Source organism: Ursus maritimus, unplaced genomic scaffold (assembly GCF_017311325.1).
Source record: "Ursus maritimus isolate PB19 unplaced genomic scaffold, ASM1731132v1 scaffold_11, whole genome shotgun sequence".
Lineage (NCBI taxonomy): Eukaryota > Metazoa > Chordata > Mammalia > Carnivora > Ursidae > Ursus > Ursus maritimus.
The window spans coordinates 33,497,363-33,641,541 of NW_024423453.1; the positions used below are offsets into that span (position 1 = coordinate 33,497,363).

The 144,179-nt window shown below is 40.7% G+C and overlaps 1 protein-coding gene, 1 non-coding gene and 1 pseudogene across 2 annotated transcripts; 1 reads left to right on the forward strand and 2 right to left on the reverse strand.

Annotated features, from left to right (window-relative positions):
• Window positions 1-1,688: 1,688 nt before the first annotated feature.
• On the reverse strand, window positions 1,689-82,561 carry FREM3 (FRAS1 related extracellular matrix 3). Its single transcript, XM_008685569.2, has 8 exons — window positions 77,386-82,561; window positions 75,884-75,973; window positions 33,375-33,521; window positions 29,633-29,863; window positions 26,597-26,722; window positions 16,050-16,301; window positions 4,444-4,593; window positions 1,689-1,894 (listed from the first exon to the last, which is right to left on the reverse strand). The coding sequence occupies exons 1-8, from the start codon at window positions 82,559-82,561 to the stop codon at window positions 1,689-1,691; spliced, it is 6,378 nt and encodes a 2,125-aa protein (XP_008683791.2).
• Window positions 40,284-40,387, forward strand: LOC121101933. Its single transcript, XR_005833969.1, has one exon. It is a non-coding gene; the product is annotated as a U6 spliceosomal RNA (small nuclear RNA).
• Window positions 82,562-135,016: 52,455 nt separating the features above from the next.
• LOC103658083 lies at window positions 135,017-136,179 on the reverse strand (annotated as a pseudogene).
• Window positions 136,180-144,179: the final 8,000 nt, after the last annotated feature.

Consider the following 144,179-nt stretch of genomic DNA (forward strand, 5'->3'; position numbering starts at 1 on the left):
AAAGACAGAAAAGAGAGAGAGAGAGAGAGAGCGGGAGAGAGAGAATGTTTGAAAAACACTGAAAGACTGGGATTAATTTCAGGTTCAAAACCAAATCCGCTGTGGCTTTCTCGACAAAGCTGACAACGTGGATTTTTCCTGGGCACAGAGCACTCAGCGGCAAGTTCAGGGTGGTTGCTCCATTTGGGGGCTGGGGGATGTATCTGACAGTTATCCTGGCCACTATGTAGTTTTTTCATTATTATTATTATTTTTGACATTTACGAAGGGTTCATATCTTTGTCATGTTGGAGAAGCCCAATAAATATCTATTGAATTGAATTGTGTTTAAAAGGTTTTTTATTTTAAGATTTTATTTTTAAGTAATCTTTATACCCAACATGGGGCTTGAACTCAAAACCCCAAGATCAAGAGTCGCGTGCTCCACTGACTGAGCCAGCCAGGCATCCCAAGTTTCAAAGAATTTTGATCCTGGTAGCTGGGCAAATTAGAAGATGATGGAGGGTGATTTTCTGTTGGTAGATAAGTATTCAGACAGGAATTAGAACTGGAAATTGAGGCCAAATTTACCATTTTACAGAAGGGGAAGTGAGGACAAGGGTTGCAAAGTAGCTTGGAAAAATCTCTCTGGTCGGGGAAGCTGATATTATCCAGCAAGGAAGCAAAACCCAGGCTGATGATGGATAAGGACTTCTCTCCCTATATATGCAGACCTCGTGGTAGCCAACAGCCTTCTTGTTCCCTTTTCTGTGGGGAAGGCTTCTTGAAATGGTGTTTTGTTTTTTTTTTCCCCCGAAGTGGTTTTTATCATGGGTCATATTGGCTTGTGACTAGGTTAAGTCATGTCTGAAACACAAATTTAAAAAGCATTTGCATAGGAAATACCTAAACGGTAATCACCAGAATGAAGATGTGGTTTTCAAAATAATTTGGAAACTCTGATTTATGTGGTATTAGCAGAGGCATGCTGATGGTATTTGTATTGCCAACTTAAACTTCTTTAAGAACGAATTGGGCAGTTTGGGGTTTATGCAACTCTTCAACTTTTCTTTCTTCTTTATGATACTTGCATTGTAAAAAATAATTTAATTTTTTTTATCCCCTTTTATAAAGGAATTTGCAAAGGAAGGGACATCTGATGAAAGGATTTCCATACCTAAGTGGCTCTGAGTAAGATTTGTGGAGAAAAGTTGAGCAATTGGCAAAAAGGAGCTTTGGGCTTCTCGGCAAGTTTCAGTTAGGGCGCTCTTATCACAATAACCCGAAACACTGACAGAGGGCGACAGTATGTATATAGTTGAAAGGTGCTTCATGTCCAGCATCAATGGGCAAAGAGAAGCTGACCCTTTTGTTCTTAACTTTTGATTTAATTGGTGACAATGGCTTTCACTAGCTTTAGAAACAAAGTAAAGAAAATAGGAAAAGGAAAACAAGGGCACAGTCTAATCCTTTCTGGGCTCAATCCTTTCCTGTATTTGTGTGTGTGTCTCTCTCTATCTCCACACAGTCACATAAACTATATTTGCATGTATCACCAGAATATACATAACACCAATGACAGTACAATATCATCGATATCCCAGAGTTGCTAAGCTCTAAGTATGTACAGTTTCATTCTGAGACGTCTTCTGGGTGTTGAAGTCCTAAAAGTCTTTCAGTCAAATGAGCTACAAGCCCACTGCTTACAGTCAGATGGTGTCGTTGATGAAAATGGTGGTTTTATGTGGTTCTCCAAGCACTGCACCCACTGGCTTCTGGAGAACTAATTCAAACCTCTCTGGACCCTCCAGGATGGGCCGTCCCGGGTCATCAAGGATCATCACTTGGAATATCTGCTTATGCACTCCTGGAGCAAAGGCCAGATGTCGGTTGATGCCAACATAATCTATTCCAGCTAGTGGGAAAGGAAAAGTCAAGAATGAGACTGTAGGATTCATTGTCAGAAGTTTTCCTTCAGAAAAAGTTTCCTTCAGAGAAAGACAGCATTCTTCTATGTACACAGCACCCTCACAATCATATTTTGTGGGCTCGAAGCCCAGAAAGGGGAAGTTTCCATATTCTACCAAATACCATGCTAGTCACTCATCCATGACCACGGCCGTCCTCATCAGGGCATCACCTTCCAAGCACTTCCACAGAAAGCTCACGGATAGACTGAAGGCTCTCTGAAGGCAACTTCAATTGGTAATAAAGAAATTTACCTTTAAAATTTTTAATTGTTAAGGTCACTATCATGAATTTTATTTTCATTAGGTTTCACTCATTTGCCTTTGTCAGATGCTTGGTTAATCTTACCACACTCTGGTTGGTCTTACCAAGGCATGGAGTTTCTGCCTACTTCCTGAGTTATTAATTATTTTGTGAGTTGGGTCACTTGACCCAATAGCTTCTTTACTATTTATTTAAAAAGTCATCAAATGTAATGACAGCAATAAATTGTAACCAATGGAATAAAATAGAAAACCTTCAGTATATAAATAAATATGTTAATAAATCAACGAACAGAATATTTATATTGTCTCAAGGTATCTCTCCATAAAATACTTACTAATTGCAAAGGAAGAAACAACTTTATTATGGAGAAACCTGGCAGATACCAACCTAACCAAGTGATCAAAGTTACTAGCACCACTGATGGATAAATGGAAACTGTGCCATTTGATAGACTCCAACGGGAACACAGTGTCATCTCTGCAAACATTCGTGCCAGAGAAGCACTGAGGGAGAGGGACAAGCGGACTCCAAGCCCAGCACAGAGCCCGATGCAGGGCTGGATCCTAGGACGCTGAGATCTTGACCTGAGCCAAAGTCGAATGTTTAACCAATTGAGCCACCCAGGCACCCACAAAAAAAATTTTTTTTAAGCCATTAAATAATTATGTTAAGAAAAACAAAACAAGATTACACTGAAAAGTGCCAAGGGAGGAGAGTAAGGGATCTTCTGCACTGTGGCTTGGATCTTGAGTCCATTGCTTACTTGTACAAGCTATTTAACCTCCTTGAGTCTCAGTTTCTTTAACTGCAAGATGGGGGTAATTATTGTTATTTTACAAGGGTGCTGAGAAGATTAGAGATAATACAGCAAGGATTCTAGCATGGAGACTGGCAAATAGTAGGCATGTAGTACAAAGAAATTATAAAGATTATGTGACAAGTTATAATGATACAGGTAACCACAGATGCATAATTGTTATTGTGAATTGACCAAGCTGAGCAGATGAGTCACTTCTCTTAGTCCATCCCTACCTGAGAGCTAGCAGAAGGCTCATCATCACTTGTGCACAAGGGAATTTATCTAAACGAATTTCAATTTATTTTCCCAACCACAAGCCAAATAACCCAATGAGCCAATTAGTCTATTTATTTTCATTTCCAGAAAAAGAGAGTAAAAAATGACCTCTGAAAATTAAGAAAAAGAAAGAAAAGAAAAGAAAAGAAAGCACCCCCCCCCAAACCAGCTTGTAAGCACATTACTAGTTTCATGTACCATATGCTGTGATATATTCACTGGAGGGTTATAATCTGGGAATTCTTCCACGAGCAAGCACTGTGCTCTCAACCCGATTGGCTGTCTTTACATCCCCTAACTTTCCGGGTACGTGCTGAAACTGGGTTTACACTTTCAGAGGCAAATGCCTATTTTACTCTCTTTATGCCTTGTTAGTATAGGCTTTTATGTTGCTGGGTTTTACTTGCAGGATTCGTGCTTTTCTCTTCAAAGATTCTCATTGTCTTGGATATAGATGATGCTAGTCCTGGACGAACCGATGGCCCAGAACCCAGAAGATTGAAAGGTTGCGGGGGGCAAACGAGAAAATGTGGCTATCGACGTAGGTGGAAATTTCCCCTTCTTTTCCTGTCGAATTCTTCTGCTTTTGGGATTGTTTGTTTTATTTTTTGTAAAGCAACTGATAGGCTCCCCAGAGGAAGTGTTACTCAGAACTGTCCAGCTCCTCTTACGACCAGGCCTTGATTGTCCATATCAAGAGAGGCAAAGGTGAGTGGGACACGAGGACATGCGGCTTGAAGCCAAGGAAAATGCCTGAGTCCGAGTGCAAACCTCCTCTCCTTCTAGGGTCCAACAGGGGCCTGGATTTTCCCAGGAGATGGGCCTTGCTCAGCCATTAAAGGGGTACCTTGGTCTAAAATACTGTTTATGAGCAGTTTACAGTATCTACAAATATTCTGAACTTTGGAAAATTAATTTGGGTCCATGACAAGCCAGGGGGTAATGAACGAATCATAAAGGCTGCTGTTTGAATAGTCTATTTATTTTATAAACAGCAGAAGTCATTCCATATGCAGACCATTTATGTGCTCAGGTAGGAGAAACTTAAAAATCAGAGTCTATCAACAAAGACCAGGCATACCACACTTGACAGACTCGACCCCACCCTATACGTACATCTTGATAACGATATAATTTTTAAATGGCCCTCTCACCTTCTGCTCCTGCTGGCTCTGTCTTCCTGGAGCGCACAGTGACAGACGACGCTTGGGAAAGGTCAGGGCCTGTCCTCCAGACACAGATCTCCACGGAGCCAGCACTTTCCTCGACATGATACTCGGCATCCCCAAAGTGGAGGGTAGGCTCTAGGGAGGCATCAGAGGACAAAGTAAGAATACTTCGGCCCTCCAGGCCAACTCTCTTGTGGGCTCCTGTGACCCTGGGTGTTTGTCACAATCATCCGACTTGACAGATCCCACAGGCTTGAGGAGAAAACAACAAAACACGCGTGCGCGCACACACACACACACACACACACAGACACACACACAAACCACGTCACAAATCTGACTCCAGGAGGTGCAGTGAGATAAGATCAGTAAGAATTCTATTCATTTTCCTGTTTCAAGAGATTTCTGTCGTATGAAGAAATTTCCCCATTGGGGAAAACCGGCCAGCTAGCTGTAACTCAGACAAGTCAGCTGTTATTTGGGAAAAGATGGTGGGGAATTGAGAAGGCTTTTTCTCAGGAGAAATTTCTCTTTGTGTTGGGGGACAGTCCAACCAGGGTTCTGAATTCGGGGACTGCTGCTGTTTCTTTTCTCACGATATTTGTTTATCACAGGGTTGGACAGAAATCCTGGGGGGAGTCAGGGTCCCATCAGCTGAGATGCCAGAAACGCTCCCCTGGAGGCAGAGAAGGGACTCCCTAGAAAGAGAAGGTTGAAGGAAGCCAGAGTGGGCGTCAGACTTTGGGGGGGTGGCAGGTGAAAGAGTAGCATACATCTCCTGAACGGAGGAAAAGTCCGACAATGAGAAAGTTGGGATTTTTACGGGTATGCCTACTTCTAGCTAGTTCTCTGTGTTTGAGAAAGTAGCCTATGAACTTAGCTGACCATTTAAAGTTTGCACAAGGTCTAGCTGTCATACTAGGTGTGCTGCCATGAAAAGATTTGAAATGAATGTTTGTTTAGACTGTGAAATCTGGAGGCAAAAACCTGTAAACACCAGGAAGCAGCTTCACCATGGAGGAATGACCCCTGAGATGGTAAATGGAAAATTAACATTGTAGAGACGACGCCTTTGCAAGCATAACGCAATACAGAAGCACATCTGAGTTCAATGTAAAAATTTGGAAGGTAGAAATCAAGTTTATAAGTATTATTTGCTCAGGCTGTATGTTAGTAGGTCTCTTAATGCTGAGGAAAGTTTTACTGAGTTTTACTATGATGTACAAGACCTCTCCTTATCTGACTGGAGTCCATTTTTGTCTGGAATCACTGGGCACCATAACTGGCCCTGTGCCCTGTTGCACCACACAGCTCACCACATACCCAACACGCCATTGTTGCTGGTGTGTTCTCTGAGCTGGAGCTCTCTTCCCGAAGTCCCAATTTCATACATTTCTACTCATTCTTTAAGGCTGTGATTGAGAGTAACCTGCTTTGGGAAGCCATATATAACTCTTTCAAGAAATCAGACGTTCTTTACCGCATGCTTCCTAACATTTTGAATAGCTCTATACTTGCTATGATGGACCACACTTGCTATTGGCTCACCTCAGGTGTCCCACAGGTGGGAGGCCTGCACTCAGAGAAGGGGGCAGAGAAGGGAGGCATCCTCTCGTTTCTTCTTGCCTAGACCTTTCACACCATCCCACCATTGCCGCTGATGAATGTTCCTGATACTTCTGAGCTTGGGACAGGAAAGAGGGAGGAGAGGCAAGAGGAGCAGGGATGTTTTTTCTTAGTGGGTGTTATCCTGGTGAACACACTTTCTGGTCTTAGTTGATGGAAGAAAACGGATTCTGTTTCTCATGGGCACGTTGGTGTCTTCTGTGGAGACCCTCACTCCCAGAGTTGGATATTTCTCATCTGCTGCTCCCTTGATGAGGATGCTGCGTCTCTGTCCTTGCTGGTCACTTTAATCCTCCCTCAACCCATTAGCATCGGCGATGCTTCTGCTGGGGATTGTTCAGCCCTCTAGATGGCGCTTTCAGCCAAGACCTAAATTCACTCTGGTTCTCTCTGGCGTGAAAGGCTCACATTTGGTCCATGGCAACTCTCCTGCCACCAGTGCCTTGGTAACCTCTAAGAATACTGCCTAATCCTGATGTAGCCCCTGTGTTTTGCTCATCCATCAGAGCAGCCAACCAGCTTGTCTCCTATGTTGTGACGTTCCAGGGAAAGCCAGACCTCCGTTCACCGTGTCCTCCATATTGCATATGACACTCCCTACTTCCCAGATGGTCTCCTTAGAACCCCTTCTCCTGATTTATGAGTTCTGAGAAAAGTTTAAATGTGAAAGCTAACAAGCTCACACATTGTTCTGTATTTTTCTTAGAACCATACAAACTTCTCAAGGTCAGTGCCATAGTCCAAGTGTCTTCACACACTTAGTGACACAGAGGCTAGTATATAAAAAGTACTCAAGAATTTGTCAAATGGATAATTTTAACTCACTTCTGATATATTTTGAACTTATTACAAAGGTTTTCTTTTAAAAATAAGTTGGGACAAAGTGATCTGATTTTTAGCACAGAACTTATTCTGTACGGTATCAAGGAAGGGCAAGAAGTAAGAAAGGGAAAACACATTTGGGTCACTTATGCCGCTGTGCGGAGAAAAAAAATGGACCAAGTGTCTATGAATATAGTCAGATACAAGATGTAAGAGGAGGATGGTGTCACTCAGAGGAAAAACCAGGCAACTCTTCTGAGATGCTCTGTGTACTGAGCTTCAGGGGATTTGTTGAAATAGAGGAAACAGCTCCTCTATGATGCCCGGCGGTATCTCCAGTTCTCCTTGGCCTTGCTCTGTCTAAAGAACTGAGACAGTGGCAGTAATCCGTAAGGGTGGGCAGTTACAAGAGTATGATGCTTTGACCACATCCTACTTACATTCAATTGATTCCCCAGCCACAGATGTGTTTTTATCTCCTTTCAAAGAGAATGCTCTTCAAATGGAAATAGGAAAAAGGAATATGACAAGTTGGGAAGTGAAGCTCTCAAAAGAGATATGACCATCATTTAAAATTAATTCAATGTCCAGATTCAGAGAAATTTCATGACAAGATCCAAAAGGGACTTGCAGATGGAGTGACAGAAACACTATTGGTAAACTGTGAGATAGGATAGATGTCCAAATGTGGGAGATAGGAAAATGTTTTTTTTCAATTGCCTCAGAAAAGAAAATAAAATCTAGAAGCAAATTGATCAGCTTAATCTCTAGAAAAATTCTAGAATAACATATTTAAAATGATTCCTGAATTCTTAGAAAAGAAAGAGGTGATGCCTATGAGTCAATATTAATTCTTTAATATGAAAGAATTCAGGTAGTCAAATTCAATTTTGTTTTGTTGTTCATTAATGAGCATCCTCTCTGTGCTCTAAGCATCGCGGGAGCTGCTGGGGATGTAGAGGAATACGCATTCTTTGTCGTTGAGGTGGTTTTGGTATGAGAGGGCAGCCGCACCAATTTCAATCAGCTAACACCTGAGTGCTTTGACAAAAGAAGGAACCAGCCTCAAGGCTCAGAGGAGGAGTACTGGGAGAAATAAAGCTGTGCCAGATCTGAGAGATGAACGAGAATGGACCAATGGGAGGAATGTTCCAGAACGGCTAATATGGAAAAAGGCAGAGAAGACTGAAGAAGCCCAGTGTCTGGGGAGAAATATAAGCATTTGCTTCTTAGAGATGTATGAGATGAGAGTGAAGGGTTGTTGGGAATGAGTTAGAGAGGAAGGTAGAAGCCACATATGGCAGGGACTTGGATCCATCTGAAGTAGATGGGTCTTTACTTTTCAGACTTTATAGCCTGTGGGAACCAATTTCAAGCAGTGGAAAGTGGTTGGTTTTGTTGTTGTTACTGTTGTTGTTTCTGTACATCTGTCTAACTTCAGCGTGAGCCACAGATTTAAGGAAGAGTTAAGGCTGTCAATTAGGACGCTACTGCAATTATCCACGTGAGACATGAGCATGGTTTGAACTGTGCACTAGTATTAGGGTTGCAGTGGCAGATGAATGTGTTAAATGTCCCGAGCAGCACCCGGAGACTGGATGTTGGGGGTTTCTAGGATGCCCTGGGGAGGTGGGAGTGGGACTGTCAATAACTTAGTTGGGAATATAGGAGGGGAAATAGTCTCTATTGGGGGGTAGGAGAGGGCAAGATGATGGCATCTGATGGGATATCCAAGTAGATAGGTCTAGAAAGGCTGGAGTTCAAGAATCAGGTCAGGGCTGGAGGTAAGATTTGAGAGTGTTAAGCACATAAGTTGGAGTCAATCCTGTAGTAGATGATATAATCATCCATATGGGTGAATAAAGAGAAATGTAGTGGGGGTATCAACCCTTAGGGAGACTGGCAGAAGGGAAAGAGTTCAAAAGAGAGACAAAAAGAAGAAAAGGAAGGAAGGAATAAGGAAGGATGGAGGGAGGAAGGAAGGAAGGGGGGGAAGGAAGGAAGGAAGGGAAGGACTGATGGCAAAAGAGGACTAGAACTGGGGAAATCAAGGGCAGAATAGTGAGAAGAACGAGTGGTCACAAGGTCAAATGCAGCAAGCAGATCCAGAAAGATGTGCAAAGCCAACAGTGGCAATCAGTGCAAAATAACCAAAACACATCTTATGAAACTTTAAGCTGCAAAAAGTGAAGTATGGCACCCAAGTTTAAGAATAAGAACGGAAATAAATTTTCTTCTACTTGTGAAGCCTGTGGCAATTGGATTGTCATATGACTAGCCCTATAAAGCATAGCGCTACTCTTTCTTCCCAATGGTTTCCTGGTTTTACAGCACCGCAATATGTCTTTCAAGTTTTAAAAACATTTATGTGTTGAAGTTTATCTTGGTCCATACAACAGTATTAACCACATAAAAAAAAAGTTGGATGTGCTGATTTCCCCAAAATGACACTTGGTTTATGTGCCATTTTTCTTTACAATGTTTTCTTAAATCTGTCATTATTCTGTTAGCTACCCATTTAATGACAAAGATACTAATCCGGCTGGCTATCTTTATAGGCAAATTTTGTGCACGTTATACAAATCTTATTGCCACAGGACAAAACTAACAGCCTTCTATAAAATTTGACATCAGTTCTTTTTTGGGAGGAGAGTATAAGTTTTCAAAGCACATGCTAAAAATGGAAAGAAACACCCTCGGTTGAAAAGCGGAAACGTGCTTATAAGTGTTTATATATAAACAGACACAATTTGCTGAAGAACGAGTGTCCTCACTTTCCTCTTGCCCCTGGTACAGCCCCTGGAAGCGAGGGTCCAAAGCCCAGTGAATGCCTAGGAAGCCTATTGAGCATTCAACTAACACTTATTGTCCAGAGTCCGTGGTGTCTGCCCTCATGCCACTGATGTTTCTTATAAGGGTTCCTGTGGCAGGGTAGGGCCAGGACCTTGGCTGGTTAGGTGGCCTCTGCTTCTATACGATATCTTTTCTTAGCATTGCTCCATGGTAGTTGCCTTTCCAAAGGTATTCCTGTAGGTGACCCATTTGACAAGGGGATATTTGATCTCTGTTTAAGGAAGCAAGACATTTCGCAGAATCTAGCTAAAGAGAATGAAAACATTTCATCCCTGAAAAGGTACGGCACAGGGAATATCGTCATCGGACTTGTAATGGCCGTGTGCGCTGACCGATGGTAGCTATGCTGGTGATGAACTAACGACATACAGAGTTGTCAGGTCACTGTGTTATGAAACTAATGTAACATTGGGTGTCAACGATATTTCAGTTAAAAAAATTATGTAAAAAACCCCAAACCAACCAACCAAAAAACAAAACAAAACAAAACAACAAACCCATTTCATGTCAATTCTAACTAGAAAAAAGAGAGTTTTCCTTCGACTTACTTGAGTACATCTTTAGATTGCTGGATACTGTGCCACCAGTTGGCCTAAACGAAAACGTGCTTTTGCAACAAGATGTTGGACGTACCGTGTCTGAATAAAGAAAGCACTATCGGTACTTAACAAGGGCCCGGACTGTGGCCAATTACATACAAAATCGTAACCCTAGAAAATGAGCATGCCCTTTCCTCCATATTTTCCCAAATCGTCAATTTTGTATGACACTTGTTTTTAGTCCTGACTGAAATGACAACTATATGACCACCTGAGATACACTACACATTAGGGTCTGATACAAGTTTAATGCTTAAAACACTGAGTTAGAGGAATTATTGTTTCACGGCAATAATTCAAAAGATTATAATCATGTGGTTGGTATGCTAATAACCACGGAGGATTGTTTTCTCAAGGAGAAGATAAAAGAGTACCAAAGGAACCATTAGCACCATGAATGGCAAAATCTCTGGGTATCTTTGGTCTAGTGACTAAAGCAGAAATAGTACCCATAGTAGTCATTCCAGGGCAGCGCTGAATGAGCACCTGCTGGGGACCTGAGAGGAGAGGAAGTCACACTTTAGAAATTTACACAACACCTTTTCTGAAATACCATTAATTCTGACCGTGGAGATTGGGGTGTTTTGGGGCCCTTCCTCAGTAGGGTCAATCCTGGGCTACAGGGAATGTGACTGTGCCGCCTCAGGAGAGTGGGGCTAGATCAGTGTGGTCACATCTGCAGCAAAACTGATTCGGCTGAAGTTCACTCTGGGTGGAACCTGGAAAAGAGAAAGCAGCCAGAAGAAGAAAGAATGGGCTGCCCATCTTCAGCTGTGTTCAAAGAAAGAGTATTCTGACCATGGACCTTGAGGGTCCAGGACCCTTGGCAGTACTGGCCCCGGGGGCTGGAGGTGGTTCCGTGGCTTGAGGGAGTTGCTGAGATCTCCCACTTCTCAAACAATTTCCTGCTTATAAGGTCGCTGTCCATGTAGAGTCTCCTTTAAGAAGAGGATATGCTAACGAGTGGTGTTGGGGCTTTTTAAGCTTAGCAAAGTGTTCCATCTTCAGTACGTGTTATAGGATCTGAATGCAAGTCTCCTGGATTCAACAATGATTAACAGTGATTTGCTCAGAAAAATGGGTAGTAATTAAGATTGTTTATACTGAACTAAAAATCTTCCATCATTATTTTTGCACATGATTTTTCCCCCCTTTCGAAAGCCTTCGTGAGTTTGAGAACAGCCTAATTAGAGATCAAGTCAGATGTGACAGAAGCAGGAGAAAGACCTTATTTGACTTTGTGGTCCTATACTCAACGCCCAGTCGGCCACTGTGAATGCTTCTTGAATGAATTAATTACTTAAGAATCTACTAAAATCATTTCAAACAATACTGCAAGTTATCAACTGTATCATATACTGGACTTGGTGTTAATTTTCTTCCCTTTTTGTTCTATTTTTTTTTGCCTTTTCTTTTTATGTTTGGTGTTGGAGAGTTTCACCATTTCTCTGTTCTAAACATGGGAAGCTTTAAAATTACTAGTTTTAAAGTAAAAAGTAAGCAGGGGATATGTCAGTGCTCAAAGAGAAAATATTTCTTCAAGAAATAGATTTTAAGACTTCTATTTACTTTTGTACATTCCTTTAAAGGCTGTTAGGTTCTAACACCCCAGAGGCCAGAAAGAGGAAGCCCTGCCCAGCTATTGGGAGAGTCAGGCCAGTCCTGGCAGCACTCCAAAACAAAGCCACAGGAAGTCAGATCAACCCAGACAGGCCCAAGATGGCTACCAAGGCAGGCTGGAAATCCCTGACCAAATAAGGAAGGCAAGGCCTGAAACCCCTCTCTCAGAAATCCCCACCCCAAGTAATGAATAGTCCATCCCCCTCGTTAACAATCGTCAGTAAAAGATAGAAATCCAAGCCTTGGGGCGTCTATCTCTCTCTGCCTCTCTGTCTCTGTCTCTCGCCCTTGCCTGTTCTCACATCTCGAGAGCGTAATTTTGCCTTAATAAACTTTCCTGCTTGTGTTGCTCATCCCTTGTGTTGTGTCTGTCCTTGATAAGACCAACTGCCTTCAGCGACATCGTTGGGACTGGCTGGGTCTAAGCCTCAGGGCCCGGGGTCCCCCTGTTCACCTGGCAACATTGCCATGTACAGTTACCCCTACAGGTTAGTCCCACTTTGTTCATCTTACTCTGTTCTTCACATAAGGACTCTGTGGTTCATATAATGCTGTGGCACTAACGAAATTCATCTCTGGCATTTCTGGCTTTCGCTACCGGAATTTGATGAGTCAGTCTATTGTATCGGTGACCACCATGACTTAAAGACGTAAGTTTGTTACTTGAAATATAAACAACACAGTCAAAGACAGAGAAAAGTGCAGCCCAAGTGGATTACCAGGATATGGAGAGAATTAATGAAGAAGGCACTGACCATCTGTGGCTCCATCATCACTTCTTTCTCTCACTGATCCCCCTGCCTCTCTCTTATAAGGACCTTTGTGATCGTATCGGGGCTACTTGGATAATCCAGGCCGATCTATCCATCTCAGGATCCCCAATTCCATCCCATCTACAGTCTTTCCCAAGTAAGGTAACACACTAATGAATTTGAGGGATTAGGACACGGATTCATTTGGGGGCCATTATCCCACCTGCCACACTGACCAATGGACTTGAATGTCCAACCCCTTGACAGCCATTCATTTCTTACTGTACAAACTAACATTTGGGTTAGGAAGCTCTGTCCGAGCTCTTCTGTGAGGTGGTTCCGAGAGTAAACTCAGTTTTGAGCACACCCACAAAGTTGTAGTCCAAACCGGGCCCTGTGAACTTTCTTGTTTAGCTCTGATGTCTGCTGAATCATTTATGACCATCTCTGGTGTTCGTAGTTTTAGGGGACACTCTGGTTTTTTGATAAATTCTTAGAAAGTGTTAGGTAAAGAGGTTGCAGGAAACATACTTCTTATTGGGAAAAAAGAGAATCATTGAAGGTCAAACAATCTTGTTCTTCACTTTTGCTTTAGTTTTTTAGGACGATTTTTAAGAAATAATTCTTCCTAAATAGGTGGGTGAGACTGTAAAGTATTTCCTTATCAAAGTGTAACTCATTATATGCTTAGAAAATGTTAAAGCATGGAAAACCATATAGCTTTATTTTGGGGGTCTTCTAGAACCTACGTAGGAAAAAAATAGCATGAGTCAAACAATAGGAATTTATTTATCCGGGGGAAACCTTGAAGAAATAGAAGACAAAATGGATAGCTTGAATCATAAGACCATTCACGTTCAGTGATTAGCTCTGTTCTTTATCTGACTTTTTAACACAAATTTTTAAGTTTGTGACAAAATTTTATTTAAAAAATACTCAAATCTTCTACAGGATACTTCATTTTATGGGTATGAGAACTAATTAACTAAAGCCTTCATCTTAAAACGACTTCAAGAACCATCAAATTCTAGAGAGGGAAGGGTCCCTAGAGATCACCCATTTAAACCTCCTTATTTTAGGAATTGGGAAATGGAGCCCCAGATAGCCCCACCTGTCCAAGGTCACCTGAAGTGGTAGTGGACCCAAGTCTCCAGGTTCCCAGTTCAAGCTTTCCTCACTCTGGCATTCCACTTCCTGATTCTCTTTTTCCTCCCACTTTTTTTTTTTTTTTCTTGTGTACTTGGAGCAAGAACAAGGTCCAGCAGAGAAAGAGAACTCAGATTGTACTGACCTCACTCTTCCGGGTATGGGGAAAGGTATCCTAGTGGAAGGAAAATGAATTTGAAGGTTTATCTTTACAGAGTTCAACCTTTTCATGTGAATTCCTCCTCACCAGAGAAAACTGTGAATTGGTTATAAAAGGAAAGAGCTACTAAGAAAAAAAGTATGTAGAAAAATCTACGAAGTACCTCCCTTTCTCTTCTCATTCTGCACTGAACGTCTCAGTCTCTGGAACTCAGTCCAGCAAACTTTAATTCCAATCATAACCCTGATATTAAAAAGAATCTAATCTTTCATTTGGCTTCAAAACCACAGAACACCATATTATCACTCGTTCAGACTGTTCCTATTTTTTACTGACTTCATATTTATCAAATAGACTTGAGGTATCAGATTTTTCAGGACTCTCAAACAGTTAAATTTACTCAGATTTTCCTTCTGTTCAGAAGACAACGGATAATTTATATATAAGACTATGAATAACATTTCTCTTTCCAGAAAAATTGGATAATCAATATTGATATTCTTAGTAGACACTTCCTAATAACTCTTTGGTTCAGTCGAGAAGATAATACAAATTCTAAATTCCCATACAGTGAAAATTCACACACGTATCTGAAGAAAAATGGTCATTCTCTTAATTTTAATGGGGACATTTTTGAAAAGGAAAGCTCACAACGAAGGAAACCTAGACTCAGGGTCTATACTTATTTTTAGCTTTTGATACTTGTGAAAATACAGTTTGGAATGGAACTTAGTCTATAATGGTTTTTTCTTTCTTTTCTTTCTTTCTTTCTTAAAGATTTTATTTATTTATTTGAGAGAGAGAGTGTGCGAGAGAGAGAGAGAGAGAGAGAGAGAGAGAGAGAAAGCACCAGCCAGGGGAGGGGTAGAGAATCAGGCTCCCCGCTGAGCAGGGATTCCCAGGACTCTGGAATCTTGACCTGAGCTGAAGGCAGATGATGTTTTTTCTTTTTAATGGAGCAAAATGGGTCTATTCTACAACTCTGAGATTTTGTCCACAGGGCGCAACATCAACGGATAAATAAACCCACTTTAATCTCACTCGTATCTTCCTTTGTTCTACGGTTGCTAGAAGAACATCATGTCACCCAGAACATGGAGCTCATCTGCTGTACCAGCTAGAGACTGGTGCACTCTTCAGTCCTGGCTCTGTGCTTATCTCTTAGCACAGCTCTCGGAGTCGTGGAAGCTCTGTGCATAGTTATAAAGCAGTCACCCTAATTTTGGGTCTGTGGTAGCAGCCAGTCTAATCTTGTTTAGATCTGAACACGGCAACTCGTGGCCATGCAAATCCCAACAGAGGCACATTTGAGAGATGAAGCAGTCAGACTAGTAATAAACCAGTCTGATCCTGCCCCTGGCTTGACCCACATTTTCTTTTTTGAAAGTGCTTCTTGTAGAAAGGGCAATGGAGACCTAGGAAAATCATATTGGGCTTGATACTACTTATCACATCTGGGGGGTGCGGTTGGTGTTGAGGAGTGGGAAGGCCCCCTCTTCTTTGGCTGAATTTCAGCCGGGCTCCCTAGGAATTGGAGCCAAATTCCCTGCCACACAGGGGTAGGAAGAGAAGTCTGGATGTCTACACATGGGCGCTCCATGGGACCCTTGTACCATCTGAAGACTCACGTACCTCCTGCTGTGAGCACCGCCCCCCCGCCCCCCGCCTTGTGCTACTAAGATGAGGGTCCCTGTGGGCAGTCCTGTTTGGGGAATCAGATACTTAACTTTGGTCTTCTTCTTGGCTTATTTAAAGTCTTAGGTCATTTCTTTAGGCTATTTTTGTTGTTGTCGTTGTTCAGTTAAGCCATACACAAATATTTTTTCTCCCTGAATTGTTATTTTGGTGTTGGTGATATCTATGTATTTGACAAGCCACTCACAGCTTATGGAGAAAGAGGGACCCCAAATAGTCCTTCAATAGATAATTTAAGGGAGATTTGTCTTTCAACTGTTGAAGGACAGTGTAAGAAGGCAGTTACTGCTAAGCATTGAAAACAGGAAATGGACTTACCATCACCGTGATCAGCCAGGATAACCACCCTGGTGGTGGGGAACTGGGCTCCCAGTCGCCCTCCCATGGGCAGGCTCAGTGAAACACTAAAGGATTCCTCCTCTTCATAGAGGGAGTCATCGATGATCAAGACCCGGCAGTTCTTCTCAGCCTCATCCTTGTCAAAGTGGAGGAGGCTGGTGCGATCTTCTGGACGTGAGATGTAGTCAGAGAAAGAGAATGCTGTTGAAGGAATGGAGCCTGTGGCAGAACCTATAGGAATATGAGATGGAACAGAAAAGGTGAGAAGAAATGGAATTCTAAGTAGGAAGCCTATTCCCCACTGGTTCTTCAAACTGTTTTGGGGTAATAGCATTGAGCACAATGCTATATGAACCATAAATCGCACTTCTCTCTGACAGTCCCAGATATTCATATTGTAATTAGAAGCTTTCAGAACAGACCCTGGCATTTTGACACGATTCACAGTTAGTGGTCTCTAAACGGTATATATTGAATAAGGTCTGTTTGGATTAGGCGCTAAATAAACTGAAGTATCGTAAGATACCAGGCCTGGTTTAGCTTAATTTGTCCATGACACAGATGGGGAAACTGAAGTGCGGAGAGATGGGGACCAGAGAATCCATGCCGTGGTCGTGGTGCAGACGTTTCCTGCCCTACCCTTCCCCCGGGGGCAGAGCTGCCAGCAGCAGCCGCACAACCTGACTCCCACGCCCGACTAGAGGTCTTTGCATGGCACCAAATGCAGCCACAAAATTACTTGTTATTTTACAAGAAGTACGGGACCGATGGGAAGATTTCAGTTTAGATGTAGTGTGTCTTAAATTTTATTATAATGATTTACATACATCAACATTCACAAATCTAAACACACCATTTGATGAGTTTTGACAAATGTATACAGTCACGTAACCATGACCACAAGCGTAACAGTGAACATTTTTATCCACCCCGAGAAGTTGAGGTGTACCCTTTGCAATCCCTCTCCTTCCCTGTCCCCAGCCCTGGGAACCACTGATCTGTCTTCTGTCACTACACATTTACTTGCCTATATGAAAATTTCATACACATGAAATATACACTTAGTCTTCTGTGTCTGATTCCTCTCATTTAGCACAATGCTTTTGAAATTCATCGGAATTTTTTTCCCCCTTTGTATTGCTGAATAGTATTCTCCATTGTATGGCTATACCACAATTTGTTTTTCCCATTTACCAGTTGATAATTTGGGTTGTTTTCAGTTTTTAGCTATTCTGAAAAATGTTGCCACGAATATTCTACAGGTCTTTGAGTGGGTATATAATTTTATTTCTCCTTAGCAAATATTTAGAAGTAGGATACCTGGGAGTTAGTGCAATGTTTTTATTATGGCAAAAGAAATATAATCCAAAATTTACCATCTTAACCGTTTTTAGTGTACATATCAGTAGTGTTGTCTAGTCACGTTATTGTGTGATAGATATCCAGAACCTTTTTCATCTTGCAAACTGGAAACTCTATGCTCATTAAATAATAACAACTCTCCACTTCCTCCCCCCAAGTCCGTCCCCAGTCTCTGGCAACCACCATGAATTCGTTAGCTCTAGGTACTTCATGTTAGCAGAATTATACAGTATTTGGGGGCCCCTGGGTGGCTCAGTCGTTAAGCGCCTGCCTTCGGCTCAGGGCATGATCCCAGGGTCCTGGGATCAAGCCCCGCATCGGGCTCCTCTGCCGGGAGCCTGCTTCTTCCTCTCCCACTCCCCCTGCTTGTGTTCCCTCTCTCGCTGGCTGTCTCTCTCTGTCAAATAAATAAATAAAATCTTAAAAAAAATAAAGGAAAAGAATTATACAGTATTTGTCTTTTTTGTGTCTGGCTTGTTTCATTTAGCACAATGTCCTCAAGGTTCATCCATGTTGTAGCCTGTGATGGGATTTTCTTCTTGTTTAAGGCTGAATAATAGTCTCTTGTATGTATGAACCACATTTTGTTTATCTATCCATTTGTCCACGAATACTTGGGTTGCTTCGCCTTGGCTATTTGAATACTGTTGCTATGAGAAAGGGTGTGCAAATATCTCTTCAACTTTGCTTTTACTTTCTTTGGATATATACCCAGAAGTGGGATTGCTGGACCATATAGCAGTTTTAATTTTAATATTTTGAGCAACCTCTGTACTGTCTTCCATAACAGCTGTACCATCTTATAATCCCCACCAACAGTTTAAGTCAGTGCATTTTTTTTTGTATTAAAAAAATAGCAACACACAGAATGAGAGCTAAAAGAGTAAAAGGCAGTCACAGTAATTTAAATGATCTAAGCCGACCAGATTTAGGTAAAACAAAGACTGTGTAAAATGCTCAATTTATTAAATAAGCCATTTTTGAAAAGCCTGAATATTTCCCACCACAGTTTTCCTTAATGAGAAGCAGTGGGGCTATGACAGTGAACTTCTGAACTGACACGCTAGTCCAGGGTCTCTCTTGCTTGAAGCTATGGTATATGCATCCATGTGGGCTAACACCAATGTCCACTGTCTTCTTGCTAATGGGAATCAGTATAAATACAAGCTGATACTTATGAGTGTGTGTTGCCTGTATACATACAGCTTGTTAAAAAATGAAAATGCTTTCCAAATTGACCTCCTAGGTTTTGCACAGAGGGGCACTAACTCCCAAAATGTTTCAGGATGATTTTTCAACAGAACAAATTTTAGAATTATCAGGTAGTAACAAATGGACTGTTTTGCTATTCTGGGAACCTAAAAAAAGGTTAGAGTTGGAGGGATTGATGAGAGTAAAGCTTGTTTACAAAGGCAGAGGGCAGACACTGCCAGACATGGGTAGCTACAGGGGGGATGAGCATTTGCTGGGGAAGCTAGCCCGGTTCCAGTGCCAGCCTGTGCTTTGAAATTTATTCCTTCCTGACGTTCCCTCCCGCTTCGGTCCTGCGAAATCTCTGCATTGAAAAGCTCTCTGAGCCAAGTGAGGAAGGAGAGGTTGGCCCCTAGGGTGTCAGAGACAGAGCCATCAACAAGGGCTAGAGAGAGGCACTCCCCAGCTGGACGGAGAGGTAAGTGGTTCCAATACAGAACGCTCACGGGACACGATGAGACGCTCTGTTGGGGAGAAGTTTTATGCTTCAAGATATACACACAAAATGGGAAAAAGGTCCTAAACTCTTACAATAATCTGATGAGATCTCAAACAACCTTTGGGATGCTTTTCTAAGAGTGCAAAGTTTAGAAGGGATTATACGTGAGAATACCCTGTTTTCTTTCCCCTAGTCATCTGGCGTGCAGAATGTTGATATGACAGCCCATGTGAGAAAACGACCTTATCAGAGACCTCACATCTAGCTCCTCAGGATACATACCAAAAGCAGATACATGCTGGACTTGCGTAGGAAGTGTCCAATGCTATCTTTATTAAGTCTCTTTTGCAATATATTTCATCTAGTGAATGGTCAAATAACAATTTATTAATAGTTCATAAAACAAAAGTGATTGGGATTTTTCCCTTTTCTTTTTTTTTTTAAGATTTTATTTATTTATTTGACAGAGAGAGAGACAGCCAGTGAGAGAGGGAACACAGGCAGGGGGAGTGGGAGAGGAAGAAACAGGCTCCCAGCAGAGCAGGGAGCCCCATGCGGGGCTGGATCCCAGGACTCCGGGATCATGCCCTGAGCTGAAGGCAGATGCTTAACGACTGCGCCACGCAGGCGCCCTGGGGTTTTTCCCTTTTCTGTTCAATTTTTTCAGCTGACTGATGCACTTGGTGAACTAGACATTCATTTAATTAAGTAGCTTTCTGTGTTCAGTGAAAGACTGAAATATAATTCTTGAAAATCATTTGGCTGTGGAACTCTACTAAAACAAAAAGTAAAACAATACATTTTAACAGGTTTTTTTGGCAAGTTTTTTTTTTTAAAGATTTATTTATTCTTAGAGAGACAGAGAGAGAGAGAGAGAGAGAGAGAGAGAGAGAGAGTGTGGATGCAGGGGCAGGGGCAGAGGGAGAGAGAGAACCTCAAGCAGACTCCCCGCTAAGCATGGAGCCTGACCCTGGGGCTGGATCCCAGGACCTTGAGATCATGACCTGAGCCGAAATCAAGAGTCTGCTGCTCAACCGACCGAGCCACCCAGGGTCCCCTAGCAAAATTTTTTGAAACACCTAGTGTTGATAGAAAAGAGTCTAATTTATATCTCAATTAAAAAATTTCAGTGTATCTAAATGACCCATTCTTCCTAGGATTCTGGAACTTTTACTTTGGAAAAACAATGAATTTATTTTAGTTTAAATAAAAAGCAAGTTAAGAATTCCCAGGAATTGAGACAGAAAATTCTGTTCTGAAACATTAAATATAACCTGAGGTATAAGAACAGGGCCTTGGCAACGGTCTGCAATATCTCTTATGTAGTAGGGAAGCATGTCCAAGGAGTACGGATGGTGTTCCAGGTTGTTTTCAAAAAGATGCTTTAGCAACTGGGCCTCAAGTCTTCTAGGGCCACTAGCCAGTGGTTGTACTTGGGCAGTTTTGCAAGCAGCATTAGAGAAGTCTCTCGTATAATACGTCCCTTGTTTGTGGAGCTGGATTAGGAGGCAGGATGGACTGTCTTAGTGAGTATCGTTTAATTCTCCAAAATTAAGGTTAGACCCAAGGATTTATTTCATATTAACCTAAGAACCACCCTCTCCCCTCCACCCACCGGCATGAAGTTTTGCCGGCAAAGTCTAACAACTGGCTCTCCAAATAAGCAAAACACCCCAAAACGCTGATCTGTAGTCTTTGCTGATTTTTGCCATGTAGACATTCCCACCAGCCAGTTTCACTGTCAGTGTGAAGTCAGAGCCTAGATTTGGGAGGACAATGTGCACACCTGACTCCTACCCTCAGTTTCTAGCTGGGACCAGCATGCCACTGCAGCCAAGATGATGATGGCATAGATTTTCCCTGGGAGTCTGAGAATCTATGAAGTTATTTAAAAAAAAATACTTGTCTCTTTGCAGAGAGTATATATGACTCGTTTCTGTGGCTACATAGCACATTTGCTTTATAAAGATCATAGATCATACTTAAAGTCAAAGAAAGCCGTATCAAGAAACTATACTAAACGGCGATTGAATCACTGTACTATGGTATTTGATAACTTTATGAGGTGGCGAGGGCATTTTCTCAGTGAGAAAATTGAGGCAGAGAATGCCCCAGTCACTCGTCCATGAGTCAAAGACCTGTCTCCTGATGGGGCATCTTTTACTTTCCCACATTAACTTATTATATTACTTAATTATAAATTCTTTTAAACATACAAATTTCCTTTAGTATAGATTTTTAACGGGGCAGCAAGACAGGAAATCACTTCTCTTTAAAAGCGCGGCATTTAACTCCTGGTTGGAGAAGGTCCTTGTCAGAAACCCCAGGCACAGCTCACGTGATGCCCAGGAGTGTCTGTGACTGGGACAGGTGGGGGAGCAAGTGGAGAGAAAGGAAGGGTGGAGAATGCCNNAGAGCGGCATGGGAGCACTGTCTAGAAGAGTCTTGGGGACATCTGTTCCCAGTAGTGTGTCTGATTAGGTATTCTGGGGTGCTCTCCCACTGCAAAACATGTATTAGAAATTTATTCTGGCTTTTCTGTGCTCATAGGAATAAGGAAAATCATCCAGGGTCAGAATGAAACGAAAACAATATCCTAAAAGCCCTAAACACCAAACGCCGTAAAGCTAGAGAAGGGAATTCCACTTCGAAGCGGTGTCACCCTGAGAGCAAGGGCAGCGTCAGCCCTGCAGGGGGCGCTGTGCCCTGGGCCTAGGGCTCCGCCAGGGAGCAGAATCTGAACTCTGCAAGTAAGCCTGGGGATACGGGGGGGAGCAGGAGTGTTTCTGGGGCAGCATCGCTCTTAAATCCTGGAAGAAGCAACACAAATCCTCCTTGGAAGAAAACCTCAAATAAAGCCCTCGGATCTTCCACAGATTCAGTCACACAAATATGAGATCTTGAATGCATAGAAAAGACCGATCACTGCAAAGACGACTTTAGACCACGGGCAGGCTTTTTAACATCAGCAGTGGAAGCTGGAAGATGCTGGAACTTCAAAATGCTGGGAGAAAATAACTGCCAACCTAGAATTGCAAGACTGAGGTTGAAATAAACACGTACACCGACAGAAAAAACTGGAGTTTACCCTCAGCAAGCCTGAAGTCAAGGAACTTCCAGATGATCCAAGGACCCCTCTGAGATCAAGGTGTCACTTCTATAACCTATAAATACTCTTATAACCAAATAAATAGACACAGAATTTTTTTTAAGGAAAAAAAAAGGAGAAAGTCTTCTGTTTGGATGTGCTTGGAACCTGCTCAGAATAATGGTGACTAAAATAACACAATAAAAAATTATTATAAAAAAATAAACATAAACAGGTGAAAAAAAAACAAAAACAAAAACTAAGGATGTACTGTATGGTGACTAACATAACATAATAAAAATTATTAAAAAAAAAAAAGAATAATCTGCTTTCTACCTCCTCCTTAACATGACCCGGAGAAACAGGCCAATCGGAGAAGTGGGGCTGGGCCATGGCTTGTGGGTCACCACACAGTCCTCTGCAAACGGGTAAAGTCGATCATTTGAAAACCTCAACCTCCTTGACCTGGGTCTGACCAAAACACAGGATGAATCAGTACCATTCCTGGACTGTTGGTTTTAGGTTCTGTGGTTTGCTCTTCATCGGCTGTTTTTGTCCAGTAAGAGCCGTTTCCTAACAAGGAAGTGACTATTGAGAAGAAAAAGATGAACGACACCCATCTTAAGAATAAAACAGGGGCAAGAACTAATTTGCACACATCCGTTCCCAAGGTGTCCTTGAGCTTAAAACATTTCGGTAGAGTAATAGTTCTTAGTCATTGAGGGGGTTAATTCCTCCAGCTCTTCTTCTCCCCAACATTTTTTTTTTTTTTAATACAATGCCCCCATGTCATTGCCTGAGAATACTGATGATGGACATTACAGGCAGGTAGCAAGGACAGGCAATGCCGCAGCTGGCTGAAACGTTAATGGTGGGACTTTGACATCCCAGCAAAGCACCACATAAAGCTAGTCACTCCTCTCATCTACCTGTAGGTGTAATATGCGTTCAGTATTTGTGAATTACTATAATGTACGAAGCATGAGTTTGCTTTCCATTCAACTGTTCATACAGCTTATGCTTATTTTACTCATGAAAATAAGAACTGGTAAAGATTTATTTTAATAAGAATTCCATAAAGGTTTAAATAATCAAATTAAGGTGTGCCTGGGTGGCACAGTCTGTTAAGAGTCTGACTCTTGGTTTCAGCTCAGGTCGTGATCTTGGGGTTGTGAGATTGAGCCCCCATTGGGCTCTGCACTCAGTGGGGAGTCTGCTGAAGACTCTCTCTCTCTCTCTCCCCCTCTGCCCCTCCCCCATTCTCTCTTTCTCTCTAAAAAACAAACAAATAAATCTTTAAACAACCAAATTAAACTTTCACCAGCTGAGATTTTTAGGTATCTGCGGGGATTAGGTGAGGATAAATACCGCAGTGCCGCTCAAATGTGCGTACACAATTTACGAGTTCTTGGTCTCTTGCGAGTCCATAGAGGTGAGCAAGAATCAGGCTTGACCATGAACGCCGTGCTTCATGCTCCAGGGAAGGACCCTGGCTGGCGCTGTTAGACTTTTTAAATTTATTTTAATTTTTTATTTTTACTGAAAGCATGAGAACTGTCTTTTGTGTGGGTCAAGACTCAGGTACTGAGCCGTCTGAGTTGTATGCCAGCTAAGTGGGGAATTTTCTGGGAATATCAATCTTGGACCTGGAGACCTTATCGGATGTGTCCCGTTGAGCAGTTCTATAGGAAGTTCTATAGGAAGCTCCATCTGGGTGTAGCTTCTCCCAGGTGGGGCAGAGGCATCTCTTTATCCTAACTGACTCATTGCCCAATCTTCTGAACTTCCTAGTTTGTTCTGCTGATCCTTCTACAGTGAGGCTCTTTCCAGAAGCAGAGGGGCGGGCAGACCTTGGTGGTCCTTTCCAGTTTAGCAATAGCAACTGATCTTCCAAGTTGGGCTATTTACCACCTCATTTCTCCCATTCACAGCTAGTAAACTCCAGACTCCTTGTCTTCCAGACAGTATGGGTGTGGACAGAGACTATGCTACTGATATCGGAAGAAGCCCAGCTGGAAGCCTAGAGCAGAGAAGGAGCTTCTCCATCAGCTTCTCCACCCAGCTGCAGCCCCTCCCCTGCATGCCCAGGTTCTCATTCATTCTAAGACTTAACTAGAGCCCAGTGTGGACTTGGAAGAGAGAGCAAAGCACATCCTCCCAGGGATCACCTGGAGAAGAAGACCTCAAGGACTGCCTCGCCTTGGAACTTCTTCTCCTTGCTTTTCACTTCCTGCGCGGGCTAGCCCCAGGTGGAAACCTAAGTTACCTGTAGCTGGCAGTGCCTGATGCCTTCAAGAGCGGAGTCTTAGTTAAAGAAGAGGCTTTAATGAACAGGGCGGTTTATCTCTGGACATAAAGCCAAACACAAACGTGAAGATCTCAAAGATGTGCTAAAGAGCTTGTCCTTGTAGTTGGCTTTGAAAATCTCAATATAAATTACCTGCTTACTGCCAACGTCCTTGTCCTCGGAGCAGAGGAGAACTTGTTCCTTCCCTCAACCTTGGCACTATGAATAGATCGGGTAGATGATCCTCAATTGCGGGGGCTGCGTGTTGTTGGTTGTTTAGCAAGTGTGAGCACAGACTGGAGATCTTGCATAAATGAACAGAGCGTGGTCAGGCCATACATAAAAATAGAAATCTGATCCACCATCCGCAGCAACAAGTCAAGGAAGTGAAACCACTACCTCTGTGACGTGTGGCTTCAAATGGCCAGGACTTAATAACTTTCAGCTTCTCTAATTTTTGCCCTGGCTTCCAATGTAGGACCAACCAGAGAAAGCCAAACATACTTCGCTAATCAACCACATAGGCTTCCAGCTTCCTTATGCCAACAGCCTCCCATCAGGGTACACCTTCCCTTTTTTCCATTATAAAGCATTCCACTCCTCTGCCTGCCTTTGAGTCTCTGCCAAATGCCAAGTGAGGGTGGCTGACCCCCTAGCTATAGTGAGCTCTGAATCAATTAGCCTGTGACATTATAAGTAATATATATTTGGTTTCTGTACCTGTTTTCCCGCACACAAGCTCCTTAAGCCCTTAGAATCCTTGAAGTGATATGTCTTTTTGCATGCTAATGAGAGGACTGGTGGTGGGGGCTCCTAGATAGCACTGGGGATGGGACAACGGTTGCCTGGGAAACCAACCAGTGATTAGAGGGCTGGGATTTTCAGCCCCACTCCCTAACCTTCAGGGAGGGGAGAGGAGCTGGGGGATGATTTAATCACCAATGGCCAATGATTTAATCAACCATGCCTATGTAAGGAGGCCTTCAGAAAAAACCCTAACCAAAGGGGTTCAGAAAGCTTCCGGGTTGCTGAACACCTCTAGGTGCTGGGAAAGGGACACGCCCAGAGAGGACAAGCGAGCTCTGTGCCCCTTTCCACATACCTTGCCTATGCATTTTTTCTGTCTGGTTGTTCCTGAGCTGTATTCTTTATAACAAACCTGTAATCTAGTAAGTAAATGGTTTCCTGAGTTCTGTAGGCTATTCTAGAAAATTATCAAACCCAGAAAGGGGAAGTGGGAACCTCCAGTAGGTGAGACACAGAGTGACAACCTAAACTTGGGATAGGTATCAGAAGTGGAGGTGGTCTTGTGGGGTGGAGCCCTTACCCTGTAGGGTCTGTGTTATCTCCAGGTAGTGGCATCAGCTGGTGTGGGCAGAAATTGCAGAATTGCTTGGTATGGGAAAAACCTGCACGCATCTGGTGTCGTCAGTGAAATACTGGTGTGAGTGTAGAAAAATGTAGTTTACTTTTATAGCTTCTTCTTCTTCTCTTTTGTATGGTCTTCTTATAGGTCCATCGTTTTTGTGTATTGCATAGTTCTAATGAGTGAAAAAATGCGACCTTGAGAGACTGGACAGAGGACAGCTAAATTTTGACTGTATAGAAGTAGAGAGGTCAGAAAGAATGGGATGTTGTTTTGAGGTGTAAGGACCCCTGGGCCCATGGTTAGGGGGCATTTTTTATTGTTGGGGGTGGGGAGGGAGAAGAGCCCGAGTAGTACGTACAGACTATTTCACCTTGTTTCTTAGATGCAATGCAGACTATTACAAGTAAGAATCCCTTATGTATATTTTCCACCAGCATATAGAAACTATTTTCACATAAAATGTCTCACGTGACCCTCAGGCAACTTTATGAGGTAGTCACAACATACATTTTTATCCCAGTTTCCAGTGAAATTTTATCGTCCAGCTGCAGCAGAATTAGGCCACCTGCCCGTGATTGCAAGGCGGTCGGGTGACAGGGCGCGAACCAGGGCTGACCCAGGCTCCAGTCCTCCTCAAGCGCATGGCTCACCACCCAGCTGCTCCCCGCGGCCCCACAGTCCTGCCTAAGAGTCTTATTCCGGGATGTCAGTGCCCCGCAGAGCTTCCTACCTTCACGCGTAGAGCAAATGACTGTTAGTGCTTGGCTGGCATCTCCAGACCGTCTCACTGGAATCAAAAGCTCTCCGACATGCTCCTCTATTTTGTATTCTGCTTCTGGAATATAAACTGTTGATTCTAGAAAAGATGGTAGAAGACACTTCAGCAAGGCTTCAAGTGGACTGGTGATACTGGTGATATTTTAACCTGAGTAGAAATGTACATAGTCTTTGACCCCTCTATTTTTCGAACACGATTAACTGTATGAGATACAGTGGGAATAGGAAATGTTTCTTATTCAGTGGGGCTGGAGAGGCAGTGGAATTGGGTTTAGGAGGCTTTTGAAAGGTTAAAAAGGAAAGCTAGCACTAAAATGGAAAGGAAAATCTTGCAGTAACTGTCTTTTTTTAATCTGTGTGCGATCAAATTTTAGGTCTTCTAAATAGAGATCACACATTTCTACCTTTGCTTTACTCTTATTGCTTATTGCTTATTATTATTATTATTATTATTTTTTTTTAAGATTTTATTTATTTATTCGACAGAGACAGAGACTGCCAGCGAGAGAGGGAACACAAGCAGGGGGAGTGGGAGAGGAAGAAGCAGGCTCATAGCGGAGGAGCCCGATGTGGGGCTTGATCCCATAACACCGGGATCATGCCCTGAGCCGAAGACAGACGCTTAACCGCTGTGCCACCCAGGCGCCCCTATTATTATTATTTTTAATGCTTTTAACAGTCAGGTGACCCAATTCATTAACACAGAAAAATTTTTTTCCTGCTTTATTCAACAAACATTTTATTCAACACTTATTGTGCAGGTATTGTGTGGAAGACCCTGGCCAATTAATATTTTGGGAAAAATAAGTTACTGGTTCTCCCTTAATTTTTTTATTAGGCTTTTTAATTCTGGTATCGTTGACATACTCCTACCCTTAATCTTTAAAATAACATTTCCGTTGGAATTTACCGAGCTGTGTGTGCGGTGTTTGCATCTGTGTGCATGCACATGTGTGTATATTTATGGATGCATACATACCAGAACATTCACTGAAATACGAATGTCAATATTGGTCATCCCTTGTTGATGGAACTGTATGTACTATTTGCCTTTGGGCTTTTCAATGTTTGCCAAGGGTTTTCACTAAGCATGCATTGTGCAACGAAATATATGTGTTTGTTTAAAAAAATGGAAATTTAAAGTGGGTTGTTCTTACTCACAGAGTCAAGTGGACAACTGATCAAATCACACTTAACTTCTTTAGTTCTTTCCTTCATAACATATATACACACAGATTCTTCCTCTTGGAAGCAAGAAGGAAAAATATTATAGTAGACCATCATTTCTTCTTTGGAACTATTACTAAGTGATAACCCAGCATTCAATGTTGAATTGTCTAGTTATCATGAGTTAATTTTTTTCTTCTTTATTTTGCAGCCTAAATTAGTTTCAACTGGTACTGGTATCTACCTCTAAGAAAATAGTGGTCCTGATTTACAGAGGAAAAGACGGTGATCATTTTCTTTCTGCCGTTTACCCTCCTATGGTAGTCTACTGACATCTCTTGACTCAAAAGGTTGGCATCATGGAAGAAGCTAAAAGTAAGTTAAAATTATTAATATCATGTGAAAAAACTGGAAAAATACATTAATACTGAGTTGTTCAGACATGTTCTCTATTTTCCATTTTGAAAAGCCTGCTCCCTTCTATCTATGAATCCAAATCCCATTTATTCTTCAAGACTCAGCTCAAACGCTCCCTCCTCCAGGAGGCTTAACTGCTTAGGACTATGGTGATCTTTCCACTTTCTTACCTCAGAACTCTTGACTGCTTTAGCCATATATCCTAACATGGGGCTTTCCTAGTTGAGTCATGTGTCTAAGTGTTGTTATCAATAAAACTGAGAAGATACCTTGTTCCTTGGGTAATGGGGCAATGTTTTCTACTTTTGTCTACCAAAAACCAAAGTGTATAGAAGAGTATTTCCCAAATTGTATTTAGAGGAAACTATAACTAAGAGATTTTATAGGATATTCCTTGGAGACAATAAATTAAAAACAAAATCTGTGGTCTATTTTGGGAAAACTGATTAAACAAAGTTTAACAGGTTTCTTTGTGGGAGAATTTCTTAGGAAGTTTAATATGCTAGCGTGAATTATGATGCTTCGAAGGAAGGAAGATATTTGAAACAATTTCTAGATTTATTTGGTCCATGGGAAGCTTTCTGATCCTGTTGTAGAAATTCTATTACACTACTGTTCTTTGTTATGCAGTTTGGGACATACGAATACAGAGGACTTTCCATGCATTCTTGTGAATTTAACTAAAACTTAGGCGCTGGTAGTAAGTCATGCAATTTTAGGGGATGCCTGAATTCTTCAACTATTATGACAATCAATGTGTCTAATTAAAATTCAAAGCTGAATACTAAAACATTCCTTAAGGGAGTATTCTTGTCCTTTCACGAAAAGGGGCAGCCAATAGCACAATTCCTAGTTAAAACTTCTTTTTCCCTTTTAAATTTATCTTGGGAGATATTTGCTGTATGAATGAATGAATAAATGAATAAAATGAGCCTATGAATTCGAGAATATGATCCACAACTTTGTGGAATGCATACTAAAGCCAACAAGTTGACTGACGCCCAGCAGCCACATCTAGGACAAGGTGTATCTAAAGCCCCTCCCTGATCTGGTGAGGTGCTCCCGGAAAATGGTGAGAAGATAGCGGACCTGGAATGAGCCCTGAGGATCAGCCCTCTGGGGGCAAAGCTGCACCATACTGAGTGTGTAGAGAGCTAACCATGAGGGCTTATGCATATTTTAAAGGAATGCTGGTAAAGTCATGTCTATTTCAATCTCCTATATTCCTTTTCAAAAATCCTAAGAGCAAAGGAAAACTTATTGCCTCAAAGTGATTCCTAAGCTTTAAATCCTAAATGGTATGAACATGTTCAGAGGCTTATGGAGCCCGAGGGATGTATGAACACCTGAAATGGGTGCAGGAACATGTACTGGTTAATAAATCATATCAACAGAAACCACATACCATCTTCAGGGTCCACAATTTCAACAGTTGCCATTTCCGGAAACTCCAGTGCAGCCATGACAGGGTTCAACAGAATGATCTGGAAGGTCTCTGAAGCCTCGTATTTATTGTCAGATATAATTCTCACTCTCCACTTGGCCAAAGTCTGTCCAGGATTGAAATGGACTTGTTTCTGGGACTTTCCCTTAAAATCTTTATCTTTCTTCGCAGTTTCATCTTTGGTTACAATGCCTAAATAAAAAGTGGGAAACTATGAATGTAAGCCAAGTCACTGAAGAAAGATTCTTTCAAAGTGGATTCTTTTGTTGATGAAAAGCAGATAACATGGAAGTTATTTCTTCTAATGCTCCCAAAAGACATTTATAAATTAGACTTATTGGCTAAGAGTGTGTATGTAAGTAGAAGTGGAGGGAAGTGAGAGGAAAGCAGAGAAGGAGAGACAAAAAGGGAGAACAGAGAACAGTCATTAACTTATTTATTTTACAAATATTTACTGAGGGCACCTGATATGCCAAACTCTACTAGGTGCTCAGGATTCAGAGATGAGTATGAAACCGTTCCAGCTTCCAGAGAAGCCACTAGAATGGGCACCATATGGAGGTGGAGATCTTTGGCTGTTTTGCTCACTGAAGCACTCCTGGTGATTACAACAGTACCTGGCTTGGAATAAGGATTTCATAAATATTTTTTGAGTGACTATTTTGTATCTAGTAATTTCAATTAACAAAATTAATTTTTTTCTCATGTGGATCTTTACTCATGGTGGCTTGAATTCTTCTGTGGTTAGTAATTTATAATTGTAAGAGGATTGGTAGTGATTTTCCAGACACGTAGGGCGCTGCTGGTAAAAATGGAGAGGTGGGGATAGGTTTGAGGTCTGTTAGGAAATAAAAATTAGTGACTCACTGAAGAAACTGAACGACAGCAAGACAGCGTTAAAAGGACCCAATGTGAGATACAAGGTGAAAGGTGCTACCCCCTCCGGACTGAATAGAGCCTACCCTCACCACAAAATGTTCAATAGTATTCTAGATTGTTTGGTTCTGATTTTTTTTTTTTTAAGATTTTACTTTATTTATTTGACAGAGAGAGAGATAGTCAGCGAGAGAGGGAATACAAGCAGGGGGAGTGGGAGAGGAAGAAGCAGGCTCCTAGCGGAGGAGCCTGATGTAGGGCGTGATCCCAGAACTCTGGGATCACGCCCTGAGACAAAGGCAGACGCTTAATGACTGAGCCACCCAGGCGCCCCATGTTTGGTTCTGATTTTAATATCCCAATGAAGGATTAATGAAGCAAGAATACCTGTACCTCATCGCTTTGGGTCTCATTATATGGTGAAGACTCTGCAGTTGTCTGAATGTGTGAAATGAAATATTACCACCTGACCCCAGCTATTGTGAAAAGCTTTACATAAAATGAGATGAATAGCTCCTTTTGCTCTTTCCTCTGTCTCATGCTCAGAGAATCTGATATCTTGTAAAAGATACCCAAGCCTATACAGTGTGAAAATAGTTTCCAAGATAAGAGAGCTCACGTTGACTTTTTACAACTGTTCGAAGGAAGCTTGCATCGGTCCTAGTTTGGTAACTGAGAATGAGCATCCGATATTTAGGAAGAGCCTCCTCGGGCCCTATGTTGGACTTGGAGAAGATAAGGAAGAGGGAGTGGTGTCCTCAGCCACAGCTGAAGTATAAGTAGCGGGCACTGCCGTCTACACTGAGTAGGCACGTGACCATTTAATACTTGGTGAGCATTGGCTCTGTGTGAGGCGCTGAGGAGGCGATGTGGAATTCCGTAGGGACACTACTACCCCTAAGAGGTTTACGAGGGGAAAGAAACAAATGATTTCAATTCTGTTTGATGAGTGCCATGGTCCAAGAATGAGAGTTAACATTTACTGAGTATTTAATGTATGGCAGGGACTATGGTAGATTGATGTATACTCATCACGTTTAATCCACAAACAACTCAGCATGGGGTGGGGTGAGGGGATTAGGAGGGCTTCTTGGAACACTGAGTAAGGTTCTCTAGGGTGGTGTTGATGTGGTTTTCAAGGAGTTTTTTGTAGAACAGAAGAGTTGATTATATGTAGCTCACTTCACAACACATATTGGGCGACTGCCATACACCCCGTGGTGTTTTCGGTGTTGGGCATAACCCAGGGTGTAGTGTCTGCCCTAATGGAGCTGGAAATCTACTGAGGAGGACAGACAGTGAACAGATGGACATATGTTGCAGGCCAGGGACGCTCAGTGCTATGAAGAATAAGGCAGAGCCCGGGGAGAGCACCTGTGGAGGGGCTGGTTCAGGAAGGGAGGCTGGGGGCATCTCTCTGAGGAGTTTCCTCCACCACCATCCAAATGGTTCTGGGCAGGTAGAAGAGTTTTTTTTCTTGAGTAGGATATGAAAATACTCCTTGACATAATAACCCAAATCTTGTACCCATGAGAAATCCCTACAGTAAAGGATTATAAAGACAGAACTCTACAAGAGAAAGGAGGCATAGTTCCGTTCAAGTTCCTGTGGCAAGTTCCACTGTGGGTTGACAAAGTAACCTGCGGTGTAGACTGAGGGCCACCCAGAAATCAGAGTGCTCTTTCGCTGACCTCTTTTAGAGGAACAGTCCTATCCCAGAGCCTCGGCCCTGGAGAGGAGACTGGGGAAAAGCTTGCCTTTTCTTGATCGCCTGTTCTCGGCCATCTCCCTCCTGGCTTCTTTCCAACAGTTTTGATATGTTGGCAGGTCTCTGACTGGATTCCAAATGTCTGGGAAACTCAGAACACTCATTTGTAAAATGAAGATAACACACTCCTGTCTTCTCAATAGGTTATGAAAATAAAGACAAATGATCTCTGAAAGTTTTGGCAGCTAAAGATGTCATAAAAATCTAATGCATTATTAGAACAATTATTATTGATTATTAATGATGATCATGACATGGATTATGTAGGCATTTTATATCTGTTTATCCCAAGGAGGCATAGGCCTTTGTAGCCCGTGGAAAAATTTGACGCTGTCCATGTTTTGGAAGAATTTAGAACCTAATAGCAGGGAGAAAACAATTATGTATAATCAAAAGAAATAGCTACAGCAAAACATAATAATATATCATGTACTCACAAATAATTTTTCAAAAGAAATAGCTAGAACTACGCATGTATCATATATTGTATGCTTAAAAACAATTTTATTTATTTTATTTTATTTTATTTTTTATTTTTAAAGATTTTATTTTATTTATTTATTCGACAGAGATAGAGACAGCCAGCCAGAGAGGGAACACAAGCAGGGGGAGTGGGAGAGGAAGAAGCAGGCTCATAGCGGAAGAGCCTGATGTGGGTCCCATAACGCTGGGATCACGCCCTGAGCCGAAGGCAGACGCTCAACCGCTGTGCCACCCAGGCGCCCCTTAAAAACAATTTTAAAAGAAACTGAGTGACTTGGGGATTGTGGTATATGGCTATGAAATATTTTATTTTTCCTGGTGTCTTTTGCATTGAAACAGAAAGACAGTAACCTTCTAGAAGGGGGCAAACAGGAGGAGGAGGGTGAAAAGTTGGAGGGTATATTAAGTGTGTAATGCACGTGGAGTAAAAACTATGGCACAATTTCACATATTTTTTTAGAGGTTTCCTGAAAACTGTTGTTGAGCCTTTTCCAATATATTATCTCATAATTATTTTTAAGCTTAGGTTTCATGTTCCCATTACCTATTGCCAACAACCAATCTAAATTTACTTACTGATAGAGGATGTTTCTTCAAGATACCCTCTGCGCGTGAGGGTCACCTCTAGGAATGTGGCGTCTTCATCCACAATGTAGTACTCTTTCTCCAAAGAAATCCAAGCCCAGTTCAGATGGAAAGGTTGGTGTGTTAGCTTATTTCCTTCTGTAATGGATAGGGGGAAAGGAGATGTTGGACAAAAGCTGGAGAATTAGATGGAAAAATCATCTAATGCAGGGTTTGCACTTTGCTTCTAGAGTCAAGGGTTTCAAAATATATGCTCCTTTTTTATATAGAGGGAAGTGCTTTGCTTTTCTAGAGAGTGCCGTGAGCGCTATCGAAGGCCCTGTTCCCCCTGCTTAATGTGGGATTATTCATCCGGGTCTATTCCTAAAAGGCTTATGCACTAGAGTTCCAAAGAGCCAAAGCTTAGTAGCTTAAAAATTCCACTCATATTCAACACTCACGGCTCACGGCTTCCTTTGTTCGCTTCCTCTCTCCCTGCCTCCTTCCCTCATTTTCGTCCTCTGCCCTCTGACTTACTCCTTTGCATTGTTCGTGTATCCATTTGCTTTCACAATAGGCTAGAAGTTCCTTCAAGACAGTGCCCACATGATACTTCCTTATTTTAGCACTGTGAGGGTCTGGTATGGTGTCTTGAACTCAGATTCTTAATGTTTAAAAACTGTCCAAGTGGAGGGTAAGCGACAAGGACATAAGGCTCTATCTGCTTTGTTCTTGTCCACACTAGATCACAGGCCTCTTCGCTGGTGGTAACCTAGCCCCGCGTTGGGGCTGTGCCACGTGTGTGGATTGGAAGAAAGAACAGGTCTACCTCAACTGGGGAGCAGCTGTTACAAATAATCACCTGTAAAAGGATGTTGAAACAGGACTCTCTGGGACTCAGCTCCAACCGACGCACCAGCGTAATAGATATCAGATAGCAAAGTGAGTGTGGGCAGACTACCATTTGCAACATTTACAACAGAAAGCTTTACTAACCAGTTCTACAACGACTGAACCCCTAAATCAGATCAAGCATATTACAAAAGGGCAACACAGAGACAAGAAGGAAGGATTTGTGAAGAGAGCACTTTAGAAAAAGCTGCTGGGCATCTCTACCGCCACCCAAGGGAGGTGCAGGCATGGGGTAGGGGTACAGTGTTCACCTCCAGCCTAGAGGGTGTGGGCTTCATGAACCTTGTGGAGAGGAGACACATCCTTCTGTAATTGTAGGTCCGTGTGACTAATGCATTCTCAAAAAAGCTTACGTGGCCTTGGCAGGGTAAGGAGAGTGGAGGGGCCTGCCTTTGGGAAGTAATTAAGTATCGACAAAGAGTGAGACAAAGAAAGCATGCATGTGGGTCAGAAGGGGGTCATCTGTCCAATAGAGCCTGTTGAGGACGCAGGGGGATCTCAGCGGAAGGAAGCTGGAAGCAGACCACCAGATTCCCATCAACTGCGGGAACAGTAAAGGACAAGGGCCTACAGATTCCAGAGTCAGGAACCTCTGAGGAACTCATGAAAACACCAACTAAAGAAAGAGTCACTGGTAAATAGTTGCCATCCAGGGGCCCCAACATCAGAGGACAACAATACTTCCCCTACCAGACTGTGCTCTGTCCCCTGTCTCCTCTCTCTCTGGGGCTAACGCAAGGATCCAAACCTTGCTAGGAAGCTAGGGGAACCACGGGCATGGAGAGAGAGGAAGCTGGCCTCTGCTCTCCCCCATTGGCACAGGCTCCTGCTAATAGCGACAGAGGAAGCTCAACAAAGAACAAGTTCTGAGATTTAATTCTTGCTTGGGGCTGTTCATTCGAATGACCAGATTGACACAGTGTTTGATTTAATAGGACTGTAAGATGTTTTTATCTGACAGTGATTCAAAAAGTTGTGTGACCCACCCAGGTATCCAGTGTAGGAGGAGGGAAGAATCCGTGCCTCCCAACACCACCACTGCATAGTAAAAGGACAGACAACTAAAATTATAATTTGATTATATCACAAATCAGTTCGTTTGGCATCCCAGGAACTCACTGAGGCATAACTGCAGGGTAAATGCATCTGCTGGATTTCATATGTTTATTCTCCATCTGTCTCCTCTCTCTCTAGAGATAACATTATTGAAATTATTGTGGGTATTCCGATAAAATACAGAAAAATGTAAGACAAATATACCAGAAATCCTTTCACGTTATTAAAAAATATGATCTTCGTCTTTTTTCTAGTTTGAAACCACTTTAATTCTTCCAGTGTACAGTTTTTTGGATTTTGAAATCCTGAGTCAAAGTAATAGTTTATGTTTACTTACTCTTTTTCAAAGTTCTCTCATGTAATCTTTCTTTTATTCTGACAACCACACTACAGAGTGGGACAAATATTAGTCTCATTGTATATCTAGGCAAACAGTTTCAGGCCAATGAAGTGACTTGACCAGGTCCATTCAGGGTAGTGGCAAGGTCCTGTCTTGTCTGGACTGCAGACTTCTAGATCCGTGCTCTGCATCTGACTCCGAGCTGCCGCTCCTACGATCAATGCTCCTGGATCAATGCAACCCAAATACTTCAAAAGGGAACTGGGCAAAATCTATGGCAAATAAGACCCTTTGAATCAACACATCTATGATAAAAAAGCATCAGCAATTAGATACAAAACCGTTTTCACAGCCCAAATGTTTACGATATGGATTTCTCAAAAAAGTGGGCCTAACTACTGAAAATCTTCAGACCCTAGGAGCTCCCCTAAGTCTCTGCCCCGTGGAGCCATATGGTTTCTTGTTAAGACTTCTCTTGGGGTGCTTGCTTCAGTCTGTACTCTCTGAAGGCCAGCTGGCTTTCTCCACCTGTCCATGCATGGGGCCCCGCTCATCTTGAGTTTGCTTATCTTTATATCACATGACCAGCAGAGAAAGAGTCACACCTGGGCATCTCAGTGGCCAAGTCAGGGTCTGTCTAGCTATGGTGTGGTTAGCTGTGGCTTTGCTGCCCTGTGAGATTGAGGAGGAAGGCAGTTCTCAGAGAAGAGGGTTCAGAGATCTAGAGATACCTAAATGGTATTTATCTTTAAGATGCAAAAATGAGGTGAAAATAGTAGAGGGCCCCTTTTACATTCCTGTCTCCGGTAATTTTTCTGTACACAGATTCCTAAAGTAAAATGTGCACATAATACAAAGAAACAACGAGGTGACATAGCAATAGCAGGGACTTTAGTCTGCCACTAATTAGCGAAATGGACTGGACAAAGTTACCAAGTACCTTTGAGTGTCAGATTCCCGGACTGTTAAATAAACACAGTAACTATAACAAGGACAGGAATAATATCTTCATCACAGAACTGTAAGGATTACCCCGGATAGTGAAGGTGGAAATAAGTAGCAGGGTGCCCGGCACACGGTACGCTCTCAAGAAACGGGTCACATGAAGGTTATTGTGACATTGAGGCACACGTTTTAACGGAGACGCAGGAGAAAATAAGTACAGATCAGTATTTTCTTAATGCATACACCAGTTAGGTGCAGAGGACCATTTACTTGCTCATTTACACATCCTATAAATAATGACTTCAAATTCCCGCCAATCAGCAGACACGGCGCGAGCACTGTGTTAAGTGCTGTGGATCAAAAGACACAGAAGTGATCAAGTTAATTTGTACGTCAGGACCCACAACATGGAGGCCCCCCCAGTGGCCTGGTCGATGTCACAAATCTAAACCTGAGTCAGCCTGCGTTGACCCAAAACACCTGTCAAGGAAACCCAACATACACCCGTCACAAGACTTCGACTCCTCTTTAGCAAGTTTGCTTTCCTCTGGAAAATAGAACATGCTCAAATCTTATAAGGAAATCTCCAACCTCCTGGCCAATCACACTCTGTCTCTGGGCTGCCTCTTCTAGTGCTCTGTGAGACCTGCTCTTGCCCCACATCCCTCGGGAGCAGTGCTCCGCTCCTTCTGAGCTTCTGTCTCCCCAGTCCATGAATTGCTTTCCCTGGAATTTAAATAATATCAAACTGGCTGCTCGATTGTGTTATTTTTGTCATTTGACCCCAGGTATAGTTTCTTCAGACAGGATGTGGACAGATTTCATGAGGCAGTAAAGGCTTACGCACTGGGCAGTGATAGTGGAGAGGAAAAGGACGGTTTAGGGAGAATTAAGGGAGAATCGAGAGATTTGGGGGACGGGAAGCCAGCACTCAGGAGAAGGGCTGTCAGAGATGACTCAGAGCTCAAATCGGGCAGCTGGAGGATTGCATAGCATGAGCACATAGAGAGAAGTCAGGAGGGGAAGACAGCTTGCAAGTTTAATTGCAGATTTGGCTTTGAACGGATGACAGAAGTCCGAGGGAAAAAAAGTTCATCAACTATTTGGATATGTAGATACATGAGGGAAAGTTCTGGGGGAGGGACAAAGGCAAAAAATGTATATTTGGGTGCACTGTGATACAGGGTGTTTCTGAAACGGTGTTTTAAAGTCCAGTTTTTGAAAGCGTAACAAGAGAGAGCTAAGTACATATTATACAATCTTTGGACTTTGTCAGGCGCTGTCTCTCAAAGGCTCTATGCAACGGTGGACGTGGATAAGAACACTTACAGTGTTAGGGTCCCAGCTCAGCACTGGACAGCAGGCGTCCTAGGGCCCTGAAGAAGCCGGTTCAGGCCTTGCCCTTCACGACCCTCAGACCTGCTGGTCCCTGGACTTTGACACTCCAAGCCAGGGTGATGTGGAGCAGCGGACTTGGTCTCAGTCAGCCACTTTGCCTCTGGAAGTGCGGCTCTGATTCAGTGTCCCGGGTTGGTTGGCCCGGCACCATCCCTTGCTGGGGAAGGGGGTGGAGGGGGAGGGGAGAAGGGAATGCAATGGGAGAAAGAGGAGGCGGTTGACAGCCAGGGAACCCCTGCTAAGATGGAGGCCCACATGCGAGGGTCAGTTTCGGGGGCCCTGGCTTTTGAAGTCAGGGAGGTCTGAGGGGGAGAGGAGGAGGGGACCTGACGATGGTCCCGCCCAGTGGGGGCAGAGACACGGTTGCCTAGGCTTCAGCTCTGCCCTCTCAGGCTTCCGTTGGGCGCACTCTGCACAGGTGCAGCTCCTCCCTGGACCCAGAAGCAGGCAGCCAGCCAGCAGGTGCATTAAAGATGACACTCCAGGTAAGGAGAGCTGGCTTCATGTATCGTGAATACGAGGGCAGAGTCTGGATTGCATGAAAGTCCAATTTATGTAAGACTCTGCGTAGACAATGTTCTGTACTTCAATGAGGACATAACTGTAAAAAAAAGAGGACCAAGAACTAAACTCTAGGGACAGTTGCATTTGGGAGCCAGTGAAGGAAAATAAGTAACAGAATGGAAAATAAGGAGGCTGTTAGTTTTATGACAGTGAGCAAGGCTGATATAAAACTAGCATCTAGAAGTAAAAACAGTTTCAAGCAGAACTATAATCTCCTTATCGAAGGATGATACCTTGTTCTGTGCTGTATCAAAGCGCCATAGTTACATATCTAGCTATACCCTAAGGCGGCATTTTTCAACCTCAGTACTACTGACATTTGTGCTGGATAAGTCTTTGTTGTGAGAGGTCGTCCTGTGGATTGTAGGATGTTCAGCGGCATCCTTGACCTCTAGCTACTAGATCCCAACAGCAGTCCCTCACCCACCCCTGTCCTCCAGCTATGACAATAACAAAAAATAAAAAAATGGTTTCCAGTTATTGCCAAATGTCCCTGAGGGAGAAAAATAACCTTCAATTTAGAACCACTGCTGTAAAGGATTTTACTGCATCCTGATAAAAGTCTTCCTGTGTTTCATAATCCTGTTTTAGGAGAATGACAAAAGAAACCTTCGGATTTGAACTTGGCATTGCTAATCAAACATTCCTTATTGACTTCGGAACGTAACCTGTTCTAAGTCAATCTGAGGAACATCAGAAGGACACAATATCAAGTACATTAAAACTATTTTTCCTGTGGAAAAATGAGAGTTTAAAGTTGGGGACAAGAGCTATATTCATGGGCTCTGGTTTCCCGTCACACTTTTCCTGGGCAGCTTTTGAAGAGGAAGCATGAGATTGTCAGGTTTAGGAGGGAAGACTGGAGGCTGGCCTCCCACACGTGATCTCTATGCCCTAGGCAAGTGCCTCCGTCCCTGTTCTTGCATCTGTGAGACTGAGGTAAAGACAGGAACACAGGGGGCACCGGCTGGGAGAGGCCTTGTAGGTATGGAAGTGTGGGTGTGTCGCTTTGATGGTTCGAGCTATTATTATCAGTTCCTTTCTTTCCTTCATGAGTCAGGAGAATGAATTGTTAAGAACTATGTAGAACCAAGTTAATGCTGTAATGCTCTAAATAGAACCTATAAGCTCATAATGGGGGATGGAGGATGGCGGTAAAGAGGGACCAACATGTACCAATTGCCTGATATGTGCCGAGTGCCGGGCTAGGAAGTGTGCAAAAGGCCAAAAAAAAAAAAAAAAGAAAAAGAAAAACAAGAGACAAACGAGATGAGGCAGACGGGAGTCGGGGAACAGGAACTGATGGGACTGGTCCGGACAACGGAAAGATCTGAGTGCCCAGTGAGGGGAAGAGAAGTAGAAGACAACTATGGAAATAATAATGGAGAAAAACACCCAACTGCAGAATTTCTAACTTCATGAATTGAAGAGCATAATACATTTACATTTTCATAGTTATCTCCCGTTGGGTTAAAAAAAAAAGAAAAAAAGGAAAAATACACTAAGGATTTATCCAAATACTATATTCAGAAAGAATTAATTTTGATGTAACTTAATTTACCAATTCTAGTTTCTGATATAATCTCTTCTTTTAAAAACTCAGTAATTTAAAAAATAAAAAAAATAAAAACCCTTAAAATGAAAAAGAGATTATCTATTGCTAAGGCACAATGTTGAAAATACATCTAATAAATGCTTACTGTCACGCTCGCTTTGGCAACACATGCACTAACACTGGAACGATACAGCGAAGATTGTCATGGCCCTTGTACAGGCTGACACGCAAATTCATGATGCGTTCCATATTGAAAAAATAAAAAATAAATAAATGCCAACTCTCAAATGAGTAAAATAAAGTACTGGATGATAAGGTAGCCACTACTGTCAAATGTGAATGGCTTACGACCTTGAACCTCAAAACAAGATTTAATTGACTAGGATATTTAATCTTAAATGTTTAATAATTACCCAAAGAAAATCTAATATTATACTTATGTTTTTTATTTTTATTTATTTTATTATTTTTTAAAAGATTATTTATTTATTTATTTGACACAGAGAGAGAGAGAGAGAGAGAGTCAGTGAGAGAGGGAACACAGGCAGGGGGAGTGGGAGAGGAAGAAGCAGGCTCCCAGTGGAGGAGCCTGATGTGGGGCTTGATCCCAAGACTCTGGGCTCACGCCCTGAGCCGAAGGCAGATGCTTAATGACTGAGCCACCCAGGCGCCCCTATACTTATGTTTTTTAATACTCCATGACATTTTCAACTAGCTTCGTCATCATAAGCATTTAGCTTCTACAGCTACCAACTTTAACATGTACCTGAATTCCTTAAGCACCTCTTCCTCATAATACTCACAGCTAGCGACAGTCACATAGTGTCCGTTAATATCATTTGTCTTTGGAAAATGCTTCTGGTGTCTCCTTGTGATGAAATGTGATGAAATTGTGGCTTGCTGTGTACAGCTAAGCTGTATGTCTACAGGATATAAATATACTAAATATAACATATTCTCCCCCAGGAGAGTTATAATTTCAGGGAAAAGAAAGGAACTTGAGATAGAAGAATTAGCAAAATTAGGTAAGAGCCAAAGTCACACTGCCTGTCAGATGGATCTCCGTTTTCTTCCCCTAGCTGTCTCCAGTGCTCCTGGAGCTGTGGGCAGTAATTTGAAAAATGTACCTTGTTGGGTGAGATACGCTACACCCCCTTCCCACACAAGGATATTATACCACCCCCATTTCTTTAGCATAATTCACTTCTCTTCAATAATTCCCCAGGCCTGCCCCATTCTCCCTTCGGTGCTTTAGGGTACAACCACCCACGACCCAAAGTTGGGAAGGAGAGCGGGCCTCCTCTTGGCGTCTCCAACACACAGGTGCACGTCCGTTCTCCTCTTGAGGAATAACAGGTTGTTTTGTACAACCACACGGCAGGTTTTTCAGGAAGTGTGTGTGGGGCGGACTAAAGAAGAGGACGCAGATGAGACATCTGCAGTCCTTTCTCTCTTTGTGTTCTTCTAAGCTACAGCAATGTTACCTCCCAGACCATGTTTCTATATCTACTTCTGTAATCTTTGGAAATGCCGGGGCAGGTGGGCGGGTGAGGCAGCAGGTGGGTGGGGGGTGGTGGCAGGTGCAATGCAGTTTGAAAGAGGTGTTTGGTATATTCTTTTTGGAGATGTCCCCAAACTGTCTTGATGATATATTTGGCTCTCCATTTTGAAGAATAAAAACCCAACATGTTACTGCTATGTATAACAATACAGGTTTTCTGTGCCCTTTTTCGCTTTCCTAAAATAGAGTTCTTTAATATTAGCACAGTGGAAGCGGTGGGAAAAAATAAAGACCAGAAGCTTTTTAAAGATTCTTTTGCGTGCCTCAATAGGGGCACCACATCCTGCTCTCGTCACAAAACAAAATTACCCGAAGTACTCTCAAAGCAAGATTTTAGAGAATTAAAAAAAAAAAAAAGGATAAGACTGAATGAGCAGAAGTTTCCAACTACTAGGAAAGTAAAAATATACAGATTTTATGATCACATGCAATGGCCATTTCTCTGTGGGATTTGGGGCTCCCCATGGCTTAACTGGAAGGGAGAAAATTGTGCCTTCTTCATTCTCAAGACTGTATGGGAGTCAAGGAGGATGTTGAAGCAAACTTTCCTTCCAGAGAATGTAATGTAGTATAATGCAATGCAATATATACAGCAAAGTCCTCTTTGGAGGTCAGAATAATGATTCTCGTTTTTGGATACAATCTAGTGAGAGCCAGAGAAAGCAACTGGGTCCTGGTCAGAACCTTCTTCTTCTCTCCCATGAAGGATGGAATTAGAACCTTTCTGAGTTCCTTCCAAGTTTAACAGTCTATGTTTTCTGCCCCCCTCGGCAGGGGGCACTGTCACACCAATAAAGAAAACATATACACTTATTAGGTCCCAGTTTGGAAAAAGAATATTACTCAGCATAAGTTGGTGTATAAACTTGATAAATTAAGTGAGAACTTCAAGCCCTCAGGAGGACGAGTTCTTGGGAAGGCACAAGCTGTCTGGGGACAGAGGTGCTGGGCAACGTCCCGATGTGTGATCTTAGCCCCATCTGTGTATGAGCATCGAACCCTTTCATATCTGTGCTGTCATGTGAAAATCCAATGCTTACCACCGCCCTGAAGAGCGGGAGTGGGTGCACGTGACATTCGACAAGCAAAGTCCCTGCGTTCCGTACTTGTGCCTCATTCAACGTCCCAGAGCTAGTCGATACATTTAAAAGAGTGCAGTGCCCCCCATGATCTGGATCCTTGCTACCTCCCCATCATCTCCTAGCTCTCTTGCTGCCTTTGGAGTCTGTGAGAATTTGTTCTCAGTTACGTGCTCTTTGTGAAGCTAACAGTGTGGCTTCACAGCTCTGAAAACTCTTAGTCATCCCTCAAGGCTCAGTTGGAGCCTTGCTCCTTGGAAAACCTTCCCCGAGTGATGGCTCACCTACGCCACTCACGCACGCACCTGTCCTTGCGAGTGCTGCTCTCACGGTCCTGCCGTGAATCGTCTCTATGTCTGGTTCTCTTTCCACATCAGTAGCTGCTTTTCATCATGGAGTCCCTAGTGCTTGGCACAGAGCCTAGAAATTACAGGGGCTCAATAAATACCTGTTGAACGACTGAAAGCCTCCTGGAGAAAAGCTGACCTAAACACAGATTTCAAGGAGAATAGAAACAGCACTGCTAATAATTTAACTCATGTACAATTTGTAAATCTATTACCTTGCTTCATAAGAATGTAGACAATGGTGTTTAAAAATCTAGTGATATCACAGTATAGACCTGTAGTTTTATTGTAGTCAGAAAGACAGCCAGAACCACACTCCAGTTTCTTATACTCTTAGCTTAGAGCCTCCTCTACACAGTACTGCGTGTACAGGCTCTGAACTGATCTTTGAGCTTGAGGGTCTAGTTCTAGAGAGACTTCTAAAAAATAATAAAAATATGATTTTACATTTCCATAGTATGTATTATTGATTCTGTTTATGTTCTAGAAACTGATCACATCACACTGGGCATAAAAGTTTGGGCTTGATTAGCATTAAAAATGAGATAGTATAATAAAAATTATACATGTATATATAATGAAAAGCAGTATTTCCTACAAAGCCATAATGCACTCTGTATCTTAGGAAGACCTAACCAAAGAAGTCCCCTACAATTTTTTTTAAGATTTTATTTATTTGAGAGACGGAGCAAGAGTGAGAGAGATTGAGAGAATGTGTGGGGGGAAGGGCAGAGGGAGAAGCAGACTTCCTGCTGAGCAGNGAGTCCAATGTGGGGCTCCATCCCAGGACCCTGGGATCATGACCTGAGCTGAAGGCAGACACTTAACTGACTGAGCCACCCAGGTGCCCCTATATCTCTACAGTTTCTTATAGGTGTTCAACACAGGACACATCCCCCAGGGGGTCTACTCTAATGTCAGTGACTAGCAGCTTGGAAAGAATGGGTGTGAAAGCTAGAATCACTTATTCTCCTACGAAGAAAGAGATAAATGTAACATCCCCATCCCAGTGTATGTCCACGGTTAACTCAAAGGAGACATAAGACTGTTCCAAGAGCAATTTGATTTGTAAGTGTTGGGAAGGAAGGAGCCATGTGAAAAAAGTGTCAAAAGGAAGCTTTGTGGAGGCATAAAAATAAAGTTCTCATCACAGCCCAGACTGTAGAACACAGTGGGTTCACACACTCTTGTAAGGGGCTTTGGCCAAACCTTGGAACCATGTAACCAAGCTCTAAGTGAATGGGGAGTGACCTCCGGTAGCGTTCTTAAGGTCTGACAAGACAATAATCAGGGAGGAAAGTTTGGAAGTTAGAGTAAACCACAGCCTAGCTCTGTGTCATCTCCATTGTTAGTTATCCCAGGCATTATAAAAATGGGCAAGCTGGAGAGCCAACAGATGTCATTAGCCTAGTTCTTGGCAAGCACTTATCAGGCAAAGAATATAAGCTGAGCTTTTCTTCCCCCCAGGGAGGCATTTCATTTGTCAGCAATTTTTTTCTGCCAGACCACATCAACAATTGCTAGATAAATGAAATGCTTCCACTCAACTTACAAACTCTTGGGTAAAGTATTTATTTTCTAGAAATAAAAATGCCTTTTTAATAGCACAAGCTATAAACGGTCCCAGTGGGTTCCACTCAAGCAATCAAATGCCAGAGCCATAAATCTTATAGACCCTTATGGAAAATGGAAGTGGCTCTGTTAGGCATCGCGTTGAATGATGCTATAGGTTCACAGGATAAAAAATAGCAGAATAGGTCATAGCTAATAGGTCAGCGACAGACTGAACCCATTGCTGTGGAAATGGTAAGGGAAATTCAGTGTAACAATCGCCCAGGATGTATTTTATGATGATAGCATTTGTTTGGAAGACTTTGGATTATATATTTTTTGAATTATGCTTCTGCATAATTTGACATTGGATATCCTATTATATAAATGATCAGGAGACATTCAAATGTGGAAAGAAATGTGACTGGGGCTTAATACATAGTCTAGGCTTTCTGTCTCTCTGGGTCTTCCCTTCACACTTACTCCTTCCTGCTGTGTGTGTGTGTATGTGTGTGTGTGTGTGTGTGTGTGTGTGTGTGTGCTTTGTCAAAACCCCTCCCTCCTTCCTTCATCTTGCCCTTCCCACATATCTGCCTCTCCTGTATTTTATTACGTCTTTGTGTTTGCATGAGCTCTTTCCAGCTTCTAGAAGACTAGTTAGTATTTGTATACACTATATTTAAAACATAAGGAATGGTGAGTCCATAAGCAGGATCTACACAAAGGTTTCTCGATCTATCCTTGCTGTACCATACCAAATGGAATGCAGTCTGGTAGCTCCCTTGAGGTTTATCATAAAAGCTCAAGGTAAGGCTTCACTCCCATATCTTTCATTGAACATGCTGAAATATACAACTGGGTATAAAACTAATAAAAATTTTAAAAATTAAAAAAATGGATACAATCTCTGATTGTATTTTGGGTCTTCGGGTCTATGACTCTAAGTGGGTAACGATTATACTCATAATCGCTTCTATAATTTTGCTCTTTTTAAAATAAGAAGATGAAAGTTCAATCTACAAGGCGTATTCATTCTTTTAAAAAGTGCTCCTTGGGGTCTGTAAGGAAAGGAAACATTTTCGTCCTCAGAGCATGTGAATTTTATGGAGCCAGCAATAGAACAGAAATACGATTGCCCCTTAAGCCAAGGCCCTTTGCCCAGCATGGTTTCCACAGTTGCATTCGACTAACTTGCCTTTTGGTTTCCCTAGGCAGGCCCAGGCAGAAGTCATGAGTCAAGGATTAAAACATGCTGTTTCTATCAAGTCTACCCTTTCCAAAGTGATTATTTTCATAATTTTCCAGATCCTGGGTTTCTTTCTGTGTGTTAATAACGGGTGACCAACACACTGGGAATAAGTATCACTACGGAAAAGAGGAGAAGCCGGTCCTCAGTCACACAAGGCTGCTTTCCCCATGCAGCGTGTGCATGAGATTTCAGGGCTGCCAAGGGGGGTCTGCAGTCGGCCTCCAGACCAGAGCCACCCAGCACCCCCGGAGGGAACAGTGGGAGAATCCGGGAAAGCAGTGGGGTTTTGCTGGGGGTGAGTCAAGACAGGAGCGGTCTCTGCAAATGCTTACTAGCTCTTCTGCACTCCCCAAGCAGTTAAGCCTGGGAAAAAGAAACACTGTTACGCCCTGATTGGCTTTTCATCAACTGGGGGTACTTGTGCTTGCTTCAGGTTAAAACTTTTTGGCAGAACTGTTGCTGTGATGGTTACTTTTATGTGTCCACTTGGCTGGATGACAGCACCCAGCGTTTTTGTCGGACGCTCGTCTAGACATTGCCGTGAAGGTGTTCTTTAGCGGTGATTAGCATTTGCAATCAGTTGAATTTAAGTAAAGCTCCTCATCCACTCAGCTGAAGGCCTTAAGAGCTATGACAGGCTTCCCCAAAGTGATTCTACCTCAAGACTGCAACATAGAAACCTGCCTCAGTTTCCCACCTTCTGGCCTGCCCTGAAGATTTCAGACACAAAACTGCAACTTTTACCTGAACTTCGGATTAGCCAACTCCGCAGCTGTGTGAACCGATACCTCTCTCTCTCTGTCACACACTCTGTCTCTGTCTCTGTCTCTGTCTCTGTCTCTCTCTCTCTCTCACACACACACACACACACACACACCTCCTACTATTCTGTGTTTCTGGGTTCAGAACTGTGACTAATACTGTCACCATAATACCTGCCCCCTCCCCTCTTTTTTTTTCCTCTGATACATTAAGCTTTTCTGAAACTATTCTAGATGCAAGCATCTCCCAGCATGTCCCTCTAATCATATTTAGATGTTTGGACCCTGTCTTCCTGTTTTGTTTGTTCGTTTTAATCCAGGCAGATGCATTCAGCACATGGCCATTGCAACATGAATTCTCTGGGAAGAACTTTTCCCTTTCCCCAGTGACAGAGATGAACCATTTTAATCTACCTACTTTGCCCAAAGAGCTTTTATGAAGCTTTAAACTCAGATCCTTCAAAAAAGACAACATTAATAAATGGAAAAGAAAAATCTACATTTCTAAAACTGACTGAACCTTTACCACTGCTTAAAAATGCTAGGAAAGATCAGAAATACAACACAAGGTTTAAGAGTGTTTTTACATAAAATATACCTAATATACATTCAAAAATCCTCCAGGGTAAAACTTGAGTTGTAGAAGAGATGTATTAGCAAGCATTACTTAAAGTGTTAGCATATATCCTGATGTATTTTCTGGAGCCAAGGATTAGGTTATTGTTGTTGTTGTTTTTTAACTTGAATTCTGTGGCTTGCAAATCTTCGTTTTACAAAATAGAGTCAATTTCACATTTGAACAAGGATCGTAAAATGAGAATCTCATTTACAGGAAAAAAAAATCATCAGAACAAGATTCAATGACTGATAAATTTCCCTGTGAGCTCTAAATGCATTTGATTGCAGTTATAGATTCGGCCTCACCAGTGTGAAACATTGTAACTAAATTTTCTTTTGTTATACTCATGTTCCAGATGCCATGTTCTCCGTCTGCTCACCCTGTTCATCAGGCAACCTCTGATCAGCACCGAGGCTTTTGGAAAACCTCTGCATTCCTCCTGATACATACATGGGTGTATACAGGCTCTTGTTTATTTTTCCTTTGTGAAAGTTCAATCTATTAATGCCAACCCACGGAAAGAGAAATGTCAACGTGGGAGTGTTAATAACACCCTTTGCAAGATTTAAATTTCTCATTATCTTGAGGCATCAATAAGTACCCAGCGACCATACTTTTCTGTAATTCTTTACCCATACTTCCCCGCTCCCCCTTCCTGCCCAGTTTGAGAAAAGTTTAAGGTATACAGCATGATGATTTGATTTACATGTATTGTGAAATGATTTCCACAATAGGTTCAGCTAGCATCTATTTTCTCATATAGGTACAATACAAAGAAAAGAAAGAAGAAAAACAATTCTCCTTGTGATGCGAACTCTTAGGATCTATTCTTATGACAACTTTCCTGTACGCTGTACAGTACTGTTAACTGCGGTCACCATGTACATTACATCCTAGTGCTTATTTGTCTTGTAACTAGAAGCTAGTACTTTTTGACCATCTCCCTCTAATTCCCCCTCTCTCAACAATGCAGCTCTGTAACATAAGTCTGATCTCACTTCCTGTGAGGTGTGTGTGTGTGTGTTTTTTTTTTTTGAAGATTCCACATTTAAGTGAGATCATACAGTAGTTCTGCATCTGTTGAGCTGATCATATGATTCTTTTCTTCCATTCTATTATTGTGACATATCACATTGATTGATTTGTGTATGTTGAACTCTCCTTGCATCCTCAGGATAAAGCCTGCAAGACCATGGCGTGTGAGGCTTTTAATGTGCTGGTGAATTTGGGTTGCTAGTATTTTATTGCATCTACGTGTAGACACTGGCCTGGAGTTTTCTTTTCTAGGTGTCCTTGTCTCTGACACGCTTTTGAGAATAGGTAGGCCTTCTTGGAAGGGTTGAAAACACTCATCACTTTTTCTTTTCTATGAGGATTTTTAACATGGCTCAGAGAACCTACATTAGAACTCCGTATACAAATCTTCCTCTCGCCTTGTCTGACATTGCATATGAAGCTATGTATGCAGTACGCGGTTCAGACATGCGCTTCCATGTACTCGCCATGATGGTACTAGATAGCAGAATTGCTCCCGTTTATTTACTGGCAAATCAAGGTTCTGTGTTCACACAGGCTAGCATCTTTGGTTGCTTCTGAGGGAAAAGTTTTAGGACCAGTTCATAGGACTTGCATAAAATTCAGAACAAAACAACTGGTTGTTAAAATTGAACAAACCAATCTATGGCATCTACTTTCATGGCTTGGGCTTGTCAAAACAGGAAGCTAGTTGGGGGTATTCTATACACATTAGTTATGCTCTTTCTATCCTTGTTCCTAATTATTGCTGTTGTCATGTCAATTGCTAACAAAATCATACATGGTGTTGTACAGTCCCTATTCCAACTGTTCATACATCTGATGGTTATAGAGCAAAGGGAGTCTGAAGGGACTCTGATAAAGACAGTGATATTGGATTAAATTAGCCCCCTCACCAAAACAGTGGTGTAGACCTGAAAATCTGATCATTTGCCTCTCCTTCTGTAGTCACTGTATTTTGTCTGGATAGATGGAAGTCAATAGTAGGGACTGTAAATGACCTTTGTACTTGCAGCAGCTCTTGCCCAGGAGATAGCAAAAGTGGATGGTGGACGTCCCCCAGTGGGTTCTAACCTGCCATAGCTGCTGAGCTGCTGTGAATGTAAAGCACCCACTAGCTAAAGACGATCAGTGACGGGGATGCTATCTTCCACGGTCAGTGAGCAATGGGACTTGTTGTAATCAGTTATATCCGTTCTATGGAATAATTTCACCCTCTCCTATGTGTAGGATTTAACCCTCAATTAACACACAGTGAACTTCCCCTTCCTGGGATATATGGGTCCCTCACTCTTCCTCTCCAGCGAACCACTCTGAATTTCCTCACTGACGTGGACCTCCTTGCCTGGCAAGTCAGTAAACTCAGTGTTCATTTATTTGACCACTGCAGTGGTCTCAATAGTTCTTTTAAGAATCTTCATACGTCTCTATGTTACTCATTATTTAAATAGGAAATAATCCTATCTAGTTTTGCTTGTTTTGTTTTTTTTTGTTTTTTGGTTTTGTTTGTTTTTTTGTGCCAGGTAAGTAATATACCTCCACAGTGTTAAATCGGTACTTAAAAAACAATAGGATTCTTGAGTGGTTTTTAAAACACATCCCACTGCCACCCCCACCCCCCTTTAAAATGTTGCTAGTTTTCCTCCAATTGTCACAGACTCTAGCAGTAAAGAGTTAATGTTCATCATTAGACAGTTTCTCTATCATTTGCTAAATTTCTTTAAGTATTTAGCTTGCTGTATGTGAATAGAGCGAAGACAGAAACTTTTGATTTCCTATGGACTCAATAGAAGTTCCGAAGATGGGTGAAAACATACATTGCAAAAGATCAACGTCCCAATTCTCAAATGCCAAATACTTCAGATAAGATGCCTCAGAGCTTCACTGGAAAGCACCCGAAGCCCGTGATAGGGATGTGCAAATTCAGAGGGAGAGCATGGGATGCTGGCACCTGGAAGGCTTAGAATTCATTTACTAACAGAGGGTAACTTTGCTTTCATTTCAGTGGGTACTGATTAGTAAAGTCATCAACTAAAATACTATACATCTGTTTCTTTTATTCACGAGTTCATGTGACCCGCAAAAGAACTGGTTTCTATATTAATCAGAATTGTGAGCACCTAATAAGGACATTAGAAAATCCTTTGACCTGTGAGAAAGAAATAAAAGGCATCCTAAAATCAAGTCTCTTTCTCTCTATACTTCTTAGAAGATAAAAGAGGAGAGCAAGGTACAGATAGTATAGGGCGAGGGGATCCATTAAGCACTGAATGGAATTGTGTACTTTAATTCAATATTATTATAATTTCATTTCAATGGACCAGTTCTTAGTGCTACATTTATTTTAGTCTCTGAAGAACTAATGGTTTAACATTTTTTTTCTATCTTTTGTATTTTTGCACAAGTCCCCAGCTGCATATAGCATCTCACTGTTTTGTGCTTAATATCAGATGTTGCCAGTTTCCTCCCTGTTTATTTGGTTTTGCTGGTGTGCTCTAAAGACATAAATTTAAAAATAACTAAACTATTCCTTCAAATGGACTTTTTCTTGCCTTTAGAAGAAAATAATAATACATAAGAGTTTTAAAAGCCATGATGAACAATAGAAAATAAAGCTGGGAAATTTAATGGGATATAGAAGTGAAGCCCATTCGGCTTTCTGGACTCAGACCTAGTTTGTGATGACATGGCTAAAGGCACCAAGAAGGTCAGAATCATCGGTAAATATGGAGCCCATTATGGTGCCTCCCTCAGGAAAATGGTGAAGCAAATTGCAATCAGCATGCTAAGTACCCTTGCTCCCTCAGTGGCTAAACCGAGATGAAAGACAAGCTGTGGGGATCTGGCACAGGGATTCCTGCACGAAAACAGCAGCTGCAGCACTTGTGCCGTCACAGCGACATCGGCCATCAGAAGCCTGAGGGAGTTGAAACACCAGCGGGAAGCTCATGGTTTGAAACACTGCGATCCTATCACAAATGAGTTAGTTTATGTAACAACAATGAAAAGAAAACAGTAAGGGAAGGAAGGAAGGAAGGTAAGAGAGAAAAGGAAAATAAAAGAAAGGAAAGAGAAAAAAGAAAGAAATCGTGTTCAGTCCCCTTGGGTATTGTGAGTTGGACAGACTGAGGTGAGGACCATGCATGCTTGCTGTAATTCTGACACCGGTTCCAATGTGTAATTTTTCCAGGACTACCAAGTAATTCTCTGACACCAGCTGGGTGTCCTACAAGTCAACTTACTTCTGATACTCTCTAACCCCGAGATAGCATCCGGTCCCACAGGTTAAGGGCTGTGTCCCACAAGATGGCCTTCACTTTATTTTTTTAAGATTTTATTCATTCATTCATTCATTCATTTATTCATTCATTTATTTGGAGGAGAGTGGGGGGAGGAGGAGAGGGACAAGCAGACTCCTCGCTAAATGCAGAGCCCGATGTGGGGCTCGATCTCACGACCCTGAGATCATGACCTGAGCTGAAATCAAGAGTTGGACGCTTAACTGACTGAGCCACCCAGGCACCCCTGACTTTAGATGCCAGTTACAAGTCCAGGCTGTCACCTGTGTTTCTGACCAGCTGGCTCTAGATGGGAAGTTCCAATGACTCCCTCCTTGGGTTTGATTAATTTGCTAGAGCAGCTCACAGAACTCAGAGAAACATTTTGCTTCCTAGACGACTGGTTTATCAGAGGAGGGTATGACTCGGAAACAGCCAGATGGAAGAGATGTATAGGGCAGGGTACCTGGGAAGGGGTGCAGAGCTCCCGTGTCCTCTCGGGGGCACCGCTCTCCTAGTACCTCTACCTATTCACCAACCTGGAAGCTCTCCTGAGGGACCTTCTGGGTTTCTGTGGAGGCTTCATTACATAGACGTAAGTGATTCAATCACTGGTCAGTGATGATTGATTTGGCCCCTCTTCCCTCCCTGGAGGTTAGGGGGAGGGTAGAGGGGGTGGGAACTGAAAGTTCTAAACACAGGGTTGGCTCCCCTGGCAATCCGCCCCTATCCTTAGGTGCTTTCTGGAGTCACCTCATTAACATAACAAAAGACACCTTTATTGTTCTCACCACAGGAAATTCAAAGGGTTTGAGAAGCTCTGTTCTAGAAATGGGGAGAAGACCAAATGTATAGTCTTACTATACATCACAATATCACACTTGCCTGCTTGTTCTTAATGACATGAAGAGCTCAGAGAAAAGGCGGCAGAGTGGACCCCAGCATCCAGCAAATCAGAAGGTCACCTCTATTTGTTTATATTCTGGGCAGACCTTGCAAGTCATTGGTGGTAAAACTGAAACACAGATGCTCTGACATAATTATTAGAAAGTGGGTCCTGTGTTCGTTTTCTACTGTCATGTAAAAATTGCCACAAACTTAGAAGCTGCATAAAACACATATATATTGTCTTATAGTTGTGGTCGATCAGGAAGACAGACTTGGCTTAGCTGGGTCGGTGTTAGCTGGACTGCATCCTTATTTGCTTCCGAGCTGTTCTGTAGGGATAGACGCTTCTGGGATTTGTCCGGCATAACCGACCACCGGGCCTGCACGTACACAGACCAACTAGGGAATGTTGTTTGTGAGGCTCATGCTGTGTGAATAACCTTGGGAGCCTGGCTATTTAAAATATATTATCTGGCCTCCAGGTCAGAATGGCCCTTCTGTTGTGGATGCCAGGAGCTATAAGTCTTGTCTCACATCCCCTCTGGCCCCAGGCTGGGCTGCTCCCCCAGAATGGAATCAGGAGGAGAGGCAGACACACAGCCCAGAATCCTTGGAAATCTAGAAACATGGTAACATGGAAATGCAGCTCGCTCCTAACTGCACATAGGTGAACAAATGTTTAATTTCAAACCCTGTTATCTGTCCCATAAATATAGCCCTTACGGGGACGGTCAGTTGGAAGTCTCACCTGAGAGGGGAACACTTGGCCCAGGCCTCTCAGTCGGGACCCCAGCCTGGCTGGCTCCACGGGGCTTCCCCAGCTAACGAGTTTGGATGTTGTAAGTACCCAATTGGATGTAACTTTGCCTTATTCTCATCTCTTGCCTACTGTTCCCCTCATCTATGTGTAGATTCCTTTCCTCTTCTGTTTCGATTAGGTTTCTATAATAATAATAATAATAATAATAATAATAATAATAATAATAAAGTGTTCTTTCCTTTTCGAAACCAAAACATGGCTGTTGTGAATCTTTTGTTCCAAACACAAGCTCATTCAGATTATTGACAAAATTCATTTTCCTGTTGTTGTGGGACTGAGGGTCCCAGCTTCATACTGGCTATTGCTGGTTGCTGCCCTCAGCCTCTCGAGGCCTCCTGAACTTTCCTGCCATGTGGGGCTTTCAACAGGTACTTGGCATTGTGGCCGTTTGCTTCTTCAAGGCCAGCAGAGAATCTCTCTAGCAGGTGCTAGCAAGAGAGACACTGATTTAAATTCAGGCTTCAGAACAACAAATTAAATAATCTTTTGTCTACAAATTAACATTTAGGAACTTGGAGTGAAATGAAAAAAGTAATAAAATGGTTGGTAAGAATAAAAGGAAGAGGTAAATTAGAGTGGATCCAATTCTTTCCAATCTCCTAGCTGTACTTACTTTCCATTAAATGCACCCTATATGTTTTGCCATATAATTTATAACCAGGTTCTTCCTAAACAACCGTGAGTAAAGCAATGAGGTCCACTCATCTAGAGTGGCCCTGTGCCCCTTGGCATGTGAAGCTCCCGCCAAAGAGAGGGAAGAGTCAACTTTCCTAACCTTACCATACAACCACCCTTCAAAGAGTATTTCCACACTGGTGTTCTATGACACCGTACTGCTTTGCAGTGAACTGTGCGGGGTATGCTGGGCCTTGTAATGAGACAGGTCAGAGTTAAAGAGATGTAGACGAAGGAATCCGAGCTCGCAGGGAGGAATGGCTGGTGGGAATAGCCCAAGCAGAGCTGCTCCCTCCATTTCTACGCCAGGTGGCCCAGGCAGGGAACCGAGTCCTGGGGCCACAGGCTGTAGCTAGGACCTAAAGCCTCCGTGGAGACCTGACTGTCAGAGACCCCTTCCAAATACCCCTGTTATACCTACACCACGGGGTTCCTGGTTGGGGCTCTTTTTCCCAACAAATGAGTTCACAGGAGAGAAAAATCAGAGCTGCAAAGGAAAATCAATTTAAGGCTTGAAAGGTGAAATTGTGTAGAAAAAAAAATCACTCTTTCATGCTTAAGTAATTACAGAAAATGTGTCTGCCAGCATGACGCCATTTTATCAGAAAACCACCCAGGTGAAATAGTTACGGAAATGGCATGACCAGTCCCAACACTGTCACACGTGAGCAAACAAGAGAAGAGAAACGTTGCAGGCGGATGAAACCGTCGTCAGTGGTTCGTAAAATTGGAGTGTTTCACATCTAAAGAGTACTCTCTCATGGATATCTCCTCAGGGCTCTAAAACTAACATTTAGGAGGGTTTCCGATTAGCTGTTTCTGTCAACTTAACTTTTGAACTACAAGGCGAAGGTTTAGCTTTTGTGACATGCTACGCAGGCCTAAGCATGTAACAGGTAGTTCCAGATCTTTCACTTTGAGCAAGAGATAAGAGAACTCTCTGGCATCTGAGAAGTTCTAAATTAAAGAAACCATACATCTGTTAAACCCGTTATTTCTCAAACTTTTTCAAACACGGGATTTTTGTTTTTTCTTTTAACACAACAACATCTTTTAACAACTACTTCTATGGGGTTTCATTCAGGAAGTACCATTTAAATTATTTTGAAGTCATGCCACAGCCATATGAAAAAAAAATTCATTCCATCACTACTTCTCAAACCTCACACCAAAATAACCGTAAGGACATATCATAGTGAACTTGTCCTGAGGAGGGGGGAGAACCAGGGTCCTGGGGCATAGCTAGAGGCCGTGAGCTTTGAAGTCTTAGAGATGTCTTAAAACTTCCCTGTGAATTTTGTAGTCTGCTTCATAATAGAAAAACTTGTGTGTTAATGGAAGGTAAAACTGCTCAGGGGATCTGTGCCAAGTTTACTGAGTCTTCCCACACGCCCCCAAGCTCATGGACACAAACCCTGTATTAAGGACAGGTATTACTTGCAATAAGCATTATTGAAGTTATGAAGTCGCTATAGAAAACAGACTACGATCTTAGGTGACTGAGCCTCTCTCCTGCACCACACTACAGATTTCTCAGCCTCTTATAAGTACAAATTTGAAAACGACTGATTTGTGCACACTTAAAAAGTACCTAGCCCTGGGGCTCCTGGGTGGCTCAGTCAGTTAAGCGATGGGCTCTGGATTCCGGCTCAGGTTACGATCCCGGGGTCCTGGGATGAGCCCGCGTCAGGCTCCATGCTCGACAGGGAGTCAGCCTGAGGATTCTCTCTCTCTTTGCCCCTCCCTCCACCTCTCAAATAAATACATAAATCTTAAAAAAAAAAAAATGCCTAGCCCTAACATGTGTTTTCAAAGGAAATTCAGTTAATTTCCTATTAGTTGACACTCATTATTAGTCTTCCAACTGAAATAAAAGGTTCCTCAAGGCATCAATGACAGCACATATTAAGCCCCGGGTTCTCTCTCTCTTTTTTTTTTTTAAGATTTATTTATTTTGAGAAAAAGAGAGAGAGAGAGAGAGAGAGAGAGATCATGTGAACGGGGGGAGGGGCAGAGGGAGAGGCAGAGAATCTCTGGCCCACTTCCCGCTGAGAGCAGAGCCCCATGCAGGGCTCAATCCCCTGACCCCGAGATCATGACTTGAAACCAAGAGTTAGTTGCTCAACTGACTGAGCCCCCCAGGCGCCCCTCCCCTTGCCCTGGATTCTTAAAACTTAGGGGAAGGCTTCCACTCCTAGGTATATATCTGAGAGAAATGAAAACATACACTCACACAAACACTTGCTTGTGACTGCTCCTAACATTATTCATAACTTCAAAAAGTGGAAACAAGTCAAATGTCCATCAGTTGATGAATAAATAAAAAATGGTATATACATATAATAGAATATTATTCATCCAGAAAAGGAGTAATGTACTGATACATGTTACAATGTGGATGAACTTTGAAAACATTACGCTAAGTGAGAGAAACCAGACAACAGACCACACATTCCATGATTCCATTTATACGAAAAGTTCACAATAGTCCAATCTACAGACAGAAAGTAGGTTAGCGGTCGGCAAGGCCTAGAGTGGGAAAGCAGGGTGGGGAAAATGAGAGTGACGACAAGTAGGTATGGGTTTTTTTCTGGGGCAATGAAAATGTTAGAAAACTAGATGGTGGTGACGGTTGTATATCCTGGGAATGTATTAAAACCACTGAATGGTATACTTTAAATGGCTGAATTGTATAATATATGAATTATGTCTCAATAAAGGTATTAAAATATTGTATTTACATTTCATATATTTCTATGTACTTCTATTTCATGTAAATAGATAGATTTTGTAAAAAACAAAACAAAAACTGAGGGGCAAGGGAAGCCCCAGGAAGGGCTGATTATATTCAACAATGCAAAACATAAAATAACTTAGCAGGGACTTGTTTAGCTGTACAGATTTTCTGCTGTTTGCAATTAAAGGCACAAGGGAAAACCAAGCTTTATGTATTCAATCCACAAAATGAAATCCAACAGGAGATACTAGAATTCTGCCTTTTTTTTTTTTTTAAGATTTTATTTATTTATTCGACAGAGATAGAGACAGCCAGCGAGAGAGGGAACACAAGCAGGGGGAGTGGGAGAGGAAGAAGCAGGCTCATAGCGGAGGAGCCTGATGTGGGGCTCGATCCCAGAACGCCGGGATCACGCCCTGAGCTGAAGGCAGACGCTTAACCGCTGTGCCACCCAGGCGCCCTGCTAGAATTATTTCATACCTTGACTATTTATTGCAGCAAATGAATCACATTTTACATTCCCTTAGTCATATTCAATTATACTGTTTCTGCAAACACATTCACATTTGTCAAGTAACATATTAATCACATATGTACTTGTTTGTGTAATAATGGTTCTCAGAAAGCCTAAGCCTTCTTTTCTCCATAAAGTAGGTTAACGTAACTGAAAATTCTTGAACTTCTTTCCATAAGAATAATCCCCCTTAGACCTACTAAGATTATGCTGGATATCCAATAGATTTCAATAAAGCAGTTAACAGCATTCTTATAATTTTTTTTAAAGATTTTATTTATTTATTTGAGAGAGAGAGTACAAGAGCGTGCACAAGCAGGAGGAGTGTCAGGCAGAAGGAGAAGCAGGCTCCCCGCTGAGCAGGGAGCCCGGGACTTGATCCCAGGACCCTGGAATCATGACCTGAACCAAAGGCAGACACTTAACTGACTGAGCCACCCAGGCATCCCATGCATTCTTACAATCTTAGGCCTAGAAGGGCCCTTGGAGACGAACAATTCAACTTCTTCATTTTTCAGAGAAGGACCAGCCCTCCATCAGGGAGCTAGCGGGCACTCGGTTCTCCTGATTCCCAGGCGTGTACTCTCCCGCTAAGCCTATCTCCAAATGGTAATTCATGATAGCAACGATGACACTGAATAAGGTTTAATCAGTTCCTGAAGCACTGATCTCAATCACAGTACTTTCCAGTTGTATAGTTTATAAAGGGCTTTCAGAAACGTAATTTATTACAGTCTCATCACATCCCACAAACCAGACAGAAATCAGCGTCTCTATTTTGGACAGAGTGTCAAAAAGGTGGTAAGATTTGCCCAAGACCATAGCGCTTGTAAGTACTGGCTCTGGAATGAGAACTTGACACTCAACATTTCCAAGCCGAACTCATTATTCCTTGCCACCAGGTTCTCATGTTAGAAAGCTCCTGGGCATGTCTTTGTTTTAGGTGATACAAACAAAATTTACGGAACATGAAGTGTTTATGAAGTGAACAGTCCCCTTTAGGAGAACTGCAAAATGGGGTGGAAGACAAGAAGTTTTTTGCTGTTGTTTTTAAAGATTTTAATTAATTAATTTAGTTAGTTAGTTAGCAGGGGGAGGAGCAGAGGGGAAGGGAGAGAGGGAATTCCAAACAGACTCCACACTGAGCGCAGAGCCCGACCTGGGGCTCAATCTCACTACTCCTGACATCATGACCTGAGCCAAAACCAAGAGTTGGACGCTTAAGCAACTGAACCACCCAGGCTCCTGGGCAAGAAGCTTTTATAGGATAAAGACCAAGGAATGGGGCACCTGGGTGGCTCTGTTGATTAAGCGTCTGTCTTTGGCTCAGGTCATGATCTCAGGGTCCTGGGATTGAGCCCCATGTCCATCATCCATCAGGCTCCCTGCTCAGCGGGAAGCCTGCTTCTCCCTCTCCCTCTGCCCCTCCCCCTTGCTTGCTTGTGTGCTCTCTCTTAAAATAAATAAAATCTTAAAAAAAAAATAAAACAGTATTTAAGAATAAAGACCAAGAAAGAAAGAAATGGAGACTATCTGATTGGCTGGGGCCATGTAGTCAACTTTGTTTGGGTGAGACGGCTCAGAGTTGGTTTGGCATTTGGAGACTGGATGACTGGGTACACTGTATTTCTGGTCAAGCGGAGCGTTTGCAGGGACATGAAAGTTATCTAAGTTTGGGCTCCCTGATGTGGCACCCTGGGCAGAAGCAGCTCCACCTCTGGCCTAGAAATTTATGTCAACAGTCCCCCTTTTTGATTATTCTCTTGACCATTCAAGAGGTTTGATCAAAACTATCAGTCTTAGCATGGCTCTCAGTTACCACTGCCTCTTCGGGTCTCAGTGTAGTTTGTACAAAAGGCAGTATTAATTAGGTTTGCATTCTTAGAGCTGGTTATGTTTTCTGTTCTCTTTTATTGTTCCAGTGGGAGATGGACCATCTGTCACTGGCCAATGGCTGCTCACATGCATTTAAAACTTTGAGAGAACACAGCATATAGGGAGATAATAATTGTTAGAAAGGAAACACCAGGCATCACTCTTGACTTCCTCTCTTTACTCCCTCAAATTCACGAACTGTCAATTCTAGCTCCTACAAATCAAAAATAATCTATCCACTTCTCTCCACACTTGTTTCTACCACTTAAGCTTATAACAACATTGTTTCTCACTTCCTTTGCTTCAATCTCTCCCTTTCTACTTTTGTTTCTACCTGCGGTCTATTCTCTATAATGCAAAGTTATGTGCACAGAGCACCTGGTAATCGTGTCACCGCTCTGAACTTTTACTGTCTCTTCATCACCTTCAGGATAAAGTCTGTTGACACATTTAGAACATCCTTCCTGGTCTGGAGCCTGCTCACTGCCTCAGCTCCCTCCACAGCCTCTGCTCTCTGTCTACGCGGTCAGAGTGAGCTCACACAGTCCCCAGATTTCCTCTGCTCTTTCTTGCTGTTATGCCTCTTTTCTATTCCCTTCATCTGGCTAAATCCCACTCATTCGGGTCTCAGCTTAGATTGTCGCTTTCTTAGAAGCTTCGTTTGAGTTCTGGATAAGATGCCTTGCACATTTGTTCTCAGAACAATCGAAGCTGACTCTTACTATAGCATTTACCCTCCCATTTAACTTATCCCCCATTGGACTGTAAGTTCCTTGACAGGAGGGACTGTGTCTCTTTTCCTGCCATATCCCATTAGCCTGGTAGATAACAGGAACTCCATAAACATTTGCTAATTAAATGAATGATACTTATGTCAGAAGAGTACTATGCCATTTCTGCAATTTGAGTCCAAGTTCTTCCTATGTGTTTCTTCTCATGGTTGGTGGCAATCGTACTCTGAATCCTAAACACCCGAATTAAGTGGCTACAATGTATTTCCCTTTGTAAAAGGCAGAGCTGAATCGAACCTGTGCATAACTGGCGCGGTCATGCTGACCGATACTGTTTAAAGGTTACGTGGCTTCTGTTTGGAGCAACGAAAGTTTTGAAAATATAGAGTGATGATGGTTGCACAAGACTGTGAATGAACGTATTTCATGATGTTTTAAATTGACTATAGTTCTACATGAGAGATGCAAATTGTTGAAGCTTTTATATTTTTTATTCTCTTTTCAGAACTCCAATATAACTGATTGATAAATCAACCACATTTGAGGAGCTATCTAGTTTTTCTTTTCTTTTTTTAAAGATTCTACTTATTTGACAGAGAGTACAAGAAGGGGGAGCAGCAGAGGGAGAGGGAGATGCAGGCTCCCCGCTGAGCAAGGAGCCCGACGTGATGCTCGATCCCAGGACCCTGGGATCATGACCTGAGCCGACAGCAGACGCTTAACCGACTGAGCCACCCAGGTACCCCTACTATATGGCTTTTCAAAATATACTCATCTAACTAGCCCTTATGCTTTGGTATACTGAAGGCCTGAACTTATACTTACCCACTGAAGTGTGTATTACGTTTTCTCAACATGTTTGTTGGTAAAGATGCCTATTATGTTATCATCTGAGAAAATCTGGTTCTGAAAGCATTTTTGAAGTTTAGTCATTGGTCTAGTTCAGCTGTACTGAATTTCCAAGATAATGCAAAATCACTATTTTTATGATTGCCCATTTCAGTTCTAGACATCAAACACTTGCCAGGATTTTACAGATTTAAATTAGTTTGCTTAGAGAAAAGAGAAGCCAGCGTGCAGAGTTCTTGACATTTTTTTGTTTGTGCCGTGAAAGTGCTTAGGCAATCTGTGGAAGCCTCTGGTCCCCTTCTTTCAACTGTTTCTGAATGTATATGCGAAAATGCACAGAATTATGTAAAACTCAATTGTATTAAAAATGCAATTGTCAGAATATTCAAAAATTTTCTGAAGCTGTTATGGAAAACAATTTGGTGGTTACTGAAAAAAAAAACTAAGCATAGAATTAGCATATGAGACCTATCAATTCTACTCTTAGGTATATACCTAATGGAATTAATTATTCACAATAATGAAAAGTTAGAAACAAGGTATCTGTCAACAGGTGAATGGAAAAACAAAACATAGTATATGCACACAGTGGAATATTATTCAGCCATAAAAAGGAAGTACTGATACATCTGATACTGATGTGTGGATGAACTTCCAAGACATCATGTTCGTGAAATAAGCTGGACACAAATGGACAAATATTGTATGGCTCCACTCATATGAAATATACAGAAAGACAAATTTATAGTGACAGAAAGGAGATTAGAGGTTACCAGGGACTGGGGGAAAGGGAGAGTGGGAAATTACTGTTGAATGTTTAGAGAGTTTCTGTTTGGGATAAATATAAAATTTTGAAAATAGTGGTGATGGTTGCATGATACTGTGAATGCAATTAGTGCCACTGAATTATATGTGTAAAACTGGCTAAAACAACGAATTTATGCTCTCTGTATTACTACAGTCTAAAAAATTAATAATATACCCAAACCCATTGAATTGGGCACTTTAAATGGATGGATATGAATTATTGCGGTATGTGAATTATCTCATACGGCTATTAAAACAAGAAATTTCCGATAGTAATTACCACCAAAATTTCAAAGTAATGACGAATATAAAGGATACTTTGACATCTCTACACTTCCTATAACTTGACATTAAAATATCTATTATTTCTACTGATTACGAAGCCAAAAGTGCTGCTGGTCGTGTTATCGTTCATTGGCTACATTTATAATTGGGGGGAAAGCTATATTTTAGGTGGAGGTTAGTAAAAATAAAGATACCTTTTTTTTTCATTCAAGTTCACTGAACCTCTGAATTCTATCTACAGATCTCTTAAGATCTACAGATTTATTTTATAGAAAAGAAACTACAAAGGAGAAAAATTGGATTTGCCTTTGATGTCTTTAATTCATCTACATACATAATTCTGGGTGCTGAGACTCTGATGTGGGGCAGCATTTATGCATTTAAAAAAGGAAATGGGAAATCTTTACAGGTCTTCCCCCATATAATCACTGAGCTCCAGCAGTTCTACGCAGTCACTTAAAAGGACTAGGAAGTCATTGTCTCCAGAAAGCTATTATCTTCTCTCTTCATGCTGTGCCAACTGGTGCATATCCCACTTTTCTTTCACCACAGGAAGCAGAGACCACAGCCATTTTCAGTCTCTCCTAATTGCTTCCACGGAGGACCTCAACCGGCTCTCTCCTGAGCAAAGATGCTTCCAGCTATAACTCGACAACTCCACCCAGGGCCTGTCCTGAGCACCGCTGAGTGTCTGCCCGGATGATTAATGAGAGGACAGCTAGCTCCTCGAAGCTCATCATGGGAACGAAACTTTTTACATGGCTGATCTCAAAGGGATTCAATTTCCCTCCCTTCAGTAGGATTTTATTTTCTAGCAGATGTTTCTAGCGCTCTTGGCTTTTTTGGGTGGACATCATAACACCTCGTTCTGTTTCAAAGAATTTTTACTTGTAACCATAACAGATTGCACCCCTTCCTCAACACATTTGCTAGATATAATGAAGGTCAGGTATCAAGAATGTTCTCATTACAAGATGTAGGGATTGCTTTAATGACAGTATTGTTATCCTTTTTCAAACACTTTCTCAATAAGTACACCCATGGACATTATGGTTTCTGGACACTGCCTCGGAGAATGGAAAAGAAGGCCTAAGGAGGATTATGTAAATAAAGTCACAGGTGGAGGATATTGCAGGGCTGCGGAAAGAACCAAGAGGAATATGATAAGCATTCAGAGCTAATTTTATAAGTTGTGCAGAAGAAAGTAAAAGCAAATGAGGAAGAAAACGAGGATAGAAGGTGAAAGGAGCAGTAGACAGAAGAGAGGAAAAGCCGAAAACTGGGCTACCAAAGACAGCACTAACAAAGGATGTGGAGGCTCCGGGGGTCCCTCTGCTTGTGCCTCCCGGTGTAACAATACATTCCCGAGTTCACTTTCTTAATCTATCGTCAAAAAAGAAACCTGAAAGCCAAACATTCTACTTGCGCACCCTATTTCTAATAACATACCTAATGAACAAAACACTGTGATCCTTGATCATTTTAGCAGTTATCCCTTACCCTCAGTGTTGGCTTGAGATGTCAAGGGGCTGAAATCCCACGGCTACGGCGTTTCTGGTTTTGCGCTGCTCCCAGGGCACAGCCTCTGGAAACCGACCGGGTTAAGCGCCACGGACGTTCAGCGTGTTTTACTACCTGCTTTCCTGCCAAGGAGGGCAGGGTTGCATATCCATTCTGCACTTCTTACATATGTTTTGTTTCTCTGTCAGTTTCTCATAAATCTGGGCTGAGAGCGTGCAGATGCATATATGCCTGTTCATTCCCACTTTTTGTAAATTACTTCAGGGAAGTCCGAGTCACTATCATACCTAGAGACAATGTGTCTGGGTCCTGATGGAGAATGATGAGCAAAATGCCCGGCAGCCCAACTTATTTGAAGCTCGACAGAGTGCAATCTGTTGATAATTTTTCTATTAAGAATATTGTCTTCAGTGACTCTGGTCATTCGAAACTATAGATGAGTCGTCTGACCTAAGTTGAAACACTGAGTTCTGATTTCTAAAAGTGGCAATGGCATCGTTCAGTCATTTGTGCTTCTTGCCTTCCTTACACTGAAGGGCTTGCCTGTACGCCTGTGACTATATAAACAGCAGCTTCCAGATATTTCCTATAATTTCTGTTTTAAATATCTTTTGCCTTCCAGAGAAACATGTGATTTTTGGACAAAGAGTCGGTCAATACATAAGGATAATTTTAATACTGACTTAATTTCATAAGGATTAGGATTTTGTGATGGTCTTATTCTTCCATATGCCTCCCTAGAATGTTCAAGGGCTAACAACAGTAATAATAATTTCACTCAATGTCACCGAGACTTGAAGACTGTGTGTAAAAATACTATTTTTAATCTATAGAATGGGGGATAATATCTATCTCATGATGATGCTGTGAACATGCAATGAGAGGCAAGATACTGAAATATCCAGCATAAGACCTGGGACGAGACAGATGTTCAATAAATGACGAGTCTGAATTTGAAATCAGAGTATTTTCCCTCATTATCAAGAAGATGGATACACGTTAACTAGCCATTCCAAATGAGTCAAAATATTTTTCTCGTTTTAGAGAGCTCTGTGTGTTCATCTATACCTCGTAAACTAATATACATATATGTGCGTATACACACATATGTATTTGTTTTCTTATAATTATCTATTAATTAGGTACATGTGTTATGTACACAGAATTTAGGATCTAATCTGGAGGCTGTCAAATTTTATTTTAAATCGGTCCCTGAAGTGATTATTTAAGAGGCTGTTTACATAACACAAGACAAAAACAGCTTGGCTGTTTTTAAGCAATAAATTCTCTTTTCAAGCAATAAAATGTTTCTTAAATTGATGTATGTGGTAATGAGGATATTTAGCAACTGGAAGATGAGAAACTGGAGATACACAATAACGTGATCTAAACGAGACACTCCCTGAATACAGTAGGTATTGATTTACTAGTCGAGAATACTAAGAGAGCATCGTTCATAGTATTTCTTGGCTTTCAAAAACATTTTCTCCTTTCATTAATCATCTTTGTGAAGTGTGATTATTTTCTTGTACCAGGGCTTTCCTAGGTTACTGCATGCTCAACCTGGCTTTCTATTTTTATACGTGGAATTGCACAGTTTAAAAAATAGAGTATGGTTCAAAAAATAAGCCTGTCTTTTATTTTATGGGGAGAAAAATATGAACAAAATGCTTTCATGCAAATACTCAAAGATAAAGAGACCAAAGCCATTTCTCTTTGAGGTTGTTTGCTGTGGATCATAAACTCCAAAATACATTTAGTTTTTAATTTCAAAAGTCTCCTCCCAAATTATCCACAACTATGATCAATGTTATTTTTTGAATCACAACTATGACTAAGCATACAGCCTCTACAAATCATAAAATGAATTTGAGATTTGGTCATTTTTTCATGAATTTGTATTTATCTTTTTATTCAACCACTATGATTTGAGCACCTATCACATGCCAGGTGTCGTCGGGGAGCATGTCAATTCTAGCACAGATTATGATCAGGATTACATGATTTGATTGAGCGTATCAATTTAATTAGCCAGATTATCTCCTCTATTTCTTTACCTGGCATACATAGCCCCAACTACAATTCTAAAGAGCTCCCATTTCCATAAAGATTAAAAATCAGACAATAAGTAAATAAAATTTATCTGCCATCTCCCAGACCTCCAGGACTTTAAACATTAATGGAAGACATAATTACAGCAAGACGTATGTGTGTGTGCTAACATTTGCTTATGTAAAAACAATTTTTGTTTTCATGTGGAATAGGACTATGGATGGGAACAGGAGAGAATTTTTGCTTTTTATTTTATACTCTTTTGTACTATTTGGATATTGTACTTATTTATACTATTTTGTACTTTTTGAATATTTGTACTGTTTGTGCACATATTTTTAGTTTTAAAAAATGTGGCCGAAAACATTAGGGGTGTTTTAGCACCAACAGAATAAAATGGAGAACTGAGAAAATCATCTGGAAATCATTTCACTTTTACCTCAGTATCTGCAGAACTTTTATCTCAAATCCCCACCTAATTTTCTATGTGGAAACTAAGTAAGAAATTCTACTTGTTATTAAAGTATATGAACAAAGCAGCTATGTTTCTCAAACATGGGCAAGCTGTTGTCAAAGAAAAAAAAAGGTATGGGACTTGTCTAGGATTAAGAGGTTTAAAAGTGTTCCTACACTATGAATAAGGTTAAGAGTCAAGCACCCAGTACTGATGTACAATATTTTATAAAATGTGACTTAGACTCAGCCCTTCTGTGTGTCATGTAAATGGATGAGGTTGTCACCTTGCGGTGGTCCTCATGACCCCATTGACTAGTGAGCTAGAAATTAGCAAAACTTCTTTTGACCTGTACTCAGAGAAGCAGACCATCTTGGGACAGTTCACTGTACCTGTGACTTTAGACTTAATTCTAAATTGCAGACTCAGTCCTTGCAAGTTCAGCATGGCAGACCTCAAAAACCCCCAAAACAGAGACTCCTCCAGAGTCTGCCCTGGCAGAGCCAAGGAAGCAAGAAATCTGGAGGGTTTCTGGGAGCACCTACAGCAGAGAAGGCTTTGCTCATTTTTTTTCTTTGCTCATATTTTTTAACTGATAAGGATTAATAGTTAATTTTTGGAATAAACTGCTCTCACATTTTCTATCTGAACTACATGTCTGTCTTGTACCCTCGTACGAGAAAGCCTTGTATGTCTGAAGCAATGATGAATTTAGGGAAAAGTTAGAATGTTTTCGACATGCAAATATCCAGGTTAAATGAGCAATTTCACTGCTAAGAAAAGGTCTGCATTCACAACTATAGGAAAAGAGTCAGTTCATGGCAGCTTTGAACATGAGAGAGAAAAGATATAGCCATATATATGTAAAAATAATTTTTGGTTTACATAGCCATAAAATAAAATATTATATAGCTGTTTACAAAGGATAAAGCAGGTAAGGTAGATCTGTTTGTGCTGGGTTAGTGTATGTCTGGATATAGATGTACATTAAACAAAAGGCTCAGAGCCAAGCGCAAAAAATAATCTCTTTTGTGTAAATAAAAAGGATATACATATATTTTCTGCTATGTGATTAAGTTTTTTTTTTTTTGAAAGAAAACAGAAGGAACGAGTTCTCTTTTGGTAAAGAGACTAAGTATCAATGCACAGTTTATTATTATTCTTTAACTACGTACATGTATTTATTTTTAAAAAATATTTATAGCAAGGTATCTGGTGGAGGAATTACTGGCCATTTAAAAAATTTTAGACTATTTATGTTAAAAGTACCCATACAGTCAGGTATTTTAATGCAGAATTGTAGACTTGAAGCTTTCAGCTGGAAGTCTAATTAGCAAGGCTAAGAACAAGGTTTAAATAGTGTGACATGAAGGTAGTTTTCACTGTTGTTCCTACCATTCTGCCATGCATCGAATGCACTCCTAAAAAGGACTCAGTAGTGGAGGTTGTGAAAAGGTGTCTCCATTTCTAAAAGAATTAGTTTGTAGCAAAATATTACTGTGGGACAGTTACACTCCAGGTATGGCCTCCAAACAGAGATAGGAAATATGGCTGACGTGACTGTCTAGACAGTTTGTAAGGTAATCCAAATATAAGGACCTCTTCCATTTTTTTTTAAAATAATCAATTGTTTCAGTATGAAAGTGAAAAAATCAAATTAAATCACAAATGACATAAAGGGAAGATTACCTAGCATATTTCACAAAGGAGAGGGGATGACATTAAGTTTTGCTTAGCATGGTATGAGCACACCCAAACCTTCTAGCTTTTTCCGATACCTTGTGATCCTGAACTAATTCTTCCACAGACTGAGCATGGGGACACCGGTGGTGAGCCTTTTCTGTCCCTCTAGCTGTCTGCTCCATTGCCTCTGGACCGGCCTTGGTTATAGCTTGCCAAGAGTTAACAATTCATTTCTGGTCGTGGTATGAAGGAATAATAGATACAAGAAAGAAGGGTCAGCAGCAAATATAACCGTTGATTCCTTCCCGCCTGAGAAGAACCCACAGGTCCTCCTTTGTTTGGATTCTTAAATCCATTACATGATTATGGGGGACTTTTTGAATTATTTATAAGCCAGACAACATGTTTAGCTATTTAAATCAATATTATGGATCCAAGTTGGTTGTGATGTAGTCCAGTGTTCTTTTTTCTTAAATGGAAATTGCTTTTTGTTTTTTCTCTGATAGTAGTGTTCATTGTAAAGCATTTACACAAGAAAATGTAAAGAAAAGTCGAAAGAAATAAAGATAACTTAAAATCTATCACTGCCATTATAAACCATTTTTAACATCTCGCTACATATACTTTAGACTTTTTCCTATGTCTGTCTATATATAGGCAGGTATACCTGAAAATGCAATCATCCTTTACAACTTTACACAGTTTTCTACTTGGTTTTCTTTTTAACGATACATTGGGAACCTCTTTCCACATTATATATGGGTCTATTACGACATCATCCTGAAGACCGGCAGACATTATAGCCTCACAGCAGTTACACTTTTGCTGCATGACGGTCATAGAAATATATTGAATGTCTTGTCTCTTCATGACATTGCCTCCTGGTTTCTCCTGAATTTGAATTCTTTGGCTGCTCATTTTTATCTCTCTCTTCTGCATTCTGTAGGTCTTTGCTTTTAACCCCCACTCTCTTCTTACCACTGTTTTTATTTAAAATAAAATTAGAATTGTGTGGGAAATAAGAGTAAATAGACTTCAAGAAAGGGCTTCTTTGAGGCCAGTGTGAAAATATCGGGCCACAGATTTTCAGTTGACTATTCAGAGACATTTTCTGCCTTGCTCTCGAACTCTTCGATGTGTTCAAGAGAGTTTCAAGTCCTACACAGTGTGGTATTACCTTGGCTGTTGGGCAGACTCACTGGTCTTACAGTTAGTTCTATCACTGGTCCTAAAAAACCTTTTGGTTGCTCTTACTTTACTTTCATAGCTTGCTTGAAAAAGACACTTTACCTAAACGGAAAACTTACACTCACAGGGACCATGAGACATATATCAGGTCAAATTAAAGAAAAATTCAAATATCAAAATGCATAGTGTTAATCAGTTTGGTTTTAGACACTGAATAATTTAAGAGGAAATAAAACAATTTGTTTCAGGTCCTAAGGAGAATGTGAAATATCTATAGCACATCCCCAAACTAAAATTGTCTCGTTCCCATATAATCATTTAGTGTGGCTTATGAGAAAGTATTGACTTATGTTTCTAATGGTTCCTTTGTATGGATCATTTTAATTCTTCAAGCCCATTCCTTCACCTTAAAATCTGAGATAATAATTTCTGTCTTACAGGTTATATAGTAAGGATCAATTGGAACAACACCTGTAAATATCTTTGTAGAAACATTAAGTGTCATATAAATTTAAGGTTATATTATATGGTAAGTAGAACAGATCCATTCAGCATTACATATAGTAGAGATATGCAAAATTTCGAGACAAATCTATGAGTATAATGACTTACGGAGAGGGAGATGGACGAACTTGACAGTATGCTTAATTGGCACAGTTCAGAGCTTTAGAAATCAAAAATGCATTCTCTATTTTACCAGTGGATTTCATGATAACCTTGAACATAATGAAATTCATCACCAATGTTATAAAAAAGACTGAGCTCTTATATACCAATGGCCTTAGTCTGAGTTACTCAAAATTGATGATGCAGAAACAGATAGAACATACTAACTAGGTACGTTGTAAAAAATTTCCATTTGAATTCCCAGTTCAGCTGTGTACACAAGTACAGGTATGTGCATAACTATGGGAGAGGAAAGAAGAAAAGAAAACTCGTATTTATTGGGGAACTGATATACTCTGGGTATCCTATTACATTTTTGGCATATGTCACTTCATTTAACTCTAGCAGAGCAAGAAGAAAAAGGCACAATTGCTACAGGAAACAGGACGCGGATAGGCAAGGTATTCCTGTGGGTGGGGCTCAGCATGCAGTGGCAAAGCCTAGAATGGTGGATCCGAGTCACTTTCTCTTCTTCCTTTGTCTCCTTAGTGGACTTTTTTTTTCTTAGTGGGTTTCTAATAAATATGAAATCAGTTTAAAAGTGGGCAGAGAAAAAGATGAGAAACCAAGAGTTCCAGGCAAGACCCCAATAAGATAATTCACCATAATAGTTTAAAAGTTGAATATTTGGGGACCCCTGGGTGGCTCAGTCTATTAAGCATTTGTCTTTGGCTCGGTCATGATCCCAGCGTCCTGCGATCGAGCCCCACGTTGGGCTCCCTGCTCAGCAGAGAGCCTGCTTCTCCCTCTGCCTGCCTCTGCCCCTGCTTGTGCTCTCTGCCTGTCAAATAAATAAATAAAATCTTAAAAAAAAGTTGAACTTTTTATATCATCAACTGATCTAACTATAGATATTCAGGAATAAATTGTTAAATTTTTTTTTTCCTGAAAGAAGAGAAATACAACACTTCGTGTCTCAGCTAATAATTCTAACGATAATAACACCTGCCATGTGTTTGCTTTGTGCCAGGCACTCTTCTGTGCCTCGTGCATGTTTTTCTTTAGTACTTGTGATACTTAGGATGGTGCCCCCTAAAGACGTCCACATCTTAATTCCCAGAACCTGTGCATGTATCACATGGCAAAAGGGACTCTGCAGGTGTGATTACAGATTCTGAGATGGGGACGGGATTATCCGTGTGAGCCCAATGTCATCCCAGGGACTCTTGTAGGGGAAGAGGGAGGCAGGAGAGTTGGCGCCAGAGTGGGACAAACGAGAACGACTGGACACTTCAGGCTTTGAATATGGACGAATGGGACCATTTCTAGAAGCTAGAAAGGGCAAGGATGTGGGCTCTCCCCTAGAGTCTTCAGAAAGGGAGGCAGCCTTGCCCAAACCTAGATTTTAGCCCAGTAAGAACCACTTTGGTCTTCTGAATGACAGACTTGTAAGTCTGTGTTGTTTTGAGCCACTAAATGTGTGGTAATTCATGGTAGCAGCGATGGGAAACCACTGAAATCCTCATAATAATCCTACGAGATATACACTATAATCATCTCCAGTTCACAGATGAGCAAACTAAAGCACAGTTTCTCAGAGACGCAAAGCACTACACGGCGGCACTGGGCTTTGAGCGCAAACGGCCTGGTTTCAGAGCCTATGAACCGGAAGCCTTCCTGCTATGCAGCCTGGGGTCCTAATAAATTGCATCTCTAGAGTCATATTGCCACCACCTTCGCCTTTAAGTCCCTGAGCTCACCTGAGGATGTGCATGACGCACAGTCCTAGAGGCAGGGCACGGTCTTCTCTTAATGCCTTGAAAGCTGGTACCACTACCACTTTCCACCACCACCACCATCAACAACAAATTCGACTTCTGCCCACTGGTAACAAATGCATCCCTAGAAGTGTGTCCAGTTCCAAAAGCTTAGATAACTGGAAGCAGCACCTTCTGTTAGTGCTATAGGCTGTCAAGATAAAAAATATGAATAAATTGTCAGTCTAATTCCATTAGGGAAATATTTTAAAAATTGGGATATTTTATCTTTTATTATTTTACATTTATTTTAAGATTTTATTTGTTTATTTGACAGAGAGAGAGAAAGCACAGCAAGGAAAGTGGCAGGCAGAGGGAGAGGGAGAAATAGGGTTTCCACTGAGTGGGGAGCCTGGTATGGGGCTCCATCCCTGACCCTGGGATTACAACCTGAGCCGAAGGCAGATACTTAACCGACTGAGACACCCAGGTGCCCCCCCCCAATTGGGATATTTTAAAAAAAAAGATCAGGTTGGCTCTTGTAGAGAAATACATTTATAAAACTTGAAAATACCTGACACAAAAACGTTTAAGCGAGTTCTTCCACAGTATTCCAAGAATGCTCAAAATGGGCAGATAGGGATCTTAGCTCTGTACACGATGCTCAGAAAACAATAAAAAAAAAATCCAGGGAACAAATAAATGCATAAGTATCGAATCAGCATAGGGACATCCAACTATGAGCAAATGGGTCCTCAAATATTTTGGAGTCTGTGTTTGGTTATTATTATCACTTTAATTTACTAGAGGCTTCTTTGTGAGGTGAGGAAGTGCTGTCTTTGACTTATTCCCTGACTTTTGTGCATGGTTTTGGCTTCATGAAGACAGTGGTGTAGCAGTGGTGGTTAAGAACCTTGGCTTTGGAATCTGCAATATTTGGGTTTGCTTCCAGTTCACCTGCTTATTACCTGTATGACTTCAGTCCAGTTAGTCAATCTTGGTGCCTTTATTTTAAAATGGGCATCATAATGTTTACCTCTTATTTTACAGTGAGGATCAGAAGTCATAATGTATACAAAATCAATGCTCAGAAATCAGTTGCATTTCTATACACGAATAACGAGACCGAAGAAAGAGAAATTAGGGAATCCATCCCATTTACAATAGCATCAAAAACCATACGTTACCTTGGAATTAACTTAACCAGAGACGTAAAGGACCTATATTCTAGAAACTATAAATCACTCTTGAAAGACATTGAGGAAGACATAAAAAGATGGAAAGATATTCCATGCTCATGGATTGGAAGAATTAACATAGTTAAAATGTCTGTGCTACCCAGAGCAATCTACACTTTCAATGCTATCCCAATCAAAATACCGAGGACATTTTTCAAAGAACTGGAATAAATAGTCCTTAAATTTGTATGGAAACAGAAAAGGCCCTGAATCTCCAAGGAACTGTTGAAAAGGAAAAACAAAGCTGGGGGCATCACAATGCCGGATTTCGAGCTGTACTACAAAGCTGTGATCACAAAGACAGCATGGTACTGGCATAAAAACAGACACATAGACCAATGGAACAGAATAGAGAGCCCAGAAATGGACCCTCGGCTCTTTGGGCAACTAATATTTGATAAAGCAAGAAAAAACATCCGGTGGGAAAAAGACAGTCTCTTCAATAAATGGTGCTGGGAAAATTGGACAGCTACATGCAAAAGAATGAAACTTGACCACTATCTCACACCATACACAAAAATAAACTCCAAATGGATGAAAGACCTCGATGTGAGACAGGAATCCATCAAAATCATAGAGGAGAACATAGGCAGCAACCTCTATGACATTGGCCAAAGCAACCTTTTTCATGACACATCCCCAAAGGCAAGAGAAACAAAAGATAAAATGAATTTATGGGACTTCATCAAGATTAAAAGTTTCTGCACATCTAAGGAAACAGTCAGAAAAACTAAGAGGCAGCCCACGGAATGGGAGAAGATATTTGCAAATGACACTACAGATAAAGGACTGGTATCCAAGATCAACAAAGAACTTCTCAAACTCAATACACGAGAAACAAATAAACAAATCAAAACATGGGCAGAAGATATGAACAGACACTTTTCCAATGATGACATACAAATGGCTAACAGACGCATGAAAAAATGTTCAAAATCATTAGCCATCAAGGAAATTCAAATCAAAACCACACTGAGATACCACCTTACGCCAGTTAGAATGGCAAAAATAGACAAGGCAAGAAACAACAATTGTTGGAGAGGATGTGGAGAAAGGGGATCCCTCCTACATTGTTGGTGGGAATGCAAGTTGGTACAGCCACTCTGGAAAACAGTGTGGAGGTCCCTTAAAAAGTTAAAAATTGAGCTACCCTATGATCCAGCCATTGCACTACTGGGTGTTTACCCCAAAGATACAGACGTAGTGAAGAGAAGGGCCATATGCACCCCAATGTTCATAGCAGCAATGTCCACAATAGCTAAATCGTGGAAGGAGCCGAGATGCCCTTCAACAGATGACTGGATTAAGAAGTTGTGGTCCATATATACAATGGAATATTACTCAGCAATCAGAAAGAACGAGTTCTCAACATTTGCTACAACATGGACGGCACTGGAGGAGATAATGCTAAGTGAAGTAAGTCAAGCAGAGAAAGACAACTATCATATGATTTCTCTCATCTATGGAACATAAGAACTAGGATGATCGGTAGGGGAAGAAAGGGATAAAGAAAGGGGGGGTAATCAGAAGGGGGAATGAAACATGAGAGACTATGGACTATGAGAAACAAACTGAGGGCCTCAGAGGGGAGGGGGGTGGGAGAATGGGATAGACTGGTGATGGGTAGTAAGGAGGGCACGTATTACATGGTGCACTGGGTGTTATACACAACTAATGAATCATCGAGCCTTACATCGGAAACCGGGGATGTACTGTATGGTGACTAACATAATATAATAAAAAATCATTAAAAAAAAAAAAGAAGTCATAATGTATACAAGCATTGCCTGGTCTGCAAAAAGTACTCAAGAATGGTAGCAATATAAAATTCACATTTATCATCACAGATTGACCCTTGTTTCTGATGTCACTCAGAAAGTACAGTGTCCGAGTCAGATACACATCTTTTTAGAATATCATCCTTCTAGAAAACAGAAAGAAAAATAGTCGCCATAAACTATTTGAATCTCACATGTGCTTAATGTTAGTGAGTTAGTTTAGAAGGCTTAAATTCAGCTTCATCTTTGCTTTTTTTTTTTAAAGATTTTATTTATTTATTTGACAGAGATAGAGACAGCCAGCGAGAGAGGGAACACAAGCAGGGGGAGTGGGAGAGGAAGAAGCAGGCTCATAGCGGAGGAGCCTGATGTGGGGCTCGATCCCATAACGCCAGGATCATGCCCTGAGCCGAAGGCAGACGCTTAACCGCTGTGCCACCCAGGCGCCCCTCAGCTTCATCTTTTTAGTGACTTTGGTCCTTGGGAACTTGGGGAATGAAGGAAAGATCAGATTTTACACTTTAAGTGAGAAGATGGAGAGGAGGGGTCAGTGGTTTCCACTGTAGTTAGTCTCATCAGAAGAGGAGAAGGTAACTCATTATTTTTTTTTTTAAAGACTGTGTTTATTTATTAGAGAGAGAGAGAAGGGCAAGCAGGGCAAGCGGCAGGCAGAGGGAGAAGCAGGCTCCCTGCTCAGCAAGGAGCCCAACACTGGGCTCGATCCCAGGACCCTGGGATCATATCCTGAGCCAAAAGCAGATGCTTAACTGACTGAGCCACCCAGGAGCCCAAGGTAAGTCATTATTAATGAGTATCGACTTTGTGCTAAACACTTTACATATATTATCTCACTTAATCCTCTTGGCAGCCCTTTGGAAGTGGTATGGAGACCACCATTTTATACCTGAGTGAAATGAATCACAGAGAGGACCAGCTTACTTCTTTCAAGGTCACACGGGGTAAGCTGGGATTCAAACTCAGTCTTCATATAGGACTGTTTTCCCAAACAGTCCTGAATGATTGTATATGATTGAGGAAGAAAATGCATGTAACTTACTAGGAATGAGTAATGATTTTTACTGAAAGAGGTTATCGAGTGGCAAGCAGCACACGGGCATAATTTTTGCAATTATTCTGTCATACTGCAAAACACTTTTTCTTTGACAACATAATCAGCCCATTCCTAGCGGAGCAGAGTGCCTTCTGTCAGCTCCTTGCTTCCTATTATGCTACTTTGAAGGCAGAGAAAACAGATACAGGTGCAGCATACACAGGCGGTTTTTAAAGCAAGTTTTCTTCTATGCTGGTCGACACGTTTTTCACCATCCAGGAAGATTACAATTTGGAGATCAAGGAGATCCAGGAAGATTACAATTTGGAGATCAATTTGGAGATCAAGGAGATCACCCAATTTGTGATGATACAATTTGGAGATCAATAAGATTCAGTTCTGGAGCTGAAAATCCTAACAGACTCTAAAGGTGGACTTTCTAATTTGTTCCAGAAGGACAGAAACCACCAGTCAGATTCTCAGAACCACTGGAAGAGACTGACTTGCCTATAGGATGCCACACATAATCTAGGTCAGGTAAAATACTTCATATCTTATTCTTGAGATTCCTTGTCGCTTCCCCTTCCAAAACAGTAATTTGTCAAGAATCATTTGGCTTAGGATTGCAAATAGAGCAAACAGAATTCATATGTTTGTATTATGACATATACCAATTGTGATTACTATGTAAATAATTTTTTTCAGTTTCATATTGATTTTAAATAACCAAGACTCCCTTTTAAGGTTTCAATATTGACTTACTGTTGTCTTCAACAGAGAAGTAGAAGATATCCTTTGTCGCTTTGCTGCCTTCATTCAAGATGTAGCGGATCTTCCTTTCGTCAATGTCAGCTAATAAAAGAGTGAGTATCCCTCGTCATATTGGCATAATAGAAAACGAGTATGAGAACTTCAATGGTTTAAGGCATAAAAATACTACAACAAAGAAATTTTAAAATGGTTAAATGCATGCAAATCTAACTTCTAAAAAATGATTAAGTGAACATGAATCTAATTTTTTCTTAAAGTAACATTGGCAAAAATAGAACATTAGTTTAAAATTCTGTTACGGTGCTCTGTGTATGATCTGTGGGATAATCGCCAAGAAAGCCATTCTAGTGCTGCCCATGTTACAGCATCCTGGCCCTCTCTGGAAAGCGGAGTCCATCTGGTTTAGGTCTTCTGTACAAGCCGGGGGCTTGCAGGATGGTAGTTCTTCATGAACTTTTAGTCAAAATGAATTTAAACAAGAATAACTGCTGCAGTCTAAGAAAAAAGAAAATGGGACTAAAATCATGATTTTGTTATTACCTATTCTCTTGGATTTTTGAGAACTTGTCACTTGGTCTATAATTGTGATTTTTACATTAGTTATTACTCTATTAAAGAATTTGCATTTTGGGGGTATTTATTCATAAAGATAATTCTTATAAAACCATATGATTTCATCAGCTTTAGAAGCAATTCTGAAAATGTAACTAAACGATTTTTAAACACCCTTCGTAAGTTTTACTCTAAGATTGCATTTAGGTCTATATGTATCATACATAGAAAATTCCACGTATCTCTTCACATCTCATGCATAAAGCTACATGGAAAAGTTTTAAGACAATGTAAAGAGCTGCCAAAGACAGCAAGTGTCACATTACCCGGGGGGGAAAAAAAAAGAACCTGCCTCAATTCACCATTAGTAATAGTGACAAATATATTTAAAAAAAGATCTTAAAAACATAACTCTCCACACACTTAGGAAAATTTAGTTCTACGCTTTTTTTTTTAGATGCAGAAGTTACATTTGAATAGCACGAGAAAATGGGCTGTGTAATATTTATCTCCAAAATCTAAGTACAAAATATCATCTTCAGAAATCTAAACTTACTGATAAACTATGACAACAATTCCTAGGTATGTCATTCTTTACTAAAAATTTGAAATTAAACTAATATTATCGAAATTAATGTAATCATATCTTACGATGATATTTCAGAAGCAGAAACTGCCCACCTGCATTCTGCAATTTTAGGGCATATCTACCAGCCTTACTAGATGTCCGAGAGTTCCTGTTAAATGGGCATGCTGATGAAATGGCTGGAAAAGAACTCGTTGCCCATTTTTGTTATTAGAATAATCTCGTATTCCACCATATTTCATTAGAATAAAAATCTCTCTGCCAATGGGCTGAGGTTGGGACAATTTTATACAGAATTGGGAGGTCTGATCTGCTCAAGAAGTGGGACAGAAGCATCGGGGATCTTGTTACTAACCTTGCATAAACACTCGAGTGCTCTGGTTTCCAAGGCCAGTGTTGATAATGAAGCCATGCTCTGGTCCTCTGGTCACTTTATACTTCAGGAACCCCTGGAAACAGTCTTGATCCTCTGCCTTCAGAGACCTGCTGGTAATCAGGAAGCTCATGTGTCCAGCGTGAAGGCGCTTCGAGGCTGGCGCACCTCTGTTAATGGCAATCTGGGGGAGCCTGTTGTCCAGAGAACTTATGTGGATCCTCATTACCTGAGGTTTGTGTGTCTCTAGGACAGTGTCTGGGAAGACATAGAAATCAGCATGAGTGCCATCTGTCACAGTCAAGGAGAAACTGTCCTCAGTTGTCTGACTGCCATCATGCCAGTAGCTAATCAGGCTCTCTCTCAGGTCCCGCTTGGTGAAGGTGGTCACGGGATGACTGCCATTATACAAAAGCCTACCATGGATGGGGAGCTGGGTGACAGTAAAGAGGAGAAGATCATCTGGAGTGTCCTTGTCTTCCACTGTCAACTCAAACGGAGTGATGTGTTTGCTCTCCCCTTCCTGCAGTATTAGTTTATGGATGGTCAAGACAGGTTTCTTATCATCCACGTCTGTGATGAAGATCCTGAAAGTCTGGGACACAGGGTTGAGTCCATCAGTCACTTGAAACTCAAAGCTGTCCGTCTTTATCTCATCATTTGAAGTGTGGACATAGTATATTTTGTTGCTAGCCAACTGAAGCTGAGTGAAAGAGGCAATGGGCGTCCCAGGGTGGTCAGAGCTCTCCAAGTGCCCCAGGCTAGGAGCCCGTGTGATTCTGAAGTGAAGCTGTTCATTAAGGCCGTTCAGGTCACTGGTGCTAAGCAGATTGGTGGTAAGGGTCACTCTGCCACCTTCTGTCAGGGTAAGCCCTTTGCTAACCACCTCAGGGAAGACCCTGTCTAAGCTGCCAACAGTGATGTAGAAGTAGCGGTCTATCAAAGGGTTAATCCCATCAGTCACATCAAACTTGATAATGTCAAGAACTCCATCTTGGCCTGTGTGGGTGTAGCAGATGAGGCTTCTGTCAATCTCATCCTGGGTAAAGTTCATCCCTAGCGTGAGGTTATTTCTCGCCTCCCCTCTGGGTTTTCTCAGCCGCTGTAGAAGCCCTTGTTGAGGCCCTGAACGGAGGACAAAACTGAGGCTCTTTTCATCAGAGTCAAGATCTGTGGCCTTCAGGACCCAATTTGTGATGACCTCGCTGTGTCCAGGCTCTACTTCCAGCCCATCATTGGTGGTCAGTCGAGGGGTTTCATCGTCCACCAGGATCACCATAACGGGTACCCTCCTGTGAGTGGTGTGCTTGCCATCACTCAACCAGACCTCAAAACTGTCCTCTGTGGTCTCAGAGTCATCATGCTCGTACACAATAGTGGAGGCCTCCTGGATCTCCTGTAAGGTGAAGCTGCGGATGGGCTGGCTGCCGGTGGCCAGCTGCTGGACGATTCGTCCGTGCTGAGGGAGGGCTGTGAGCTGAAAGTGAAGCTCATTTGGTGGCAAGTCAGCATCTGCTCCATTGAGCAGTGGGGTGTCTATGACCAGGCTCATCCCCTCTAACACCACAAACTCACCGGCAAAAAGTTCAGGCTGCTCGTCATTGGTGGGTAAGATGATTATAGGGAAGAAGACATTTGGGGAGAAGTTGATGCCATCAGAACAATGAAAGGTGAATTGATCTTTTTGTGGCTCTACACCCTTGTGAATACTCTGTACATAATTGATACGCCTCGCTTGGACATCTCTGATGGAGAAAGCACTGATGGGGCTACCAGCCCGTGATTCTTTTGAACCAGGAGCTGGTGCAATGTTTTCCAGGTAGCCAGAGGCTGGCTGACCAGTCACTGTGCAAAGGATTTCATCTTGGGGTGTGTCCACATCTTCAATACTGAGATGTCGTGAGGTCAAGGGACTCTTCCTGCCTTCATCAACAATATAGGACTCCCCCACCAAGACTGTGGGTGCCACATTGTCCACAGGCAGCACAAGCACTTGCACCTGCACTCTCTCAACTATGCTGTCTCCCACCACCCATTGACAAGAATCGTTGGAGAGAGTGAGGCTGAAGGTATCATGTTGTTTCTGGAAGCCAACTTCACCCCCAGTGTGGACATAGACTACTGCCCCACTGATGAGGTCCTCTTGGGTGAATCGTTCTGCAGGTAAACCATTCACTAGAAGAATGGCCAATTTTGGGCTATCCTCTACAATGAAAGACAGCATCAAGTCACCTGTGCCCTTCTTTTTGCCATGTATCATGTCCATGGTGATCTCAGTGGCTCTGCTCTCTAGTACATCTATGGAAACATCTAATAACGGACTACCTGTAACAGAGACCTTGGGACTTTTGTCAGCTGAAGTGGGATGCACGTAAATCCGGACGGTGATGGGTATGTGGTGCACCTTGTCACTTACCTCCAGATGGAAGGTGTCATTGGTGGTCTGGTCTCTGCTGTGCTGGTAAGAGACACTCCCATTAATAATATCAGCTTGCATGAAAAGTTCCCCTGGAACCATATGTTTGTTTAAGTAGCGCAGGTGTCCATGTTGGGGACCCGAGACTAATATGAAGACAATCTGGTCAACATCTGTGTCAGGGTCTATGACATCCAGTTCATTACTGGTGAGGATAAAATTTCCTCCCTCTAAGACAGTAAAGCCTCTGTTGGTGACTTCTGGAGGCTGGTTGTCCACAGGCTTCAGGAATAATGTGAATGTACCACGTATGCTGTTGCCTGCAGCATCCTCCACTTGGTAGGTGAACTGCACAACCCGTGGTACAACACCCAGCTTCCTCTGTGGGGGCTGGTAGGCAACTCTATGGAGATTTACCTGGGCCTGGGTGAAGTGCATGATGGGCATATCTGGTGAATCAGTGAGCACAACTTCTCCAGCCCGGACTTGGTGGTTGTCATCTGTGTCAGTTGGGGGTGTCAGTAAGGTGTACCACAGGTTCTGGTCATCTGAGTCCTGGTCAACATATTGGAGGAATTTCTTCTGGAAGTGAGTGAGTTGGTACTGGTGCACGGTCATTTCTAGGGTAGTTCCTGGAAATAGTTCTGGACTCTGCAGATCCACTGGTTGGACCTTGATGGTGAAGAAGTGCTGGTTGGATAGATTGGGTGGGTCATGGTCATCCTGTACATGGAAAATCAGCTGGGCCGTTACAGGTTGAGGTCTGTGGGGTCCAAGATGGCGATAGAAGAGTTTCCCTTCCATTATGTCTTGCTGAAGCCACTCAGTCACCACCTTCTCATAAAGTCCTTCCTTGTCCACATAATACCAATCTTCATCTTCCAGGGACAGAGGTGGTTCAGCCTGCCGAAGCAGCATCTCTCCCAGGTGCTGAGTTGAGTAGGAGGAACCAGGGGCCAGATCCCACCCTCTTTCTTCCTCTTCTAGAGGCTGGTCCTCCAGCACAAAGCAGATGGTTGAGTCGTCAGAGTCAATATCAGTTGCACTCAGGACAAAGGGGGAAATCTGGACCACCTGGCCTTCTGTAACTGAGAGCCCGGTGTTGGCCTTGACCTTTGGTGGTTCATCATCAACAGGTATGATGGTGACAGGGAAGAGGAATTCCACCTGGTGGTGCCCATCCTCCATCCGGAAAATGATATTGTCACTGTAGGTGTTGCTGCCATCATGCTGGTACACCACTCGCCCTGCTGCCAGGTCCTCTGGTGTGAAATGCTTGCACCCAGCAGGTGCCCCAAGCACCACCAGCTGCCCATGACTCAAGCCCCTTACTGCAGTTACTATCACCTCTTCTAGCTTATCATTATCACTAATCTGAAGGCTGTGAGTACTGGACAGGGGCTTTAACTGACCTTCAAATAGCAGCAGTCCCTGGTTATATCTAGCCACTGGGGCCAGCATGTTCATGGGCTTCATTATCACGATGAAGGCAAAGGGGTCTGAGGTGGCGCCATCTCCGTCCACCACCTGCAGCTCCAGCTGGAAGAGGTGCTCTGAATCCAAATTCTCTGTCGGGGGCTGATAGGCAATTCTCAGTTCCCGCAGCTCCCTCTGGGTGAAGAAAGAGACTGGAAGACCCAGGGGGTCGTCAGTGCTGACCAAGTACCCCTGGTGCCCTGGTGTGGTTGTGGGGGCATTGAGAATGTTGAAGACCAGTTCATCAGGGTCAGACTCTGTGTCCTCCGCAGCCAGTGCGTCAGGGGTCAGAGCTGTCAGCAAGAACTGATTGACCTCCATCATCATCAGGGCCACAAAACTGGGCCTAGGTGCAGTGTTCTCTACTCCGTCGAGGATGCTCACCAGCAGCTGGAAGTGCTCGCGGGGCAGCGCCGCCTCTGACCCAGCGCCTCTGTCTTCTGGCCCTAGCAGCTCCGCCATCAAGGGCACATAGTCCCGATTGGGCGACGGGGTGGAGGCGGTATGCTGGTAGCGCACCCCAGCTCTGACAAAAGTCTCACAGTCTACTCGCTTGCCCCTGGGGAGAGGGTCCCCCATGGCATCCACCAAATGCCCATACTTGGGCAGTGGGCCGCCCTGGGGAGGAAGAAGGGTGAGCCGGCACCTGCTGGTGGTAGAGGCTCCGTTCCCCAGGGAGGCAAAGTCCAGCACTCTCCTGTCAATGGCTTGGCTCCAGCCCTGCAGCTTCTCCACTGACAAAGGCCTGTTGCGCGTCACTAGCTCCGACCGGGGGAAGACCACGTCCACAGCCAGCGTGAAGGGCAGAGCCAGCGTGTAAGTCGGGGCGTCGTAGCGCAGTTGCAGCCGCACCCGAGCGCGTCGCGGGCTTCGGGAGCCGAAGTGAGTGTACTGGACCTGGCGGGGCCCAAAGGCGCAGGGGAAGCGGCGCGGGGAGAGCGCACCGTGGCTCAGCGGCAGGGCTTCCAGCACCGTCACCTCGCACCAGTGCCCGGGCTGCACTCGAATCACCAGGTCCCGGAGCGGGTCCAGCCAAAGCGAGCGGCCCACGGGAACCCGGAGTCCGGGGTTGGCGATGAGGACGCTGGGGCCGTCGGGGCTACTGCGGGCCAGGGCGCCCCAGGTGGGCAGGTAAAGCGCAGGGTGGGGTTCAGTCCCAGGCGAGGGTACCTGTCCCTGTAGCACCGGGCAGCTCAGGAGCACGTAGGTGAGCGCCGCGACAAGCTGCCGGGGCGTCCCAGCGGGGCGCGGAGAAGTTGCAGCCATGGGACCTTGACGCTGGGATGCGCGGAGAGGACCCTGTCCTAAGAGGGCCGGCTCAAATGCAGGTGCAGCCTGGGGAGGAGCAGGCTGCTGTCCAGTCGGGAGCGAGGCACGCACTCAGCAAGAGCCGGTGGCCATGCTTCAGCTGTGGCAGGTAAAAGCTGCTTCTGCCCACCTTCTGTCCTGCCTGCGTCGCAAGCCTTTCCTCGGCTGGCTCCGGGGACCGCCTAGATACGCCCCAACGCCCGGAGACCTCGCGAGGGTGCCGGAGCTCGCCCCTCCACTCCTTTGTGCCTTTAACCTCGCTACCTTACTGACCTTCGTGCCCGGAGGGGTAGTCGGCCGCTGTGCAGCCCCCGCTGCCTGCTTCAAACCAGCTGGTCGGGATATTCTCCCCGGTGCCTCGAAGAGATTGTTCTTTAGGACTGGGAGACAGACAGCGACTGTACCGGGTCAGTTGCACGCGTGGAAGACACTGCGCTCCCGTGGTCCGTTCATCCAGGCAACGGTGTTTCTGAAAGGGGGGAGAGCCACCATTCCTCTTCCTTACCTCTGACAGGCGTGCATTTCCTAGCCAAAATTGAGTCTCACTTCGGACATAAAAGAAGCTAGCGGGAGCTATTTTGCAAATTGGATTTTCAAGCTGCCTGTCTGACGAAGCAGCTTATTCCAGATCTTGTAATTCGGTGCTTCCAAAATAACCCTGGCATTTCTCTTCTGCTCAGTTCTAGAGGAAAAAGATCAGCATCCAGGCTGGTGAACTTGAACAGCTTTGACAATCTGTTTCTAGTCAGCGGGTCTCACATAGCACAACCGGGTGTACACGTTGGCTTCTTTCCATTTTTTTAGAATGTGGTTTCCATATCTGATCAACAGTGACTCCCTCTGAGTTTATTAGACATGGTGTTTCCTAAATACTTTCTTTGTAGAAAAATATGTAGTAGCCAGAGGCGAGAATGTCAAGAGAAAGAGTAGCAGAGAACATACCGCAGGTACCTGGGTCAATTTCTGTGAATTAATCTATTTAACACTTAGAATGGAATTAGGATCATTTTGGGGCTTTTAGTTAAGGATGCCTGCCCTGGTGGGTTGTAATGTTAGCTACTTAGTTTGTTTTCTTTCTTTCTTTTTTAATGATTTCATTTATTTGAGAGAGGAAAAAAAGCAGGTACACACATGGGGGGAGGGGAGAGCAGCAGACTCCCCGCTGAGCTGAGCCTGGAGGGGATGGGGCTCAATCCCAGGACCCTGATATCTTGACCTGAGCCCAAGTCGGATACTTAACAGACTAAGCCACCCAGGTGCCCCTTCATGTCTATTTTTTCAAATATTAGAGGTGTCCATTTAGGCACAAGACAGACTAATCATTCCCTGTAATTAAAATGGTAATGTGCTTTCTTATGCAATTAATGTAAATGTGACACTTGAGGTCAGTGAAAATAGATGTGTCCAAAACAGTAGAGATAAATATGACTTCAAGGGGAATATACGTGTACAATGATGTCCTTAAATTATTTTATGTTACTGTGTGGCAGATGCCTGTCTTAGGCATTTCAGCCCCAGCAGCTCGGACTCCCAGAGCAGAAATAATCTGCAGTTGGCTTGGAATCATTAATATTCTTTTAAAATATTTAATCAGCCAGTGAAAGGCCATGAGTCTATATGATCCACAAAGTGGAACGTAGTACACCTCATTAGCACAGATGAGGCAGATTTGTCCATATAATTGAATATTAAGACATAGTAAATTTGAAACAAAATGTTTAGTGAATTATACTAGTCCAGTGTGTCTAGAAATTATTTTTAAAAAATATTTTATTTATTTTATTATGTTATGTTAGTCACTATACAGTACTTCATTAGTTTTTCATGTAGTGTTCCATGATTCATTTTAAAAAATATTTTAAATTGAAACAGGTAAAATTCCATTGTAAATGAAAAAGACATTGTATTTCATAAAGCCACTGCCTGATCCAAAGGATGGTTTTTCTATAATAGAACTTTTTTGCATATATTAAACTTCACCAAATGAATATTCCTGTATGAGTGTAATTTTGATTTCTGTCCAAGCGCCACTCATTCTGGGCAACTGTGTTGTCCCTGTGCTATTTTCATTACAGAGATGGGGGTTGGGACCGGAGATGAGAGAGAACTAAGCTACTAGGTTTTTAATTTTGTCCTCTGACCTTCCCCCTCCAGTTAACATTCTCTCTACCATTCTTCTGTTCTTCCCTACCAAGCTTCCTGAAAGTGGGGTTTTTGTTTTTCCTGCTGTCTACATGACTAATTCTCCCACTCACTCCCTCTTAGAGCACTTCAGTCTGGCTTCCACTTTAAAAACATCAACAAAATTCTATGTGAGGTCATTAGTAACCTCCATGTGGCAAAAATCCCATGACTTTCTCGAATCTTGTCCATTTGCCACACCCTTCTGTTTTTCCTCCTTTGTGGTTTAAGTCCATCTTCTTCAGAAAGCCTTTTTCCTATGCTCCCCAAGCCATATTAAATCTGCTTGTAATTCTGCATTTGCAGATACTTGATTCAGCTGCATGAGAGCAGGGAGCATGCAATGTTGACCCCTGATAGCCACTGATGCCAAGGACTGGTGCATCGCAGGTACATAAAAGTGTTTGTTGATTGAATAAGATTGAGAGGTAGTAATCAGGTACTGTGAAGTCTAGGTGCCAGGCAAAAAAACAATAAAAAAACCCCAAACCAGTGCAAGTACAGGATAGCTCCTTTTGTAACCGAACCCAAGTCCATCTGCCTGATGCACAGCAAAGACCATCACTGAGACACTGGGCATGGTAAAGGAAGGGTTGATTCCGGAGGCAGCCAAAGGTGGGGATGAGGAGACAGGAGGGCAAGCCTCAAATCCACCTCCCTGAAGGAGAGTCAGGGAAATTTAAAGGCAAATGAAAAAGGTCTGGGTAAAAGTTGCAGCTGTGCTTAGCAGTCCTGTTAACCCTTTGGTTACCAGTGTGAATCCCCACTGTCTTTTGATTATTGCTCATTCTTGAGGGAATTGGGATAACGACCATTCTAGTTACTTCCTGCTAAAATGGGGCAAAGATCAGGATTAGAGGAATGGAAAGGTTCTGTACTCATTTGGAAATCTTTAGTTCCAAGTTGAAACCCAATATTCTACGTTACCAGGATTTTTTGTACTTCGGTTTGTTGTTCTTACACTATTTTATCTAGGGCCTTAGGGGAGATTTGTTGTAACCACGTAGCTTGTCGTACTTGTCCACAGATTTCTTTGGATCAACTCTCCTAAAGAGTTACGGGTCCAGCAGAGGCTTGCTGGTCCAAGCACGGTTCTTTTTGATCTTCATTTATTCTGTTTTTCCAGTTTATTTGGGTCTCCAAGAAGGAGTTTAATTTCTGTTAATGCCCAAGGCTTTGGACACTGCTTGTGTGACTTTTGCCACAAATGCATCTCCATTGTCACCCTGAATTATGAACAGCAATCCAAGCCTAGGATGATCTTGCTTAAAGTGTTTTAACAGCTTGAGACCTTCCCTGAATGACAATGGAAAAGCTTCAACCCAATCTGTAAAGTTGTCTATAAATACTAGCAAATATCAAAAATTACCTGTTGTTTTTGATATCCTGGTAAAATTTACTTGCCAGGCTTCTCCAGGTTTGGGGGCTCTGAGTTGTATACCTTTTAAAATGGATAGGGGCCCCGTCTTAGGATTGTTTCTAGCACAAATGTCACATTTTTTAAATAGTTCTCTAATGATTGGGACCCGCAATATACTTCTGGATCCATCGAAGAGCAGCATCTCACCCATTACAGGTGCTTTGGGGAATACAGTTAAATATTTCTCCCATAAGATGTTCTGGGAAAGGATTCATTCTATTTCCAGCTGGCTCTAGCGGCAGCATGGTGTTTTAATCCCCATGCCTTGGCTCCCTTTAGGAATATTGTGGTTGATACTGTAGTTAAGATTATGTCTGGTACTAAAGCCACTATAGAGGGTTTTGGATCTTTGTAGAGGCTGCCAACTTGGTAGCTTGATCCGCCCAGTTGTTCCCTTGGGCAATCAGTCTGATTTCTGTTGTTCTCAGCAATGGACAATAGCTGCTGGGTCACCATTGCATCCAGCTCTTAATGGTCTTTGATCCATAGAACTGTTCTTGTCTGTAAACATCTCAAAGTCTGGATTTTCCAGTGGTAGAGCCATCAAATAAGGAGGGCTGGAATAAAATTGATCAATTACCTGTAGGTTTCTGGGGATCTTTGAGTGGTTTATACAGAAACAGGCATGAAGATGGCCTAAACATGGGCCCTTGTGGCAGTTTTTCTCTGAAGTTTACCTCAAGCTGTCTAGTTTCTGTTTGCAGGGCTTTAAGAAAAAGAGCAGTTTTATTGCTCAGTGATTCCAAGTCAAGAGAACGGGAGAAAATTGGAAATATTCGTGTGGAGAGCTTGGCCAGATACTTGAGGACACCAGAATTCAGAATCCAGTTTTATAGGCAAACAACAAGCACTCACAAACAGTTCATCAGAACTAAAAAATCTAACATCCACAACAGTGTGTTACTGAAACATTTCTCTAAAGATCACCCTCATTTCCAAAGATTAGGACTAATTTGTTTGTAAAATAATGTTTGTAAAATGTTTGTAACAAACTTGGCCTAATTATTTACCTAAGTGCAACGAAATAGTGATTGGCCATATGGATTTTTGTTTGTTGCTTTAAAAAAAAATCTGTTTTCCTGGAACTCTTCCTAAGAAATTTCAGATCAAATGTCTAATAGCCTCTCAAGGCTAAGAAGCCAAGCTAAATTCTTGCCATCCGATTTCACCTACAATACCTAGAGGTTTGGGTGAATTCCTCTCTTCGTGGGGTCCTCAAAATAGCTGGAGGTTCCTGCACCTGCCAGGAAGTGACCTTCTTTACTCACCTGGGAAGGCTGCTGGTACACGTGTAAGCAAGGTATCAGGCCAGTTTTTCCAAAGGGCCTCATTGGCTGCATCAAGTCAACCTTAGTTTCTTAAAGCTGTCTGGTCACATCTGAGTCTATGCATATCTCCTTCCGATAGAACATTCCAGTCAAAGCCTTGGTAATATAACCAACGTTTCCAATTGTGTCCTGACAAAAGGAGAACAGATTCTTAATAAACTTATGCAAATTAGTGCATTGCTATGGAAATAGAAGAATCCGTACTAGGAATTTCTGAATTCTGGAGGGATCAGGTAAGGAAATAAAGATACCTGTTTCACATTTGTTTACAAATGAATGTTTTATCAAACTTCCGTAAGTCATAGATAGTCTTAAATTTGGGAGAGCAAATACTAGAGAACCAGCAATGTTTCAAACAAGAGTCTGTTTGAATGCAGTTTTGCATTAGTTCCAGAAATTCTTACCGAGTTTAGTTTATGGCCTTAAAGGTATCAGAGACCTGTAATTGTTATTATAATACAATTGACAAGGAAATTCTGTGACATACAACCCTCTAATAATTAGACTTACAGGTGAGGACATTATCCCAGGACATTATCAAAACCTTAGGAATTTTCTATAATTTCTGCAACAGTGATAGCAATGACCCCACCGTATAGCATAAGGAGGGTTCTCATCACTCATGTGACAATGCTGCCCACGTAATTTGACACACCAAATCAACAAGCCTAATTAGTCAAAAAGACTTCCTTTAGAAGTTGAATTCTGGAAAGTTCGTCAGAAATATCAGAAAAAAAACTTCAAACAATATGCCTATTTAGGATTAGAGACCATTATAAAACTCAATATTTATTTAGGCAAGGTGGCAATAAGATCTTAAAGGCAAGTGCAGAGGGTTATGCAGTTGTTTCAACTTTAATCAGAGACCTAATAAAGACAAAACATAGTATTTTTCCAGGCAGATTAAAGATAAAAAAAAACTTCATGATTTAGACTAATCTAAGAAAACGGTCATTTTAACAAAGAGAAAACCAAATTCCAATCTCATCTGGTATACTTCTGATATTAAGACTCATTCAGTCCAAGAAGATAGATTTTTAAAAAATTATGCAGTCTTTTTTTCCTCCCTGTCCGCTCTCCCATGTGGATGTTGGGACAAGGATGTCCAGGGCACTGTGAGGATCAGAGTTCTTGTGGCAGGTGCTGGGATGGGCGGACCAGAATCCCCATCAGGAACGAAGGGCTGTCAGCTGGAGGAAGGCTGCAGCAATCCTCACCTCTCCGAGGCCAGCAGGATTGCTCTGACCCAAGACAATGGCCTTGTCAAGGGCGTGCCCCCTCCCCAGGTGGTCACATCCAATGACTGTTCAACAGAAGGGTAGAGAAACCCAGTCTTTTTGTCCCAATTCAGGGTGGCTTTGAAGGGTAATGCAATGTTTGGAATCCTCGGGCAGTCAGCTAAGGTTTCTGTTGACGCACCCCTGCTCACCTTCTGCCTGATCTTGCTCTCGGGCTCCCTTCTCCTCCCCAGGTGGTGCTCACTCCCTAGTTAACTTGTTTACACGCTAAGCCCATAATCTCAGTTCCCATGACCATGCACAAAATTCGTTTCCAAATTCATTCAGATTTTGTCCTAAGTTTTTTCCTTAAATAACCAGTTTTGCTTTCCTTGCATACAGTTGTCCCCCTACTATTTCTAGTCGTCTTAATTACATTTATTAAAATTATTTACATCTATTTGTTCTTAGATTACCCATAAAACTTGGAGGCATTTGACAAAGTTCTCAGGTCTTTTTTTTTCTTTTCTGACAAATTTTGCAAAGAAGGTAACGTGAACTTATTTGACTTTCAGTAAACACAAGCAGAATAAAGTTTTACATTTAATGCTGATAATTCTAAAGAGAGGTTCATTTTAATTGAACCAACAACCTTAATTAGCTTTAATACTGAGTATTTTTCAAGATTGCATGAACTTGAAATGTTTGGGTTAGCTTTTTTCTGAGTTTTAGAATGTCCAATTCTTATAAACAGTTGCCTTTAAATCAACTAAATAGAGCTCTTTTATAAATTGGTTTTAGCAACATCATCAAAGGTAGAGAAATATCTAGCAGGTACAACATACACGAACATACATAAATACACAGACAAGATGCAAACAAAATTTTAAAGGCCCAGTTTCCAAATATCTTCCTTTGACAAAACAAAGCTAAAATCTCCCATTTTCCAGTTAGAACACAGCCGGTTTTATGCAAAGACACCGGAAGCTGCAGGGGCAAGCCAACCTAATGAAGCTCAGAGGACCTCTGTGAGCGTTGGCTCCTCCTCAAAAGCTGGGGCTTTTCCGACTGAACCAAATAGTTTTCTACTTTCTAGTTCCTCCCGAAAGGTCAGAGCATCACTGACTGAATCAAATGGCTCCCTCATCAGCTTTTTAAGCTAGAAAAGGAGACAAGGAGACCTCCAAACCGCCTATATGGAGGCAACCAACTGGGAGGAAGAAATCTAGGAGAGCCAAGGCAAAGAGGAGGAAGAAATACGCTCAGGTGTATTCCACAGGAAGTACTCACCAAGAGACGTCTGTCATGCAAACCGAACCCCCAAACCATTTCCTTGCAGTGAGAATTGAATTACGTGCCAAAGGTTAGGTGCCAGGCACGGTGGAGTCCCAGGGATGGTCCCTAGGAAAAAAAGCCTAAGCAGCTGCTTGGACTCGTCACTGAATTCCCCCATTACCAGCTTGGGGGTGGGGGAGTGGGGAGGGGGCATGAACCACGGGCAACAAGCTTCGGGTTGGCTTGTCAACTTGGTAACTAAACCCAAGTTCATGTGCCTGATAGGCAGCCAAGATGATCACCGAGATATCAAGAGTGCAGCAAGGAGAGGGCTTAACCCGAGAGGCGGCCACATGAGGAGACCAGAAGACAAACCTCCAATCCACCACCCAGAAGGAGGGGAGTCAGGGAAATTTAAAGGCAAATGAAAAAGATCTGAGTAAAAAGTTGCAGCTGTGGTTATTGGTCCCACTGACCCTTTGGTTACTGGTTTTACTTTCTTCCATCTCCAGACTTTATCGATTCCTTAGAGGCTGGTGATGGTTCTGTGTGGAGAATGAACATTTGATTTCTGGCCAAATATTTATTTTATCAAAGCTCCCCCCCCAAGACAGAACAATTTCACTTTTCCATATTGTGATCTTTTTTATCCCTCATCATCCGAAATTTATTCTTTAAAACTGAGCTGCATTTTACATTGTAAATTAATTCAACTTTCACTAAAACTGTGTCCTACGGGGTAGGACTCCTTATATGTCCCTGTCACTCCAAGGAACTTTCTGTCAAGTCCCACTCCATAAATAATTGTCAGCCTTAAGTACATAAATGACATTTAATAGGTCATAGAAAGGAGACAATTTGTCCAAATAGCCTGCCTGTGCTTTGGCAGGGAGACAGCCCATTTTTGGAAAGTCACATCCAGCTTTTAGGAGAATTGGATGAGAACAAGTAGGGCAGGTTTCTGCCCCGTGACCGGAGAAGTTCCACCACGGCCTCTGCTCCCCGTCAAGGCTAAGCTGTTCAACCTAGTCTTTGTTGAAGCTGTTTTTTTCCTCTAGCAGCTGGGGAATAGAAGGGCCTAAAGCCTAAATATCATAAGATGAATGCCTTGAATCCGACCGCTTGCAAATATTTCATGTTTCTACGACAGTAAAACCTACCTGGAGCCCTTACTCTGATTGGCCTTGGGGCCAGCAATGGTCTCTTAGACTGAAGAATACATTTCTGGAGGCTACAGGTTAAAAAATCAAATAAGGCTCTGCCTCAAAAAAAAAATTAAAATGGCATCCATTGGCTGTGTAGGTCCTGTGTCATCTGTCAGGACAGCAGCTTCAAGAGAGATTAAGAAGTTAAGCACACAGCCTGTCAGTGGCCGAGTCAGCCTTGTTCCCACAGAGTCAGCGGGGCGCGCCCATATTTCTTACCAGCTTCTTCCACCCTAAAGATGATGTGGACGGAGCTCGACCCCAGTGACTGTAGCCCAGGGCCATAGCTGCCTGTGCGTAGATCTAGTCGGCGATCGCCAGGCCCTGGCGTGGGCACCGTTGTTCTCTGTGCCTCCACACATTATTGGGCATTGCTAAAGGCAAGCTTCACCCAACGGGGCAAGGAGATCATCGTTCCCAATGGGAGAAACCACGCAGCTTTTCTGAAGATATGGTGCTGCATTTGTTAATTTCTAAAATTTTCCCAGCAATTACTTCTAGTCATCCTATTAATGTAAAGGACACTGTTATTGTCAGAGCATTTGGGAGCTAGGGGAGTGGGGAGGGATGGGGAGGAGAGGAATCAGAATATTTTGTCCACCCTTCTGAGATTTCAGCTGCCATCTGGAAAACATCAGGTAGTCCTAGCTCCCTCAGGCCAGGAAGAGCCATCCTTCAGGCCATTGGGTGCAAGATCCCTGAGTCCCAGGGCTCCCGTTCTGGCTGTGGCTGTTCTGGGGAGATGATGGGTAGCGAGGAGTCCAGGGCAGGGGAGCCTGTGGGAGGTAGAAGATGAAGGTTCTCTTTGGCTCTGCACCGGGACAAAGAGCTGATTCAAACTCCCTCATTCCTGGTTGAAAATAAGACCCTGGGAGAACAAAAGGCATTATTCAGAACTAATTTGTGACATGATCATTGATCATGTTACTTTAAACCATACAACATATAAAAGAAGTAACTTTTTTATTTCAAAGGCAGGCATGAAGAACACATTAAAAAAAAGAATCAAAGTTAAAAGATTGAGTTTTTCTAGTCTATTTGGTATTCTTTATTTATTTTAGTACACGTAGGTACGATGTCTATTCGGCAGAGATTTCCTTTTAAGTAGTTTCAAATTTTAGAAGCAAAAGCTCTCATGAATGGTAATTAATTGGCAGTGGTTTTTGGAGATACCTCAATGGAATCTGATGTCAGAATGGATACTGTTTTGTTTGTTATTTGGGTTTTTCATTAATCTAGTTTGAGTGAGTCAAGAGGAAGTCTTAGGCGTAGTCCTATTTATTTGTATGCAAGTTTTATCTGATGGGGAATTATGCATTTTTAATAAATCAGCTTTTTCTTTCTCTTAAGAATTGATCTATTGAATATTACAATCCTGGTTTCAGCTCTGAAATGTAAAGTTCAGCCAAATTCTGAAAATGACTTGGTAGCATATTTATCAATTAAATATAATTACTATTACTTCTAATTTTTTTCTTTTGCATATGCCTTCAGAGTGTTCTAGTTTGACTTTTTTCCGTTTATTCAAGTACACAAGTGCAGAATAGGCATAGCAAATCCATGACTATCAAGATATAATTCTATCGTTTTTAATTATGTTTTATAAGGAAATTAAAGCTTTTTCAATATCTTACTGTAAAATATAATTAATAACATTGAATAGATGTTTAAATATCACATAAACATGATGATTTAAATATCAACATATTTCCTATGTTAAATCATTAGTATTAACTGGTGTCGTGTGAGTTTGCTAGGGCTACTGTAATGAAGTGTCACAGACTGGGTGGCTTAAACCATAGAAATTTATAATCTCACAGCTCTAGAGGCTGGAAGTCTGAAATCAAGGTTCAACAGGCTTGGCTCCTTTCTGGGGCTGTGAGGGGAGGCTCTGGTCCAGGCCTCGCTCCTTGATTTATAGATGGCTGTCTCCTCCCTCTGTGGCTTCATATCATCTTCCCTCTATGCATATCTCTGTGCCCAAATTTCCCCCTTTTCTAAGGACAGCAATTATATTGGATTAGGATCCACTCTAATGGCTTCATTTAAACTTTATTATCTTTGTAAAGACCCTATTTCCAGATATGATCACATTGTGAGGTACTGAGGGTCAGGACTGTGATGTATGGATCTTGGGGAGACACGATTTAATCCATAGCACTTATGTTTTGGTCCTTCAGACTCATACCCTTTTCACATACAAAACACATTCATCCCACTCCAACATCTCCAAATGTCTTAACCCATTCTGGCATCAGCTCTAAGTCCAAAATATCCAAATACATCTAAATCAGTTATGGGTGACACGTGGCATATGATTCATCCTGGGGCAAAATTCACCTCCATCGTGAACCCATGAAACCAGGAAACAAAGTTATCTGCTTCCAAAATACAATGGTGGGCAGGCATAGGATAGACATTTCCAATCCAAAAGGGTAAGATCAGAAAGGAAGAAAGAGTCGTGGGTCCCAAGCAAGTCTGACACAGGCAGGGCAAATGCCATTAGAGTTTAAGCCTTGAGAATAATCCTCTTTGGCTGGATGCTCTACAGCTCTGTCCTTTGGAACTGCCTGAGTCTCAGTCTCCCCCTTCAGCCAACGGTGGGTATGTAACAGTATTCTGAACTAGTTGTAACCTGTAAAGATTACTAACATGGTAGGAAAACATTGGCCAGGCAAATTGAAGGGGGGGGAATCTAATTTGAATTCTACCTTATTAATAAGGGACTGATTAGGGGCACCTGGGCAGCCCAGTCGGTTAAGCGTCTGCCTTAGCTCAGGTCGTGATCCCAGGGTCCTGGAGTCAAGCCCCGCATCAGGCTCCCTGCTCAGCGGGGTGTCTGCTTCTCCCTCTCCCTCTGCTCCTTCCCCCTGCTCATGCTCTCTTTCAAATAAGTAAGTAAAATCTTTTAAAAAGTTAGGGACTGATTATTCATACTCAGAGTTAATGCAATGCTTCATGTAAATTCATATGTGGCTGGTTAGGTAGGAAATCAATTCTGGAAGCTCTTACAGAGAAGAGCAAATCCACTTCATTATTAGTTTTTTCCCCCAGAAATAATGACAATAAAAACTATCAACAATATATCATGTAGCCACACTTATTTCTACCAAGATTTTTTTCTCTAGAGTCGGATTTTTACAAACCAACACCAAACTGACACATGGACAATCCTCAGGTTATAGATGTGTGTATTTCTCTCAGATTGAACTAAAAACTAGTGCAACTTTCCCATTTAAAGTGACCCAGGAATGAAGATGGAGAGGAAGCCATGTGAATGGTGCTTCACTAATTGACTTGTCGATTTTGAAATCTCATTCAGATTCACTGCAAGGAGGCTTTCATTATGATGTTTACAATATTTTTAAAGTGGTGAATTTGTTTAATTTTGACTTTCAAGGGCATTTCCAATATATTCAGTAAACTTAAACAAGTTTTATAAACATTTTCTGTTAGAGATTCCCAAGGAAATTGACCTAATCATTTGCTGAAGACTAATTTATAACTGGCATATCAAAAGTGTTTTTAAAAGAAGATTCTAAAAGTAGCAGGATGATCCAATGAGACTATATTTACACGTGTGGATGAGTATGCGTGCTGTCCCAGCAAGAGAGAGACACTTCGGACTTGCTGAAGGCAGCCTGGAGACCAGCAGATGGGGCTTCTTGAAATCACATCACAATCACAACCCATCATTCTTCCCCTCCCCACTAAAGGATAGCTGTGGGCGCTTTGGAGTCACTGCCAAAATTTTGCTTAGGAGAAAAACTTATTTTTGAATCATTAATTAAGGCCAAACGTCACTATTATTTTGGAGGGTTGACAAGGTTAACAGGTGTGATCAGACTGTATTTAGAGAATTCAAAGGAGCTCTGATCTCAACTACTTAAAGGTTAGACAGGTAGCATGAATTAATCAAGACATAGGGGCAGAAGAAAATAGAGGAGAGAGACTGTGTCTTGGTCTGGGCTGGCCAAACAAAGTGCACGCTTTAAACTCCAGCATGGTTGTCATCTATTAAAGGATACAGTGTTGTTTCTCGGTACTATTTTTGGAAGATGTCCATCTTTTAGGCACTATGGGAATATTTGGCACTACAGGGTGTATGGTGAGCATGGGCCAGGAGAAGGAACCTTCATATACATGTAGTTTCATTTTATTTTATTTTATTTTATTTTATTTTATTTTATTTTATTTTATTTTATTTTATTTATTTTTTTAAAGATTTTATTTATTTATTTGACAGAGATAGAGACAGCCAGCGAGAGAGGGAACACAAGCAGGGGGAGTGGGAGAGGAAGAATCAGGCTCATAGCAGAGGAGCCTGATGTGGGGCTCGATCCCATAACGCCGGAATCACGCCCTGAGCCGAAGGCAGAAGCTTAACCGCTGTGCCACCCAGGAGCCCCTGTATTTTCATTTTAAATTGGGATCATGAGAAATGACCATTGGTATAGAGCTGTGCCCATTGACCCCATAGTAGAGAAGAAAGCTGCATGGCAAACAAGCTTCCCAGGGACACGGCTGTTGATCTTGGAGGGCTGTGATGCAGCAGGGATGTTGAAGCCAAGAGTGGGTTCCATAGTGGCCGTACACTGTGAATTGATCTTAAATTTTGTATGTAGGCTATATTTTGGACCAATATCCACTCAGTGCCTCATTCTATTTTGGAGGATTTATGGGGAGAAATTAGGATGTTTTAGGGGAAGGAAAAGATGGAGGAAAGGAAAGCGGTGGTGGATAATTGAAGGGGAAGACACAATAGAAGGGGAGAGAAGGCTCACAGGGAGGGAAAGAATGAAGGCAATACGATGACCTCTCAGAGTGAGATTTAAAGGAGATGATGTGGAAAGTGCCTGGCCTGGAGGCATCCAGGCCTCCCAGACCCTGTGGTTTCCTCTCTCATTCCTTCCCTTTAGGGGCAAGAATTTATGTATGTCCCCAGGACCCAGAACATAGTGGTGTCCGATAATTTTCACTGAATCATTCCAAAGTTTACATCCGATTGTCACAGTTCACATAATTACGTGGTATGTTAATGTATAGATCTTTTTGGGTCTGGCCTTAGTACCTTGAATATGCAGAGGAATAGTTTGTATTTTGAAGATTGTGTCTATTTCCCTTTTCAGGTCTTCCTGAAACAAAAATCTTGTAAACAGATGCGAATATGCGGTATATGAAGTTTATTAAGATTCGACCCCATCCAATTCATATATTTGAACATGTAGACCCATTGCAATATGGAGATTGAAATTTATGGTTTTAAGTTTAAAAAGTTATATTTTTGGGCTATGAGAGAAAATTTTAAAGTAGTCCAAATCAATATAGCATTTTTAAAAAGCCTAGATTGCTTTAGTGTCTGTTGCAAAATGTAAAATTTTAATACTACAAAACAGCTGCAGAAGAGCACACTAGACCAGCTGCTCTCTTTTCTTTTGTCACTGTTGTCGAACGAGTTTATTTTTAGTAATGTAACATGTTTATTATTCATTTAAAGTGACTGTAAAAGCAAATTTTGAAAGGATGCTTTCAGCATACATACAAATTCTCTATGAGTTTCCTTATTGCACGCATTATCTTGAGTAACATTTTTATTGGTTTATTTGTTATCAAGACATTTATGGTGTTCAGTACCATTACTTTTACTTCTATGCCTTAGAACGTCAGATGCTCTAAATTAAAGATGTGGTTGGTAATTACATAGTTATTTGGATTTGTGAGCTACGTTTGCAAACTGCAGTCTTTATGAGAAAGAATTGGATAACATTTTCAGACTTGGCAGAAATAGAGAACGTCCTTTCATATAAAAAGGTCCACAGAAGCATTGATAAGAAAATGATGAACAATCGAGTGAATAATTCCAACTAAATAAACATTTTTTGGGGGATTAAAAAAATATTTTTCCCCCTGGTCTTAAAATAGCTACCTCCATGAGTAATACTCACTGGGTAAGAGTTTAACCCCTTCTGTGTCCCTGCAATGCAGTCCAGTCATGCCACATTGTAGTTCACGTTTGGTGTCATTATAGGTCCCTGGGATGTGAGGTCTGCCGAACCATCATCAGGACTGTCTTTTATCCCTTTGGACGTACGGTGTGGCTACATGGCATTCCCCTGACTGGGTCTTTTTGGTGCTGCAGTTCCAGGCAAGGTAATCAGTACTTTTTTTTTTTTTTAATTACTTTGACATCATAATTGCTTCATAGAGTTACAGAAGTTTGGTGTGAAGACTTACGAAAGAAGACCGTCATCCCCAGGAAAGGAATGACTCGTTACTGTAGAGATGCCAGTATAAAATAATTTTGTGGGGGGTGCCTGGGTGGCACAGCGGTTAAGCGTCTGCCTTCGGCTCAGGGCGTGATTCTGGCGTTATGGGATCGAGCCCCACATCAGGCTCTTCTGCTATGAGCCTGCTTCTTTCTCTCCCACTCCCCCTGCTTGTGTTCCCTCTCTCGCTGTCTGTCTCTATCTCTGTCGAATAAATAAATAAAATCTTAAAAAAAAATAATTTTGTGGGTCAGTTACAGATTAGATGTGTTAAAGGGGAACAGAATAACAGAAATATTCCAATTCAATACAGTTATCCCATTTCACTCCTACAGACATACCTTGGAGATATTGCGGGTTCGGTTTCAAACCAGGGCACTAAAGTAAGTATCTCAATAAAGGGAGCCAAATGAATTTTTTTATTTCCCAGGGCATATAGAAGTTACGTCTACACTATACTGTAGTCTACTAAATGTGCAATTGCATTATGTCTAAAAAACGTACATACCTTATTTAAAAAATACTTTATTGCTAAAAAATGCTAACCATCATCTGAGCTTTCAGCAAGTCACCGTCATTTTGCTGGTGAAGGGTGTTGCCTTGACATTTCTGGCTGCTGATGGTCAGGGTGTCTGGGGCAATTTCTTAAAATAAGACAACAGTGAAGTCCGCCACACCAATTGACTCTTCTTTCGTGAATGATTTCTCTGTAGCATGCGATGACATTGTACAGCACTTTACCCACAGTGGAACTTTCAAAATTGGAGTCAGTCCTCTCAGACTCTGCCTCTCCTTTATCAACCAAGTGGATGGAATATTCTAAATCCTTTGCTGTCATTTTAACAACCTTCACAGCATCCTCACTGGGAGCAGTTTCTGTATCAAGACACCACGTTCTTTGTTCATCCGTAACAAGCAACTCCTCATCCATTACCATTTTATCATGAGATTGCAGCAACTCAACTATAATAACAATGAAAAATAATTGAAGTGTTGTGAGAATTACCAAAATGTGATGCAGAGACACCAAGTGAGCAAATGCTGTTGGAAATGGCGCTGATAGGCTTGCTTGATGCATGGTTGCCACAGATTTTCAATTTGTAAAAAATGATATTATCTTTGAAGCACAGTACAACGAGGTATGGCTGTAGTTACTTTTAAGATCAGAATGATCTCACCACTGATTTTCCCATTTTAATGAACAGTGCTACCTCTCTTCTAGTTGCTTACGTTCAAAAGTGTAATCATCAAAAGTCTTCCTTCTCTTTATCGGTGTTCATTCTCCCTGCAAATAGCCAGATAGCCAAACATCCACGTGCTAAGAGTCAAGCACTGTGACGAATACGACACAATCTCTGTCCTCTAGCGGCTGTAGAGTCTCTTCAGAGCCTTGGCTACTCGGGACTTAATTTTTCCCGTGTCTTCGCTTTCCTTTTCCACTGCAACTACCCTCCTTCAGACTTTCATCACTTTATGCCTGGACTGTAGTACTAGTTTCCAAGTCTCTAATCATCTTGCATTCTACCACTTTGGTCATGCTTCAAATTCTGTAGTCTGTCAGGTGACGCCTCCCACAGAAGGCTACAGCCTGCTCTCCCCTCCCCCCGTTTTTTCTTAAACTACGAAGTGGTTTGTCTGGAATGCCCTTCTTCTGTTTCTCGGGGAGTCCAGTTTCAGTCATCGATCAGACCTCTGCTGAATCCCCATTACGACATCCTGAGTCCCGAGGATGGAAGCGATTTCTCCCTCTTCTGAGCCCCTCGTCTACTTACTGTTCACACTACGCTCGTGGTACTCATTATTCACGTCTCTGTAAGGTTGATTATCTGTTCCTGTTTGTACTTCATTATTAACTTCTATTTAGACTGTGTCTTTCTATCCCCTAGAGTTCATAACCCTGTGCTTTCGGCAAGCAGAAGTCACTCAGTAAATATCTATGGATAGATTGCCTCAAATAAAGATGAATTAACTCATTTGTTTATTCATTCACATGAAGTTCAGGCACAGGAATATCATTATCTAAGGCCAATTCTACAGCATTGTAAGCTTCTGTCATAGCCTTCTTATACAATCCAATTAATTCTTGTTGATAAAGTTACTTGGTTATTACCTCTATTGTTTTTTCAAAGAGTCAGAGCAAACTTTAGTGGCATCCACATAGAGTAAGACCTTGTTTTCAAATACTTGGTTCTAATTTCAAGTCTCTATGTGTATGGATTTATATATGTCGCTGTCTATATCTGTATCCCTCTATACGTATATACGTAAGTATAGGTCACATATATCACATATGTGTATATACATACACAGACACTATTTCAACTGTGTAATAAAAACAACAGGTACATTGAAATGAATTCTGTACCTTCACACATTGGAGATGGTCAATACCATAATTTGTGCTGCCAGCTCAACTCATTTTTGTGCAGTTATTGGAAAAATGCTTTCCCTGCTATTTTTATTTAAGTTTTTCTGAAATTACAAGAGGAGCTGTTAAGAAATTGTAACCATTTGCAACCATGTATCCATTTGAATCAGATTTCATACATACTACGCAATCAAAGCAGAATAAAGAAACAAACTGGATCTTAAGCTGATGAAACATGCTAAACTTTACATGGTAGGTGAAGCTGTTGCCTACAGTAAAATTTGGTGCTTCTGGTTATAACAGCAGAGTCCAAATGAGAGGTGCTGGGAGGAGGAGTGGGCTTGTTTGGGGGAAGATCTGGACTCTCCTTATTAGTTATGTTCCCTTAGGCAAGTCCCCCTCTGGGTTTCTGTTCCCCTGGGTGCAACACGTAGTTAATAGTAGCTGCCTCCCCGCATTGAGGTCTGGATACAGTAATGTACGTGAAAGCTCTCTGTAATATGTGAAATCCTCTGTAAGGTACTTGACAACCCGAGCTGGAACCTTGTTTCCTGTAGCCCTTCCCAGAAGTGCTGCTCCATGCCCTTCTCACGTTCCCTATCCTATGCTGTCCTCTGGGAATGCCCTATGTCCTCTGGGACTGTCCTCTGTCCTCTGGCTGTTGGGAATTTCTTTGTTTTTCTTGACGCTCTTGACTTCTCTCAACAAACTGACTTGTCCCTACAGCCTTCCTCCCATCCCCAACTCCTCCCCTGACAGATAACATCTGTGGTGGGTTTTTGATGTGGATTTCGGGCATGAGATGGGTGATATTCCTCAAATGAGGTGTGTGGTAAAGCGCTCTGAAGTTAGATGTTGCCCCCTCCATATGCCTTCTCTTACTGCTTCATAGACAACAACAGATCTAGTTTATACATTAGTATTTGAATGCTGAATATAAGGGGGATTTATTTGTTTCTGGGTCGCCAATGTCTGGGCCTGAAATTTTACCTAGCTCCAGAAAGTCTGTCGGCAATAGTCTATCCTTTCTAATTTTTAAACTCGGAAACACTTTTTTAAAGCAATTCAAAATTTCAGAGTTCTCATTTGAGCTAAAGGAGTTGAGTTCATCCAAAGGTAATAATAGCAGATAATAATAAAGAAGGTAATGTGCTCTTTGCCTCAGTTTCCGTGCTTGAAAAAATAGAAATGAGGTAAAATTTTCATGTATGTTGAGAGACTTGTGCTTCTTGCTTAAAAAGAACAAAATGAAGTTTTCCAGAATCTGAAGCTAGTAAGGTAAATTATATGTTAAGTGTTTGCTGAAGAAGAAATTGTATTATACTTGTCTTCCCAGTGTCCTATGGCAAAATAATTTAAATCCTTGGGAACACGCAGAAAGCATGTTTGATCTTTCTGCAAGAGGACATGGGACCATCAAGTAAAATTAAGACATTTGTAATCGGGAGTAGATCTTTTATGTGGTATTTGATTATGTGTTACATTTGTTATATGATTTGCAACAAGTTTGTGAAGCATTATTTTATGTGATGTACGTTTAATGAAAAAAACGGAATAGTTTCACTAGGATTATACCAGTTAATTTTGGCAGTCATCATAAATAAAATGTGCTATAGAAAAAAAATCTACCTTTCACTATCGTATGCTGTTTTGCTTGCAAATAGTTGAACTTCATTTGGCTACTGGTGGAAAGGAATTTTATCGGTTTCATCTCTTAAAGCATTTTTTCCCCTTGGCTTAACTACCCTACATTTTGGGGGTGCATGGGTGGCTCAGTCGGTTAAGCATCCGACTTTTGATTTTGGCTCAGGTCATGATCTCAGGGCTGTGAGATCGAGCCCTGCGTTGGGCTCCATGCTAAGTGGGGAGCTTGCTTAAGATTCTCTCTCTCCCTCTTCCTCTTCCTCTGCCCCTCTCCCACCCTGCTCTCACTCTCTCTTTCTCTCTAAAAAAAAAAAAAAAAAAAAAAAAAATAATAAATACTCTATATTTTGCCAAAAACATGCAATTTTCTTCTTCTTCCCAACCATGTTTGACTTCCTGGTATTATTCACCTTGAAAATGCTGCAAAGATATTATCATCTCTGTATTTTACAACCCGGGAGGTCCCCTGTTTCTTGTTCTCTTTTAAAACATTTTGCAACACAGGTAATGATTTAATAACTTATTTGCAGGTCTGGTTTAATCTTGTTTTTCTCTGTAGAACTGTAAGCTTTCTGAGAGCAGGGACCTGCTGCCCTCTGTACACATGGCCCTCCTGGTGTCTAGTACCGTGCCTGGCACATGGTGAGTGTGAGACGGAAGTGGATTCACTGACTGAAAATGGTGGATAACACTCTGGCTCTACCACTTCACTAACTAGTGAATGAATCCCACTTTTTAAAGATATGACAAGTGTGCTTAAATGGGCTTATTCACCATGAGATGAAAAATGAGAATATAGAATGTCATCTTCAATTATTACTAGATGAAGATATTAAGCATAGAGCAAATCAGAACAGCGCTTAATATTTTAGGAACTCTGTGGGGGGCGCCTGGGTAGCGCAGTCGTTAAGCCTCTGCCTTCGGCTCAGGGCGTGATCCCGGCGTTCCAGGATCGAGTCCCACATCGGGCTCCTCCGCTGGGAGCCTGCTTCTTCCTCTCCCATTCCCCTGCCGTGTTCCCTCTCTCACTGGCTGTCTCTCTGTCACATAAATAAATTTAAAAAAGGGGCGCCTGGGTGGCACAGCGGTTAAGCGTCTGCCTTCGGCTCAGGGCGTGATCCCGGCGTTATGGGATCGAGCCCCGCATCAGGCTCCTCTGCTATAAGCCTGCTTCTTCCTCTCCCACTCCCCCTGCTTGTGTTCCTCTCTCGCTGGCTGTCTCTATCTCTGTCGAATAAATAAAATCTTTAAAAAAAAATTAAAAAAAATCTTAAAAAAAAAGAATATTTTAGGAACTCTGTGCACTTCATGGTCCAAGCCCCTAGAAATCCACTTAGGTAATTAAAGTGCAGTAATAAGTAGAATCTGAATCTCAAAAAGTCTCAAGTTCAAAGAAAGAGGTAATTTGTGGAAGGAAAGAAAACTTCACTGATGGATTCAATCTGATCAACATATATTTTCTTTTTTTTTCTTCAGCTTTACTGATATATAACTGACAAAACTGTAATGTATTTAGGGTATTAAGTGATGATCTGATTTATGTGTACAATTTGAAAGGTTTCCCACCACTAAGTTAATGAACGTATCCATCACTTCACATATTTATCTTATAATTATTATTATTAGTGGGGATATTTAAGTTCTACTCTCTTTGCAAATTTCAATTATACAGTACAGAATTATTAACCACAATCACCATATTACACGTTAGGTTCTCAGATCTTACTCATCTTATAGCTGAAAATTTGTACCCTTTTACCAGCCTCTCCCTATGTCACTTCCATCTCCCAAACCCCTGACAACCACCATTCTCTATTTCTATGAGTTCAACCTTCTTCTTTCTTTTTTTTAATTCTATATATAAGTGATACCATGCAGTATTTATTTGTCTTTCTGTGTTTGGGTTATTTCACTTAGCACAATGTCCTCTAGGTCCTTTCATGTCATTGCAAATGGGAGGGTTTCCTTTTTTTTTTTTTTTTTAAAGCTGAATACTATTCCATTGTGTATATATACATATATACCACACTTTCTTCATCTATTCTTTCAGCAATAGACAGTTAGGTTGTTTCCATATCTTGGCTGTAATGAACATAGGAGTGCAGCTGTCTCTTGGAGATAATAATTCCATTTGGATATATACCCAGAATTAGGATTGCTGAAACAAAATATGTTTCTCAATAACAGTATGAACAATGTCTTTTTTTTTTTTTTAATCCTTTGCAGCAGAATCTCAGAACTAAAATTGAGTCGAGTATAAGGTGATTCTGCTTTGGAGTTCATCCCAAAGATTAAAGGTATTCTAAGGTAGGAGGAATAATTATAGAAAGAGTTTGTGTGGTATCTTGGTAGTTTGTAGAGTTAATGGGTCATTTATTTATTTGATTTTTATTTTTTTAAATACTTTATTTATTTGACACAGAGAGAGAGAGAGAGAGAGAGAGAGAGTGAGCACAAGCAGGAGGAGAGGGAGAAGCAGACTCCCTGCTCAGTGGGGAGACTTAAGTGGATCCCAGGACCCTGGGATCGTGACCTGAGCCAAAGACAGACACTTAACCGACCGAGCCACCCAGGCACCCCATTAATGAGTCATTTAAAGTGAACTTTTTATAAGGAGAGAAGGCAAGTGCTATATTTTAGGAGCAGATATATTATTTTTTATTTTGCTTCATTTCCTTTTGAAGCAGGATTTCAGAGAATTGACTCTTATAGAGTAGGGGATCTTTCCTCTCCCCTCATGTAAGTGGGAGAGGATCTCTTTGTAGACAGCACAGGATTTCATTCTTCAAGTACTGCAGGGCCTGAGGGATAGTTTTAGCATCTCTTAGCCTCTTCCAGGACCATCCTATCTTGAAGTTTTCTCCTTAGAGATCCTGGTTGTTTCCTCACCTTGCCCAATCATACCTAAGTCAAAACTTTTCCTTCCTCTATGAATACTTTTTATTTACTTTTTATTATGGAAAATTTCAAACATGTAGAAAAGTAGAGAGTATATTACAATGAACACCCGTGCCTTAGTATAATGAACACCAACATCCAAGTGTTGGACATAACAGTTATTAATGTTCTGCCATTTTGCTTCGTCATCCTTTTTTGCTGAAATATTCCAAAGAAAACCACATACATCACCACACGCTACCTCTGAATATCACAGCCTTTATCTCCAAACACAAGGACTCCTTCTTACCCAATCCTTCACTACATCACATACCACCCCCAACACCATAATACATACCGTTTAACATGCAGTCCCAATTTGTATTTTTCTAATTTCTCTAAAATGTCTTTTACGACTGTTTTCTTCAGAATCCAATCAAGAACTACTGGTTGCATTCGGATCTATGTATCCTAAGTCTCTTATAAACCTCGGTCTGGGACTTGAATATCTTAGTTGGGAAAGGAATAACCGAGAGGGCTCAATTTGTAGACTTGGCAAGTCTCCCAAGTCTAAGTCAGACCCTGATGGGCAAGAGATGGGACTCTGAGACTTGGGACAGAAACATTAGAGTGGATGTGCTGGAGAACAGTAATCCCCAGGCAAGTGTGCAGAATCCATGCCTAGAAATGGATATTGAAGGGGGTTGGACTGGGGTATGCAGGCGGAATATAAGACTGAGTAAGAGTTTATCGATATGCATCATTCACCAATGATTTAGGGTAAAATGTTCTGAAACCATTGACTCCTGGAACCATTCTTATACTGCTAGGATGGCTCTAACGTTTGGAAGGAACAAGAACATACATTAAATGAGGTGGAGATGCCACAGTTGTCTTGGTAGAGTGCTGAGAAAGGGCTCAAAAGGTGCAGAGAAATAAGGATATTTGAATGGATTCTCTATTACATTCTATAAGATCCCATCTGAGACTCTCCAGATGATGTTCTTTAGGGGGGGTCCAGAGGACACTCCCTTCACTGAGGTATTAAGAAATCTGCTGGTATCATTTAGAAACTCAATAACGGTTGTCCTTGTACAATGACATTAGTAGGATATTTTATTATGAAGTGTGACTTGCTAGTGTGATGGCAATGATAGGACTTGAGGCTGGATAGTCAGAGGCAAAATGCAGATAAATGATGGGCAACAAGGTCAGACTGGCAGGCAGGGGCTCTGGTCTGTACAGACACATGATGATGACTAACAGACTACTATATTAGTAAGGACATCTAAAGAGGGATAATATAATTAAAAGATATCAGAATGGATGAATATAAGTCAGATGAAAACCCCAGTGGGTTTTCATAAACGAGCTAGCTCTTAGACACAAAGTTCATAGAATGCATGTCTGTGTTCTCTTGAAGAAGCACTCTGCTCGCTCTGCTATAGCACCGCAGATGTGTACAATAGTAATTCCCCCCAGTCTTTCCCCAAATGGATCAATGGCCACTTACCCAGTAACTGGGCACTAACTGTCCACTAGGTGTTTTGAGGGCAGCTGGATACAGAGTTTGGCCTGACACTGATAGCAAGGGACCCAAGCTGCCTATCATGACCCCCTTGTTAGAGTAGAGGCATGTGGAGTTCAGGTGATAAATTCATTCCTGGCATGGGATGGACATTACAGCAGCTGGAATAATTCTCATTTTGATTCATTGACTTATGAAATAAAAACTGTATTATAGGGAAAGGCTCAGTGGAACCTCCTGCCCCCCTCCCTGACAGCTCTGAAACTGCCACGTTAAGAAAATACACCCCCAAATGATTAAGGATGAGTGGTCCCACTTACCATCATTCACTGTAAGCCCTTAGGGGATTTTTTTCTTCTGGTTCCAATAGCTTTAGTTTCTGTGGGTAGAGAGGTCTGCTTCCTAGAGAGGAGACTCAGTAAGAATCCTATTAAAGCTAAAACTCTAGAGGTTGCCTGGTCATTTGTTTGCTGTGCAATCACCAGGCAATTGATTCAGTTTATCATGAGGAGGTATGATTGCTGTTACACAATGGGGGTAGAGAGAAGTGTGTTTGGAGTTTGTGGGATCCATGAGGCATCTTTTGGTACTCTTATCCCTAAATTTCACTGTGAATGGACAATTATTAACCACTGCCTGAGAAGATCATGGTCACCAGCCGCCCACCAGGAATGAAAGCCAGGATGAAGAGCACCCCATCAGGTAAGCAACGTAGACAGCAGAAGAGCTGAGTGAGGGTGAGGAAATATGAAGTGGGTGGTATGATTAGTTTCAGCCTCCATACCTGTTGTAGCAGTGGAGACTGTAGTTTGTGCCAGTGATCCTTCTCTTGTAATTTTTCTCTCTAGATATTGTGACCAAGCACCACTCTAAAGCACACAACAAAATGGGCTACGATAGGGGTGCATCTGAGCAGTTCATGGAGTGGACCATAGTAGGTAGAGTTGATGCTCTGCTCCAATCAGATGTCCTTGATTGCCATTGTACCATTTCCGTGAATAGCTTCGGTGCACTTCCCCCCTTGGAAGATTGACCTTGAGCTATGTAGTCCATTTATCTCCACATTTTTCAGAGACCCAGAAATGCCTCAGAAATGTGCCCCCCTAACCTTCTGCTGGCAGTTCTTCATGAATGACTGATGAGCACAAGAGTATGAAATCTCAGCTTTCTTGCTTGAGAACTCCAAGGCATAAGTCACACTCTCGGCACTGTTGACATTTTGGATGTGATAGTTCCTTGCTGTGAGGGCCTCCCTATGCATTGTAGGACGGTTAGCCACATCCCTGCCTTCTACCCGCTAGCTGCTGGTAGCAACCCCGAATGGTGAGCATCAAAAAATATCTCCCGACATTGCAAGTTGTCCCCTGGGGTCAAAAATCACCCCCTGTTGAGAACCACTACTTTAGAGCTTTCTGGTCAGATGGACTGCAACTACCTTCTGTAGGGCCTGCCTGAGATTGCACTCTTGGTGGGATTTCTCCCATCCCTTGCTTCCAACTCCCGTAGAGCTTTCTCTGGAAACATGTCCTTCATTGAGTCACTTGTACAAAGATCCTCATCTTCGGGACTATTTCCAAAGTGCTCAACTTAAGACAGCATCCATATTTAAACAGTCCGGGTGATTTAAAGTACTAAATGTAAATGGCAAAAGCATAAAGCTTTTTGAAAAGTTATAAAAAAATATTTTTGTGACCTTGCTGTTGGTCTAGGTCAGGTTTTCTCAGATAAGATACAAAAATCTTTACCCACAAAGGAAATGACTGATCAATTCTACTGAAGTAATACTAAGAACTTCAGTACATATAAGAAATCTCTATAAAAAGAAGAGACAAGCTATAGAATGTTGAAGATACATACAACACATACGGCCAACAAGAACTAGTATCCACATATAAGGAATGCTCATAAGTTGACAATAAAGACAGACATCACTATAGAAAAGTGGGCAAAGGACTTGAGTAGGCCTCTTATGAGAACCTAACTCCAAATAAGTAATAATCATATAAAAAGACATTCAGTCTCACTAGTAATAGGGAAATGGAAAAGTCCACAGGTATTTTGATATATTAAGCATCTACCAGATTAACAAGTAAAAAGTCTGACAACAATAAATATTGATGAAGGTGTGGAGCAATAGGAATTTTTAGACAATGCAGGTGGGAGCATAAATTGGTCAAACCATTTGGGAAAATCATTTGGCATAATCTGCTAAAATTCATATATTCTGCAACCCTTCAATTCCTTTCCTAGTTATGTGTTCTAGATGAATTTGTGCACAAATGAACCAGGATACTTCTACAAATATGTGTATTGCCGGACTGTGATAACACCCCAAATTGGAAATGACCCAATGCACAGCGACAGTCAAATGAATAAATTGTGGTACATACAATGTAATATTATACATCATTGAAAATTAAAGAACTATGGCTATTTGCAAAAATATGGTTGCATATTACAAATATAAGGAAAGAACAAAGGAACATCAATTACAAAATAATGCATTCAAAATGACCCCCTTTCCATATAGTTTAAAAATAGACAAAACCAAAGTATATTGTTTAGGGAAAATACATAAGTAGCAAAACTACAGAAAAGCCAGAAATGATTTTCACAAAAGTAAAAGTGATTATCTCCTGAAGAAAGAAAGGGGGTATTGGATCAAAGGGCTTCTAGGATACAGGAAACTTTTTTTTTTTTTGGCATAGTGGTTCATTTCATAATTATTTTAAAAATCTTAATCTTTATGGACATTTTTTTTCTCACATAAAAGAGTTCAAAGAAAATCTAATACTCTTTGCTTTGATCACTGTTGTAATTTGTTCAGGCTGCTGTGACAAATTACCACAGCCTGGGTGGCTTACAAACAACAGACATGCGTTTCTCACAGGTCTGGAGGCTGCAAGTGGGAGATCAAAGAACCAGTGTATTCTGTGTCTAGTGAGAGCCTACTTTCTGGTTCACGAATGTCGCCTTCTCCCTGGTCCTCACATGGTGAAAGGGGTGAGCTAACTCTCTGGGGTCTCTTTCCTGAGGGCACTAATCTTACTCAGGAGGGCTCTGTCGTCATGATCTAATCACCTCCCAAAGGCCCCATCTCCTAATACCATCACCTCATGGGGCAAGGATTTCAACAGAGGAATTCTAGGGGACACACTCAGACCAGAGCAACCATAGACTTTCATAGACCCCATTATCTCAGCCCCTTCTCCAATGTTGGATTTCAATGCCACCTTAGTCCTTTGATTCCTTTATTTTTTTTTAAAGCCTCCAACCCTTGCCTGATTAGTCCTTTCCTATATGGAGACACCCTGGCCTTTCACACTTGGCATCCATGTTGCATTAGCACTTTTAGCTCCCTTAGTGCCTTGCCTTCTCACGACATCGCTCAGGAAACTGCCAACATTGCAGTTTTGTTCATCTACCTTCTCTGGACTCTGGGGTGATGCAGGGATAATCAAACGTTAAAGAGATTCACAACTGGACTCACTTATGTTATGTAGTCTTGGTTAGACGGTCAATCTGCTTGGGAATCATTTTTATGGTCCCAGTTTGTTTTACTCCGTTCTCTCAAGTGGCTGTGCTGTAATTTTATCACTTACCTAAAATTTCCTCTCATGTTTTTGCTGAGATCTGTATTTTTTTTTATAAATGTTCCACTGGATATCACCACCTGAAAATCATATAGCCACCTCAAACTCACTATGGCCACTGAAGTCATCATATACCTTCTTCTCCTTGGAAGAAGGAATATCGACTCTCCTCAGTATGTTCCTTCTAAGACACACCACCCAGGAATCTAAGCCAGACACCCAGGACTCAGTGTAGAAGTCCTCTTTCTTAGTACTTATCACCAATTCTTTACCATGTCTCATACTCCACAAACTCAGTATAATTCATATTTCTCCTCTCTCTTTAGCCTCTCGGGCACTGTTCTGGTGCAATCCACCATGATTTCTCAAGTAGACAGTTGAAGAATCACCTCTGTAGCCTTTCTGTCTCCAAGCTCACTGCGTAGTGTAGCCACTGCATGCCAACTACTTACACAATTATGCACGAAATATCCTTAAAGAGTGCCCCAGACTTATAGGGAAAAAGATCTCCAACTCTGTAGCCTGTGTATGCAGTTTTTATAATCTGAACATAGCTTCCGGACTGATTCTTCTACTGTCCTGTCTCCCACTTATTCTTTGCTCCAGCCAAACTGACCTTTTTGCTATTATCTGATTATGCCTCCATGCCTTTGCCCGTTCTTTCCTAGCGAGCTGTGCTATCCTCCGAACCCTAGCGAAAGGGGATTCATTTGTGGATTCTTCTCCCCTCTCTGTGTCTGATCTAGGAGTTTCCTTTGCCGCCTTATCACTTCACTTTGCACACAACTCTTCTGTAGCATTGATCACATTGTGCAGTCTGTCTACGTGCCCACCTCGTGCCCTGCCCTGGGAGTACGTCTTTCAGACTTTGTATTTCTGGAAGTAACACAAGACCTGGTAACCTTAACACAATGACTTCATGCATAGTGCTGTATCTTTAAATTTGGGGATGACTAGGGATGTGGAATAGGAGAGGCCTTGGGTTTGGGGGAATACATAGCAAAACAATCACAACAGTTTTATAAAGATGTCGTACGAAGTTTTAAAGCCCTATAAAATAAAAACAAGTCTTCTCATCTGCTTTTTTATGCCTGTAATCAAAGGGGATGGAGGACATAGAGCATTCGTGCTACAATAGTGGATCAGAGGTCTAGATGCCAAGAGACAGCTACAAATCTGCAATAACTTTCCTTTAGTTCTGCTCAGTGTGTGGAAGAGATTGCTAGCTGGTTGCCAAGTTCGTCCTCTTTGAATGACCATTTTTCCAGACTCCCTTGGAGATAGGTATGGCCACAAGACTCAGCTCTGCCGATGGACTCTGAGTGGAAATGACATGGGCTGTATCCTGGCTTCCATGGCCTTTTCCATTTGCAGGCGGCAAGAATGGAAAGGATTCCCGTGGGGACCTTGAAAACCAGGTGTTAAAGAAGAGGACACAAGATGGAAAGGACTCTGTTCCTTTGCCACTGCAAAGAGGAAAAGTGCTTAACCGGGCATACCCAGAGATCAGACTGTCATGTAAACAAGAAATAAAGTTTTGTTGTGAAAAGTGTTGAATGGTGACATCTGTTTGTTAAAGTAGTAAGCATGACCCTAACATACACAGAAAAATATTTCCTTTCTCAGCTATTTGTTCATGCATTCCTTTCCTTTGAATTATTTAAAAAGTCCAAATAGGTTTGGACCATGTTTTTCTCCTACTACCATTTTGACAAGAAAAACAAATTTAAAAAGAGTTTTATCCATAGTCAAACTCTGTGGATACAGTATCTCACTTCACTGCTTTGCCATCCACTCTAGCTTGTCCTTGTCTGAATGGGTTAGGGGGCTCACCTCCCCAAACATCCTCCTGATCTGAGGAAGGGGAAAGACAGAGTCCAGAGCAAGCAGCTTTTTAGTGAAAAAGAGGACTCAGAATTACACACAGCACTTCCTCTCACAGCTCATTGATTTGAAAGAGAAGTGGAAAACGTAGTCCCTAGATGGTAGGCCTGTTACCAGCTTCTACTACTAAAAGAAAGAAGAGAAAACTGGTATTGGGGAACACAAAGCTGTTCTGATGACCCAAGTATCCATACACCCTTACCTTCACTCTTACACCACCTTCATTCTCTCCTCAAGACAGACAAATCAGATCAGAGTCCAGAACACTAAGTGGTACACAGTCCTTTCCATCAGTTTCAAATGTGGTTCTTTGGGCTCTAGAAATCTAAAGAGTAATACATAAACAATGTGTATCCACCTCTCATCCATAATAATCATCTGCTACTGTATAACAAATTACTCCAAACCTTTGCAGCTTTAAACAACAAACATCTATATCTCACAGTTTTTGTGGTTCAGGTGGGAAAGGTCCTGGGGAGGGAGTCTTCCCACTGCTGCCCCTACCAATTCTCCACTGACACCTTTCACAGACAGGCACGGCCCCCAACGCCTTGCTAGGGACACACGGCATTGTATGCACGACAGTTCGTATCTTAGTCACTTACCACCACTCTGGTGGCAAGGTGGAGGGAAGACTTTTGTTCTCTGGTTTTGCAATTTCCTACTCGTATTTGGGTAACTTTGGGGGGGGGGACAGGGTAATGTGGCAGTGGGGGAAAGTCCTTGCTGTGACTTTTTTGATATTCATTAGAAACAATATATTCTTTCTGAGATATTTACAACATTATTAAAAAGTGGAAAAGGTTAAAAAAATTCAGGAGTGTCTTTGATGGAAGGTTCTGGATCAGGGTCTCTCATAAGTTGCTGTCAAGACATTGGCCAGGGGGCGCCTGGGTGGCTCAGTCAGTGAAGCGTCTGCCTTCCGCTCAGGTCATGATCTCAGGGTCCTGGGATCGAGTCCTACAATGGGCTCCCTGCTTGGCGCGAGGCCTGCTTCTCCCTCTCCTGCTCCCCCTGCTTGTGTTCCCTCTCTCTCTGTCTCTCTCTGTCAAATAAATAAAATCTTAAAAAAAAAAAAAAAAGACGTTGGCCAGGGCTGCAGTCATCTCAAGGCTCGGCTGGGGCTGGGGGTGTACTTCCAAGATGGTGCACTCCTTTGACTTTGAGTTTTTGCGAGATGGGCTCCGCAAGTTTGCTTGAGTATCTTCATGACATGGCAGCTGTTTTCTTTTCTTTTTTCAATTTTTTTATTTAAATTCCAGTTAGCTAACATACAGTGTACTATTAGTTTCAGGTGTGAAACTTAGTGATTCATACTTAACACCACCAGTGCTCATCACAAGTGCCTTCCTTCACCCCTATCACCCATTCAACCCATACCCCAGCCCACCTCCCCTCCAGTAACCTTCAGTTTTTTCTCTATAGTTAAGAGGCTGTTTCCTTGTTTGCCTCTCTTTTTTCCCCATAGGTTCATCTGTCTTATTTCTGAAATTCCACATTTGTGTGAGATCATATGGTATTTGTCTTTCTCTGACTGACTTATTTCACTTAGCATAATACTCTCTAGCTCCATCCATGTTGTTGCAAATGGCAAGATTTCAGTCTTTTTTTTTTTTATGGCTGAGTAACATTCCACTGTGTCTATATATATAATATATATATATATACACACCACTCCTTATCCACCAGTCGATGGACATTTGGGCTCTTTCCATAATTCAGCTGTTGTTGATAATGCTATTATAAACATCAGGGTGCATGTATCCTTCAAATCAGTATTTTTGTACCCTTTGGGTAAATACCTAGTAGTGCAATTGCTGGATTGCAGGATAGTTCTATTGGCAGCTGTTTAGCTCTACAGTGAGCGATCAAACAGAGAGAGCAAGGAGGAGGCCAAAACGCCTTCTGTGACCTAGTCTTGAATGCCACACACCACTGTCATATCCACTATGTTATACTCATTAGAGGCAAATTACTAAGTCCAGCCCATACTCAAGGGCCGGGGAATTGGGCTCCACCTTTTGAAGAGAAGATTGCCATAAAATCTATGATCATAGTTTAAAACTACCACAGCCTGCTTTCTGACTCTGTGTGTGTGTGTGTGTGTGTGTGTGTGATCATGTGTTTTACACATGTATTTTTTATTGTAGTAAAATATACATAACATAAAATTTACCATTTTAACCTCTTTTGAATGGACAAGTTGGTGGCATTAAATATGTTCACGCTTTTGCGCGGCCATATATCTCGTACACTGCTCCTGCATTCAGAATATACTCATCTCTCCCCATATCCCGCCCCCGCCTCAAATCTCAACTCCTATCTATCAGCTCTAGGATTTGGCTTCACCCTCTTGAAAAGACTATACGTTCGCCTCTTGCTGTTTCGTGGATGCGGGGTGATAAGAAAGCACTTCATTAATCACAGAACAGCACATAGCAGGAGCAGCACATTTGGACTGGCCTCCTTGTTCTCTATACCCCACAGAGCTGACGCAGAGGGGTCCAGGTGGGCGTGTTAGGGTGCCAGGAGGTGAATGCACTGGATTTCTGTCACTGTTGAGAAATCTTGAGCTTAGAAATCCCCCTCTTTTATGGCAAGCCAGCTTTTTGTCTCTGTCATCAAATGGCATGGCATTCTTTCTGTGTCTCAGTCTTCCTATAATGTTTCCTATTTCCATAGGAAAACAGTCGTATTGGATTAGGGCCTTAATGAGCTCCACTTGACGGGTTTACATCTGCCAAGACTATTTCCCAATAAAGTGGTGTTTATAGGTACTCAGGGCTAGAACGTCAATATATCTTTTTTGGGGGAAGAGTTCAAGCCAGCACATCTCTATCGTTCCTTTTCTCAATATTCACCACGCTGTATGATAATTATTTCACGTTCACCTTCCCAGATAGACCATTCTTCACTTTTTTCATTGGATTCCCATTGTTTGAGATAATAGAGCACTTGTTAAACGAGTGACTGTGAGCTGAGAAGCAAAGAGGTGGGCTGAAGACTGGAGAAGCAGGTCATCCAAGAAATTGAGGCTGGGAAGCTCTAAGCTAAAACAAACAGCAGGATCCAATCATAAGCTGAGGTTAGACACAGAGTGCGCAGAGCCGTGGGGGAGCCGTGGGGGAGAGGAAGGTCAACTCAAGAACAAAAAGCACAATTCCAATTTGCTGCCTCTGTTTTGCGTGAGGTCTGCCAGCCTCTTGGGCAGGAGACAGAGCCCTAAATTTTTGAATTTTTTCCCTCCAGAGTTGCTGAAACGGTTTTCCTCACACTTCTCTTAGTCTAAGGGGTGCGATTATGACCACACAATCTGGGTTCCTCAACACAAATTTTATGATTCAAAGGAAAGAGAACAGAACACAGAGAACATACAAAACATTTCCGGGTGTATCATTATGTTTCTGTAGCTTTGTTTATTACCTTTTCCTGGAAAGAGACGTTTGTGTGTATAATTCAGCGGCTGACTGTTCATATCCTTGTCTCCCCACTTCCCAGCTCACATATAATTTAGCTTTTGATTCACTACCACTGGAAATAAATCAAACTTCCATAGTACACGATATGAAAATCTTTCAACTTAGTAATTTAAAAAACATTTTTAATAAGGTGTTGATAGAAGTTAATGCTACTGACTAGATTAAAAGCAGTTAAGATATTTTGGGTGCTTCCTCATGCATCATTTCTTCCATGTTCATATTAGTTTGATCAAAATAAGAATCACAGTGAGAGTCCAGTTTTTAATTGCTCGTAATGGACTCTGTAATTTACTGTGGGACACAGGGATTTGGGATCGAGTTGTGGAAAGGAGAAACGGGAATTATAATTTGAGGAAAAGTTTGAGATCTACTGGCTTAGTTAATTCAGATCTGCTGGGCTAGTATTCTCTGAGACAATTCTGATACATACATGTACACATGTGTATATACATACGATTAAGATGACTTATGCAATTTATTTGAAAGTGCTGTAAGGATAAGTTTAGACAATTGCTTCTCAAGCAGAGATAATCTTTCTCCAGTGGACCACTGGCAATGTCTGCAGACATTTGTGATGGTCATATGGGTGGGGAGGGGGGGGGAATGGAGGGGTGCTTACTGTCATCTCGGGTAAAGGCCCAGATGCTGCGAAACATCCAGCAAGGCACAGGACAGCTCCCACAACAGATTGTTGAGCTCAGAATGTCACTAGTCCTGAGGGTGAGAAGCCCTGGTTTTGAGGATATTTAGTTGACATAAAAACGAGTTTTCCGTTTTCCAATATTCCCTTTTTTCTTTTTAACCTGCCACACTCCATAATCCTACTACTAAAACTCTTAAATATTAATTATCAAAATAAAAAATAAAACAGGAGAGAAGGTGCGTTCTATTGTGCTTGAGGCTAAATCATCGTCTGGTAGGAAATTAAGCAGCAAATGCGTTCTTCCAAAAATGGCTCTCTCAACCACAAGGGAGCCCTAGCATCCTGACTGCATGGACGTGATGGCAAGGCACGTCCAGCGTGGGAGTTCTATCTGGAAGCTTTTGTTGAACATGAGACTATTCCTGGGTTTCATCATAGGAAAGAAGTCTATTTCTATTATTTATTCAGATTCACAAGAAAATCTACAATGATGGAAAAAGTGGTTTAGTTATTTTTTTCAAAGGCTCAAAAGAAAATAACCTCTTCAAAATGAAGCCACGCGGTTGGTTCCCTGATGGCCAGGATGTAATTATGGCAACGTGATGTCTCTGGCATTTATGGAACACAAGTACTGGCAGCATTGACACCCGATTTTTAAGATAATACAAATCTGAGAAGAGGATGATTATTTTTAGAGTTTTTGAATTAATGTTTATATTTAGATTTTGGATAAAGCATATAATGAATACTTCTCCGGTAATGATAGATTCTATTGTGCAAAAATAAGACTGAGAATATGACTAATAATGCCATTGAAAGAATGGATATTATCAATGTTTAAGACTGACAGTCCTTACCTCCAACATGGCGCACTCCTTCACTTTATTCACCCCTCATCTTATCACAGAGCCCATTCCTGTCCATTGAACCTACAAAAGCAGTTCCCAGTCCTGCTCTATCACTCTCCTCTCTCTACCTTTTTGTTATATAACATTTGTCATCACCTGAAAAGATGTATATTTAGTTGCTTATTCATTTTCTGTCTTCCCCAGCCTTTTCATCCAGTATGATATAAGCTACACCATAGCAAAGATTTGGGTTTTCAAAGTTGTATTTAACAAGCCCTTATATAGTCCCCACTATTTCCCACGTACTGTTCTAAGAAATCTGTAAAGATAACTCATTCACTTACACTTATGAGAATTCTAAGATGCCAATTCTATTTTTATTCCCACTTTTTAGATGACAACACTGAGGTATACAGAACTGAACTAACTTATCCCATGTTAGATAGCAAGTTAATGGCAGAGCCAGTATTCGAATCAGATCTTCTCATTCTAGAGTCTGTCTTAACATCTCAACTCTGATGCTTACTAGTACATGTGTGTCTCCTAGACTGAGATCGAGCCGCAATCAATACTTGTTGGTTGAATGAAATGGTACTGCAAACATGTATGAAAATGAGTAGCATTTTTACCAAGTTATTTAGAATCAGAATTTAACTTCTGCAGAAGACAATAGGAGAAGGCAGGGAAAATTGAATGGGAAGAAATCACTGAGGGAGACAACCCATATGAGCCTCTTGACTCTGGGAAACAAACTGAGGGTTGCAGAAAGGGAGGTGGTTGGGGGGATGGGGTAACTGGGTGATGGGAATTAAAGAGGGCACGTGATATGATGAGCACTGGGTGTTATATTCAACTAATGAATCATTGAACATCATATCAAAAGCTAATGATGTACTATACCTTGGCTAATTGAATTTAAATGTAAAAAAATTAAAAAACAAAAAGCAAAAAACAGACCAAAAAAAAAAAAGAATTTAACTTCTGAATACCTAAGTATGTAAATCACAATTACACTATTCAACACCAAGACATAAGTTTTATTCATTTTATGTGTAAAGAGCAATAGATTTTTAAATTTGTCATCAGCAAGGGGATCCTCTCAATAGGAAAGCATTTTAAATCTTTGGAAATAGTATCATTCCAGTTGAATCAAGAAATATTAACCCACTTCCACATCAACATTTAGTAATTCAACAAATATTTATTGACTGCTTATTCAAAGGTTCTATGTGTTTGAGATACAACAGCGAGAAAGAAGAAAATTAAAAATAGTGCCAACTAAAGCAAAGGTCCTGGTCACACATTATACTTACATTAACACTGTTTTATTATTCTTCAATGTTAAAACTAGTATTTAAAAATGTTTTTAAATACTAACGATTAGCCAGATCCTCTCAACATCATAGACGGTAGAGTTCAACAGTAAGTTTGGGGAACACATAATAATTGAGTCGAGCTCCCTATTGGAAGGAAAAACATAACGAACAAAATCAAACATATTGTATGAAAAGATTTGTATGTTGAAACTCTTAAGATCTTATTAATTTGTCATTAATACATCCCCATAAAGGGTACACCTATAACCTAGGGGGATGAGTGTTGTGACTGACAGGTGACCCATAAAAGTTGTGAGGAAAGGCTTCCGAGCATAAGTTGACATTTGACTGGAGCGGAGAGGAAGAAGCAGCTCACTTTGAAAAGAAAGAGCTTATGAAAAGGCACATACAAATGTCATAAATTAGTTGATTCAAGCAAACATGTTTAATGACAATTAAATTTTTAAAATTTTTTTTCTGCCAGAAATAAGTGACCCAAATGCATATTGCACATATAAGTGCATAAAGGAGTGTGTGTGTGTGTATGTGTGTGTATGTGTCTCTGTGTATGTGTGTCTGTGTCTGTGTGTATAGGTATGTGTATGTTTCTGTGTGTACGTGTGTGTGTGTGTGCATGTGTGTGTGTATGTACTATGGTATTTTTTCATTGTATCTAACTGAGGAATCTGCCTATCCCTGGTGCTGAACCGGTGAAAGATGGATTCCGACATACTTTTTCTGAGCTTCTATAGAGTGTTTTCCTCCACAAAATAGGCCAAATAGTGGCAATCCCATCTACCTCACAGGGCATTTCTGAGGATCAGATGAAGATAAGCTGATGTGTTACCTGCATTTATTAATGCCTTGCCTTTTGGGATATTAATACTGGATATGAGATGGCTCATAGTAATGATTCAAGGATATATAATAATGAAGTATAAATAGAAAATTGGGACAAAGACAAAAATACTAAGAATCTTAATCATAAGACAGTATTGTTGAGTTGGGCTCCAAAATTAACCAGGCGTTGCAAGGTAGCCAAAAGAAAAGAATGACATATAATTGATGATTCTTATTTGAAAAAATGATATACAGTAGCTCCTCAGAAGAAGCAGAGCTCTTCCTGGATGGAAAAACCAAAGGAAATTTCCCTTGGGGGGTACAATGAGGGGTGTCGTGGACAGTCTCCATAACAGTATTTTACAGCAATGGTATCAACATAATATGACTCTGTGAGGGGCTTAGTGACTTGCTCCAAGCATGAAACAGGACATCCGCTGATACAATTTCACCTAAAGACTGAATTTAAAGTATACACAGGAAACAAAACAAAGAAGCAAAGGTGAAAAAGTAAGAAAGGGAGAGAGAGAGAAATCAAGAAACAGACTCTTAACGATAGAGAACAAACCGATGGTTACTGGAGGGCAAAGCGTGGGGGGATGGGTGAGATAGGTGATGGGGTTTAAGGGGGGCACTTGTGATGAGCACTGGAAGTGCTGAACCACTACATTGTACACCTGAAACTAATATTATACTGTATGCTAACTGGAATTAAATAAAAGCTTAAACTATAAATAAATAAATAAATAAATAAATAAATAAATAATATTTCCAAGGGAAAAAAGTACACACAGGAGTGAATGGATTATGTTGTCTTTACATGATCTGCAGAAAATGTCGTTTTCTCTCAGCCAGCACTTTGATAGACTTTTCATAGCATTGAGGTAGTATTTTCTGAAAAGGCTCACAGCTTTTTTATTAAAAAATTATGAACTATTTCAAATATAAAAATATATACAGAAATTAGCATGTATTATGTATCTACCCCTCCGAATGAAAAAGGATAAAATTTACCTTTGAGTAAAAAAAGTTATACATAAATTGGAGGGCCTCTCTACTTTTGTACTCAGACCTTCTCCAGATTTCTCTGTAAGGACACAACACTATCCTGAAGCTGGTACACATTTTGAGATGTTTACCACATATGTGTGCATTCATGAGTATTAGTATCTTCTTGTATTCTCAACATGTACTTATGTGACATAATTCTGTACATGGCATTCTGAAGTTTGACTTCTTTCCACGAGGTACTTATTCGTATCTTTTGAAAATTAATTTCACTCACTTTTTTAATTTTTAATTTTAATTTTATTTTTTTTAAAGATTTTATTTATTTATTTGACAGTGAGAGAGAGGCAGCCAGCGAGAGAGGGAACACAAGCAGGGGGAGTGGGAGAGGAAGAAGCAGGCTCCCAGCAGAGAAGCCTGATGTGAGGCTCGATCCCAGAACGCCAGGATCACGCCCTGAGCCGAAGGCAGAAGCTTAACGACTGTGCCACCCAGGCGCCCCTCACTCACTTTTTTTAAAAAAAGACATTTATTTTAGAGAGAAAGAACGGGAGTGTGAGTAAGGGTGGGGAGGGGCAGAGGGAGAGGGAATGTCAAGGAGACTCCCCACTGAGCTCAGAGCCTGGCGTGGAGCTTGACTCTGAAATCACGACCTGAGCCCAAATCAAGAGTTGGTCACTTAACCGACTGAGCCGCCCAGGCGCCCCTCACTTACTTTAAAATAGGTGCTATTCATGTATGGTACGAAATACAAAGAACACTAAAGGATATTCTAGGGAAACTATGTCTTGTAAAAATGTCAGTGTCTAATTTACACACTCTCTTTTCCCAGAGGCAACCACTATATTTTGTGTACTTACCAGAAATATATGATGTTCATATCTCAGTGTAGTCTAATTTTCTCTTATTAGGAGTGAAATTAAAGATCTCTTCATATATTTAATGGTCATTTGTAATTCCATTTCTGTGAATTGTGTTTTTCATATATTTCGACCATATTTTTTCTATTGGATGTTGGCCCCTTTCCTTTGATTTGTAGAGGCTCTTAGAATGCCTGCATACGAATTTATTTTCTAAGCTTGTTTTCCCAGTTGGTTATCTTTTTACAGTTTTGTCTTTTTTCCCCTATGCAGAAAATGATTGATTTTTATGCCCTTGAAATGAGTAAATTTTTTTTATGGTTTCTGGGGCTTTGTGGCATACCTTTCCTACTCTGAGCTTAAAAAAATTCTCCCATTTGTTCCTCCTGTTTCTCTCGTTCCATATTTTATTCATTTACATCTTTCATCAGTCTGGCATTTATTTTGGTATGTATATGAAATAGAAATCCAAGTTAATATCTTTTTTCTTGATGGCCACTCAGTTGCCCAAACACCTTTTGTTGAATAGCCCACTGATTTAGGAGGCCACTTTGAGCACATCTAAACTCCCCTATACATTTGGAGCTGTATCTGGGTCTTCGGTTCTCCTCTACCGTCTGTCGTTGCCATTTTGCCTCACTGCACGGCTTGCATTACAGCGTCATTATCATGTATACATATCTGGTAGGGTTATAATGCATTTCAATATTTGGTAATTCTTGTTTATTTTTTTAAAGATTTAATTTATTTGTCAGAGAAAGAGAGAGAGAGCACAAGCAAGGGGAGTGGCAGGCAGCGGGAGAAACTGACTCCCCACTGAACAAGGAGCCCCAGGCGGGACTCAGTCCGAGGACCCTGGGATCATGACCTGAGCCAAAGGCAGATGCTTAACTGACTGAGCCACCCAGGTGTCCTTTTTCTTGTTTATTCTTATATGAACGTCATAAACACCTCATGCACTTTCCAAAGGAATCATAATACTATTTCTTACTGAGATCGTGTTAAATTATTAATTTAGGGAGCCTTCATGTTATTACATGATGGTAGACCCTTGACACAAGAACACGATTTGACTTTTATTAATTCTTCTTTCCATTTGTTCCATTTTGCTTTTTTTTTTTTTAGCCTTTCACATTATGAAGTTTTCTTCATATAGATTTTGTATTTTCCTTGCTAGTTATTTTCCCAGGTATTTTTTGTTGTTGTTGTCTTGTTGTTATTGAATATGAGGCATTTGAATCTATGTCATATCTTATAACTGGTGGTTGTCTATGTACGTGTAGGAAATTGAGTTCCATATATTAATTTTCCTCCATCATTGTACCAAGTACTAAGTCGTTTTATTATTTGGACTAGTTTTCTCAGGTGAATCTCTGGAATTTTCTAGGTGTACAATTATATTATCTACAAAAACAATATTTTCATCTGTCTTCTCCCCAATTTTTATGCTGATTTTATCTTTTCCTTTTCTGTTGCATTGCCAGGTACTATTGGTGACAGTGGGGGTATTTGCCTTGTTCCCGACTGGATACTTATCCATGTTTTCCATTGAGAAGATGCTGGCCAATATTATCATGTTTAGGAAGTTTACCTTCGCCCTATTTTAAAATCTGTATTTTTCTTTTTTTAAACAAGAATGGATATTGAATTTATCAAGTCCTTCTTCAGCATCTATGGGGATGATATTATGATTTTTCTCTTTCAGTCAACTATTTTAAGTTTTTCTTAGAGTGAATCATCAGCTTTAAATTCCTGATGGAATATATTTGCCAATATTTTACTCAGAATTTTGTTTTAATAGTCATAAGTGAGTGTAAGTCTATAATTTTCTTATGTGATCATGATGGGTTTTAGTATCATTGTTATTGTAGTTTTATAAAAATAATCTAAAAGGTATCCTTTTCCCATGCTCTAGAACAATTCAAAAACACTGGGATTTGAATTTTTAAACATTTGGTGAAATGCCACTGTGAAATTATTTAATCAATCCGCTTTATCTGGGGGGATGGTTGCTCTGTGATGCTTTTCTCTATTTCTAATGGTAATTCATTTATTTAGATTTTTTATTTTTCTAGAATTAGTCTTGGTAATTTGTATTTTCCCAGAACATAGTCATGCATGCAGGTTTTTAAATATATTTTCTTAGAATTGAGAAAATATTTTTCAGTGTTTTTGTAATTTTGTCATCTGTAGTTTTGTACATGTCTTTTAAGTTTGTGATTTTATGTGCCCCCTTTTCTTATTAGGTCACCTAATCATTTATCTATTTTATTAGCTCCATTCCCAAGAAATCAGTGCTTGGATATAATTACTAGCACCAACTTTTTCTATGTTTTTTGTCTTTGATTTTCTACTTCCTGTTCATTTCTTAAGTTAATTTCATTCTGTTTCTAGCCTTTTGGGTTTAATGTTTAATTTGTTTATTTTTATTCTTTTTGAGTATTAAGTATTTAAGGTTATGGATTTTTTTTTAGTACTGCTTTATCTGTGGTGAAGATAATAATAGCTAACATTTAGTAAGTGCTAACCATGTCTTAGGGACTGTTCTAAAATTTTGCAATGGCACTAGGAGGTGGTTACGATTATTATTACCATCATTTATCAATGCAGAAACATAGGCTCTAAGGAAACACACAATAATAAGAACAATAATGAAGCAGAACTTTCTTTCCCAAGGTCAGACAGCCACCCATGGTCTCTGCGAATATGTAAAGTGGGACATATGCTAAGAGTTTGTCAGCTCTTCCACTCTCTGACTCTGATTAGGCCAAATTTAATTTTTACACACCAAACAAAAACACTAACTCATCTCTCTCTGCTGGCTTATGAAGAGGAGAATTTGCCTTACGAAGAGTTGCTTGCTAGGCAAGGAAGAGTTTGGAGACAGAGAGATGGCAAAAGCAAGGAAGGGTTGTATGTACATCCTGCTTGTGCCTCACCGTTCAGAGATGTGTTGCTAGTGCCAGGAGGAGGGTCAGAGAGAATACCGAGCTTCCTCACTGCACCTCAGGCAACTGGACTTTTCCTATATCATCTTATATTTATCCAAGACCACTGAGCTTCCCCCCACCTCCAAGGATTCTTCATTTAGCTTCTAATAAAGTCAAGAATCAGTACTTGGAAGAGGTGGTAAGGAAGGTGCAATATGATGGATTGGGTATTAGTAATCATGGAGGGGGAAAGGACATACATGTCTGTAGGTTTCTATCTATATTACTCATGGGGCGCTTTTTAAATCAACATAATCACACCTTCCTGGATGATCTATATACATCAATTCACCTACACTGGCCGCAGCTGGTTGGAACAGGTATGGAAATCTAACTCAAATTAGGTCGCTGAAGTTCTCTTTCCTAGGAAACGGAACACAGGGATGTTAGTCAATTTCTGTTGGACTTTTAAATAGAGAGACTATTTCAAACTGGGCCTGGGACAATCATGTGCACACTAACACAGAGAAAGTAAGAGGGAGAGAGAGAGAGAGAAATTTAGCATCTATATATATAGTATATATAGTAGAAATCGAAAGTTCTGTGACCCAGAAGAGAGGGAGTGAATGACCTCATTTATTGACTTTCAGTCCCTGGTTCCAGTTTTGTGAGACTTGGTTGTATCTCCTAACACTGAGTTCCATGAGACATTCTTATATTTTCTCTTTTGCTTAAATATAAGTCATTGAGTCCTGTTGATGGTAACCAAACAATCCCTAACTAAAAAAGCAATGTTAACACGAACAAATCTGAGAGTAGAGGAACACAGTGCAATGTCAAATTGTGTGTGTGTGTGTGTGTGTGTGTGTATGCCTCAAAATAGCATATTAAAATCTGTCCTACATTCCATGGTACACTTGAAATATGTTTATTCATGATTAGAATTGAAAGAGGGATAATGTATGCTAAATTTAAATGGTGAATATTTATAATTATAAAACTATCGGGATGAAAGAAGAACTGATGATAACCAGGTCATTTTATTTTCCCTGCCTATTTCTTGGGGAGACAATGCCACTCTTAGGCATCACAACATTTAGATATGAAATATTATTAAATACTGAAAATTTTAAATTTAATACAGAATTCGGGTTTGGTATTTTCTTTTCTTTTTAAAATTTTCAGCAGTTATTTCTCAAGTGTTAGAATCTTCCCCTAGGTGAAAAGTTGAAACTTCTAAGATAATTTTGTGAATAGGCTCTATTCAATAAATATTTATTGAATGCTTCTTTTGATCCAAGCAAATAGTCCTAAGCCCATCTAGTGTTTAATAAGTTAGGCCACAAGACATTGTTTCTAGATAAAAAGCTCAGGAGGAAATAAAGTCAGGGAGAACAAGCATGAATTTCCTGTGTATGAGGAGGAAATTCTATTTGGATTGAGGTAAAACTCTATTTGGGTTGAAACAATCTTTTCACGTCCTGTTCAGCTAGAGGAGTAAACCTCTAACCTTGAAATCTAAGGGACTCCAGAGAACTAAGACTTTCATGAGCTCAAGAGAAGAACTGCAATTTTCAGGATAAGGAAATGAAAACAGTGATTCAGAAAAATCCAAAGGGTGGCTATGGTTTCTCTTAATGAGAAATCAGCTGGAAACATGCCTCACTTAAATAAAGCCAAAATGCAGAGTACAAAGTATAACATCACAACCAATAGAATAGAGGAACCATGCAATTCATGTATGGTTGCAATAGATGTAAACATGCTATTTAGAATTCTAAGGAACATTATGGAGTGCAATTTATTGAGATCTTTAATGTAGAATAACTTACCTCCCATAGGATAGAATTCGATTTCCTCTTTTGGTTGTGATCATGTAGGTAAGTGAGGATTAGGAATAGATATCAGACGGTTAATTTTTCAAAGTGTACTTTCAAAAACTCCAAAGAAAAAATATTTTGTTGTATGTATTTCTGAGAAGTAGCATCTGATTATGTCTCTTATTACGCAATTGCAGTCTGGACCACCTATTTTGTCTCTATCAATTGTCCTTAACTGTTCATTGTCTCCCAAAACTCAAGTCTAGTTATTGATGTGTAATTGTTCATATGTGAATGGGAAGTGAATTTTGACATAATAATAATAATAATAATAATAATAATAATAATAGTAATAATAAAGGTTGGTGTAATAGACCAGAGAGAAATTACCAGCTCATACAGTGGATTTTGGTCACCTCCCGTGGTCTAATAATAATAGTAATAATTTCTATTTATTCAGCTTTAGACTTTTAAAAGTCCAATTTTATATTTTATAGAATAATGGAGATAAATAAAGTTAAATGCCCTTTACTGCTCAGATTATATTCAATTGACATGGATAAATTTAATATAAGGTGAAAATAGTAAGAAGAGAGAAGGCAAGTTGGTAGGGAAAATAGGGAAAACTCAAGCAATACTTAAAAGTAACAGCTGAAGGAATGGGATTAGGGAAAATTCAGAGAATGTTGGCAGTGGCAGGATTTTTATTTGTGACTGGTACTTATCTGCTAACTATGGTTACCAGCCCGCCATGGGATAAGTACAGAAACTAGACTATGCATTTAGAAACTTCTGCAGCAGTTTAACATTGCCATGACACTTTTATTATATTTTTGAAAGTATATGTTCAAAACAAATTGAGAAAAATCTTGTTCTTCACTACAAGTAATTTGAGATGTACTGAGCTAGGCAGTCTTGTATATTCTTCCAACGCTGAAAGGTAAGAGAACATGATTGGGCTCAGAACTTTTACCAAAAAAGAGCTGAAAAAAAAATATGTGATCTATCTTTTCTCATTGTCTTTCTTTAAAGTGTACCACTAGTGCAGCAAAGGAAATACAGTTAATGATATTGTCATGGTGTTGCATGGTGACAGATGGTAGCCACACTTGTGAACATGGCATAGCAGAAAGAGTTCTCCAACCACTATGTTGTACACCTGAAACCAATATAACATTGTGTCAACTATACTCCAGTAAAAACATTTTTAAGTGTACCTCTGTATGTGTGCATTCTCATAGTTCCGCTTTGCTATTCAGCTAGAAACTCCCCAACCTAAGAGTGATACTTCGTTATGCAGGTACAAGATTGTTTTTGCTGACTTTTGTAAATTAGCTTTATATCTAGAGCTGTGCTAAATTCCTTTATTAATTTTGGTTGTTTCTTATATTCCTTATAATTTTTTATGTAAACAATTATATCTGAAAATAGATTTTTTTCCTTCCTTCCTTCCTTCCTTCCTTCCTTCCTTCCTTCCTTCCTTCCTCCCTCTCTCCCTCCTTTCCTTCCTTCCATTCTTATTTTTATGAATTTGTGTCTTTTTTGTATTATTGGAAGAGTTAGGGCAATGTTAAGTGGAGGTAGAAAAAAATGGGCATTCTTGCCCTGTTTCTATCTCAAGAAGAAATTATTCAATATTTCACTATTAAATATGATGATAGCTATTGGTTTTCTACAGACAATCTTTTCCAGATTGAGGAAAGTGTTTTGTTCTGAGTTTGCTGAAAGATTTCTTTTTTTGTCATGAATTTATCAAGTGACTTTTTTTCACCTATTGAATTGATCATGTGGTTTTTCTTTTTAAAATGTTAAATTATCTTGATTTTTTTATAGCTAGAATCCAACTTGGTTGTGACAACCAATTTTTATTTACAGAATAGAATCTTTTTAAAAGGATACATTCCTTCAAAAAAAGGATGGATTTCTTCATTTAATCAATGGTTAAAGGCCTTATCAGACAGATGTAAGGCAAAACATCACAGGACAAATTTTACCCAAGTTAACAGTAGTAAAAAATACAGAAATTAATTTTTAAATACAAACATATGCAACAAAAATGGGAAGTATAGTATCAAACAGAGTAACAAATTCTTAGACTTTCGGAGGCATATCAAAATGACTACATCAAAAGTTGCATTCACGTGAGACGTGTAATATATTTTCAGTGCTGAGACTGTTTATAGCACCTGTGAAATACACAAAGCACCATTATACTACCAAAGTTCACACTGGTACACACAGGTTTAAGCTTTATGCTGCAATTTCTCAAATCAAGATATAGTTAATACAAGGACAATTACTTATTTTATTTTTTTCTTCCAAAGCTGAATAAAGAAATGATCACTTAAGCACATGATATAATGTTATGCCTTCCTCCTCATAAAAATGGTATGTTTATATATACATAGATATCTATGTATATCTATGTATATATATATTTTAAAGACTTTATTTATGTATTATTATAGATTTAATTATAACATATTTATATTACATATAAATTATAAAAATTATAAATAATCATATAATATAGATTATATATTACATATAAATGTGTGTATATATTTTAAAGACTTTATTCATTTATTTATTTGAGAGAGAGCATGAGCGAGGGGAGGAGCAGAGGGAGAGGACAATCAGGCTATGCTGAGTGCGGAGCCCCATTGCAGGGCTCCATTCCTGACCCTGAGATCAGGACCTGAGCTGAAATCAAGAGTCTGACACTTAACGACTGAGCCACCCAGGTGCCCCCCAATGGTGTATTTTAAACTTCAAATACTTCATATCATGGAAACCGACCTACATGTACAAAGTCTCCGAAATACAGTAGAGTCAAAACGTTTGCTCTTTGTAGATTCCAACCATTTATAGCTATCTCAGAACAGGTACATGCAGGGAACAATTTCAGATTATTGGACAAAAAACAATGTCACTGTGTCACTACCTACATGTAAATAGCAGCACATTACAAGCACAACAGTGGCAGGTATGCACTCTCAGCTGTCGTTCCTGCCACTTTTGCAGGATCTTTTCCAGGTCACAGAAGTTAGTTTATATGGATACAATAGGTTTCAACCTGTCTTTGAAAGTTCCTTCTGAAATTCAACTAACGGGAGCACCTACAATTTGAATCAGTCAGCTTTTCCTTACTTTTCACTAATTAGTTCATATACCGTATGTAATATTTTTAATTTTAAAATATAGACTTTATTTCTTTGGGAAGTTTTATGTTCATAGCAAAATTAAGAGGAAAGTACAGAGATTTCTCATCTGTCTTCTCTCCCCCACTTCTCCCCCTACCCCACATAGCCTCCTCTATGATCGACACCCACCACCAGAATGCTATCTGTTATAATTGATGAACCTTTACTGACACATCGCTACCACCCAAAGACCATAGTTTATATTCATTATTAATTTTTAAAACATGCTATCAGTGTTCTATTAAGGTGATTAATGGCATTCATAACACCATTAATGGGTAAGATGTAAACAAAACATGGCTGTATTCAGGAGTTATTATTTTAGATAAATATTTTAGAGAGCAATTTTTCATAACTGGAAAAGCCATAGGATTCATACTGAACACAGACATGATGATATTTTATCCCTGCTGTTTTATAATATCAGTAGTATAATAAGAGCATCAAGCATAGTAAAGAAGGGAAAGCAGATTTCAGGACAGAAACCTACAATTTTAAGTTTTGGATGTCCCTAACACAGAAGATTATTTTCTATGGCCATTATATATATTTTTTCAATTCAAATGGTACAAATATTTCATCCCTTTCATATTATGATCAAGAAATTAAATTTTTTAGTGTAAAAATATCTGTTCAAAAACTCTAATGTATCTTATAATGTATGCTATTAATTTCAGTTTTCAAGAATTTAAGTAATGCTAGTTGAAGGAATTTCTTTTTTAGTATCACGTTTATAGACTGAGCTTCAAAGACAGGGAAAAATAGCTTAAAATCATGGATACATTTTTCTTTCCAAGGATTGAGAATGCAAGACATAACATTGTAATCACAGAGGTGGCGTGCAACAGGAAATAAAAAGAAAAAAAGGTGATTCAATGTAACTAATGCCTTCTTTAAAAAACAAAAACTGACAAAAACAAACAAAACATTTTGACTTAACGTGTTCCCAAAGGACATCTAAAACCTAACTTGCTGAAGAAGAAAAATCAGAGCAAGTCCATTTCAAAACAAAGATGAGGTTGCTTTACTATGTACTTGTAATTCTCTTTTCCTCGGTGCATAATAGTTTACCAGCACTTGCCTTCTTTTCTGTAAAGTCGTGCAAACTGCTACCAATAACACAACTCCCCTCCTAGTGTAGAACACTGTTAACTTTCTCTGTCCGCTGAATGACTGATTCATATTGAAAGCTTAAGCCTATATCACTTTGGACTGCAGTAAAAATGCTTATGGAAAGCAATTTAAGGCAGGAAATCAAACTATTAGATAGGGTTTTTATTTATATTACCAAGTAGGGAATTCATAAAATCATACAGAAGTCTGCATGTAACCTAAAATAAATGTCTGTATAATTTTAAAAGTTGACGTCTAACATTGCAGAAAATGTTCTTTTCTTTAAACCTGGAAGGTTTATCAACATATATTTATGAAGTTAAAACGAAGCTAAGATAAATATTTTGGCACAGCAAAAATGGAAATAGCTGTAATTAAGAGATTACTTACGTCTTTTCTATCTTTTACAATCCCCTAGTGAACAATTTTATTGAGTGAAGCTAATGAGATATGCTCAAGTTGAACTAAGAGTTATTATCATCCCATGTCTTACATACATAGGCTTTAGATTTACACTGAGATATGTATCATTTCAAGCCCCCCCCCCTTTTTAGAAAAAGGTTAATAACCCTGAAAATAAGAAAGGGTAGTACTTCAGTTTGTAATCATTAGATTATATTTTAAATTTATTTTAGCTTAGACTCATGACTCAAAGAATGGAGTTGTGTTACTATAACCGTGTGTTAATTGAGTGCTTTCAGAATAAACCTCACAAAAATGAGTAGCCAACTCAAGAAGTAACATCAAATTAGGCACTGAAAATCTGTATAAATAAGTACAGACATTCACATAAAAACTTTGATAAACCCTATTTCCAGTTCCTGTTATCCCACTGTGCAGCCAGAACGATTGGCTGTTTCCAGTCCAAAACCAAAGAGCTGAATCATTTCTGACAGATAAATTTCTACAAGAGGAAAGAGAATGCAAAGCAATATACACTCAAATATATACAAGATAAAATTTATGCTAATCTGCAAATTTTTATTTATACTCTTTTATATACACCCCAGGAAGACCTAGCTGAGTTTTGTGCTCATTGCTTTCAGATGATCATTTATGACTACGTCTCTTTGAATTCCAGAAGATGGTGGAAGCATGGAATTGGAAGGGAAAAAAAAATCAAATATCACTGTCAGATAAGATTGTATAAATATATAAGGAAAAAAACGGGAACAAGGTTGAATTTGGCTTGTTAAATATGTATTCATGTACCACTTCTAAAAACCATTTTCATATCTACAACAATTGAACTTACTACCAGTTATTAAGTCAAGCATTCAAGCTCTTTAGCTTAACATAAATAGGCGAGAGATATCTCATCAAGCCCCAGTGCAAGTCAGAGGAATATTTTTAAAAGACTGTTGAGATTTATGTTTTTTAAGAATCTCTTAAATGGTTAATATAAAGAGAAACAATATGAAACTATTACTAACCTGCTCCATGATCCCAAAATCTGTACAGAAAATATGAGCATCTTAACACTAAAAACACACAAAATCTCACCAAAGACTGGGAACAGTATCTTAAACATCTCACTTTGTTCCTGACATCTATGAATATCCCCAGGCTAACATGAGAGCTATTTTTCCCTGTTACATTCACCTTTACACAAATCTCTCTGAAAAGCCTGCAATAATATCCCAACCGGCAGCAATACCCAGTCTACTGGTAATGTCTCAGTGAATCTCTATTCAAGATGATTTGAAGAAAGGCTATGGTGTAAAGTAGAAAAATGATCTCCCTCTTACCCAGTTCTCCAAGGTAAATACTGTTATACTTTTAGAGATTGGTAAGCAAAGAATTTAAGGATGTTACATATTCTTCATGGTTCTATAAAAATGTTCCACCAATAGATGAAAATTCCACCAAAAACACATTTTCAAGTTCATTCTAACACTATAAAAGTTGTTTAATTGATTCCATTCATTTAATCAACCAGGCAAAATTCTATTGATTCTGTAGTAAATTGGTTTATAAGAAGAAAAGGGAACATTTGTAACATTGGGGAGGTAGAAAAAAAAATCTTGTTTTAACACTGCTATAGATAAAAAAGATTTTCACATTCTAGAAAATTGGACAGCTACATGCAAAAGAATGAAACTTGACCACTCTCTCACACCATACACAAAGATAAACTCTAAATGGGTGAAAGACCTTGAAGTGAGACAGGAATCCATCAAAATCCTAGAGGAGAGGATAGGCAGCAACCTCTACATCGGCCAAAGCAACCTTTTTCATGACACATCTCCAAAGGCAAGAGAAACAAAAGATAAAATGAACGTGTGGGACTTCATCAAGATAAAAAGCTTTTGCACAGCCAAGGAAACAGTCAAAAAAACTAAGAGGAAGCCCACGGAATGGGAGAATATATTTGCAAATGACACTACAGATAAAAGACTGGTATCCAAGATCTACAAAGAACTTCTCAAACTCAATACACGAGAAACAAATAAACAAATCATAAAATGGGCAGAAGATATGAACAGACACTTTTCCAATGATGACATACAAATGGCTAACAGACACATGAAAAAATGTTCAAAATCATTAGCCATCAGGGAAATTCAAATCAAAACCACACTAAGATACCACCTTACGCCAGTTAGAATGGCAAAAATTGACAAGGCAAGAAACAACAATTGTTGGAGAGGATGTGGAGAAAGGGGGTCCCTCCTACATTGTTGGTGGGAATGCAAGTTGGTACAGCCACTCTGGAAAACAGTGTGGAGGTCCCTTATGTTGAAAAATTGAGCTACCCTATGACCCAGCCATTGCACTACTGGGTATTTACCCCAAAGATACAGACGTAGTGAAGAGAAGGGCCATATGCAGCCCAATGTTCATAGCAGCTCTGTCCACAATAGCTAAATCATGGAAGGAGCCGAGATGCCCTTCAACAGATGACTGGATTAAGAAGTTGTGGTCCATATATACAATGGAATATTATTCAGCTATCAAAAAGAACGATTTCTCAACATTTGCTGCAACATGGACGGCACTGGAGGAGATAATGCTAAGTGAAATAAGTCAAGCAGAGAAAGACAATTATCATATGGTTTCTCTCATCTATGGAACATAAGAGCTAGGAAGATCTGTAGGAGAAGAAAGGGATAAAGAAAGGGGGGGTAATCAGAGGGGAGAGTGAAGCATGAGAGACTATGGACTCTAAGAAAAAAACTGAGGGCTTCAGAGGGGAGGGGGGTGGGGGAATGGGATAGGCTGGAGACGGGTAGTAAGGAGGGCACGTATTGCATGGTGCACTGGGTGTTATACGCAACTAATGAATCATCGAACTTTACATCAGAAACCAGGGATGTACTGTATGGTGACTAACATAATATAATAAAAAAATATTAAAAAATAAAATAAAATGGCATTTAGCTGTTTGTACTTACATTATTAGCTTTAAATATCTTGAAATAATCCAAGTATTTTAAAACACTTGTCTGAGAATATAAGTCATTTGGAATAATACGCCAAACTCCTATAAAATCTCTCAGAGAATAAATTCATAGCTGCATATTTTGAATATACAGTTCCATTAAGCCAGCTTTGCACATGGGCACTCACAAGACTGAAATGCAAAGCATGTCAGACTGATTTTCAGAGTAAACTATGACTATGAATCTCTACACAGCAATTTCTGAAACCTGATGTCTACTTATCTATACTAGGGATCTAACTTCCTTCATTATACTAATTGCCTCCCCCTCATCCCCAAACAAAATAAAAAATACACTTACAAATAAGACAAAACAAATAAAATAGGAGCCCTCTATCATAAGTACTTATTTCACATTTTGTTATATCGATTTCAAATATAGAACATCAACGTCCTATACGTTCCTTATTTAATCTTTTTAACCACTCAACAGATTTCTCTGAACTTAATGTATCAAGTAGTCATTGGATATGGATTCAAACTAAAACATGAAACCAAAATGTAAGGAATGAAGTTGGAGAGGTAAAAATGAGTTAATCTAAATAATATTGATTTGTCCCCAAGTACGATAAACTTGTTCTTTTTTATTAGAAAATTAGCAATAAGGGGCGCCTGGGTGGGTGGCTCAGTCAGTTAAATGTCTGCTTTCAGCTCAGGTCACGATCCCAGAGCCCCCGGCATTGGGCTCTCTGCTCAGCGGAGAGTCTGCTTCTCTCTCTGACCCTCCCCCTCTCATACTCTCCTCCTCTCATGCTCTCTCTCTCTAATATATAAGTAAGTAAGTAAGTAAATTAATAAATATTTAAAAAAAGAATTAGCAATATTATTACTATTTAATAAGAAACAAAATCTAGAATATCTAAGTTAAAAAGCATTTTTGATTAGAAACTATTTGACATAGTAAAATTTTAAAAACTGAAACTTATAACTTTTTTTTTTTTTAAATGATTTTTTATTATATTATGTTAGTCACCATACAGTACATCCCCGGTTTCCGATGTAAGGCTCGATGATTCATTAGTTGTGTATAACACCCAGTGCACCATGCAATACGTGCCCTCCTTACTACCCATCACCGGTCTATCCCATTCCCCCACCCCCCTCCCCTCTGAAGTCCTCAGTTTGTTTCTCATAGTCCATAGTCTCTCATGTGAAACTTATAACTTAAATGACCATATATGGACTCATCAATACAGCGCAGAGCCTGACATAGGGCTTGATCTTACAACCCTGAGACCATAACCTTAGCTGAAATCAAGAGTTAGACACAGAACCAAATGAGCCACCCAGGAGCCCCTAAAAGAAATGTTTTTCAATATTCAATTCAAAAAGTCATACCACCAACATAGAAGGTAAGTGTATTTCATTCTCCCAAACACATATTTTTATATCAACGTCCTTAATTATCTATGCAAGAGACTGGTATTTCAAGAATAAATGATTCATGGGGTGCCCGGCTGGCTCAGTAGGTAAAGCATGTGACTCTTGATCTCAGGGTCACAAGCTCAAGCCCCAGGTTGGGTGAAGAGCTCACTGGGAAAAAAAAAAAAAGGAAGGAGGGGCCTGGGTAGCTCAATTGGTTAACTGCCAACTCTTGATTTCTGCTCAGGTCATGATCTCAGAGTCCTGGGATCAAGCTCCAAGTTGGGCCCCATGCTCAGTGGGGAGTCTGCTTGAGGATTCTCTCTCTCCCTCTTCCTCTGCCCACCCCCCAACCCCCACTCTCTCGCTCCCTCAAATAAATAAATAAATAAATCTTTAAAAAAAAAAGAATAAATATGCATCTTACTTACAGTGCATTAAGATTACAGTGTTTACACTGAATACCTACAATGTATGTTGTAATTCATTCGACAAACAGATAAAGCAGATGAAAGTCATAGAATCATGTTAAATTTATAATAATTCACATATAACATAGATTAAATTATCAAAGAAAGGGTTAAACTGACATCTTCATAGCTCTTTGCAGATTCAACACATTTCTATGCCTCTACATACTGATAGCAGTAACGTATTTCTTGACATCATTCAATCTACTTAAAAAAATTGATTGTATAGAGGCTATAGTTTATAAAGCAAGGTAACCAAGTGAAATAACAGAATTTTAATTAATATTGGCTTCTTAGAATTTCTTAAGAAAAGATATACAAGGATTGCTCAGCTGCCTATGAATAATTAAATCTCTTTGCTTAAGCACTTTTAATACAGTAACTGCAGGCTTCATTTTGAAGTTTTTGTTAAAACGAGCAATTGCTTACTCAGGGAAATCACACTCAGTAGTGGGGTATTTGGCTTGAATCACAGCCCATGATTCCTAAAGATATGAGAAGCCAGTGACTTGAATAAAGAGTATTTCTACCTCCTTTTCGGCAATTTCTGTCTCGAAGCCCTCATATTCTTTGTAGGCTTCAAGGTCAGCATGCAGCCCCTGACCCTGGAATTCCCTGTTTGGATAGAGAATATAGTCCACACCACTTGCACCTGTAAATTCACTGAAATGATTTCTAATATCATGTAGCAGGCAGTTGTGTCCAGAATTTTACAGTCAATGAACTGGATGGCACCTTGTTTCTCACTGTAGATTTTATAGATTATGGCAAAGCACAACTAGTAATCTCAGGCTGGAAAGATTCTTCTTGAAATAAGTCATCTCTTGAAGTCTGAGGGCTTCGTATTTTACTTAGGAGCATTTTATTAATGTCTTTACCTGCAAATGCTCTAGGAATGAGAGGGAAATACCTTCCCATCTGTAGCCGTAGATTAGATTAGGGAATCCAACCATTGTGTGCATGAATAGTATGGATTTTAGCAAGCTGATGAGCTATTCGTCTGAAAAAGGCTGAGTTGCAGACACATTTTTGATCCAATGTTTTTCTCTGTATAAATTTATAGCATAATTGCATCAAAAACTGGGGATGTACTGTATGGTGACTAATATAACAAAATAGAAATTATTAAAAAAATTTATAGCATAGTTCATTACAAGGTACAGTTGAGCTGTGGTGCACAGCTATGAGCTTGCAGCACTTAAAACCGCTTCACTTCCTCATCTCACCGAGTCAGTCTTATTGCCATTAACTTCTCACCGGCACTGAATCTTCCATTATATTGCCCACATCACAGCCAGGAAGTTTGTGATTTTATCTATAAAGATGCGCAGGTCTCCTCCTGGGGGGTCCCCCTGTGGCCACAGGTGTTGAAGGTGGTTCAGAGACCCTCCTGGCAGCTCTGTTCCTCCTGATCCTGAATCATGATACTTAACTTGAGCACCTCCAGGGAGCCCATGGATGTGACTGTCCATTGTCCGGGAGACAATAGAGACCACTGTATAGAAAGCGACAAAAACCATGGTGGGTGCTGACTAGCTGGCAGATACCTGGGACATCCTGAGAGGCTCCACGCATTTGATGCCTTCTCTTTACTTATGATTTAGGACCTCACATTCGTTGACTCCAAATCACTGTTCCAAAGTCGGTTAATGTTCACCTTCTTCCCTCTCTACAGGATCAGTAAAGATGCTTTTGTACTCAAATTTTAGGCTTTGAGGTTTTCCTTGGTTTTACTGATGATAGGATATTCTTTGTTTTCCACTGTTTGGTTTGTTTCTTATTGATTCTATGACTAAGAGCGGAATTTGAAAAACCTTTACTAGGCCCTTAATACAAAGTAGCTGTTCTCAATTCTGGCTGCACATTAGAATTGGAAGTGCTTTTACAGTTTCAGTGACCTGGCTACATGCCAGGCCTTTAAACCAGAACTTTCAGAGCTAAACCCAGGCATCGGCCATTTAAAACATTTCCCAAGTGATTCTAATGCTCGCCCACCAGTGTAGGGTCTCCTACTTCTTTCTCTATGTATTTTTGTTTTGTTTCATTTTGTTTTTATTTGAGAATATGTGTAAATTTGTACACTGTCCACATAAATTTATCCTCGTGGAACCCATCCGATTATTTTTAGCATCAACAAATTTCAATGAAAACGTATTTTTCCCATGTCTTCAATTGAGTTAATATCAGATTAAGACAAATTATTTTCATGGTGATACTGTTTTTAGGAACAAACAATTGTTACTAGAAACTAATTATTAAATCATACAATATAGAAAGATTAAAACAGATGCAGAGAGAAATGAGATTCATACCGAACAGTGCTTCATCCTGTTAGCTGAAGCTTTCATAACAAAGGACCACAGACAGGAGGCTTAAACCACAGAAATTCATTTTCTCACAGTTCTGGAGGCGAGAAGGCCAAACTCAGGATGTCAGCACGGGTGGTTTTTTCTAGGCCTTTCTCCTTGCCTTATCTGCCTTCTCTCTGTGTCTGCACACACTCTTCCCTCTGTACCTGTCTGTGTCTTGTTTTTTTTTTTTTTTTTAAGATTTTATTTGTTTATTTGAGAGAAAAAGCATGAACAGGGGGAGGGGCAGAGGGAGAGGGATAAACAGACTTCCCACGGAGCAGGGAGCCTGACCTGGGGCCTGACAAGGGGCTCCATCCCAGGACCCCAGCATTACAACCCAAGCCAAAGGCAGACACTTAACCAACTGAGCCACTCAGGTGTCCCTGTCTGTGTCTTAATCTTCTCCCCTTATAAGGACAACAGTCCGATTGGCTCAGGGTCCACCCTTATGATCTTATTTTAACTTAATTAGCTCTTTCATAATCTATCTCCAAATACAATAACATTCTGAGGTACCAGAGGTTAGGACTTTGACATAGGAATTTTAGAGGAACACGATTCAGCCCATACCATACATCAAATAACAAAACTTTGAGTTTTATAGCTATGCTGGAATTTCAAAATTATAAAGTTAAAATAACAGATAAGGCATGAAATATAGTTGAGTATAAAACTTTATCAATAATTTTCAAGTGTAAGTTATTTTTTTTCCTTGAAAGATAGTATGTACTCATAGAAATTTGGAAAACACAAGGAAGAAGAAAGGAGAGTAGCAGAACAATTGTTTTCTACTCCTCGTAAGTGCTCTTCACATATTGATGCCTAAAAAATGAACACAGTTGGTAAACACGATACGTATGAAACGATGTATTCTGCTTTTCAAATATCATTTTCCCTTTTATACTTTTCATTAAAAGATTTTTAACAGGTGTATAATGCTACATCAGGTCAAGAGAAACAGTGTTTTTTTAACCATTCTGCTTCTGGTTAGATATTTGGATTATTAGTCGGTGTCCTACCAAGAAAACTGTACAATTAACTGGGTGATTGGGGAGATTTTTGAAAAACAGACTATTTTTTTTAACAGTTTTGGATTTACATAAAAACTGGATGATAGTACAGACAGCTCTTATCTACCTTCTCACCCAATTTCTCTTATTAACATCTCACCTCAGTATTTTACATTTGCTGCAATTGATAAATCAATATTGATACTTGGCTATTAGCTAAATTAGCCCATAGTTTATTCAGATTCCCTTAGTGTTCATGAAATGTCTTTTCCTGTTTCTGGATCCCAACCAGGATGCTTTATATTGTGCAGTCAGACCCCTTTAGGCGCCTCTGGGCTATGATAGTTTCTCAGACATTGTTTTTCATGACCTTGGCAGTTTGAAGAATACTGGTCAGGTATGTTGTAGAATGCCACTCTAATGGAATTTTTCTGACTTTTTTTATGATTACGCTATGGGTTTTGAGAAGGCCACAGGTGAAATGTCATTTTCATTATGTCATACTAAGGGTACAAATGTTACTGTGATTTATTACTGTTGGTGTTGACTTCAATCACCTGGCTGAAGTCGTATTTGTCAGGTTCCTCCACTATGAAGTTACTCTCCCCCACCCTTTCCATAATGTATTTATTGGGAAAAGAAGTCACTACATACAGCCCACACTTAAAGAGCAGGGATTTATTCTCCCTCTCCTTGAGGGATGTGTATCTATATATATTATTTAGAATTCTTCTGCAAGGGGGATTTATCTTTTACCCCTATTAATTTTTTTTATTAGTATGGACTAATGGATATATATGGTATTCTTTGGGTTATAATCCAATACTACTTTCTTTTGTTGCTCAAATGTTTCCAGCTTTGGTCATTGGGAACTCTTTCAGTTGCCTCCTATGTTCTTTTGACATAACCTCATCGATAGAGAATTTTTTAAAGTACTTCCTTACTTTCCGACACTATAAGATGCTCCAGGCCCATCTTGTATATTTCCGGCCCCAGTATTAGAATCAGCCACTTCCTCAAGGAGCCCTAATTCCTTTTATTGGAGGATAATATTAGAAACCAAATCTGGGCACTCGGTGTGCTCATTGTTACCGGGATATTTTTACTTTTTGACTCTCTCAGCTGTCAGAACAGGGAAATATATGTGTGTATACTAACTCTTGTATATATTCATATTTATAAATATCTCTATAAGTAAACTTCTCTACTAAGCTAAACATGAGTTCATACTGATGTCTTCAACTCTGATCCATTACCACATGGATTATTCTGGACTTCTCCCCTTGCCTATCTGTCAACTTGTACTCCAACAGTGAGAAACCTGGGTCCAGCCATCCACCAACCATTTTTCTTAATTGTTCAATTACATGGTATATACACAGGAGTATTATAATTGCTAACCTTACTTCTGTAGAAAACAACTTTATCAAAAATGGTGTAGTACTTATGAGCAGTTTCTTTTGCCTTTAGCCTTACAGATTCAGCTCGTTTCCAAAGTCAGTTAGGTTTTAACCTTCCTCTTGTATCCTCTTACACTGAGGCTGTTCCATACATTTGTAATGTAGTTAGATTCTCTGGTCATGGTCTTCATTCCATCCTGGGATACACCCTGACCTCCTAAATAATGCTTTAAAATTTGCATACATTAAGGTTTAGTCTTTGTGCTCTAAGTTCTGTGGGGTTCGGCAAATGCATGATATAATGTACCCACCAGTACAGTAACATACAGAATAGTTTCACTGCCCTGAAATGCTCTATAATTCACCTATGCAACTTTTCTTGACAACAAACCCCTGGCAACCACTGACTGTTTTACTCCCTCTATAGTTTTGTCTTTTCCAGAATATTGTGTAATCATATAATTGAGATCAGATAGTACGTAACCTTCCCAGATTGGTTTCTCTCATTCAGCAATGTGTATTTAAAGTTCCTCCATGTTTTTGTGGTGTCTTGATAGTTCATTTCTTTTTATTGCTAACATTCCATTATGAGAATGAACCATAGTGCATTTATCCATTTATCTATTGAAGGACATCTTGATTGCTGACAGTTTTTGGTGAATATAAATCAAGCTGCTATAAACATTCATGTGCAGGTTTTTGTCTAGACATAAATTTTCACATCAGTTGAGTAAATGTGATTGCTAGATTGTATGGTAAGATTATATTTAGTTTTGTGTAAAACGGCCAAGCTATCTTTCCAAGTGGCTATGCCATGTTGCATTTCACCAGCAATGAATGAGGGTTCCTGTTGCTCTGTATTCTCACTAGATGATTTTTATAGCGGAGTAATTTATAACGATATGGGCAGGATTTAGGGAAACAAGCAAGGGAGCTAGCAATAATGTGCTGGAGGGAAACAATACTGGAGCAGCTGAATGGAATGTGATTCCTCCCTGGAGTTAAGGCCTTGGGTCACAGGGCACAGAAAACCAGCCACCATTTGGGAGATCTAAAAAGTGGATTCACAGCTGTAAATACCTCAGCTATACTCTTCCCCTTCTGATTGTTCTCCTGCCTGTGCCTCTCATTGGTGGGCATTTCAGATTATTTCCCCTTGGATATGGTATTTCCAATGGTGGTATTACTAGACAAAAGAAAATGAAAATTTTGAAGGTTGCTGAAGGACTGATAGATGCCGCATAAATAATATCTAAAGTTTTGCCTATCATAGTTCTAAGATCTTATGATTTCTCTGTTTCAGCATCGTTGTTGATATATATATGTATACATATATACATATATATGACATAATTAATTTTATACATTCCCATAGGCATTCCCTTTTTCATTTGTGGTTGCTGTTATTGGCACATAGAAATTTTAACTTACTTTGGGAACAAGACTATATATGATGCAAGGAGTTGGGTACACACTAGACACAGGATTAGTATACTTTTTCTTTTGAAAATGAATAAATAAAACATCTCTACCTATATATTGATATAAACACAGATTTTTACCAAAGATAGTGGATAAAATATATTTTCAGAAACATACGGTAAATAGTCTCACCTTAAAGACATGATAATCATGATTTCAAATATGTGCCCAAATTGTTCCTTGTGCCTTAATGCTGCTTTCTCGTTATAAGTACATTGCTCGTGAAAACTAAAAGTTTGCAGACTGGTTTTGTCTCTGCCCATTTCTGTTTTCTTGCCAATAACAGCGACTTCTCTAGTGTCACTGGGATTCTTGCTCTTTTTGCCTTTCTTTACTATGTCTTCACTCCGATCAGGGAATGCTGACAATTCGAAAAAAGTCATTGAAGAGACAGCACAATTTAAAACCTTTCATCCTTTCTCACTTAACAGAGGTATACATCTTTTCATTTCACTGAAAATGCTCTTGCCAAGGTCACCGATGACTCATTTTTTGCAAAATCCAGTGAACTCATGAGCCCTTATTCATTTATTTGACCTTTTAGAAGCATCTGGCACTATCAACGATTACCCTTTTCTGGAAGCACTGTCATCCCTTGGCATACAAGACACTGCATTTTCCCTGTGTTTCAGGTCTCTGGAGCCAGACTGTCTGGGCTCAACTCTTGGCTCTGACACTAATTAGCTGCATGACCTTGGGTAAGTCACTAAACATCTCTAGGATTCAGTTTCCTTACAATTAAAATGGAGATGATAATAGTACCTATCTCTTAGGGTAGGTATGAGGAGTCATTAAGTGAATGTATGTAAAGTGATTCAAATGATACTTGGTACTTCAGCACCTCTTAAGTAATGGCCAGCAGAATGATAGTAAACTAGTTCTCCAAAAAATGAAGCCCTGCTTTGTAGTGTTGCCAATGTCTTTGGTGTAACTACATCCATGGCCTTAAATACTCCCACCATTCTTGAGCATTTAAAAATTGGCTTTCCTGGAGCCGACTTTCACACACTACCGACAACTACTTCCCCCCGGTTGCTTAATCTACTCTGCTTAGTCTCCATTGTGGGCTCCTGTTCCTTCTGTTTCTTAAACATCACTGTTCTTCAGTGATATGCCGTAGGGCTTCTCTATTGTTTTACTTTGTATATTTTCTATGAGCAATCACATTCATTTAAAATAAAATTGGGAAAAAATTAATAAAATTGATATATAGACTTCCAGGGAAGATGGCGGAGTAAGAGGATCCTAAGCTCACCTTGTCTCATGGATACAACTTGATAACACCCACATCAGTGTAAATAACGCAGAAAACAAACCAAAGACTGGCAGAACAGACTCTCCACAGCTAAATGTGGAAAAGAGGCCACATCAGAGAGGGTAGGAAGGGCAGAGATGTGGTTGGGAGTCATATCCGAGAACGGATTAGTGTCCAAAATATTTAAAGAACTTATACAACTCAACACCAAAAAACCAAATAATCCATTTAAAAATGGACAGAAGACATGAACAGACATTTCTCCAATGAAGCCATACAGATGGCCAATATACAATGAAAAGATACTCAACATCATTGATCATCAGGGAAATGCAAATCAAAACTACAATGAAATATCACCTCACACTAGTCAGAAAGTCTAGTATCAAAAAGACAAGAAATAACAAGTGTTGGTGAGGATGTGGAGAAAAAGGAACCGTCTTGCACTGTTGGTGGGAATGCAAACTGGTGCAGTCACGGTGGAAAACAAAATGGAGTATCCTCAAAAAATTAAAAATTGATTTGCCATATGATTCAGTAATTCCACTACTAGGTATTTACCCAAAGAATATGAAAACAGTAATTTAAGAATATATATGCAACACTTTGTTTACTGCAGTATTATTTACAATCGTCAAAATATGGAAGCAACCCAAGTGTCTATTGATGAAAGGATAAAGAAGAAGTGATATATATATAGCAGCCATAGTGATATATGATATAGCAACCATAAAAAAGAGTGAAATCTTGCTATTTGTAACGACATGGATGGATCTAGAGAGTATAATGCTGAGATAAGTCAGTCAGAGAAATACTATATAATTTCACTTATATGTGGAATTTAAAAAACAAAAAAAACGAACAAAGAAAAAAGAGACGAATAAAAACAACAACAACAGACTCTTCACTAGAGAGAACAAACCCGTGGTTACCAGAGGAGAGGTGGGTGGGGGGATGGGTGAAATAGGTGAAGGGGATTAAGAGTACATTTATCACAATGAGCACTGAGTAATGTATAGAACTGTTGAATCACTATATTGTATGCCTGAAACTAATGTAACACTGTATGTTAACTACACTGGAATTAAATAAAAAGAAATAAAAATAAAAAGAAATAAATTTTAAAAGTTGATATATAATTTACATATTATACAATTCATCCCCTGGAGGTGTACGGTTCTGTGGTTTAAGTATATTCACAGCATGATGCAACCATCACACAATCAATTTCAAAACATTTTTCATCACTCCCAAAAGAAACTCGGTACCCACTAGCACTCACTCCTCATTTCCCCCACTTCTCATCACCATACCCGTTAACTTACTTTCTGTTTCTATAAATTTGCCTATTCTGGACATTACATATAAGTAGAATTGTATGATGTGTTGTCTTTTGTGACTGTCTCCTTTTACTTAGCATAATGTTTTCGAAGTTCATCTATGTTGTAGCACGTGTCAGTACTACAGTCCTTTTACTGCTGGTTAAAATTTTGCCGTATTGATGTACCTAATGTTTTACTTATCCAGTTATCAGCTGGTGAACATCAGGTTGTTTCTACTTTTTGGCTATTATGAATAATGCTGCTGTGAAGCTTTGTGTGCAAGTTTTCATGTGGACATATTTTTGTATTTCTCTTGAGTATGTATCTAGGAGTGGAATTGCTATATTTAACTTTCGGAGGAATTTCCAAACCATTTTCCAAAAAGGCTACAGAATTTGGTGGCAGCGTATGAGGGTTCCACTTTCTCCACATTCTTGCAAACTCTTGTTATTATCTGTCTTTTTACTATAACCACCTTGGTAAATGTGAAATGCTATCTTTTTGTCATTTTTTTCCCCTAATGGCTACTAATATTGAACATCTTTTCATGTACCTATTGGTCATTTGTATTTCATCTTTGGGGAAATGTCTATTCATATTCTTTGCCCATTTTTAAATTGGTTTATTTGTCTTTTT

Coding starts and splice junctions, on each gene's coding strand:
- FREM3 (XM_008685569.2), bottom strand. CDS start 82,561: ATGGCTGCAACTTCTCCGCGCCCCGCTGGGACGCCCCGGCAGCTTGTC. Junction 75,974..77,385: donor CACTCGAGTGTTTATGCAAG/GTTAGTAACAAG, acceptor CTCTTTTATTAG/CTGACATTGACGAAAGGAAG. Junction 16,302..26,596: donor CATTTGCTCTACGCGTGAAG/GTAGGAAGCTCT, acceptor ATATTCCTATAG/GTTCTGCCACAGGCTCCATT.